This window comes from Oncorhynchus masou, chromosome 5 (assembly GCF_036934945.1).
Source record: "Oncorhynchus masou masou isolate Uvic2021 chromosome 5, UVic_Omas_1.1, whole genome shotgun sequence".
In the NCBI taxonomy this organism is placed as follows: domain Eukaryota; kingdom Metazoa; phylum Chordata; class Actinopteri; order Salmoniformes; family Salmonidae; genus Oncorhynchus; species Oncorhynchus masou.
Genome location: NC_088216.1, coordinates 90,973,730 through 91,117,908, shown reverse-complemented (window position 1 = coordinate 91,117,908; position 144,179 = coordinate 90,973,730). Strand labels below are relative to the sequence as shown.

The 144,179-nt window shown below is 44.9% G+C and overlaps 1 protein-coding gene across 2 annotated transcripts; it reads right to left on the bottom strand.

The window, feature by feature from the left end:
* Positions 1-65,112: 65,112 nt before the first annotated feature.
* Positions 65,113-101,487, bottom strand: LOC135540438 (extracellular matrix protein 2-like). Of its 2 annotated transcripts, none has more exons than XM_064967065.1 (11): positions 101,264-101,487; positions 89,018-89,424; positions 81,501-81,689; positions 79,557-80,267; positions 74,193-74,308; positions 70,205-70,340; positions 69,820-69,977; positions 68,116-68,255; positions 67,752-67,864; positions 67,442-67,655; positions 65,113-65,885 (listed from the first exon to the last, which is right to left on the bottom strand). In XM_064967065.1, exons 2-11 carry the CDS (start codon positions 89,268-89,270, stop codon positions 65,717-65,719), a joined length of 2,199 nt encoding a protein of 732 aa, XP_064823137.1. In that variant the 5' UTR covers positions 89,271-89,424; positions 101,264-101,487; the 3' UTR covers positions 65,113-65,716. The 2 variants fall into 2 exon arrangements, with proteins under 2 accessions (XP_064823137.1, XP_064823138.1); XM_064967066.1 differs by lacking the exon at positions 101,264-101,487 and adding an exon at positions 100,098-100,354.
* Between the last annotated feature and the right edge of the window lie 42,692 nt (positions 101,488-144,179).

The following is a 144,179-nucleotide window of genomic DNA, read 5'->3' as shown; positions in this document are numbered from 1 at the left end:
TTGGCCGAGATGCGGATACCCCCAGCTGCATAGGCTCAGCATCCGAGCCGGCGGAGGAGGGTGGCAGTGATGCGGCAGGTGGCAGTGATGTGGAGAGGGGAGCAACGGAGAACGCGAGCTCCTTTCCACGAGCTCGGCGACGAAGATCAAACCGTCGCTCTATGCGAATAGCGAGGGCTATTAAGGAGTCCAGACTGGAAGGAACCTCCCGGGAGAGGATCTCATCCTTAACCTCGACGAGGAGACCCTCCAGAAAACGAGCGAGCAAAGCCGGCTCGTTCCAGTCACTAGAGGCAGCGAGAGTGCGAAACTCAATAGAATAATCCGTTATGGATCGATTCCCCTGACATAGGGAAGACAGGGCCCTGGAAGCCTCCTCCCCAAAAACAGAACGGTCAAAAACCCGTATCATCTCCTCCTTAAAGTCCTGAAACTGGTTAATACACTCAGCCCTCGCCTCCCAGATTGCCGTGCCCCACTCACGCGCCCGTCCGGTAAGGAGAGAAATGACGTAGGCGATGCGGGCTGCGCTCCTGGAGTAAGTGTTGGGCTGGAGAGAGAACACCACATCACACTGAGTGAGGAATGAGCGGCACTCAGTGGGCTCCCCAGAGTAACAGGGCGGGTTGTTGATCCTGGGCTCCGGAGACTCGGAAACCCTGGAAGTGGGCGGTGGATCGAGGTGGAGTTGGTGAACCTGTCTTGTGAGGTCGGAGACTTGGACGGCCAGGGTCTCAACGGTATGTCGAGCAGCAGACAATTCCTCCTCGTGTCTGCCTAGCATCGCTCCCTGGATCTCGACGGCGGAGTGAAAAGGGTCCGGAGCCGCTGGGTCCATTCTGGGTCTGATTCTTCTGTTATGTACTTGAGTGAAGACCCAAAAGCGGTTTTAACAGAAAACAGAGTTCTTTAATGAAAAACAGGAATGGCATAAATCCTCTTCCAACGTTGACAATGGAACAAAAAGAACGTAGTATAGTGCAGGATGCACCTGCCAGGCAGACTCCGACAGGATAGGACAAGGTGGAAGCAAACGAGACGACAGCTTGCTTCTGGCATCAAAAACACAAACAAGAATCAGACACTGAAAGTAGCAGGAACAGAGAGAGAAATAGAGACCTAATCAGAGGGGGAAGAGAGAACAGGTGTGAAAGAGTGAATGAGCTAGTTAGGGGAGATGTAGAACAGCTGAAGAATGAGAGACAGAGAAGGTAACCTAAAAAGACCAGCAGAGAGAGACAGAGTGAAGAGAAAGGACAGGAACAGACATAACAAGACATGACAGATGGCACCGGGGTTAACACCCCTACTCTCACAATAAGTGCCATTGGATCTTAAGTTTTCACAGAGAGTCAGGACACCTGTTTAATATCCCATCCGAAGACAGGACTTCACACAGGGCAATGTCCCCAATCACTACTGCCGGCCCCGGCCTGCTAACTGCTAGCTGACCTGCCGGGTCTGTAACTGCCAGCCCATGCTAACTGCTTGCTTGCTAGCCCGGCCTGCTAACTGCTAGCTTGCCCCAGTCTACTAGATGCTAGCTTGTTTAGCCCTGGCCTACTAACTGTTAGCTTGTTAGCCTGCTAACTGTCTGAATCGCCGTGTCCCCAGCCAGCCCAAAAACTCACTGGATCCATATGTTGACTTGGCTACGCATGCCTCTCTCTAATATCAATATGCCTCGTCCATTACTGTTCTGGTTAGTGATTACTGTCTTATTTCACTGTAGAGCCTCTAGCCCTGCTCAATATGCCTTAACCAACCATGTTGTTCCACCTCCTACATATACGATGACATCACCTGGTTTAAACATCTCTAGAAACTACATCTCTCTCTTCATTATTCAATGCCTAGGTTTACCTCCAATGTACTCACATCCTACCTTAACTTTGTCTGTACACTATGCCTTGAATCTATGCTATCGTGCCCAGAAACCTGCTCCTTTTACTCTCTGTTCTGAACGTGCTAGACGGCCAGTTCGTATTGTCTTTAGCCGCACCCTTATCCTACTTCTCCTCTGTTCCTCTGGTGATGTGGAGGTTAATCCAGGTCCTACAGTGCCAAGCTCCACTCCCATTCCCCAGGTGCTCTCATTTGTTGACTTCTGTAAACGTAAAAGCCTTGGTTTCATGCATGTTAACATTAGAAGCCTACTCCCTAAGTTTGTTTTACTCACTGCTTTAACACACTCTGCCAACCCAGATGTATTAGCCGTGTCTGAATCCTGGCTTAGGAAAACCACCAAAAACCCTGAAATCTCCATCGCTAACTATAACGTTTTCCGCCAAGATAGAACTGCCAAAGGGGGCGGTGTTGCAATCTACTGCAAATATAGTAATACAGAACTCTGCAGGCTATCTAAGTCTGTACCCAAACAATTTGAGCTTCTACTTCTAAAAATTCACCTTTCCAGAAACAAGTCTCTCACGGTTGCCGCTTGCTGTAGACCTCCCTCTGCCCCCAGCTGTGCCCTCGATACCATATGTGAACTGATTGCCCCCCATTTATCTTCTGAGCTCATGCTACTAGGTGACCTAAACTGGGACATGCTCAACACCCCGGCCATCCTACAAAAAAGAATCACAACATTCTTATTGGCAGACTCGACAGCCTTGGTTTCTCAAATGATTGCCTCGCCTGGTTTACCAACTACTTCTCTGATAGAGTTCAGTGTGTCAAATCGGAGGGCCTGTTGCCCGGACCTCTGACAGTCTCTATGGGTGTGCCACAGGGTTCAATTCTCGGGCCGACTCTCTTTTCTGTATACATCAATGATGTTGTTCTTGCTGCTGGTGATTCTCTGATCCACCTCTACGCAGACACCACCATTATGTATACTTCTGGCCCCTCCTTGCACACTGTGTTAACTAACCTCCAGACGAGCTTCAATGCCATACAACACTCCTTCCTTGGCCTCCAACTGCTCTTAAATGCAAGTCAAACTAAATGCATGCTATTCAATCGAACACTACCCGCACCTGCTTGCCCGTCCAGCATCACTACTCTGGACGGCTCTGACTTAGAATAGGTTGACAATTACAAATACCTGTGTGTCTGGTTAGATTGTAAACTCTCCTTCCAGACTCACATTAAGCATCTCCACTCCAAAATTAAATCTAGAAGCGGCTTCCTATACCGCAACAAAGCATTCATCACTCATGCTGCCAAACATACCCTCGTAAAACTGACCATCCTACCGATCCTCGACTTCGGTGATCATCTATAAAATAGCCTAACACTCTACTCAACAAACTGGATGCAGTCTATCACAGTGCCATCCGTTTTGTCACCAAAGCCCCATACACTAGCGACCATTGCGACCTGTACGCTCTCGTTGGTTGGGCCCTCGCTTCATACTCGTTGCCAAACCCAGTGGCTGCAGGTTATCTACAAGTCTCTGCTAGGTAAAGCCCCACCTTATCTCAGCTCACTGGTCACCATAGCAGCACCCACTCGTAGCACATGCTCCAGCAGGTATATCTCACTGGTCACCCTCAAAGCCAATTCCTCCTTTGGTCGTCTTTCCTTCCAGTTCTCTGCTGCCCATGACTGGAATGAATTGCAAAAATCTCTGAAGCTGGAGGCTCACATCTCCCTAACTAGCTTGAAGCACCAGCTGTCAGAGCAGCTTACAGATCACTGCACCTGTACATAGCCCATCTGTCAACAGCCAATCTATCTACCTACCTCATCCCCATACTGGTATTTATTTATTTATTTTGCTCCTTTGCACCCCAGTATCTCTACCTGCACATTCATCTTCTACCGATCTACCATACCATTGTTTAATTGCTACAGTGCCTTGCGAAAGTATTAGGCCCCCTTGAACTTTGTGACCTTTTGCCACATTTCAGGCTTCAAACATAAAGATATAACAGACAGCCGCTTTATCACAGTGCAGGTGCATTTATACGGAGAATTGATTACACACAGGTGGATTGTATTTATCATCATTAGTCATTTAGGTCAACATTGGATCATTCAGAGATCCTCACTGAACTTCTGGAGAGAGTTTGCTGCACTGAAAGTAAAGGGGCTGAATAATTTTGCACGCCCAATTTTTTTCAGTTTTTGATTTGTTAAAAAAGTTTGAAATATCCAATAAATGTCGTTCCACTTCATGATTGTGTCCCACTTGTTGTTGATTCTTCACAAAAAAATACAGTTTTATATCTTTATGTTTGAAGCCTGAAATGTGGAAAAAGGTCACAAAGTTCAAGGGGGCCGAATACTTTCGCAAGGCACTGTATATTGTAATTACTTCACCACCATGGCCTATTTATTTCCTTAACTTACCTCATTTGCACTCACTGTTTATAGACTTTTTGTTTTCTTTTGTTCTACTGTATTATTGACTGTATGTTTTGTTTATTCTATGTGTAACTCTGTGTTGTTGTATGTGTCGAATTGCTATGCTTTATCTTGGCCAGGTCACAGTTGCAAATGAGAACTTGTTCTCAACTAGCCGAACTGGTTAAATAAAGGTGAAATAAAAAATAAACACAAAAACTGCCCTGGGGCATTGGGATTTTATTTTTTGACCAGAGGAAAGCCCTCCAACACCACTTCCAACACCACTTCCAGGAGCATCTGGTCTCCCATCCAGGGTTTGTAGGGTGCTATGCCGCTGGCTCATAACTGAGCGCGAAACATTGCTGTAGTGCTGCTCTTATTGAAGACCCCCCCCCTAACTACATACTCTATCTGAAAAGGGGAAAGGGGGGGGGCAGCCTTTATTTCTGCTCTCAGCTGTAAGGGCATTTAATCAATTCATGACAAATTGCAAATTTGCACATCTAAATGTGGCAAATTTCAGAGCTAACCAACATTAGGCTGGGTATCAGTCAAGACCTGATGAGAAGTCTGATGATATTTCCCCTAGCCGACCACACAAAGGCACTACAGTTGTGTTTTCCCTGGTTGACACAGCTCAGGAAAGTGATATCACAACTTAAGCCTTCTACCTGCCTTCTCCATCCTATCCTCACCACCTTCTTCAAAACAGTTTTTAATTGCATATCTGAAGAAGTGAAGCTATTTTTAATCACTCCCTGTTCACAGGCACTTTCCTCACTGCACTAAAAACTGATGAAACACCTTCTGAAGGAAAGTAATCTAGATTCTTCAGCTTTTTAGCAATTTTGGGTCATTCTCCAACCTTCCATTCTTAAACAAAAATTCTGCCAACTGTTATTATAATTGTTATTCCAATCTGGTTTTTCCGACACAGCACAGCGACAGTCTTAGTTAAAGTGGTGAAGCATCTAATGGCCAACACAGATGCCAAACATCTCTCTCTCCTTGTACTCTTAGGTTTAAGTGCTGCATTCAACACTGTTGACCGTGATGTCCTTCTGGACAGACCGGAGAGGTGGGTTGGCTTCTCTGGTCCAGTTCTAAATTGGTTTAGGACCTATTTAATCGGTCAAGAGTTTTTTTGTCAACATTGGAGAACACAACTCAGAGAAAATACTCATCACATGTGGCGTTCCACAAGGTTTGATTTTGGGTCTGGTACTGTTCCGTTTATACAGTGACTTCAGAAATTATTCAGACCCCTTGACTTTTTCCACATTGTTACGTTACAGCCTTATTCTAAAATGGAGTAAAAATAAATCAATGTCAGCAATCTACACACAATACCCAAATAATGACAAAGCAAAATGTTTTTTTTATACATTTATGAAAATGAAAAAAACACAAAATGTATTTACATAAGTATTCAGACCCTTTTTTATGAGTCTCGAAATTGAGCTCTGGTGCATCCTGTTTCCTTTGATCACCCTTGAGATGTTTCTATAACTTGATTGGAGTCCACCTGTGGTAAATTCAATTGATTAGACATGATTTGGAAAGGCACACACCTGTCTATATAAGGTCCCACAGTTGACAGTGCATGTCAGAGCAAAAACCAAGCCATGAGATCGAAGGAATTGTCCATAGAGTTCAGAGACAGAATTGTGTTGAGGAACAGATCTGAGGAAGGGTACCAAAACATTTCTGCAGCATTGAAGGTCCCCAAGAACACAGTGGCTTCCATCATTCTGAAACGGAAGAAGTTTTGAACCACCAAGACTCTTCCTTTAGCTGGCCGCCCGGCCAAACTGAACAGTTGAGGGAGAAGGGCCTTGGTCAGGGAGGTGACCAAAAACCCAATGGTCACTCTGACAGAGCTCTAGAGTTATTCTGTGGATATGGGGGAACCTTCCAGAAGGACAACCATCTCTGCAGCACTCCACCACCAATCAGGCCTTTATGGTAGAGTGGCCAGACAGAGGTCACTCCTCAGTAAAAAGCACATGACAGCCCGCTTGGACTTTGCCAAAAGGCACCGAAAGGACAGATCATAAGAAACAAGATTCTCTGGTCAGATGAAACCACGATTTAACTCTTTGGCCCAAATGCCAAGTATCACATCTGGAGGAAACCTGGCACCAGGAGACTAGTCAGGATCGAGGGAAAGATTAACTTAGAAAAGTACAAGGAGATCTTTGATGAAAAACTGCTCCAGCGTGCCCAAGACCTCAGACTGGGGGCGAAGGTTCACCAGACAGCGAACCTAAACACACAGCCAAGACAATGCAGGAGTTGCTTAGGGACAAGTCTCTGAATGTCCTTGAGTGGTCCAGCCAGAGCCCAGACTTGAACCTGATTGAACATCTCTGGAGAAACCTGAAAATAGCTGTGGAGCAACACTCCCCAACCTGACAGAGCTTGAGAGGATCTGCAGAGAAGAATGGGAGAAACTCCCCAAATACAGGTGTGCCAAGCTTGTAGCGTCAAACCCAAGAAGACTCGAAGCTGTAATTGGTTAAATCACATTATCTGGTGTAACAATCTACAGCAAAGAGACCTGGTGATCAGCAGAAAATGGGAGAGGTGGTCATGATGAAACTGCCATTCCAAAGAAACATACAGTAAGTTCAAGAAATACTTGTAAAGCTGTGGGAGGAGTGTTCGCATGACCAAACTGCCATTCAGCTCCTCATGAGGCATCAGCTTGAAATTCAGCATAACGTCTAATCCCTCAAGAGGGATAGAGATCACGAGATACAGTTCTGCTGCAATGACACACGTAGGCAAATTAATTATATTTCTCTCCATATAGAATCGTATCCAGGAAGAAGCCCAGGCACCACACGATATAGTCTATAATACATTTTTTTATTATTATACCCTATTGTAGAGTTTGAACAACAGTTTAACCATGCCAGCATAACATCAACATTAGGGTAGACTAGTTCAGATCAAATCACATTTTTGGTTCATATACACATTTTTAGCCGATGTTATTGCAGGTGTAGCGAAATGCTTGAACATGCGTACATGTGTATAGGCACATAGATGTACTTTACAGGCCTCTCTCATCTTTTTAAGTGGGCGAACTTGCACAATTGGTAGCTGACTAAATACTTTTTGCCCCACTGTAGATGTACCTAGGTACAGTAAGTTGGCAGACAATATTTAGCTACAGCATGCTTAGGCAAATATTTTAAGTAAAACCAGATTTAGAGATTTTAAACAAATTGTTATATTGTTGTTTCCCCTCACTGTTTGCTGGTAAATTTAGCTAGCTAGCTTGCTGGATATGCAACAATTGTTATTTACATCTGTTTCGAATCCTATCTTGTGTCATGCATATTATTTTGTGAGATTAAAATGCATCCACGGTCATAATCATAACCAATGTCAACCCTACAAAGCTAGCCAGTAAACTTATTTACAGTGGCTTATGTTACATAGCTAGCCAGTAAAATTATGTACAGTTGCTAACGTTACACATTTGCAAACAAGTTACAAATGTGAGTTGTGGTGCATAACAAGTTAGCAGGTGCCAGGCTAACTAGCTAGCCAACTTCATTCATGTGTTAATGTTTGCTGGTAAACCTAGCATTAGGTGGCTGGTTGTAGCTTGCTGTTTAGTAGCCATATCTACGACTAAAAAGAGAAGAGGTTTTACAATCAAGATACAAAAGTTCTGATTATACAACATATTCTATTTTTAGTCATAGATATGGCTACTAGTAGTTGTTTAGCTAGCTACCTACCCAGCTAGCTGCATAGTTAGCAAAGAGAAAATTATTGATTATCCCCCACTAACACAGTAGTATGTTAGCCACCAATACGCAATATGTTTTCAGTAGATAAACTTAAGTCGCCCTCTTGGTGCTCACATCGGCTGTACTGGGGCTTACAATTGGCTCATTCATCCCCTTCCTCTCCCTTGTAACTATTCCCCAGGTCGCTGCTGTAAATGAGAACGTGTTCTCAGTCAACTTACACGGTAAAATAACAAATAAAGAAATAATGTTAGCTAAATCCAAGTCTTTGTTTCAAATCCTCTTTGTTATATTCAGGTTTAATGTCACGATGTAGCTAATAGATGCTCATCAAATTCATGTTGATGAGAGGAATCACTTGAAGCCATTGCATCTGATCAGTGCTTTCAGTTTTGCCAAAAGGTTTGTTGTTTGTGTCCTCCACCTTCATCCTCTTAAGGATTAGCCACTTATTTTTCAATTTTCTCCTAAAATGACACACCCAAATCTAACTGACTGTAGCTCAGGACCTGAAAAGCAAGGATATGCATATTATTGGTGCCATTTGAAAGGAAACACTTTGAAGTTTATGGAAATGTGAAAGGAATATAACACAATAGATCTGGTAAAAGATAATACGAAGAATAAAATCCTCTTTGAAATGCAAGAGAAAGGCCATAATGTATTATTCCAACCCAGGTGCAATTTTTGGCCACTAGATGGCATCAGTGAATGTGAAAAGTTTTAGACTGATCCAATGAACCATTGCATTTCTGTTCAAAATTTTGTATCAAGTCTGCCCAAATGTGCTTATTTGTTTATTAATAACTTTTCATGTTCAAAATGTTGCACTCTCCTCAAAGAATAGCATGGTAGTCTTTCACTGTAATAGCTACTGTAAATTGGACAGTGCAGTTAGATGAACAAGAATTTAATCTTTCAGCCAATATCAGATATGTCTATGTCCTGGGAAATGTTCTTGTTACTTACAACCTCATGCTAATCGCATTAGCCTACGTTAGCTCAACCGTCCCGTAGAAGGGACACCAATCCCGAAGGAGAACATTAAAAAAAGTTTGTTTTAGATATACTTAATCAATATACTTTATAAAAAGTAAATGTAGTTACTAAAATATACTTAAGTATCAAAAGTAAAAGTATGAATAATTAAAAATTCCTTATATTAAGTAAACCAGATGGCACAATTTTCTTGTTTTTTATTTATTTACGGATAGCCAGGGTCACTCTCCATCAATCAGACATAATTTAAACACAAAACATGTGTATTTAGTGAGTCCGCCAGATCAGTGGCAGTAGGGATGACCAGGGATGTTCTCTTGATAGGTGTGCGAATTGGACCATTTTCTGTCCTGCTCTGCTCTGTCGTGTTCTGTCCAGCATTCAAAATGTAACGAGAACTTTTGGGTGTCAGGGAAAATGTATTGAGTAAAAAGTACATCATTTTCTTTAGGAATGTTGTGAAGTAAAAGTAAAAATTGTAAATACAGATACCCCAAGTAGTACGTTAAGTAAAAATACTTTAAGTACTTTACACCACTGAGCACCTTAGCACAGCCACAACTCCTCTTTCTCTCCATCCTCACATCACTCTTTCTTTCATCTCTCTTTCCCCCTCATGGGAGAGAGGGGGGAAAGAGATGTGAGGAGAGAAGGGGAAAGAGATGTGAGGAGAGGGGGAAATGGATGTGAGGAGAGGGGGAAAGAGGGATGTGAGGAGAGAGAGGGAAAGAGAGATGTGAGGAGAGAGAAGGGGGATGTGAGGAGAGAGAGGGAAAGAGGGATGTGATGAGATAGAGGGAAAGAGAGATGTAAGGAGATAGGGAAAGAGGGATGTGAGGAGAGAGAGGGAAAGAGAGATTTGAGGAGAGAGGGAATGAGAGATGTAAGGAGAGAGGGAAAGAAAGATGTAAGGAGAGAGGGGAAAGAGATGTGAGGAGAGAGGGAAAGAAAGATGTGAGGAGAGAGAGAGGGAAAGAGATGTGAGGAGAGAAGGGGAAAGAGAGATGTGAGGAGAGAGAGAGGGAAAGAGGGATGTGAGGAGAGAGAGGGAAAGAGGGATGTGAGGAGAGAGGGAAAGAGAGATGTGAGGAGAGAGATGTGAGGAGAGAGAGGAAAAGAGATGTGAGGAGAGGGGGAAAGAGAGATGTGAGGAGTGAGGGAAAGAGAGATGTAACAAGAGAGGGAAAGAGAGATGTAAGGAGAGAGGGAAAGAGAGATGTAAGGAGAGAGGGAAAGAGAGATGTGAGGAGAGAGGGAAAGAGAGATGTGAGGAGAGAGAGGGAAAGAGAGATGTGAGGAGAGAGGGAAAGAGAGATGTGAGGAGAGAGGGAAAGAGAGATGTGAGGAGAGAGGGAAAGAGAGATGTGAGGAGAGAGAGGGAAAGAGAGATGTGAGGAGAGAGAGGGAAAGAGAGATGTGAGGAGAGAGAGGGAAAGAGAGATGTGAGGAGAGAGGGAAAGAGAGATGTGAGGAGAGAGAGAGGGAAAGAGATGTGAGGAGAGAGGGAAAGAGAGATGTGAGGAGAGAGAGAGGGAAAGAGATGTGAGGAGAGAGGGAAAGAGAGATGTGAGGAGAGAGAGGGAAAGAGAGATGTGAGGAGGAGAGGGAGAGAGGGAAGAGAGGGAAAGAGATGTGAGGGAGAGAGGGAAAGAGAGATGTGAGGAGAGAGGGAAAGAGAGATGTGAGAGAGAGGGAAAGAGAGATGTGAGGAGAGAGGGGAAAGAGAGGGAAAGAGAGATGTGAGGGAGAGGGGGAAAGGGGGAGAGATGTGAGTAGAGAGAGGGAAAGGGAGAGATGTGAGGAGAGAGGGAAAAGAGATGTGAGGAGAGAGAGGAGAAAGAGAGATGTGATGGAGGGAGAGAGGGAAAGAGAGATGTGAGGAGAGAGGGAAAGAGAGATGTGAGGAGAGAGAAGGAAAGGGGGATGTGAGGAGAGAGGGAAAGAGAGATGTGAGGAGAGAGGGAAAGAGAGATGTGAGGAGAGAGAAGGAAAGGGGGATGTGAGGAGAGAGGGAAAGAGAGATGTGAGGAGAGAGAAGGAAAGGGGGATGTGAGGAGAGAGGGAAAGAGAGATGTGAGGAGGCTGATGTATTGTTCCCACTCTCCAACTATGCAGCAACTTTGCCAGAAAGCTTCTCAAGTCAGTCTTCAGAGCTTGTTTCTCTGTGACAAACTGGCACGTCTCCCTGGTCTCTGGTGACCAGAATGTTCTACAGCTGTATTTCTCCTCCTAGTGTACATTTGGTCTATTACTCAAGACAAGTACTGGCACTTTTGACTGAGGAGGACTCTTTGTTCTTCCTGGATAGTTTTTGGCTGATCTGTAAAGTGGTTTTAAGTTAAGTCCGAGACAGTTTAATCCTGGTCTATACCAATAGATTACCCAGTGTTGTCAGTAGTCCGATGTTTTCACCAGATCAACAGGTCAATGTGTTGTTTGTTTACAGGAGAGGTTTGTGTGAGATTAAATCTAATGTTATTTGTCACATGCTTTGTAAACAACAGGTGGAGACTAACAGTGAAATGCTTAAACTAACAATTAAATATCTATTATTGTTATTTGCAGTCCATGTGGTTTAATTAGAGAGGGTTTGGAATTCCCGTAAAAACCAAACGACTCACTGTTGAGTAAAACTATTACTCTCTCTCCTTTCCCTGTCAGGTGTGTCATTCAGCTCACCTGAGCGACGGGCCCTGAGGGACGGGCCCTGAGCGACGCGCCCTGAGGGACACTTCATTGTTCTTCAAGTGTCCACAGTTGTGGCTGTGCTATCTGCAATCGATTACGTTTTAACGCACAGTACTGGATACTGGATGGATAAGTAGTAATTACATGCCAACATGGATTGTTCCAGCCAGCATTAGTCCACATAAAGTAGAGATGATCTGTTTGGGGACTGGAGTGCATTGTTCAGGCGAGACAAAGTACCACAGAAATCGGGGCAACATGACAAATTATTATTTTGTAGACACACACACACACACACGCAGGCACACACACACACACACACACATACACAAACACACACACACAGACACACACAGGCAGTGTGACAAGGTGAATGTAATCAGACTGGAAAACCAATTTAAAAGAGCAGTAATATAAATCAAAGGGGATTTCCTCCATCACAGAGCTCTCCTCTCATAGCCTGTGTCCCAAATGGCACCCTATTCCCTACCAAATGGCACCCTATTCCCTCCCAAATGGCACCCTATTCCCTACCAAATGGCACCCTATTCCCTACCAAATGGCACCCTATTCCCTACCAAATGGCACCCTATTCCCTACCAAATGGCACCCTATTCCCTACCAAATGGCACCCTATTCCCTACCAAATGGCACCCTATTCCCTACCAAATGGCACCCTATTCCCTACCAAATGGCACCCTATTCCCTACCAAATGGCACCTTAATCCATACCAAAAGTAGTGTACTGGTCAAAAATAGTGTCATTTTTGTATTGCCTGGCGACCCAAACTACTTGCTCCAGCCAAATACTGCTCTTCTCCGCAACGAGTCTGGATCTGAGTACCTCCCCTATGATTTCTACAATGGAAACACATTCTAGACCGTCTGATTGGTCCCAGAAACCGAGGTGTTGGTCCAGAACATAGGCAAAGAAAGTTTATTTTGGTTCATTGACACCATCTACAGGTGATATGAGACTACTACTGTCCTCTCCGTTTCCTACAGTATCTTCCTACTGAACCTATCATTCTGTAGTCAAAGACATTAAGTAATAGCAATACACAGGTTTCATTAGGAAAACAAAGTTTTCTTAAAGCTGGAAGCTGTACTGAAACTGCCATGTCTATTTACGATATTACAACACCGGAACTTCAAAACAAGAAGCTTTTTTTGCCCTTCCTGACACCGCAGCACATCACGCGCGATAGAACAGAGTATGTACTGCGATCACCACGACTCTGGAGGCTCCTCTTCTCCATTTCATTAACGAAACAAAACAATAATAAACGATCACCACAATGCTGGAGGCTCCTCTTCTCCATTTCATTAACGAAACAAAACAATAATAAACGATCACCACAATGCTGGAGGCTCATCTTCTCCATTTCATTAATGAAACAAAACAAAAATAAACGATCACCACAATGCTGGAGGCTCATCTATTCCATTTCATTAACGAAACAAAACAATAATAAACAATCACCACAATGCTGGAGGCTCATCTTCTCCATTTCATTAATGAAACAAAACAATAATAAGCGATCACCACAATGCTGGAGGCTCATCTTCTCCATTTCATTAACGAAACAAAACAATAATAAACGATCACCACAATGCTGGAGGCTCATCTTCTCCATTTCATTAACGAAACAAAACAATAATAAACGACCACCACAATGCTGGAGGCTCATCTTCTCCATTTCATTAACGAAACAAAACAATAATAAACGATCACCACAATGCTGGAGGCTCATCTTCTCCATTTCATTAATGAAACAAAACAATAATAAACGACCACCACAATGCTGGAGGCTCCTCTTCTCCATGTCATTAACGAAACAAAACAATAATAAACGATCACCACAATGCTGGAGGCTCATCTTCTCCATTTCATTAATGAAACAAAACAAAAATAAACGATCACCACAATGCTGGAGGCTCCTCTTCTCCATTTCATTAACGAAACAAAACAATAATAAACGATCACCACAATGCTGGAGGCTCATCTTCTCCATTTCATTAATGAAACAAAACAATAATAAACGATCACCACAATGCTGGAGGCTCCTCTTCTCCATTTTGTTAATGAAACAAAACAATAATAAACGATCACCACAATGCTGGAGGCTCCTCTTCTCCATTTTGTTAATGAAACAAAACAATAATAAACAATCACCACAATGCTGGAGGCTCATCTTCTCCATTTCATTAATGAAACAAAACAATAATAAACGATCACCACAATGCTGGAGGCTCATCTTCTCCATTTTGTTAACGAAACAAAACAATAATAAACGACCACCACAATGCTGGAGGCTCATCTTCTCCATTTTGTTAACGAAACAAAACAATAATAAACGATCACCACAATGCTGGAGGCTCATCTTCTCCATTTCATTAACAAAACAAAACAATAATAAACGATCACCACAATGCTGGAGGCTCATCTTCTCCATTTTGTTAACGAAACAAAACAATAATAAACGATCACCACAATGCTGGAGGCTCCTCTTCTCCATTTCATTAACGAAACAAAACAATAATAAACGATCACCACAATGCTGGAGGCTCATCTTCTCCATTTCATTAACGAAACAAAACAATAATAAACGATCACCACAATGCTGGAGGCTCCTCTTCTCCATTTCATTAACGAAACAAAACAATAATAAACGATCACCACAATGCTGGAGGCTCCTCTTCTCCATTTCGTTAACGAAACAAAACAATAATAAACGATCACCACAATGCTGGAGGCTCATCTCCTCAGTTTCATCAACGAAACAGAAACTAACTCTCTGGGGGCAAACAGTACCGGTGTTTCCCCTTACTCAGATTTGAGCTTACAGGTGAAATAGGGCAAAGATGGTGTCGACAGAGATGTTCGCCTCGCTCGAGTCCTTAGGAAACTATTTTGTTTTTACAACCGGGAAGAACTATTGCATGTATTATATCTTACATTGTTACCCCAGGAAATCGTACATCTTATTATATACAGCTGGGAAGAACCATTGGAGGAAATGCGGAATACGACTTTCCCGAATGGATCCTCTGTTTGGACCACCACCCAGGACAATGGATCTAATACCAGAAGCCGACCCAAGACAATGGCGCCGCAGAAGGGGAGTGGCCTCCTGGTCAGGCTTCGTAGACGTGCACATCGCACACCGCTCCCGAGTACACTACTTGCCAATGTCCAGTCTCTTGACATCAAGGTAAACAAAATTCGAGCAAGGGTTGCCTTCCAGAGAGACATCAGAGATTGTAACATTTGTTGTTTCATGGAAACATATCTCTCTGGATATGTTGTCGGAATCGGCCACCGGGCTTCTCCATGCATCGTGCTGACAGACACCTGTCTGACAAGAGGAAGGGGCTTTATGGTCATAACAACATACAAGAACTCAAGTCCTTCTGCTCACCCGACCGAGAGTTCCTCAGAATCAAATGCCGGCCATATTACCTTCCAAGATAATTTTTGTCAGTTATCGTCACAGCGGTGTACATTCTATGTAAACTGGAAACCATATATGCTGACGCTGCATTTATTGTAGCTGGGGATTTTAACAAAGCAAATTTGAGCACAAGGCTCCTAAATTCTATCAGCACATTGATTACACTACGTGCAGGGGTAATACACTCGACCACTGCTACTCTTACCTCCGAGATGCATACAAAGCCCTCCTCTGCCCTCCGTTTGGCAAATCCGACCACGACGCCATCTTGCTCCTATCCTCTTATCAAACCGGATGTACCAGTGACTAGAACCAAACAATTCAACGCTGGTCTGACCAATCATAATCCAAACTTCAAGATTGTTTTATCACGCGGACTGGAATATGTTCTGTAATTTTAGGTACTTAGCACCACTAGTCTTATTTATCTAACAGATTTGTGGTGTTAAGAAATAAATATACAAGGGGACCAAACACTAAATGTTACAATAAAGGTAAAAACATACAAAAAGGTATTGAAGTAAAATCAGGGTCGACTCGTTGAGAAGAGATAGAAGAGTTGGTCTTTATAAAAAATAAATTGTTTGTGCTGAGGAAATGGTGCTGAGGACGTAGTTGTTACTGAAGTTCACCACCAGGAGGCGCTATAGGATGCTTGTGATAGTGATAGTCCAGTCCCTACCCCTTTAGATCTGACAGGATATAGGATAGATATCAGCAATATGGTCCAAGCTTCCCCTTGCCATCTGATAGGCTGGGGCCAGAAACTGTCTGCCATGTTGCTTCCCCCTATCCAGTCCTTAGAGATGGGCCACCAGGAAACAGACCACTCAACATCCCTGATGGTGGGACATACAATATGGTGCAACAATACTAGACATTGAAACAGATTGTCACTCAGTCTTTCGTCTAGCATCTCAGCTGTGATGAGACTAGGGAGGATATTGGACAGACGTGTGTGTGTGTGTGTGTGTGTGTGTGTGTGTGTGTGTGTGTGTGTGTGTGTGTGTGTGTGTGTGTGTGTGTGTGTGTGTGTGTGTGTGTGTGTGTGTGTGTGTGTGTGTGTGTGTGTGTGTGTGTGTGTGTGTGTGTGTGTTTACGTATATTTGTGTACTTGATCATGCATGTGGATGTTACCTCCTCTTGTTGTTACCCAGCACATATGGAATCATGTAAGTAACCAAAAAAGTATATTCGATTTTCCGGGACAAGTCTCTGAATGTCCTTGAGTGGCCCAGCCAGAGCCCGGACTTGAACCCAATCAAACATCTCTGGAGAGACCTGAAAATAGCTGTGCAGCGATGCTCCCCATCCAATCTGACAGAGCTTGAGAGGATCTGCAGAGAAGAATGGGAGAAACTCCCCAAATACAGGTGTGCCAAACTTGTAGCATCATACCCAAGAAGAATCACGGCTGTAATCACAGCCAAAGGTTATTCAACAAAGTACTGAGTAAAAGGTCTGAATACTTATGTAAATGTTTTCATAAATTCGCAAACATTTCTAGAAACCTGTTTTCACTTGGTCATTATTGTGTTTTAGATTAATGAGGGGGGAAAAAACGATTTAATCCATTTTAGAATAAGGCTGTAACCTAAAAGGCACTGCATATTGTGAATCACCCATAAGGCCGTATCGCCCAGCCCTAGAACCACACCATATACTGTAGTGTGTCACTTCCGAGAGACTCTTGCCTATCACTTTGGTCTCTGTCACTAGACCAGGAGTCACCAGTGATCACTGTGGACCAGAACAAGCAGTGTTTTGATCCCTTTGAAGGCCTCCTTCTGGAGCTTGGATCTTGTTGTCATGAATCGGCAGCTCCAGGACGTCCCGGGGCAGGTTGGCAGGTATCAGGGTCAGCCGGTTGTAGGACAGGCAACAGCAGCTCCAGGATGTCCCGAGGCAGATTGGCAGGTATCTGGGTCAGCTGGTTGTAGGACAGGCAACAGCAGCTCCAGGACGTCCCGGGGCAGGTTGGCAGGTATCTGGGTCAGCTGGTTGTAGGACAGGCAACAGCAGCTCCAGGACAGGTTGGCAGGTATCTGGGTCTGCTGGACAGACAACAGCAGCTCCAGGACAGGTTGGCAGGTATCTGGGTCAGCTGGACAGACAACAGCAGCTCCATTACATGTTGGCAGGTATCTGGGTCAGCTGGACAGGCAACAGCAGCTCCAGGACAGGTTGGCAGGTATCTGGGTCAGCCGGTTGTAGGACAGGCAACAGCAGCTCCAGGACGTCCCGGGGCAGGTTGGCAGGTATCTGGGTCAGCCGATTGTAGGACAGGCAACAGCAGCTCCAGGACGTCCCGGGGCAGGTTGGCAGGTATCTGGGTCAGCTGGTTGTAGGACAGGCAACAGCAGCTCCAGGACGTCCCAGGGCATGTTGGCAGGTATCTGGGTCAGCTGAATGTAGGACATGCAACAGCAGCTCCAGGACGGCCCTGGGCAGGTTGGCAGGTATCTGGGTCAGCTGATTGTAGGACAGGCAACAGCAGCTCCAGGACGTCCCGGGGTAGGTTGGCAGGTATCTGGGTCAGCTGGTTGTAGGACAGACAACAGCAGCTCCAGGACGTCCCAGGGCAGGTTGCTCAGTATCTGGGTCAGCTGGACAGGCAACAGCAGCTCCAGGACGTCCCAGGGCAGGTTGGCAGGTATCAGGGTCAGCTGGTTGTAGGACAGGCAACAGCAGCTCCAGGATGTCCCGGGGCAGGTTGGCAGGTATCTGGGTCAGCTGGTTGTAGGATAGGCAACAGCAGCTCCAGGACGTCCCGGGGCAGGTTGGCAGGTATCTGGGTCAGCTGGTTGTAGGACAGGCAACAGCAGATCCAGGACAGGTTAGCAGGTATCTGGGTCAGCTGGACAGACAACAGCAGCTCCAGGACAGGTTGGCAGGTATCTGGGTCAGCTGGACAGACAACAGCAGCTCCAGGACAGGTTGGCAGGTATCTGGGTCAGCTGGACAGACAACAGCAGCTCCAGGACAGGTTGGCAGGTATCTGGGTCAGCTGGACAGACAACAGCAGCTCCAGGACAGGTTGGCAGGTATCTGGGTCAGCTGGACAGACAACAGCAGCTCCAGGACAGGTTGGCAGGTATCTGGGTCAGCTGGACAGACAACAGCAGCTCCAGGACAGGTTGGCAGGTATCTGGGTCAGCTGGTTGTAGGACAGGCACCATCAGCTGCAGCCAATCCATGTAAAAGACGGCCTTGGGATGGATTTTAGAGATCTTGTTGCTCACCAGGAACATCATGGGAAACATGGGAAACATATTCAGCAACCCCTGGAGGACAACGGACTTTGTTTAGGAAAAAACTTTGGCGATGAGCTAAAAGGGGTCGTATTTATTTTCAAAGTTAGGGTGAAGCAACATCCAGAGTCATGGTTCTTTTTGTTAGGCAACAAGGTGGTCTGACCTACCTTTACAATTACAGTTTAATCATATAGCCTTCGACAGGGTGATTTACAGAGCCTGTATAGACCGATGGATCCACAGGTAAACGCTGGTTTTCATTCCGTCAAAAAGGAGACTTTCGATAAAGCACTACTTGGCTCAGGCATTCCTTCGTGTAGTTGACTGCAAGCTGTGACCACAAAGCACAATCAAAGGTCTCCATCTGATGAACAGATGTTAGTGGTTTTGTTTTCTCTGTTGTCCACACATCTCTCCCTCAGCTGTTATAGTGTTAGACTGGGTCATGTAGAACAGTGTCCATATCAGAACACAACCATGGAGGTTCTGATTCTGTCCTAATATGGACACCGTGTTTCATAGAGGCCTATGGGGGAAATGGGTGTCTGAAGGTGATTCGGACTCGGGTGAAAAAGTCTGCGTTTACACAGGCAGCCCAATTCTGATAATTTATTGGCAAAAGATCTGGGCCCCGTTCACCAAAATCCTTCTAACAATGACCTTTGCATTAAGATGCTTTTGGGAAAAACAAATTGGGCTGCCTGTGTAAACGCAGCCAAAGTCAGTCACTCTAGTCCAGGGCCGACCATACTGGGGCCTTCAGGGCAAACTGGGACGTGCGGGCCAAACTGGGGCCTTACTGCACCTATTCATTCAAAGGTTTTTCTTTATTTTTTTACTATTTTCTACATTGTAGAATAATAGTGAAGATGTCAAAACTATTAAATAACACATATGGAATCATGTAGTAACCAAAAAAGTGTTAAACAAATCAAAATATATTTTAGATTATTCAAAGTAGCCATCTTTGCCTTGATGACAGCTTTGCACACTCTTGGCATTCTCTCAACCGGCTTCATGAGGAATGCTTCCCAACAGTCTTGAAGGAGTTCCCACATATGCTGAGTACTTGTTGGCTGCTTTTCCTTCACATTCAATATTTTCTTTCCTTTGACTCTATGCTCCGCCCATGTCATTCGACTGTCAAAGCCCCCAGGAACCAAACCCCTCCCACCCTCTCCAGATTCCTTCCTTCCAACTTCCGGTATATTTCCTCCCCAACCTTCCTTTTAGAAAAAAACACAGTCTGTGTTTTCTCAACTGAAAACTTGAAGCCCCACCTGAGGGACTACTGCTCAACTTCACTGATTAAATCTTGAATTCTCCTGACTGTATGGGTAATATTTCTCCCTCTTCCACCGTGCCCTTGTCTTCCGCAAACAATGATCTCCCAATATCAGGTCTCACCTGGAGGAATACATTGCCAATCATAATGGACAATAAACAATAACAAATGCCACTTTCCTGGGGGATACCATTATCTACTTCATACCTTTCTCACGTAGAGCTCCCCCCCCTCACTTGTATTGATCGGCACAAAGAAAACCCTTTATCCAGTTAAAAACCCTTCCTCCAACTCTATTCACCTTGATGTCGGCCTTCCTTCCACAACATACCCTAGGCCTTCTCTACATAACAAACCGCAGCTACCATCACCTTATTTGCCTGTCCGCATGACTGTGTTAATTATCATAGGCTACCCATACTATTAAGGCAATCAGGTCAACATGGTACAGCTGTCAGATGACGTCATGAACAGGTTGACTAGACACCTTTCAAAACGTACAGTTCATGTAAATCCCCTAAACAACAATTATCAATCAATCAAATTCATTTATATAGCCCTTCTTACATCAGCTGATGTCTCAAAGTGCTGTACAGAAACCCAGCCTAAAACCCAAAACAGCAAGCAATGCAGATGTAGAAGCATGGTGGCTAGGAAAAACTCCCTAGAAAGGCTAAAACCTAGGAAGAAACCTAGAGAGGAACCAGGCTATGAGGGGTGGCCAGTCCTCTTCTGGCTGTGCCAGGTGGAGATTATAACAGAACATGGCCAAGATGTTCAAATGTTCATAAATGACCAGCATGGTCAAATACTAATAATCACAGTAGTTGTCGAGGGTGCAGCAAGTCAGCACCTCAGGTGCTGAACAGTTGAAACTGGAGCAGCAGCACGGCCAGGTGGACTGGGGACAGCAAGGAAAACAGTACAGTACAGCACACTACATTATAGTACAGTACACTACAGTACACTACATTATAGTACAGTACACTACAGTACACTACATTATAGTACAGTACACTACATTATAGTACAGTACACTACAGTACAGTACACTACACTACAGCACACTACAGTATAGTACACTACAGTATAGTAAACTATAGTACAGTATAGTACACTACAGTATACTACATTATAGTACAGTACACTACAGTATAGTAAACTATAGTACAGTATAGTACACTACAGTATAGTAAACTATAGTACAGTATAGTACACTACAGTACAGTATAGTACAGTATAGTACACTACATTGCACTACATGACAGTACAGTACACTTCAGTACACTACATGACATTACAGTACACTACATTATAGTACAGTACACTACAGTACAGTACACTACAGTACACTACATTATAGTACAGTACACTACAGTACAGTACACTACACTACAGCACACTACAGTATAGTACACTACAGTATAGTAAACTATAGTACAGTATAGTACACTACAGTACAGTATAGTATAGTACACTACAGTGCACTACATGACAGTACAGTACACTTCAGTACACTACATGACATTACAGTACACTATAGTATAGTACAGTACACTACAGTACACTACATTATAGTACAGTACACTGCATTATAGTACAGTACACAACAGTTTAGTACACTATAGTACTCTACATTATAGTACAGTAGACTACAGTATAGTAAATCAAATCAAATTGATTTAAATAGCCCTTCGTACATCAGCTGATATCTCAAAGTGCTGTACAGAAACCCAGCCTAAAACCCCAAACAGCAAGTAATGTAGGTGTAGAAGCACGGTGGCTAGGAAAAACTCCCTAGAAACAAGTCCTAATTAGGACATCAAATTCATCATATTAATATAATAAACATTTACATTTGGATATTGACATCCATGTATGATATGAATAAAAGACCATATTAAATTAAATTTATTATAGGTGCTATCACTTCTGTTTATGTTGATTGCATGGCGTTGAAACAATGATGTTGATCCAAACATATACCATTTTACTATACTATCATCGTTGAAATTAGGTCAAATAAATTGTGAAATATAACATCATTTCAACCATCCAATATACAATATATATGATGAAAAACAGACATTGGTTAAACAGTGAGAATATGCTAAAACGTCAACATCGTAAATATGATGACGTGGATCTGATGCTGCATGTTGAACGTATTTACAACACAACATTTTTTATTTTATTTCACCTTTATTTAACCAGGTATTTATATATATAACCCTTTATTTAACCAGGTATTTATATATATAACCCTTTATTTAACCAGGTATTTATATATATAACCCTTTATTTAACCAGGTATTTATATATATAACCCTAACCCTTTATTTAACCAGGTAGGCTAGTTGAGAATAAGTTCTCATTTACAACTGCGACCTGGCCAAGATAAAGCAAAGAAGTTTGACACAAACAATAACACAGAGTTACACATGGAGACATAAACAAACATACAATCAATAATACAGTAGAAAAATCTATATACAGAATATTAAAATGAGGTAATATTAAGGAGGTAAGGCAATAAATAGGCCATGGTGGGGTAGTAATTACAATATAGCAATTAAACACTGGAATGGTAGATGTGCAGGGGATGAATGTGCAGGTTGAGATACTTGGGTGCAAAGGAACAAGATAAATAAATAAATACAGTATGGGGATGAGGTAGATGGCCCATCTGTGTACAGGTGCAGTGATCTGTGAGCTGCTCTGACAGCTGGTGCTTAAAGCTAGTGAGGGAGGTAAGAATCTCCAGCTTCAGAGATTTTTGCAGTTCGTTCCAGTCATTGGCAGCAGAGAACTGGAAGGAAAGGCAGCCAAAGGAAGAATTGGCTTTGGGGGTGACCCGTGAGATATACCTGCTGGAGCGCGTGCTATGAGTGGGTGCTGCTATGGTGACCAGTGAGCTAAGATAATGCGGGGCTTTACCTAGCAGAGACTTGTAGATGACCTGGAGCCAGTGGGTTTGGCGACGAGTATGAAGCGAGGGCCAGCCAACGAGAGCATACAGGCCACAGTGGTGGGTAGTATATGGGGCTTTGGTGACAAAACGGATGGCACTGTGATAGACTGCATCCAATTTGTTGAGTGTTGGAGGCCATTTTGTAAATGACATCGCCGAAGTCGAGGATCGGTAGGATGGTCAGTTTTACGAGGGTATGTTAGGCAGCATGAGTGAAGGATGCTTTGTTGCGAAATAGGAAGCCGATTCTAGATTTAATTTTGGATTGGAGATATTTAATGTGAGTCTAGAAGGAGAGTTTACAGTCTAACCAGAAATTTAGGTATTTGTAGTTGTCCACATATTCTAAGTCAGAACCATCCCGAGTAGTGATGCTGGATGGGCGGGCAGGTGCAGGCAGCGATCGGTTGAAGAGCATGCATTTAGTTTGACTTGCATTTAAGAGCAGTTGGAGGCCAAGGAAGGAGTGTTGTATGGCATTGAAACTCGTTTGGAGGTTACATAGCACAGTGTCCAAGGAAGGGCCAGAAGTATACAGAATGGTGTCATTTGCGTAGAGGTGGATCAGAAAATCACCAGCAGCGAGAGCAACATCATTGATGTATACAGAAAAGAGAGTCGGCCTGAGAATTGAACCCTGTGGCACCCCCATAGAGACTGCCAGAGGTCCGGACAACAGGCCCTCCGATTTGACACACTGAACTCTATCAGAGAAGTAGTTGGTAAACCAGGCAAGGCAATCATTTGAGAAACCAAGGCTGTTGAGTCTGCCAATAAGAATGTTGTGATTGACAGAGTCGAAAGCCTTGGCCAGGTTGATGAATACGGCTGCACAGTAATGTCTCTTATCGATGGAGGTTATGATGTCGTTTAGAACCTTGAGCGTGGCTGTGGTGCATCCATGACCAGCTCTGAATCCAGATTGCATAGTGGAGAAGGTGAGATTCGAAATGGTCAGTAATGTCTTTGTTAACTTGGCTTTCAAAGACCTTAGAAAGGCAGGGTAGAATGGATATATGTCTGTAGCAGTTTGGGTCTAGAGTGTCACCCCCTTTGAAGAGGGGGATGACCGCGGCAGCCTTCCAATCTTTGTGAATCTCAGACGATACGAAAGAGAGGTTGAACAGGCTAGTAATAGGGGTTGCAACAATTTCAGCAGATAATTTTTGAAAGAGAGGGTCCAGATTGTCTAGCCCGGCTGAATTGTAGGGGTCCAGATTTTGCAGCTCTTTCAGAACATCAGCTGTCTGGATTTGGGTGAAGGAGAAATGGAGAAGGCTTGGGCGAGTTGCTGTGGGGAGCACAGGGCTGTTGACCGATATAGGGGTAGCCAGGTGGAAAGCATGGACAGCCGTAGAAAAATGCTCATTGAAATTCTCAAATGTTGTAGATTTATCGGTTGTGACTGTGTTTCCTAGCCTCAGTGCAGTGGACAGCTGTGAGGAGGTGCTGAGATGAGATTGTGTTACAGCAGCCATTGTAATACATCGTTTTGATAACTACATTGAAATAAGATTAATGTAGCAATTCTTCATTCTCTCTTCATTCAAAGACTCAATCATGTATTGTTGTCTCTACCTTCTTGCCCTTTGTGCTGTTGTCTGTACCATGTTTTGTGCTGCTACCATGTTGTCCTCCTGCCATGTTGTGTTGCTACCTTGTTGTTGTCATGTTGTGTTCCGACCATTCTGTGTTTTCATGTATTGCTGCCATGCTATGTTGTTGTCTTAGGTCTCTCTCTATGTAGTGTTGTTGTCTTAGGTCTCTCTTTATGTAGTGTTGTTGTCATAGGTCTCTCTTTATGCAGTGTTGTCATAGGTCTCTCTTTATGTAGTGTTGTTGTCATAGGTCTCTCTTTATGTAGTGTTGTTGTCATAGGTCTCTCTTTATGTAGTGTTGTTGTCATAGGTCTCTCTTTATGTAGTGTTGTCATAGGTCTCTCTTTATGCAGTGTTGTTGTCATAGGTCTCTATGTGGTGTTGTTGTCATAGGTCTCTCTTTATGTAGTGTTGTTGTCATAGGTCTCTCTTTATGTAGTGTTGCTGTCATAGGTCTCTATGTATGTTGTCATAGGTCTCTATGTAGTGTTGTTGTCATAGGTCTCTCTTTATGTAGTGTTGCTGTCTTAGGTCTCTATGTAGTGTTGTCATAGGTCTCTATGTAGTGTTGTTGTCATAGGTCTCACTTTATGTAGTGTTGTCATAAGTCTCTCTTTATGTGGTGTTGCCATCTTAGGTCTCTCTCTATGTAGTGTTGTCATAGGTCTCTATGTAGTGTTGTTGTCGTAGGTCTCTCGTTATGTAGTGTTGTCATAAGTCTCTCTTTATGTAGTGTTGTTGTCATAGGTCTCTCTCTATGTAGTGTTGTCATAGGTCTCTATGTAGTGTCGTTGTCGTAGGTCTTTCGTTATGTATTGTTGTCGTCGGTCTCTCTTTATGTAGTGTTGTCATAGGTCTCTCTTTATGTAGTGTTGTTGTCATAGGTCTCTCTTTATGTAGTGTTGTTGTCATAGGTCTCTCTTTATGTAGTGTTGTTGTCTATCTTGTCATGATGTGTGTTTGTCCTATATTTATTTTATTTATTTATTAACTTTTAATCCCAGCCCCCATCCCCACAGGGGGCCTTTTGTCTTTTGGTAGGCCGTCATTGTAAATAAAACCAACCTGTTAGTCAGGTTTAGTCATTGTATTTAAGTTGAAGTTTTACCCTAATTTCAACACTGATGACTTTTTGCAGATTCAACATCACAATTCTTTGACAAATTACGATGAAACCAGTTTGTGCACAGTGGGCAAGCTCTAGTCCAAACTGAAAGGAAACAGTGAAGGAATTTACAGTGTTGATCAAAGTAGGAGAGATATTCATGTTTCTTATGTAGAGTTCATAGTAGGAGAGATATTCATGTTTCTTATGTAGAGTTCATAGTAGGAGAGATGTTTATGTTTCTTATGTAGAGTTCATAGTAGGAGAGATGTTTATGTTTCTTATGTAGAGTTTGTTCATAGTAGGAGAGATATTCATGTTTCTTATGTAGAGTTCATAGTAGGAGAGATGTTTGTGTTTCTTATGTAGAGTTCATAGTAGGAGAGATATTCATGTTTCTTATGTAGAGTTCATAGTAGGAGACGTGTCAGTGTTTCTTACATAGAGCTTGTCTTTTGAAGTCGTCCTCCTTAATCTCAGTGAGGTCGTTGTTCTGGACGGTCAATCATTAATGTGTCGGTCGGGACGTTCTCAGGCACGGAGAGCAACCCTGTGGATACAAGATGTCAGTAAACACAGTTGAAATGTAAAATCCAATCTACCAGCTGTGTATCTCCATGTGGCAGTAAAGATTGAATCTGTGTTTACCACTAAAATCACAGAGAGGAATCATGTATAATAAGAAGTGAACAGACCCTTGCCTCCAGCTGAATCTCAAGCAGTAGTAGGTATTCAACATGTGACTCTGTCATACCAATAATTCACCATCCAGACTCATGTAGCTACTGTACTACATTGCCATCAAATGTACTATGATGTAGGATAATTGAACCAAATCAAATGTATTTATATAGCCCTTCTTACATCAGCTGATATCTCAAAGTGCTGTACAGAAACCCAGCCTAAAACCCCAAACAGCAAGCAATGCAGGTGTAGAAGCACAGTGGCTAGGAAAAACTCCCTAGAAAGGCCAAAACTTAGGAAGAAACCTAGAGAGGAACCAGGCTATGTGGGGTGGCCAGTCCACTTCTGGCTGTGCCGGGTGGAGATTATAACAGAACATGGCCAAGATGTCAGTAGCTGATGACAACCCGGTACACTACCCTGAACCTTAGTCACTGTCACTAGTCGACGACAACCGGTACACTACCCTGAACCTTAGTCACTGTCACTAGCTGACGACAACCGGTACACTACCCTGAACCTTAGAGACTGTCACTAGTCGACTACAACCGGTACACTACCCTGAACCTTAGTCACTGTTACTAGTCGACGACAACCGGTACACTACCCTGAACCTTAGTCACTGTCACTAGCTGACGACAACCCAGTACACTACCCTAAACCTTAGTCACTGTCACTAGTCGACGACAACCGGTACACTACCCTGAACCTTAGAGACTGTCACTAGCCGGCAACCACCTGGTACACTACCCTGAACCTGTTATGAACTTGAGTGAAGACCCAAAAGCGGTTTTAACAGAAAACAGAGTTCTTTAATGAAAATACAGGAATGGCATAAATCCTCTTCCAACGTTGTCAGCGGAACAAAAAGAACGTTAGTATAGTGCAGGATGCTCCTGCCAGGCAGACTCCGACAGGACAGGACAAGGTGGAAGCAAACGAGACGACAGCTTGCTTCTGGCATCAAAAAACACAAACAAGAATCAGACACTGAAAGTAGCAGGAACAGAGAGAGAAATAGAGACCTAATCAGAGGGGGAAGAGAGAACAGGTGTGAAAGAGTGAATGAGCTAGTTAGAGGAGATATAGAACAGCTGAAGAATGAGAGACAGAGAAGGTAACCTAAAAAGACCAGCAGAGAGAGAGAATGAAGAGAAAGGACAGGAACAGACATAACAAGACATGACAGTACCCCCCCCCCACTCACCGAGCGCCTCCTGGCGCACTCGAGGAGGAAACCTGGCGGCAACGGAGGAAATCATCGATCAGCGAACGGTCCAGCACGTCCCGAGAGGGAACCCAACTCCTCTCCTCAGGACCGTACCCCTCCCAATCCACTAGGTACTGATGACCACGGCCCCGAGGGCGCATGTCCAAAATCTTACGAACCCTGTAGATGGGTGCGCCCTCGACAAGGATGGGGGGGGAGGGACGAGCGGGGGCGCGAAAAACGGGCTTAACACAGGAGACATGGAAGACCGGGTGAACGCGACGAAGATAGCGCGGGAGAAGAAGTCGCACTGCGACAGGATTAATGACCTGGGAAATACGGAACGGACCAATGAACCGCGGGGCCAACTTGCGAGAAGCTGTCTTAAGGGGAAGGTTCTGAGTGGAGAGCCATACTCTCTGACCGCAACAATATCTAGGACTCTTGGTCCTACGCTTATTAGCGGCCCTCACAGTCTGCGCCCTATTACGGCAAAGTGCCGACCTGACCCCCTTCCAGGTGCGCTCGCAACGCTGGACAAAAGCCTGAGCGGAGGGGACGCAGGACTCGGCGAGCTGAGATGAGAACAGCGGAGGCTGGTACCCGAGGCTACACTGAAAAGGGGATAGACCGGTAGCAGACGAGGGAAGCGAGTTGTGGGCGTACTCTGCCCAGGGAGCTGTTCTGACCAAGACGCAGGGTTACGAAAAGAAAGACTGCGTAAAATGCGACCAACAGTCTGATTGGCCCGTTCGGCTTGACCGTTAGACTGGGGATGAAAGCCGGACGAGAGACTGACGGAAGCCCCAATCAAACGGCAAAACTCCCTCCAAAATTGAGACGTGAACTGCGGGCCTCTGTCGGAAACGACGTCAGACGGAAGGCCATGAATTCGGAAAACATTCTCGATAATGATCTGAGCCGTCTCCTTAGCAGAAGGGAGCTTATCGAGAGGAATGAAATGAGCCGCCTTAGAGAATCTATCGACAACCGTAAGAATAACTGTCTTCCCGCTGATGAAGGCAGTCCGGTGATAAAATCTAAAGCGATGTGAGACCACGGTCGAGAGGGAATGGGAAGCGGTCTGAGACGGCCGGCAGGAGGAGAGTTCCCAGATTTAGTCTGCGCGCAGACCGAACAAGCGGCGACAAATCGACGCGCGTCACGTTCCCGAGTGGGCCACCAGAAACGCTGGCGAATGGAAGCGAGCGTACCCCGAACGCCGGGGTGGCCGGCTAACTTGGCAGAGTGGGCCCACTGAAGAACGGCCGGACGAGTAGGAACGGAACGAACAGAAGGTTCCTAGGACAAGCTCGCGGCGACGGAGTGTGAGCGAGTGCTTGCTTTACCTGCCTCTCAATTCCCCAGACAGTCAACCCGACAACACGCCCCTCAGGGAGAATCCCATCGGGGTCGGTGGAGACCTCAGAAGAACTGAAGAGACGGGATAAAGCATCAGGTTTGGTGTTTTTTGAGCCCGGACGATAAGAAATAACAAACTCGAAACGAGCGAAAAACAGAGCCCAACGAGCCTGACGCGCATTAAGTCGTTTGGCTGAACGGATGTACTCAAGGTTCCTATGGTCAGTCCAAACGACAAAAGGAACGGTCGCCCCTCCAACCACTGTCGCCATTCGCCTAGGGCTAAGCGGATGGCGAGCAGTTCGCGATTACCAACATCATAGTTACGTTCTGACGGCGATAAGCGATGAGAGAAAAACGCGCAAGGATGGACCTTGCCGTCAGAGAGAGAGCGCTGAGAAAGAATGGCTCCCACGCCCACCTCTGACGCGTCAACCTCAACAACAAACTGTCTAGAGATGTCAGGTGTAACAAGAATAGGTGCGGATGTAAAACGATTCTTAAGAAGATCAAAAGCTCCCTGGGCGGAAACGGACCACTTAAAGCACGTCTTAACAGAAGTAAGGGCTGTGAGAGGAGCTGCCACCTGACCGAAATTACGGATGAAACGACGGTAGAAATTAGCGAAGCCCAGAAAGCGCTGCAGCTCGACGCGTGACTTAGGAACGGGCCAATCAATGACAGCCTGGACCTTAGCGGGATCCATCTTAATGCCCTCAGCGGAAATAACGGAACCGAGAAAAGGGACAGAGGCGGCATGAAAAGTGCACTTCTCAGCCTTCACATAAAGACAGTTCTCCAAAAGGCGCTGGAGGACGCGTCGCACGTGCTGAACATGAATCGAGAGAGACGGTGAAAAAATCAGGATATCGTCCATGTAAACGAAAACAAAAATGTTCAGCATGTCTCTCAGGACGTCGTTAACTAGTGCCTGAAAGACAGCTGGAGCGTTAACGAGGCCGAAAGGAAGAACCCGGTATTCAAAGTGCCCTAACGGAGTGTTAAACGCCGTCTTCCACTCGTCCCCCTCCCTGATGCGCACGAGATGGTAGGCGTTACGAAGGTCCAATTTGGTGAAAAACCTGGCTCCCTGCAGGATCTCGAAGGCTGAAGACATAAGAGGAAGCGGATAACGATTCTTAACTGTTATGTCATTCAGCCCTCGATAATCCACGCATGGGCGCAGGGACCCGTCCTTCTTCTGAACAAAAAAACCCCGCTCCGGCGGGGGGAGGAGGAGGAGACTATGGTACCGGCGTCGAGCGAAACCGACAAATAATCCTCGAGAGCCTTACGTTCGGGAGCCGACAGAGAGTATAATCTACCCGGGGGGGAGTAGTTCCCGGAAGGAGATCAATACTACAGTCATACGACCGGTGTGGAGGGAGAGAAGTGGCCTTGGAACGACTGAACACCGTGCGCAGATCGTGATACTCCTCCGGCACCCCTGTCAAATCGCCAGGCTCCTCCTGTGAAGAAGAGACAGAGGAAACAGGAGGGATAGCAGACATTAAACAGGTTACATGACAAGAAACATTCCAGGATAGGATAGTATTACTAGACCAATTAATAGAAGGGTTATGGCGCACTAGCCAGGGATGACCCAAAACAACAGGTGTAAAAGGTGAACGAAAAATTAAAAAAGAAATGGTTTCGCTATGATTACCAGAGACAGTGAGGGTTAAAGGCAGCGTCTCACGCTGAATCTTGGGGAGAGAACTACCATCTAAAGCGAACAAGGCCCTGGGCTCCCCTAACTGTCTGAGAGGAATGTCATGTTCCCGAGCCCAGGTCTCGTCCATAAAACAGCCCTCCGCCCCAGAGTCTATCAAGGCACTGCAGGAAGCAGATGAACCGGGCCAGCGGAGATGGACCGGAAAGGTAGTGCGTGATCCAGAAGGAGAGGCCTGAGTAGTTGCGCTCACCAGTAGCCCTCCTCTTACTGATGAGCTCTGGCTTTTACTGGACATGAGGTGACAAAATGACCAGCGGAGCCGCAGTAGAGACAGAGGCGATTGGTGATTCTCCGTTCCCTCTCCTTGGCCGAGATGCGAATACCCCCAGCTGCATAGGCTCAGCATCCGAGCCGGCGGAGGAGGGTGGCAGTGATGCGGCAGGTGGCAGTGATGTGGAGAAGGGAGCAACGGAGAACGTGAGCTCCTTTCCACGAGCTCGGCGACGAAGATCAAACCGTCGCTCTATGCGAATAGCGAGAGCTATTAAGGAGTCCAGACTGGAAGGAACCTCCCGGGAGAGGATCTCATCCTTAACCTCGACGTGGAGACCCTCCAGAAAACGAGCGAGCAAAGCCGGCTCGTTCCAGTCACTAGAGGCAGCGAGAGTGCGAAACTCAATAGAATAATCCGTTATGGATCTATTCCCCTGACATAGGGAAGACAGGGCCCTGGAAGCCTCCTCGCCAAAAACAGAACGGTCAAAAACCCGTATCATCTCCTCCTTAAAGTCCTGATACTGGTTAATACACTCAGCCCTCGCCTCCCAGACTGCCGTGCCCCACTCACGCGCCCGTCCGGTAAGGAGAGAAATGACGTAGGCGATGAGGGCTGCGCTCCTGGAGTAAGTGTTGGGCTGGAGAGAGAACACCACATCACACTGAGTGAGGAATGAGCGGCACTCAGTGGGCTCCCCAGAGTAACACGGCGGGTTGTTGATCCTGGGCTCCGGAGACTCGGAAACCCTGGAAGTGGGCGGTGGATCGAGGTGGAGTTGGTGAACCTGTCTTGTGAGGTCGGAGACTTGGACGGCCAGGGTCTCAACGGCATGTTGAGCAGCAGACAATTCCTCCTCGTGTCTGCCTAGCATCGCTCCCTGGATCTTGACGGCGGAGTGAAAAGGGTCCGGAGCCGCTGGGTCCATTCTTGGTCTGATTCTTCTGTTATGAACTTGAGTGAAGACCCAAAAGCGGTTTTAACAGAAAACAGAGTTCTTTAATGAAAATACAGGAATGGCATAAATCCTCTTCCAACGTTGTCAGCGGAACAAAAAGAACGTTAGTATAGTGCAGGATGCTCCTGCCAGGCAGACTCCGACAGGACAGGACAAGGTGGAAGCAAACGAGACGACAGCTTGCTTCTGGCATCAAAAAACACAAACAAGAATCAGACACTGAAAGTAGCAGGAACAGAGAGAGAAATAGAGACCTAATCAGAGGGGGAAGAGAGAACAGGTGTGAAAGAGTGAATGAGCTAGTTAGAGGAGATATAGAACAGCTGAAGAATGAGAGACAGAGAAGGTAACCTAAAAAGACCAGCAGAGAGAGAGAATGAAGAGAAAGGACAGGAACAGACATAACAAGACATGACAGAACCTTAGTCACTGTCACTAGTCGACGACAACCGGTACACTACCCTGAACCTTAGTCACTGTCACTAGTCGACGACAACCGGTACACTAAACTGAACCTTAGTCACTGTCACTAGCTGACGACAACCCAGTACACTACCCTAAACCTTAGTCACTGTCACTAGTCGACGACAACCGCTACACTACCCTGAACCTTAGTCACTGTCACTAGCTGACGACAACCCGGTACACTACCCTGAACCTTAGAGACTGTCACTAGTCGACGACAACCGGTACACTACCCTGAACCTTAGTCACTGTCACTAGCTGACGACAACCGGTACACTACCCTGAACCTTAGAGACTGTCACTAGTCGACTACAACCGGTACACTACCCTGAACCTTAGTCACTGTTACTAGCCGACGACAACCGGTACACTACCCTGAACCTTAGAGACTGTCACTAGCCGGCAACCACCTGGTACACTACCCTGAACCTTAGTCACTGTCACTAGCTGACGACAACCGGTACACTACCCTGAACCTTAGTCACTGTCACTAGTCGACTACAACCGGTACACTACCCTGAACCTTAGTCACTGTCACTAGTCGACTACAACCGGTACACTACCCTGAACCTTAGTCACTGTCACTAGTCGACGACAACCGGTACACTACCCTGAACCTTAGTCACTGTCACTAGCCGGCAACCACCTGGTACACTACCCTGAACCTTAGTCACTGTCACTAGTCGACGACAACCGGTACTCTACCCTGAACCTTAGAGACTGTCACTAGCCGGCAACCACCTGGTACACTACCCTGAACCTTAGAACCTGTTACTAGCCGGCAACCACCTGGAACACTACCCTGAACCTTAGTCACTGTTACTAGCCGGCTACCACCCTGTACTCTACCCTGAACCTTAGTCACTGTTACTAGCTGACGACAACCCGGTACACTACCCTGAACCTTAGTCACTGTCACTAGTCGACGACAACCGGTACACTACCCTGAACCTTAGTCACTGTCACTAGTCGACGACAACCGGTACACTACCCTGAACCTTAGTCACTGTCACTAGTCGACGACAACCGGTACACTACCCTGAACCTTAGTCACTGTCACTAGCTGACGACAACCGGTACACTACCCTGAACCTTAGAGACTGTCACTAGTCGACTACAACCGGTACACTACCCTGAACCTTAGTCACTGTCACTAGTCGACTACAACCGGTACACTACCCTGAACCTTAGTCACTGTCACTAGTCGACGACAACCGGTACACTACCCTGAACCTTAGTCACTGTCACTAGCCGGCAACCACCTGGTACACTACCCTGAACCTTAGTCACTGTCACTAGTCGACGACAACCGGTACTCTACCCTGAACCTTAGAGACTGTCACTAGCCGGCAACCACCTGGTACACTACCCTGAACCTTAGTCACTGTCACTAGTCGACTACAGCCGGTACACTACCCTGAACCTTAGAACCTGTTACTAGCCGGCAACCACCTGGAACACTACCCTGAACCTTAGTCACTGTTACTAGCCGGCTACCACCCTGTACTCTACCCTGAACCTTAGTCACTGTTACTAACCATTTCTAACCGGTACCTCCTGTATATAGTCTCATTACTAACCGGTACCCCCTATACATAGTCCCATTACTAACCTGTACCCCCTGTATATAGTACCATTACTAACCGGTACCCCCTGTATATAGTCCTATTACTAACCGGTACCCCCTGTATATAGTCCCATTACTAACCGGTACCCCCTGTATATAGTCTCATTACTAACCGGTACCCCCTATACATAGTCCCATTACTAACCTGTACCCCCTGTATATAGTCCCATTACTAACGAGTACCCCCTGTATAGAGCCTCCTTACTGTTATGTACTTTTCTTGTGTTACTTTTTGATTTATTTGATTTTTTACTTTTGTTTATTTAGTAAATATTTAATATAAAAACTTTATTTCTTGAACTGCATTGTTGGTTAAGGGCATGTCAGTAAGCCTTTCACAGTAAGGTCTACACCTGTTGAATTAAGCCTTTCACAGTAAGGTCTACACCTGTTGTATTAAGCCTTTCACAGTAAGGTCTACACCTGTTGAATTAAGCCTTTCACAGTAAGCTCTACACCTGTTGAATTAAGCCTTTCACAGTAAGGTCTACACCTGTTGAATTAAGCCTTTCACAGTAAGCTCTACACCTGTTGAATTAAGCCTTTCACAGTAAGGTCTACACCTGTTGTATTAAGCCTTTCACAGTAAGGTCTACACCTGTTGTATTAAGCCTTTCACAGTAAGGTCTACACCTGTTGTATTAAGCCTTTCACAGTAAGGTCTACACCTGTTGAATTAAGCCTTTCACAGTAAGGTCTACACCTGTTGTATTAAGCCTTTCACAGTAAGGTCTACACCTGTTGTATTAAGCCTTTCACAGTAAGGTTGTATTCCGCGGCACGTGACAAATACAATTTGGTTTGATTTCAAATCAAATCAAATCTAATTTTATTTGTCACATACACATGGCTAGCAGATGATAATGCGAGTGTAGCGAAACGCTTGTGCTTCTAGTTCCGACAATGCAGTAATAACCAACAAGTAATCTAACTAACAATTACAAAACTACTGTCTTATACACACAAGTGGAAGGGGATAAAGAATATGTACATAAAGATATATAAATGAGTGATGGTACAGAGCAGCATAGGCAAGATACAGTAAATGGTATCGAGTACAGTATATACATATGAGATGCGTATGTAAACAAAGTGGCATAGTTAAAGGGGCTAGTGATACATGTGTTACATAAAGATGCAGTAGATGATATAGAGTACAGTATATACGTATACATATGAGATAAATAATGTAGGGTATGTAAACATTATATTAGGTAGCATTGTTTAATGTGGCTAGTGATATATTTTACATAATTTCCCATCAATTCCCATTATTAAAGTGGCTGGAGTTGGGTCAGTGTGTAGGCAGCAGCCACTCAATGTTAGTGGTTGCTGTTTAACAGTCTGATGGCCTTGAGATAGAAGCTGTTTTTCAGTCTCTCGGTCCCAGCTTTGATGCACCTGTACTGACCTCGCCTTCTGGATGATAGCGGTGTGAACAGGCAGTGGCTCGGGTGGTTGTTGTCCTTGATGATCTTTATGGCCTTCCTGTAACATCGGGTGGTGTAGGTGTCCTGGAGGGCAGGTAGTTTGCCCTCGGTGATGCGTTGTGCAGACCTCACTACCCTCTGGAGAGCCTTACGGTTGTGGGCGGAGCAGTTGCCGTACCAGGCGGTGATACAGCCCAACAGGATGCTCTCGATTGTGCATCTGTAGAAGTTTGTGAGTGCTTTTGGTGACAAGCCGAATTTCTTCAGCCTCCTGAGGTTGAAGAGGCGCTGCTGCGCCTTATTCACGATGCTGTCTGTGTGGGTCGAGCAATTCAGTTTGTCTGTGATGTGTATGCCGAGGAACTTAAAACTGACTACCCTCTCCAATACTTTTCCATCGATGTGGATAGGGGGTGTTCCCTCTGCTGTTTCCTGAAGTCCACAATCATCTCCTTAGTTTTGTTGACGTTGAGTGTGAGGTTATTTTCCTGACACCACACTCCGAGGGCCCTCACCTCCTCCCTGTAGGCCGTCTCGTCGTTGTTGGTAATCAAGCCTACCACTGTTGTGTCGTCCGCAAACTTGATGATTGAGTTGGAGGCGTGCGTGGCCATGCAGTCGTGGGTGAACAGGGAGTACAGGAGAGGGCTCAGAACGCACCCTTGTGGGGCCCCAGTGTTGAGGATCAGCGGGGTGGAGATGTTGTTGCCTACCCTCACCACCTGGGGGCGGCCCGTCAGGAAGCCCAGTACCCAGTTGCACAGGGCGGGGTCGAGACCCAGGGTCTCGAGCTTGATGACGAGCTTAGAGGGTACTATGGTGTTAAATGCCGAGCTGTAGTCGATGAACAGCATTCTCACATAGGTATTCCTCTTGTCCAGATGGGTTAGGGCAGTGTGCAGTGTGGTTGAGATTGCATCGTCTGTGGACCTGTTTGGGCGGTAAGCAAATTGGAGTGGGTCTAGGGTGTGAGGTAGGGTGGAGGTGATATGGTCCTTGACTAGTCTCTCAGAGCACTTCATGATGACGGAAGTGAGTGCTACGGGGCGGTAGTCGTTTAGCTCAGTTACCTTAGCTTTCTTGGGAACAGGAACAATGGTGGCCCTCTTGAAGCATGTGGGAACAGCAGACTGAGATAGGGATTGATTGAATATGTCCGTAAACACACCAGCCAGCTGGTCTGCGCATGCTCTGAGGGCGCGGCTGGAGATGCCGTCTGGGCCTGCAGCCTTGCGAGGGTTAACACGTTTAAATGTTTTACTCACCTCGGCTGCAGTGAAGGAGAGTCCGCATGTTTTCGTTGCAGGCCGTGTCAGTGGCACTGTATTGTCCTCAAAGCGGGCAAAAAAGTTATTTAGTCTGCCTGGGAGCAAGACATCCTGGTCCGTGACTGGGCTGGTTTTCTTTTTGTGGTCCATGATTGACTGTAGACCCTGCCACATACCTCGTGTCTGAGCCGTTGAATTGAGATTCTACTTTGTCTCTATACTGACGTTTAGCTTGTTTGATTGCCTTGCGGAGGGAATATCTGCACTGTTTGTATTCGGTCATGTTTCCAGTCACCTTGCCCTGATTAAAAGCAGTGGTTCGCGCTTTCAGTTTCACGTGAATGCTGCCATCAATCCACGGTTTCTGGTTTGGGAATCAGCGTATTCGTCAATGTTGTTGTCTGACGCAATACAAAACATATCCCAGTCCACGTGATGGAAGCAGTCTTGGAGTGTGGAATCAGCTTGGTCGGACCAGCGTTGGACAGACCTCAGCGTGGGAGCATCTTGTTTTAGTTTCTGTCTGTAGGCAAGGATCAACAAAATGGAGTCGTGGTCAGCTTTTTCGAAAGGAGGGCGGGGCAGGGCCTTATTTGCGCCGCGGAAGTTAGAATAACAATGATCCAAGGTTTTGCCAGCCCTGGTTGCGCAATCGATATGCTGATACAATTTAGGGAGTCTTGTTTTCAGATTAACCTTGTTAAAATCCCCAGCTACAATGAATGCAGCCTCAGGATGTATGGATTCCAGTTTCCAAAGAGTTAAATAAAGTTTGTTCAGAGCCATCGATATGTCTGCTTGGGGGGGAATATATACGGCTGTGATTATAATCGAAGAGAATTCCCTTGGTAGATAATGCGGTCGACATTTGATTGTGAGGAATTCTAAATCAGGTGAACAGAAGGATTTGAGTTCCTGTATGTTTCTGTGAACACACCACATCTCGTTAGCCATAAGGCATACGCCCCCACCCCTCTTCTTACCAGAAAGGTGTTTGTTTCTGTCGGCGCGATGCGTGGAGAAACCCGTTGGCTGCACCGCTTCGGATAGCGTCTCTCCAGTGAGCCATGTTTCCGTGAAGCACAGAACGTTACAGTTTCTGATGTCCCTCTGGAATGCTACCCTTGCTCGGATTTCATCAACCTTGTTGTCAAGAGACTGGACATTGGCAAGAAGAATACTAGGGAGTGGTGCACGATGTGCCCGTCTCCGGAGTCTGACCAGAAGACCGCCTCGTTTCCCTCTTTTACGGAGTCGTTTTTTTTTGGGTCGCCGGCTGGGATCCATTCCGTTGTCCTGGGTGAAAGACAGAACACAGGATCCGCTTCGCGAAAGTCATATTCTTGGTCGTACTGATGGTGAGTTGACGCTGCTCTTATATTCAGTAGTTCTTCTCGACTGTATGTAATGAAACCTAAGATGACCTGGGGTACTAATGTAAGAAATAACACGTAAAAAAAAAAAAAAAACAGAGTTTCCTAGGAACGCGAAGCGAGGCGGCCATCTCTGTCGGCGCCGGAAGTAGCCTTTGATTTGAGTTCCATTTATGATCCTCTCAAACTGTGATCTAAACTGATGCCCGCTCATGACTTAGGGAAATGAAAGCATTCTTCCTTCAGATTGGTGTTATTCAGATTGGTGTTATAGATTATGTGTTATTTATTGAACCGCTTTAGTTTTCAGGCGACTTTAAAATGACATTATTTTTAAGGATCTTTTAAGTGGTGAACCTTTTTCTTTTAATAATCAGATTTTTTTGGTTGTACCTGAGCACCCACCATTTCTTTCATAATTACTTTGAGCAACATTACATTTTAAGAAAAGGGCTTTATATGGTGCGTTGCTTTTTATTTATTTATTTTTATTCTCCTCCGAAGAATAATTAGATGTGGAAAATGTTTATTCTTTTTTTGGATTTTACATCTGACCGTTGAATACGGTTGAATAACCCCGACCTGAGGGTTCCACTGAGGATTGTGGGAGTGTGAGAAGAGAATAAAACAACTGATGCCTTTATGTTCATTATCTTTTCTGTGTGTGTTCAAAACTAGCTATGTAGCATTTCTCAGACTTGCCAACAGGGAGAAAAGGAGCAGAACTGTGGTTGGGTTGTGTGTGATCATGGTCAGGAATTGCTCCATTCTGCAACCCAATGCTGTTTCTACCCACAAATACTTGACGGTGGTGGGTCATTGGAAAATATTTAACATCACAGACAAATGCTATAAAATCTACAAAATCTTTTTAGAATCATATAAAGTACTTTTCAATACCAAAGACTATTTGGTAACAAGTTAAGTGGATTAAAAACATATTATTGTATTTTGTGCAAGCATACATTTGATATTGATCTTGATTTCTATAGTTTCCCTTTTGTGCTTGGCAAAGTTGAACCCCCCAGAGGCATGTTTAAATTGCAACCTGGACTCAGGGGTAGACGTAACATAGTGCATGTAAATCTGGGACACTCCAATTGCTATGATATGTTACGTTTCGTATGGTATGTATTAATTTGTGGATGTCCATCATCCATTTTGTATGATATGTTACGAATTCCAATTTGTTATGACTAACGTTAGCTAGGTGGCTAATGCTAAGGTTAGTTAGGTGGCTAATGCTAACGTTAACTAGGTGGCTAACATTAGCTAGGCTAGAGGGTAGGGTTAGGGTTAAGGTTAAGGTTAAGGTTAGGAGTTACACTACCAGTCAAAAGTATTAGAACACCTACTTTATCTTTATCTTTACTATTTTCTACATTGTATAATTATATTGAAGATGTCAAAACTATGAAACAACACATATGGAATCATGTAGTAACCAAAAAAGTGTTAGACAAATCAAAATATATTTTATATTTGAGATTCTTCGAATAGCCACTCTTTGCCTAGATGACAGCTTTGCACTCTGTTGGAATTCTCTCAAAAAACTTCACCTGGAATGCTTTTCTGACAGTCTTGAAGGAGGTCCCACATATGCTGGGGACTTGTTGGCTGCTTTTAATTCACTCTGCGGTCCAACTTATCCCAAACCATCTCAATTTGTTTGAGGTCGGGGGATTGTGGAGCCCAGGTCATCTGATGCAGCACTCCATCACTCTCCTTCTTTGTCAAATAGCCCTTACACAGCCTGGAGGTGTGTTGGGTCATTGTCCTGTTGAAAAACAAATGATAGTCCCCCTAAGCCCAAACCAGATGGGATGGCGTATCGCTGCAGAATGCTGTGGTAGCCATGCTGGTTAAGTGTGCCTTGAATTCTAAATAAATCACAGACAGTGTCACCAGCAAAGCGTCCCCACACCATAACACCACCTCCTCCATGCTTCACAGTGGGAAATACACATGCGGAGATCATCCGTTCACCCACACCGTGTCTAACAAAGACACAGTGGTTGGAACCAGAGATCTCCAATTGGGACTCCAAGCCAAAGGACAAATTTACACCGGTCTAATGTCCATTGCTTGTGTTCCCTGTCCAAACAAGTCTCTACTTATTATTGATATCCTTTAGTAGTGGTTTCTTTGCAACAATTTGACCATGAAGGCCTGATTCACACAGTCTCCTCTGAACAGTTGATGTATTCCGTATTCCGTATTTTCCACATATTAAAGTAATGATGTACAGTCATTTTTCTTTGCTTATTTTAGCTGTTCTTGCCCTGTTATGGTCTGAGCCCAATTTGGTAAAAGACCATCTTCTGTGTACCAGCCCTACAATTGAAATGCTTTCCAGGTGACTACAATGTGAAGCTGGTTGACAGAATGCCAAGAGTGTGCAAAGCTGTCATTAAGGCAAAGCGTGGCTATTTGAAGAATTTCTTTAACACTTTTTTGGTTACACAATGATTCCATATGGGTTACTTCATAGTTTGATGTCTTCACTATTATTCTACAATGTAGAAAAGAGTAAAAATATAGAAAAACCCTTGAATGAGTAGGTGTTCTAAAACGTTTGATCAGTAGGTTAAAGGGTTAAGGTTAGGGTTAGGGGAATTGTATTCTTATTTTTTTTATTTAAACTTTATTTAACTAGGCAAGTCTGTTAAGAACAATCCCAACTTAAGGGATTTCTTAATTTTTGCAAAATAAATAACCCCAAAAAATGCTAGCAACACAACATAACAACATGGTAGCAGCACAAAACATGGTACAACAATTATTGGGCACAGACAATGAACTGCAACGCCTTAATATCTTTGCATGTTGAGTTTAAATTTTTGTTCAGTAAATACAGTACACACACACACACACATATATATATATATAGAACATTTGTGCAGGATCAGGTTCAGGAGTCAGGGTGTGCAGGTTCAGGAGTCAGGGTGTGCAGGTTCAGGAGTCAGGGTGTGCAGGTTCAGGAGTCAGGGTGTGCAGGTTCAGGAGTCAGGGTGTGCAGGTTCAGGAGTCAGGGTGTGCAGGTTCAGGAGTCAGGGTGTGCAGGTTCAGGAGTCAGGGTGTGCAGGTTCAGGAGTCAGGGTGTGCAGGAGCTGGAGTCAGGGTGTGCAGGTTCAGGAGTCAGGGTGTGCAGGTTCAGGAGTCAGGGTGTGCAGGAGCTGGAGTCAGGGTGTGCAGGAGCTGGAGCTGGAGTCAGGAGCTGAATAAAGACCTCTCACACATCACAGAGAGAAACACTAACTCTCTGAATGGACCTCTGTTGCAGTTGCTGAATAAAGACCTCTCACACACTCTTATACGCACACTCACGCTCTCATGCACACATTGTTAACCGCTGCTGATTATGTGGTTCTCATCAGTACTCGATCCGGGGCCAAAATGGTGACTTTATATGGAACCAACCTACTTACCAGTAGGTCCCAGTCCCCTGCTCCCCAACCCTCCTTTCCTATAAATATCATAGGTGGCCCGCTTCTGTTAAATATTATACATTCATTTGAATTCTGCTGAATGGGGATCAAGAAGACTGGTGGGGGTTGTTGCATAATAAAAGAAAACGTTTTTTTTCTCAATGGAGATGAAGCTGAGGATGGAGATGGATGGGGGGGGTCTATCCCCTCTCTCATCGTCACTCAATGCCTAGGTTTACCTCCACTGTACTCAAACCCTACCATACCCTTGTCTGCACATTATGCTCTGAATCTATTCTACTACGCCCAGAAATCTGTTCCTTTTATTCTCTGTTCCCAATGCACTAGACGACCAGTTATTATAGCCTTTAGCCATACCCTCATCCTACTCCTCCTCTGTTCCTCTGGTGATGTAGAGGTTAACCCAGGCCCTGTGTGTCCCCAGGCATTCTCATTTGTTGACTTCTGTAACCATAAAAGCCTTGGGTTCATGCGTGTTAACATCAGAAGCCTCCTCCCTAAGTTTGTTTTATTCACTGCTTTAGCACACTCCGCCAACCCTGATGTCCTAGCAGTGTCTGAGTACTGGCTTAGGAAGGCCATCAAAAAATCTGAAATTTCCATCCCCAATTACAACATTTTCCATCAAGATAGAACTGCTTAAGGGGGCGAAGTTGCAATCCAATGTAGTGATAGCCTGCAGAACTCTGTCATGCTATCCAGGTCTATGCCCAAACAGTTCAAGCTTCTACTTTTTTTTAAATCCATCTCTCCAGACATAAGTCCCTCACTGCTGCCGCTTGTTATAGACCCCCATCAGCTCCCAGCCCTGGACACCATATCTGAATTGATTGCCCCCCCCATCTATCATCTGAGTTCGTTCTGTTAGCTGACCTTATCGATTAGGAAAGTTGTTTGAAATGTTTGGAACAAGTTTACAGGTAACTCATGAGATATTTTGTAGTCATGTTGCGCGAGTTGGAACCGGTGTTTTTCTGGATCAAACGCGCCAAATAAATGGACATTTTGGAGATATAACAACAGAATGAATCGAACAAAAGTGATGTTTATGGGACATATTGGAGTGCCAACAAAAGAAGATCTTCAAAGGTAATGCATGAATTATATCTTTATTTCTGAGCTTGTGTCGCGCCTGGCGGGTTGAAATATGAATGACATGTGTTTGTTTGGTGGGGTGCTGTCCTCAGATAATCGCATGGTTTTCTTTCGCCGTAAAGACTTTTTGAAATCTGACACCGTGGCTGGATTAAAAACAAGTGTAGCTTTAATTTGGTGAATTGCATTTGTGATTTCATGAAAGTTTAATATTTATAGTAATTTAATTTGACGCTCTGGCGCTCTGCCATTTCACCGGATGTTGTCGAGGGGTTCAGCTAGCGAAACGTCTAGCCATAGCAGGTTTAACAACCCGGCCGTCCTACTTTCTAAACTAGATGCACTCAATCTCACACAAGTTATCAAGGAATCTACCAGGTACAGCCCCAAATCTGTAAACATGGGCACCCTCATAGATATCATCCTGAACAACTCTTCCTCTAAATACACCTCTGCTGCTTTCAACAAGGATCTCAGCAATCACTGCGTCCTTTATGGGTCTGCGGTCAAATGACCTCCACTCATCACTGTCAAACGCTCCCTAAAATACTTCTGTGAGCAGGCATTTCTAATCAACCTGGCCCAGGTATCCTGGAAGGATGCTGACCTCATCCCGTCAGTAGAGGATGCCTGATTGTTCTTTAAAAGTGCTTTCCTCACCATCTTAAATAAGCATGCCCCTTTCAAAAAATGTAGAACTAAGAACAGATTTAGCCCTTGGTTCACTCCAGACTTGACTGCCCTTGACCAGCACAAAAACATCCTGTGGCATACCAGCATCGCATAGTCCCAGCGATATGCAACTTTTCAGGGAAGTCAGGAAGTCAGAAACCAATATACACAGTCAGTTCGGAAAGCAAAGGAAGATTTTTCAAACAGAAATTTGCTTCCTGTGTCACTAATTCCAAAACGTTTTGGGACACTAAAGTCCATGGAGAAGAAGAGCATCTCCTCCCAGCTGCCCACTGCACTGAAGCTAGGAAACACCTTCACCGCCGATAATCCACAAAAATTGAGAATTTCAATAAGCATTTCTCTACGGCTGGCCATGCTTTCCACCTGGCTACCCCAACCCCGGTCATCAGCTCTGCACCCCCCATAGTAACTTGCCCAAACCTCCCCAAGTCCTTCACCCAAATCCAGATTGCTGATGTTCTGAAAGAGCTGCAAAATCTGGACCCCTACAAATCAGCTAGGCTAGACAATCTGGACCCTCTCTTTCTAAGATTATCCTCCGAAACCCCTATTACTAGTCTGTTCAAACTCTCTTTCATATCGTCTGAGATTCCCAAAGATTAGAAAGCTGCCGTGGTCATCCCCCTCTTCAAAGGGGGAGACACTCTAGACCCAAACTGCTACAGACCTATATCTATCCGACCCTGCCTATTTAAGGTCTTTGAAAGCAAAGTTAAACAGGTCACCGACCAATTCGAATCCCACCGTACCTCCTCCGCTATGCAATCTGGTTTGGGTGGACCTCAGCCACACTCAAGGTCCTAAATGATATCATAACCGCCATCGATAAGAGACAATACTGTGCAGCTGTATTTATCGACCTGGCCAAGCTTTCGACTCTGTCAATCACCACATTCTTATTGACAGACTCAACAGCCTTGGTTTCTCTAATGATTGCCTCGCCTGGTTCACCAACTACTTCTCAGACAGAGTTCATTATGTCAAATCGGAGGGCCTGTTGTCCGGACCTCTGTCAGTCTATGGGGGTGCCACATGGTTCAATTCTCGGGCCGACTCTTTTCTGATCGGTTGAAGAGCATGCATTTAGTTTTACTTGCATTTAAGTGCAGTTGGAGGCCATGGAAGGAGTGTTGTAGGGCATTGAAGCTCATCTGGAAGTTAGTTAACAGTGTCCAAAAAAGGGCCAGAAGTATACAGAATGGTGTCGTCTGCGTTGCCCGTACTTCTACTCAACAATTTGGATGCAGTCTATCACAGTGCCATCCGCTTTGTCACCAAAGCCCCATATACTACCCACCGCTGTGACCTGTATGCTCTCGTTGGCTTGCCCTCGCTTCATATTCGTCGCCAATCCCGCTGGCTCCAGGTCATCTAGAAGTCTTTGCTAGGTAAAGCCCCACCTTATCGCAGTTCACTGGTCAACATAGCAGCACCCACCTGTAGTACGCACTCCAGCAGGTATATTTCACTGGTCACCCCCAAAGCCAATTCCTCCTTTGGCCGCCTTTCCTTCCACTTCTCTGCTGGCAATGACGGGAACTAATTGCAAAAATCACTGGAGACTCATATCTCCCTCTCTAACTTTAAGCACCAGCTGTCAGAGCAGCTCACAGATCACTGCACCTGAACATAGCCCATCTGTAAACAGCCCATCCAATCCACCTCATCCCCACACTGCTATTTACTTATTTTGCTCCTTGGCACCCCAGTATCTCTACTTGCACACTCATCTTCTGCACATCTATCACTCCAGTGTTTAATTGCTAAATTGTAATTATTTCGCCACCATGGCCTATTTATTGCCTTACCTCCCTTATCTTACCTCATTTGCACACACAGTATATAGACTTTTCTATTGTGTTATTGACTGTATGTTTGTTTATTCCATGTGTAACGCTGTTGTTTTTGTTGTACTGCTTTGCTTAACGCTGTAGGTTAACTACAGTCAGATACTCCACTATGACCTGCTGTCTCCTTACATTAGATAATAATGACGAGTAGGTTAACTACAGTCAGATACTCCACTATGACCTGCTGTCTCCTTACATTAGAGAATAAATAATGACCAGTAAGTTAACTACAGTCAGATACTCCACTATGACCTGCTGTCTCCTTACATTAGATAATAAATAATGACCAGTAGGTTAACTACAGTCAGATACTCCACTATGACCTGCTGTCTCCTTACATTAGATAATAAATAATGACCAGTAGGTTAACTACAGTCAGATACTCCACTATGACCTGCTGTCTCCTTACATTAGATAATAAATAATGACCAGTGGGTTAACTACAGTCAGATACTCCACTATGACCTGCTGTCTCCTTACTCCCTTTATTAGAGAATAAATAATGACCAGTAGGTTAACTACAGTCAGATACTCCACTATGACCTGCTGTCTCCTTACATTAGAGAATAAATAATGACCAGTAGGTTAACTACAGTCAGTTACTCCACTATGACCTGCTGTCTCCTTACATTAGATAATAATGACCAGTAGGTTAACTACAGTCAGATACTCCACTATGACCTGCTGTCTCCTTACATTAGATAATAAATAATGACCAGTAGGTTAACTACAGTCAGATACTCCACTATGACCTGCTGTCTCCTTACATTAGAGAATAAATAATGACCAGTAGGTTAACTACAGTCAGATACTCCACTATGACCTGCTGTCTCCTTACATTAGATAATAAATAATGACCAGTAGGTTAACTACAGTCAGCTACTCCACTATGACCTGCTGTCTCCTTACATTAGATAATAAATAATGACCAGTAGGTTAACTACAGTCAGATACTCCACTATGACCTGCTGTCTCTCCCTTTATTAGAGAATAAATAATGACCAGTAGGTTAACTACAGTCAGTTACTCCACTATGACCTGCTGTCTCCTTACATTAGAGAATAATGACCAGTAGGTTAACTACAGTCAGATACTCCACTATGACCTGCTGTCTCCTTACTCCCTTTATTAGAGAATAAATAATGACCAGTAGGTTAACTACAGTCAGATAATCCACTATGACCTGCTGTCTCTCCCTTTATTAGAGAATAAATAATGACCAGTAGGTTAACTACAGTCAGTTACTCCACTATGACCTGCTGTCTCCTTACATTAGAGAATAAATAATGACCAGTAGGTTAACTACAGTCAGATACTCCACTATGACCTGCTGTCTCCTTACTCCCTTTATTAGAGAATAAATAATGACCAGTAGGTTAACTACAGTCAGATACTCCACTATGACCTGCTGTCTCCTTACATTAGATAATAAATAATGACCAGTAGGTTAACTACAGTCAGATACTCCACTATGACCTGCTGTCTCCTTACATTAGATAATAAATAATGACCAGTGGGTTAACTACAGTCAGATACTCCACTATGACCTGCTGTCTCCTTACATTAGATAATAAATAATGACCAGTAGGTTAACTACAGTCAGATACTCCACTATGACCTGCTGTCTCCTTACATTAGATAATAAATAATGACCAGTGGGTTAACTACAGTCAGATAATCCACTATGACCTGCTGTCTCCTTACTCCCTTTATTAGAGAATAAATAATGACCAGTAGGTTAACTACAGTCAGATACTCCACTATGACCTGATGTCTCCTTACTCCCTTTATTAGAGAATAAATAATGACCAGTAAGTTAACTACAGTCAGATACTCCACTATGACCTGCTGTCTCCTTACTCCCTTTATTAGAGAATAAATAATGACCAGTAGGTTAACTACAGTCAGATACTCCACTATGACCTGCTGTCTCCTTACTCCCTTTATTAGAGAATAAATAATGACCAGTAGGTTAACTACAGTCAGATACTCCACTATGACCTGCTGTCTCCTTACTCCCTTTATTAGAGAATAAATAATGACCAGTAGGTTAACTACAGTTAGATACTCCACTATGACCTGCTGTCTCTCCCTTTATTAGAGAATAAATAATGACCAGTAGGTTAACTACAGTCAGATACTCCACTATGACCTGCTGTCTCCTTACTCCCTTTATTAGAGAATACATAATGACCAGTAGGTTAACTACAGTCAGATACTCCACTATGACCTGCTGTCTCCTTACATTAGATAATAAATAATGACCAGTAGGTTAACTACAGTCAGATACTCCACTATGACCTGCTGTCTCCTTACATTAGATAATAAATAATGAACAGTGGGTTAACTACAGTCAGATACTCCACTATGACCTGCTGTCTCCTTACATTAGAGAATAAATAATGACCTGCTGTCTCCTTACATTAGTGGGTTAACTACAGTCAGATACTCCACTATGACCTGCTGTCTCCTTACATTAGATAATAAATAATGAACAGTGGGTTAACTACAGTCAGATACTCCACTATGACCTGCTGTCTCCTTACATTAGAGAATAAATAATGACCAGTGGGTTAACTACAGTCAGATACTCCACTATGACCTGCTGTCTCCTTACATTAGAGAATAAATAATGACCAGTGGGTTAACTACAGTCAGATACTCCACTATGACCTGCTGTCTCCTTACTCCCTTTATTAGAGAATAAATAATGACCAGAAGGTTAACTACAGTCAGATACTCCACTATGACCTGCTGTCTCCTTACTCCCTTTATTATAGAATACATAATGACCAGTAGGTTAACTACAGTCAGATACTCCACTATGACCTGCTGTCTCCTTACATTAGATAATAAATAATGACCAGTAGGTTAACTACAGTCAGATACTCCACTATGACCTGCTGTCTCCTTACATTAGATAATAAATAATGACCAGTGGGTTAACTACAGTCAGATACTCCACTATGACCTGCTGTCTCCTTACATTAGATAATAAATAATGACCAGTGGGTTAACTACAGTCAGATACTCCACTATGACCTGCTGTCTCCTTACTCCCTTTATTAGAGAATAAATAATGACCAGTAGGTTAACTACAGTCAGATACTCCACTATGACCTGCTGTCTCCTTACTCCCTTTATTAGAGAATAAATAATGACCAGTAGGTTAACTACAGTCAGATACTCCACTATGACCTGCTGTCTCCTTACTCCCTTTATTAGAGAATAAATAATGACCAGTAAGTTAACTACAGTCAGATACTCCACTATGACCTGCTGTCTCCTTACTCCCTTTATTAGAGAATAAATAATGACCAGTAGGTTAACTACAGTCAGATACTCCACTATGACCTGCTGTCTCCTTACTCCCTTTATTAGAGAATAAATAATGACCAGTAGGTTAACTACAGTCAGATACTCCACTATGACCTGCTGTCTCCTTACTCCCTTTATTAGAGAATAAATAATGACCAGTAGGTTAACTACAGTCAGATACTCCACTATGACCTGCTGTCTCCTTACTCCCTTTATTAGAGAATAAATAATGACCAGTAGGTTAACTACAGTCAGATACTCCACTATGACCTGCTGTCTCCTTACTCCCTTTATTAGAGAATAAATAATGACCAGTAGGTTAACTACAGTCAGATACTCCACTATGACCTGATGTCTCCTTACATTAGATAATAAATAATGACCAGTGGGTTAACTACAGTCAGATACTCCACTATGACCTGCTGTCTCCTTACTCCCTTTATTAGAGAATAAATAATGACCAGTAGGTTAACTACAGTCAGATACTCCACTATGACCTGCTGTCTCCTTACTCCCTTTATTAGAGAATAAATAATGACCAGTAGGTTAACTACAGTCAGATACTCCACTATGACCTGCTGTCTCCTTACTCCCTTTATTAGAGAATAAATAATGACCAGTAAGTTAACTACAGTCAGATACTCCACTATGACCTGCTGTCTCCTTACTCCCTTTATTAGAGAATAAATAATGACCAGTAGGTTAACTACAGTCAGATACTCCACTATGACCTGCTGTCTCCTTACTCCCTTTATTAGAGAATAAATAATGACCAGTAAGTTAACTACAGTCAGATACTCCACTATGACCTGCTGTCTCCTTACTCCCTTTATTAGAGAATATATAATGACCAGTAAGTTAACTACAGTCAGTTACTCCACTTTGACCTGCTGTCTCCCTACTCCCTAAATTAGAGAAGAAACAATGAGTCATTGTTATTTTGGCAGGGGATGTAGCAAGTCAGCAGAGAATGTAACATAGTGATAGCGTGATCCAAGAACACATTTTAAGCAGTAGGCAGTATGTAGTTATGGAATACATGTGAAAAGATACTATGATGTTACATGACTAGATAACATGTGTCTGAATGGAGGTCCTAAAAAAGGTCCTAAAAAAAACATCTTCACAAGATAGGGGAATGCCAATGGTGGAGGTGTTGCCTTTTATGCTCAGAGTCATTTTCCTGTAAAGCTACGAGAGGACCTCATGTTAAATGGCTGTTGAAGTAATAAAGCTACAGGTTCACCTGCCTCACCTAAAGCCCAGCATTCACTTACCTTTGATGATCTTCATCAGAATGCACTCCCAGGAATCGCTGTTCCACAATAAATGCTTGTTTTGTTCGATAATGTCCGTCATTTATGTCCATTTATGTCCAATAGCTTCTTTTGTTAAGGCGTTTGGTAAACAAACCCAAATCGAGTTCAGGTCCAGTCGGACGAAAAGTTCAAAAAGTTATATTACATGTCGAAGAAACTTGTCAAACTAAGTATAGAATCAATCTTTAGGATATTTTTATCCTAATTTTTTTTCAATAATGTTCCAACCGGAGAATTCTATTGTCTGTAGAAAAGCAATGGAACAAGAGATACCTCTCGTGTGAAAGCGCGTGACTGAGAATGAGGCTGCAGGCAGACCCCTTAGTCAAACAGCTCTCATCCGACCCCCCTTCACAGTAGAAGCCTGAAACAACGTTCTAAAGACGGTTGACATCTAGTGGAAGCCTTAGGAAGTGCAAAATAATCCATATCCCACTGTGTATTCGATAGGGACTGAGTTCAAAAACTACAAACCTCAGATTTCTCACTTCCTGTTTGGATTGGCAGGTTTTTGCCTGCCATATGAGTTCCGTTATAGTCACAGACATCATTCAAACAGTTTTAGAAACTTTAGAATGTTTTCTATCCAATAATAATAATATGCATATATTAGCATCTGGGACAGAGTAGGAGGCAGTTCACTCTGGGCACGCTATTCATCCAAATGTGAAAATGCTGCCCCCTATCCCAAATAATTAATGTGTCTCTAAAATGGCCCCATAACTAAGCTAGTTAATGATTCTCTCAAATGGCCCATAGCTAAGTTAGTTAATGATTCTCTAAAATGGCCCCATAGCTCAGTTAGTTAATGATTCTCTAAAATGGCCCCATAGCTAAGCTAGTTAATGTGTCTATAAAATGGCCCCATAGCTAAGCTAGTTAAAGATTCTCTAAAATGGCCCCATAGCTAAGCTAGTTAATGATTCTCTCAAATGGCCCATAGCTAAGTTAGTTAATGATTCTCTAAAATGGCCCCATAGCTCAGTTAGTTCATGATTCTCTAAAATGGCCCCATAGCTCAGATAGTTAATGATACTCTAAAATGTCCCCATAGCTCAGTTAGTTAATGATTCTCTAAAATGGCCCCATTGCTAAGTTAGTTAATGATACTCTAAAATGGCCCCATAGCTAAGTTAGTTAATGATACTCTAAAATGGCCCCATAGCTAAGCTAGTTAATGTGTCTATAAAATGGCCCCATAGCTCAGTTAGTTAATGATACTCTAAAATGGCCCCATAGCTCAGTTAGTTAATGATACTCTAAAATGGCCCCATAGCTCAGTTAGTTAATGATACTCTAAAATGGCCCCATAGCTCAGTTAGTTAATGATACTCTAAAATGGCCCCATAGCTAAGCTAGTTAATGTGTCTATAAAATGGCCCCATAGCTCAGTTAGTTAATGATTCTCAAAAATGGCCACATAGTTAAGCTAGTTAATGATTCTCTAAAATGGCCCCATAGCTAAGCTAGTTCATGATTCTCTAAAATGGCCCCATAGCTCAGTTAGTTAATGATTCTCTAAAATGGCCCATAGCTCAGTTAATGCATCTCTTATTTACACTCTTTAGCAGCAGCTGGGATTGCATTCTCACTTCCCAGTTTCACTTTGAGTTCTGTTTTAGGAATGAGTCATAGCCAAATAACCATTGAATTATGTTGGAATTGCCAGGAATCTCCCTACTCATACTCAACCAAAGCACCGAATAGGTCTAAGTGCATGCTTCCTTCAGTGCTTAAAATGTTTGTGGCATCTGATATTTGCTTGCCACAGCACAAACTGCAGTCTGAAGGGTGAAACCCAGAGGGCTAACTAGGTTAGGGTTTGGTTGAAACACCCAGCTATAATGGACAGGGGTTTTTATTCATGTTTCAGTGCATCATCTCTCTCATATTGAGTTGGTTTGTAATATTTTCCTACAGAAGATCAGTCTGTAGACTGAGATCTTGCTCTAACAATAATTTTCATTTGATTTCTCTGCATTGTTCAGATTCATTAGACTTTAGGGCCATCATTGTAAAACCAATTTGTTCTGAACTGACCTGCATGAATAAATAAAGGTTAAATAAAAATAGAATCAAAATATCCATATTCACAACACAACCAGATGATTCGGTATCAAGCATAGAGCCTCTCACATTCTGCATGCTTAAATATTGAAAGGATTCAAATCTTTCAAGAATCAATACTACCATATTTACTATATTGAAACATGAATAAAGAGTCCTCTCCATTCTCTTTTATGACCGTGATGTCAATTAGTTATGTCTGTGCTCATGTGATCTATAGATAGTCAACCTTTTCAAATGAGTTCCATTCAGCATAAACAGGATATACCCTTGTTATGTCCAATTAGCTTAGCACAAGACACAGACAGTTTAGAGTCATTTCCATGGACACCAATAAACTGTGTATGTCTTCCAGACATGGGATCAAATACTACTTGAAATAGTTTCAAATACAATAGCTGTGCTTGGTTGAGCTTGCCTGGCTTAATGAAACCAATAAAATAGTCCCAAAACTGTAAACCCAGCCCATGTGGCACCCCAGGCAGGATGAAGCAAACACTCAAACTACTTGAAAGATTTCAAATAGTATTTGAACCCAGGTATGATGTTCTCATTGAAATTAGGGGAAAATATGACTCGGCAGCTTACGGTAAAGTGAATTTTCATACCTACTTACTGCATCATCAGAACAGAAGTCATGTGACAGGAAGAGACATGCTCAGTGATTCATGGCTGATTGCTGGTCACTTTATACAATGGCACTTTAATAATGTTTACATATCTTACATTACTCATATCACATGTACACTACCGTTCAAAAGTTTGGGGTCACTTAGAAATGTCCTTGATTTTTAAAGAAAAGCTAATTTTTGGTCCATTAAAATAACATCAAATTGATCAGAAATACAGTGTAGGCATCATTAATGTTGTAGATGACTATTGTAGCAGGAAACGGCAGATTTTTTAATGGAACATCTACATAGGCGTACAGAGACCCATCATCAGCAACCATCACACCTATGTTCCAATGGCACGTTGTGTTAACTAATTCAAGTTTATCATTTTAAAAAGGCTAATTGATCATTAGAAAACCCTTTTGCTATTATGTTAGAACATCTGAAAACTGTTGTTCTGGTTAAAGTAGCCATAAAACCAGCCTTCTTTAGATGAGTTGAGTATCTGGAGCATCGGCATTTGTGGGTTTGATTACAGGCTCAAAATGGCCAAAAACAAAGATCTTTCTTCTGAAACTAGTCAGTCTATTCTTGTTCTGAGAAAGGAAGGCTATTCCATGCGAGAAATTGCCAACCAGAATAGAAAGAGGAGTAGGAGGCCCCGGTGCACAACTGAGCAAGAGGACAAGTACATTATAGTGTCTAGTTTGGGAAACAGACGCCTCACAAGACCTCAACTGGCAGCTTCCTTAAACAGTACCCACAAAACACCAGTCTCAACATCAACAGTAAAGAGGTGACTCCTGGATGCTGGCCTTCTAGGCAGAGTTCCTCTGTCCAGTCTCAGCGTTAACAGTAGAGAGGTGACTCCAGGATGCTGGTCTTCTAGGCAGAGTTCCTCTGTCCAGTCTCAGCGTTAACAGTAAAGAGGTGACTCCTGGATGCTGGCCTTCTAGGCAGAGTTCCTCTGTCCAGTCTCAGCGTTAACAGTAAAGAGGTGACTCCTGGATGCTGGCCTTCTAGGCAGAGTTCCTCTGTCCAGTCTCAACGTCAACAGTGAAGAGGTGACTCCTGGATGCTGGCCTTCTAGGCAGAGTTCCTCTGTCCAGTCTCAACATCAACAGTGAAGAGGTGACTCCGGGATGCTGGCCTTCTAGGCAGAGTTCCTCTGTCCAGTCTCAACGTCAACAGTGAAGAGGTGACTCCTGGATGCTGGCCTTCTAGGCAGAGTTCCTCTGTCCAGTCTCAACATCAACAGTGAAGAGGTGACTCCGGGATGCTGGCCTTCTAGGCAGAGTTCCTCTGTCCAGTCTCAACGTCAACAGTGAAGAGGTGACTCCTGGATGCTGGCCTTCTAGGCAGAGTTCCTCTGTCCAGTCTCAACATCAACAGTGAAGAGGTGACTCCGGGATGCTGGCCTTCTAGGCAGAGTTCCTCTGTCCAGTCTCAGCGTTAACAGTAGAGAGGTGACTCCTGGATGCTGGCCTTCTAGGCAGAGTTCCTCTGTCCAGTCTCAGCGTTAACAGTAGAGAGGTGACTCCAGGATGCTGGCCTTCTAGGCAGAGTTCCTCTGTCCAGTCTCAGCGTTAACAGTAAAGAGGTGACTCCAGGATGCTGGTCTTCTAGGCATTGTTCTTTATTTTGTCAAAATAGGCATTTCGGTGTCAAGTGTGTTATTTCATAGTTTTGATGTCTTCACTATTATTCTACAATGTAGAAAATAGTAAAAATAAAGAAAATCCCTGGAATGGGTAGGTGTGTCCAAACTTTTGACTGGTACTGTATACAGTGCCTTTCGAAAGTATTCGGCCCCCTTGAACTTTGCGACCTTTTGCCACATTTCAGGCTTCAAACATAAAAATATAAAACTGTATTTTTTTGTGAAGAATCAACAACAGGTGGGACACAATCATGAAGTGGAACGACATTTATTGGATATTTCAAACTTTTTTAACAAATCAAAAACTGAAAAATTGGGCGTGCATAAATAAGGGCCGAATACAACCGAATACCTTGAAACAAATACAACAGGTGTAGACCTTACCTTGAAATTGTTACTGACAAGCCCTTATTAACCAACAATGCAGTTCAAGATGATTTAAGAAAATATTTACCAATTAAACTAATGTAAAAAATTATAAAAACACAAAATAACAATAACGAGGCTATATACAGGGGGTACCGGTACCGAGTAAATGTGTGGGAGTACAGGTTCGTCGAGTAGGTGGGGGTAAAATGACTATGCACAGGTAATACACAGCGAGTAGCAGCAGTGTAAAAACAAATAGAGGGGTGTCAACGTAAACAGTGCAGGTGGCTATTTGATTAGCTATTCAGCAATCTTATGGCTTGGGGGTAGAAGCTGTTACGGAGCCTTTTGGTCCTAGACTTGGCGCTCCGGTACCACACCGTGCGGTAGCAGAGAGAACAGTCCATGACTTAATGGACTAGAGTCTTTGACAATTATTGGGGCCTTCCTCTGACACCGTCTAGTACATCGGTCATGGATGTCAGGAAGCTTGGCCCCAGTGATCCTCTGACACCGCCTAGAAAAGACGCCCAACTAGGCCACTATTAACATTGACGGGGCTGACGACAACACCTTTCCCCCTCAGGAGACTGAAAAGATTTGGCATGGGTCCCCAGATCCTCAAACGGTTCTACAGCTGCACCATCGAGAGCATCCTGACCGGTTGCATCACCGCCTGGTATGGAAACTGCTCGGCATCTGACCGTAAGGCGTTACAGACGGTAGTGTGAAAGGCCCAACACGTCACTGGAGCCAAGCTTCCTGCCATCCAGGAACTATATAATAGGCGGTGTCAGAGGAAGGCCCCTTAAATTGTCAGAGACTCCATTCAACCATAAACTGTTTTCTCTGCTACCGCACAGAGCACCAAGTCTAGGACAAAAGGCTCCTAGACAGCTTCTATCCCCAAGCCATAAGACTGCTGAACAATTAATCAAATGGCCACCGGACTATTTATATTGACCCCTCCTCCCTTTTGTACACTGCTGCTACTCACTGTTTATAATCTGTGTATAGTCACTTCATCCCCACCTCCATGTACAAATTACCTCTAACATGTACCCCCGCACACTGACTGGGTACCGGTGCCCCCAGTATATAGCCTCCACACTGACTGGGTACCAGTGCCCCCAGTATATAGCCTCCACATTGACTCTGTACCGGTACCCCCTGTATATAGCCTCCACACTGACTCTGTACCGGTACCCCCTGTATATAGCCTCCACACTGACTCTGTACCGGTACCCCCTGTATATAGCCTCCACACTGACTCTGTACCGGTACCCCCTGTATATAGCCTCCACATTGACTCTGTACCGTAACACCCTGTATATAGCCTCCACATTGACTCTGTACCGGTACCCCCTGTATATAGCCTCCACATTGACTCTGTACTGGTACCCCCTGTATATAGCCTCCACATTGACTCTGTACCGTAACACCCTGTATATAGCCTCCACATTGACTCTGTACTGGTACCCCCTGTATATAGCCTCCACACTGACTCTGTACCGGTACCCCCTGTATATAGCCTCCACACTGACTCTGTACCGGTACCCCCTGTATATAGCCTCCACACTGACTCTGTACCGGTACCCCCTGTATATAGTCTCCACATTGACTCTGTACCGGTACCCCCTGTATATAGCCTCCACACTGACTCTGTACCGGTACCCCCTGTATATAGCCTCCACACTGACTCTGTACCGGTACCCCCTGTATATAGTCTCCACATTGACTCTGTACCGGTACCCCCTGTATATAGCCTCCACACTGACTCTGTACTGGTACCCCCTGTATATAGCCTCCACACTGACTCTGTACCGGTACCCCCTGTATATAGCCTCCACACTGACTCTGTACCGGTACCCCCTGTATAGAGCCTCGTTATTGTTATTTTATTGTTACTTTTTATTATTTTTTACTTTAGTCTATTTGCTAAATATTTTCTTAATTCTTTCTTGAACTCCACTGTTGGTTAAGGGCTGGTCAGTCCGCATTTCACAGTGAGGTCTACACTGTTGGTTAAGGGCTGGTCAGTCAGCATTTCACAGTGAGGTCTACACTGTTGGTTAAGGGCTGGTCAGTCAGCATTTCACAGTGAGGTCTACACTGTTGGTTAAGGGCTGGTCAGTCAGCATTTCACAGTGAGGTCTACACCTGTTGGTTAAGGGCTGGTCAGTCAGCATTTCACAGTGAGGTCTACACTGTTGTTAAGGGCTGGTCAGTCAGCATTTCACAGTGAGGTCTACACCTGTTGGTTAAGGGCTGGTCAGTCAGCATTTCACAGTGAGGTTGTCAGGACCCGGTTTCGAACCTGGGTCTCCGGAGTGAGAAACAGTCACTTAACCAACTGAGCCACGAATAGACAGCAGAACCCAGAAGATGAGGCAGACACAGCAGTACTTAAGACGGTGTATTTAATAAAGAAAAAAATCCTAAAATGCAAAAAATGGCAAATCCAAAAGGTGGTAGGAAAAACACAAAAAGACCTCAAAAGAAACTCACCATAAAATAAACAAAAAACAGAATACCACAAGAACTTCACCCGGAATCGACAAGAGCACACAGAACACTAGGGCAGGGTGCTAACATACAAACACAGAGCACAGAACTGAGGGAAACAAAGGGTTTAAATACAATCAGGGGAAACGAGACACAGGTGCAAATAATAATGGGAATCAAGGGAAAAACATAGGGACAAAAAGCACAATGGGGACATCTACTGACCAAAACCCGGAACCACCCTGGCCAAATCCTGACAGAATCCCCCCCCTAGGAACGGCTCCTGACGTTCCTACCAGCTCTCTCAGGGTGGAGGACCCTGAACTGACGAATGAGGTCAGGGTCCAGGATGTCTTTGGCAGGAACCCAGGAGCGCTCCTCAGGACCGTAGCCTTCCCAGTCCACCAGATACTGCCAGGACCGCTGCACCCGGCGGGAATCCAGTATCCGGTGGACGGTATAAGCCGGCTGGCCTCCAATGACACGAGGCGGAGGGGGAGGTCTGTCTGCCGGGACAAGGGGAGAAAAAACAACAGGTTTTAACAATGACACATGAAATGTGGGATTAATCTTAAGGGATCTGGGTAAGTGTAGGCGATAAGAAACTGGGTTAACTCTCCTGGCAACCTTGAAGGGACCGATGTATTTTTGGGACAGCTTGCGAGACTCCACCCGTAGAGGTAAGTCTCTTGTGGAAAGCCAGACTCTCAGGGTAGGCCCGGGACGGCGACGTCTGTTGGCTTGTTGTTGATACCTCTGTGAGGAACGCATCAGATTAAGACGGGTCTTCCTCCACATAAGCCGACAGCGTCTGACGAACCTCAAGGCTGAAGGCACTCTGACTTCTGCCTCCTGGTCCGGGAACAATGGAGGAGCATAGCCAAACTGACACTCGTGCGGGGACATACCAGTGGAGGAGGAGCGCAAGGTGTTGTGCGCGTATTCGGCCCAAACAATAAAGGATGACCATGTGGACGGGTTGTCACGAGTCATACATCGGAGGGTGGTTTCCAGCTCTTGATTCATCCTCTCTGTTTGGCCGTTGGACTCCGGATGGTACCCTGAAGATAGACTGGCAGAAGCCCCCATGAGTTGGCAGAAGGCCTTCCAAAACCTTGAGGCGAACTGGGGACCTCTGTCAGAAACCACATCTTGAGGAATGCCGAAGACTCGGAACACATGATTAATTACCAACTCAGCCGTTTCCTTGGCAGAAGGTAACTTAGTCAGAGGGACGAACCTGGCCGCCTTTGAAAACCTGTCGATTATGACTAGGATAGTAGTATTGCCATGGGATGGAGGAAGTCCAGTAATAAAGTCCAATGAGATATGGGACCAGGGTCTGTGGGGAACAGGTAAAGGGTGAAGGAGTCCTTGAGGGCGGAGGTGAGAAGATTTGCCCTGGCAGCACACGGGGCAGGCATTGACGAAAGTGGCAACGTCTTCTCTTATGGTAGGCCACCAGAACTTACGCTGGATGAACTCCAAGGTGCGACCTACGCCCGGATGACAGGTGAGGCGAGAGGAGTGCCCCCACAGAAGGACCTGAGTCCTCACTGCCTTGGGGACAAACAACCGATTGGCAGGGCCTCCTTTAGGGTCCGGTTCGCTAGCTTGAGCACGTCTCACGGTATCCTCAACTTGCCACGAGATCGGAGCCACAATCTTAGCAGCAGGAAGGACAGGCATGTCCGTGTCATCTCGAATGGCAGGAGCGTAGACTCGGGACAGGGCATCCGGTTTGAGATTCTTCGACCCGGGCCGATAGGTGAGGATAAACTGGAATCGATTGAAGAAAAGAGACCATCTAGCTTGTCTAGAGTTCAATCGCTTCGCCTGCTGGATATACTCCAGATTTTTGTGGTCCGTAAGCACTTGAAACGGGTGAGAAGCCCCCTCGAGCCAGTGTCTCCATTCCTTCAATGCCATCTTAACCGCTAGGAGTTCACGATCCCCCACATCGTAGTTCCTCTCAGTCGGGGTAAGCCGGTGTGAGAAGAAAGCGCACGGATGAAGCTTCTTGTCTTCACCCCTCTGAGACAGGACAGCTCCAACACCAACCTCTGATGCGTCTACCTCCACCACAAATGGTTCATCCGTAGTCGGTAGTATCAGGATGGGAGCAGAGAGGACGCGCTGCTTGAGTCCTTGGAAGGCCGTCTCAGCTTCTCTTCCCCACAAAAACCTTGCATTGCCACCTTTGGTTAAAGCTGAGAGAGGAGCTGCCACCAAACTGAAGTTCTTGATGAACTTGCGGTAAAAGTTTGTGAAGCCCAGGAAACGCTGAACATCCTTAACGGATTTGGGGGTGGGCCAATCCGCTACCGCCCCTACCTTCCTAGGGTCCATTTGGACTCGACCGGGTTCCACTACAAATCCCAGGAATTGTACTCGGGATGAATGGAATTCACATTTTTCCGGCTTAACGTACAGATGGCTGTCCAGGAGGCGTTTGAGTACTTGTCTGACATGCTTAGTGTGTTCTTGAAGGGAGCTCGAAAAGATGAGGATGTCATCCAAGTAAACGAACACAAATATGTTAAGCATATCCCTAAGCACATCGTTTATGAGCGCTTGGAACACCGCTGGGGCGTTGGTCAGGCCGAAGGGCATCACCAAGTATTCATAGTGACCAGTAGGCGTGTTGAAAGCGGTCTTCCACTCGTCACCAGGTCTGATCCGCACAAGATGGTATGCGTTCCGCAGGTCAAGCTTAGTGAAAACAACTGCTTCCTGGAGCAGCTCGAAGGCTGTGGCCATAAGGGGTAGCGGGTAACGGTTACGGACGGTTATGTCATTGAGTCCCCGGTAGTCGATGCAAGGACGTAATCCACCATCTTTCTTGGCCACAAAGAAAAACCCTGCTCCCGCCGGGGAGGTTGATGGACGCATGAGGCCTGCTTCCAGAGAGTCCTTGATGTAGGTATCCATAGCAGCTCGTTCGGGTGGAGATAGGGAAAAGATCCGACCCCTGGGGGGCAAGTGCCCGGAAACAGGTCGATGGGGCAATCGTAAGATCTATGGGGTGGTAGCATGGTGGCCCTCTGTTTGCTAAACACCAGTTTGAGGTCATGGTAACACTCGGGAACTCGGGTCAGGTCGATGGATTCTAAAGACTCGGGAGTAGAACTCGGGGAATTCTGGAAAATACAAGTAGCTTGGCACGTAGGACCCCACTGCTTGATAGTGCCCACAGACCAGTCGATGTGAGGGTTATGGCTGTGAAGCCAGGGGTATCCAAGGACGAGAGGGAACTCGGAACAGGAGATCAAATGAAAGTTCATCAATTCCTGGTGTTGTGAAACTGAAAGTCTCAAGGAGGTACTGACATGAGTGACAAGTCCAGATCCCAAAGGGCTTCCATCCAATGTAGTAACCCTCATGGGGTCACTTAGAGGTTCAGAGGGAACGCCATTCTCCTTCGCCCAGACACCATCCATGAAGTTACCTGCGGCTCCAGAGTCTACCAAGGCTTGAAGGTGAAGCTTGTGGTTGTCCCAGGAGAGGGTGACTGGAATGAGCAGACGGGAGTTGGACGGATGGGAGGAGGTTATGTTTCCCGTTACAGTTCCCCCGGTCTGTACGGGACAGAGCGTTTCCCTGGAGCCCGGGACACGTGGAACGGAAATGGCCCGGTTTGCCGCAATATAGACAGCGTCGCTCCCTCATCCGGCGGTCTCTCTCAGCCTGGGAGATGCGTCCAATCTGCATGGGTTCCGGTGGAGCCAGCGATGATAAAGGTGGGGACTCGGAGCTGGGACTGATAGGGGCTAGAGGTCTACGGTTGAGTTCTCTCTCTCTCAGACGCTGGTCAATGCGTGAGGCCAACTTGATCAGGGACTCGAGATTGTCCGGTGGTTCCCGAGTGGCCAGTTCATCTTGGATAGTGTCGGAAAGGCCTTTCAGAAAGCACACCGTGAGCGCCTCGTTGTTCCAGCCACTCGCTGCTGCCACCGTGCGGAACTGGATGGCATAGTCCGTCACGCTGCGCCAACCTTGATGGAGAGTCAGGAGCTGTTTGGCTGAGTCAGAACCACTGCTTGGGCCTTGAAACACTCGTTTGAATTCCTCAGCAAAGGCAGAGTAGCTGGCACAGCAGGAACTATGGGCATCCCACACGGCAGTAGCCCAGGCCAGGGCTTTTTCCGACAGCAGGGTGATGATATATGCGATCTTAGACCGGTCGGTGGGAAACGACGAGGGTTGCAGCTCAAAGGAGAGAGAACATTGAGTGAGAAAGCCTTTACAAGCACTTGGATCACCTGAGAACCGTTGGGGAGGTGGAGGACGAGGTTCAGCCAGGGGGTTAACTGCCATGGGTACGTGAACCTGAGGTACTGGGACGGAAACTGTTGCCGGGGTAAGTCGATCAGATATTTTCTTAATGGAAGTCAGCATCTCCGACAGAAGATGAGAATGTCTAGCCATTAAGGCCTCTTGCTGAACCAGGGCGGCTTCGTGGCGTTGGACAGTCTCCTGGTGGTGGGACAGCGTGGCAAAAAGGTCCTGGGAACTGGCTGCCTCTGGGTTCATTTTTGGCTCTGTGTTTCTGTCAGGACCCGGTTTCGAACCTGGGTCTCCGGAGTGAGAAACAGTCACTTAACCAACTGAGCCACGAATAGACAGCAGAACCCAGAAGATGAGGCAGACACAGCAGTACTTAAGACGGTGTATTTAATAAAGAAAAAATCCTAAAATGCAAAAAATGGCAAATCCAAAAGGTGGTAGGAAAAACACAAAAAGACCTCAAAAGAAACTCACCAAAAAATAAACAAAAACAAAAAACAGAATACCACAAGAACTTCACCCGGAATCGACAAGAGCACACAGAACACTAGGGCAGGGTGCTAACATACAAACACAGAGCACAGAACTGAGGGAAACAAAGGGTTTAAATACAATCAGGGGAAACGAGACACAGGTGCAAATAATAATGGGAATCAAGGGAAAAACATAGGGACAAAAAGCACAATGGGGACATCTACTGACCAAAACCCGGAACCACCCTGGCCAAATCCTGACAGAGGTCTACACTGTTGGTTAAGGGCTGGTCAGTCAGCATTTCACTGTGAGGTCTACACTGTTGGTTAAGGGCTGGTCAGTCAGCATTTCACAGTGAGGTCTACACTGTTGGTTAAGGGCTGGTCATTCAGCATTTCACAGTGATGTCTACACTGTTGGTTAAGGGCTGGTCAGTCAGCATTTCACAGTGAGGTCTACACTGTTGGTTAAGGGCTGGTCAGTCAGCATTTCACAGTGAGGTCTACACTGTTGGTTAAGGGCTGGTCAGTCAGCATTTCACTGTGAGGTCTACACTGTTGGTTAAGGGCTGATCATTCAGCATTTCACTGTGAGGTCTACACTGTTGGTTAAGGGCTGGTCATTCAGCATTTCACAGTGATGTCTACACTGTTGGTTAAGGGCTGGTCAGTCAGCATTTCACAGTGAGGTCTACACTGTTGGTTAAGGGCTGGTCAGTCAGCATTTCACTGTGAGGTCTACACCTGTTGGTTAAGGGCTGGTCAGTCAGCATTTCACTGTGAGGTCTACACTGTTGGTTAAGGGCTGGTCAGTCAGCATTTCACAGTGAGGTCTACACTTTTTGTATTCGACGCATGTGACTAATAAAGTTTTGATCTCTGTTACGTCCTTATTGTAACCCTCCGTCACCAGCAATTCATTTAACCCTATCCCCTATGGGCCTGGTCTAAAGTAGTGCACCCTATCCCCTATGGGCCCTGGTCTAAAGTAGTGCACACAAACCCCTATGGGCCTTTTCTAAAGTAGTGCATCCTATCCCCTATGGGCCTGGTCTAAAGAAGTGCACCCTATCCCCTATGGGCCTGGTCTAAAGTAGTGCACCCTATCCCCTATGGGCCTGGTCTAAAGTAGTGCACCCTATCCCCTATGGGCCCTGGTCTAAAGTAGTGCACCCTATCCCCTATGGGCCTGGTCTAAAGTAGTGCACCCTATCCCCTATGGGCCTGGTCTAAAGTAGTGCACCCTATCCCCTATGGGCCTGGTCTAAAGTAGTGCACCCTATCCCCTATGGGCCCTGGTCTAAAGTAGTGCACCCTATCCCCTATGGGCCTGGTCTAAAGTAGTGCACCCTATCCCCTATGGGCCTGGTCTAAAGTAGTGCACCCTATCCCCTATGGGCCCTGGTCTAAAGTAGTGCACACTATCCCCTATGGGCCCTGCTCTAAAGTAGTGCACCCTATCCCCTATGGGTCCTGGTCTAAAGTAGTGCACCCTATCCCCTATGGGTCCTGGTCTAAAGTAGTGCACCCTATCCCCTATGGGTCCTGGTCTAAAGTAGTGCACCCTATCCCCTATGGGCCTGGTCTAAAGTAGTGCACCCTATCCCCTATTGGCCCTGGTCTAAAGTAGTGCACCCTATCCCCTATGGGCCTGGTCTAAAGTAGTGCACCCTATCCCCTATGGGCCCTGGTCTAAAGTAGTGCACCCTATCTCCTATGGGCCTGGTCTAAAGTAGTGCACCCTATCCCCTATGGGCACTGGTCTAAAGTAGTGCACCCTATCTCCTATGGGGCCTGGTCTAAAGTAGTGCACCCTATCCCCTATGGGCCTGGTCTAAAGTAGTGCACCCTATCCCCTATGGGCCCTGGTCTAAAGTAGTGCACCCTATCCCCTATGGGTCCTGGTCTAAAGTAGTGCACCCTATCCCCTATGGGCCCTGGTCTAAAGTAGTGCACCCTATCCCCTATGGGCCCTGCTCTAAAGTAGTGCACCCTATCCCCTATGGGTCCTGGTCTAAAGTAGTGCACCCTATCCCCTATGGGTCCTGGTCTAAAGTAGTGCACCCTATCCCCTATGGGTCCTGGTCTAAAGTAGTGCACCCTATCCCCTATGGGCCTGGTCTAAAGTAGTGCACCCTATCCCCTATTGGCCCTGGTCTAAAGTAGTGCACCCTATCCCCTATGGGCCTGGTCTAAAGTAGTGCACCCTATCCCCTATGGGCCCTGGTCTAAAGTAGTGCACCCTATCTCCTATGGGGCCTGGTCTAAAGTAGTGCACCCTATCCCCTATGGGCACTGGTCTAAAGTAGTGCACCCTATCTCCTATGGGGCCTGGTCTAAAGTAGTGCACCCTATCCCCTATGGGCCTGGTCTAAAGTAGTGCACCCTATCCCCTATGGGCCCTGGTCTAAAGTAGTGCACCCTATCCCCTATGGGCCCTGGTCTAAAGTAGTGCACCCTATCTCCTATGGGGCCTGGTCTAAAGTAGTGCACCCTATCCCCTATGGGCCCTGGTCTAAAGTAGTGCACCCTATCCCCTATGGGCCCTGGTCTAAAGTAGTGCACCCTATCCCCTATGGGCCCTGGTCTAAAGTAGTGCACCCTATCCCCTATGGGCCCTGGTCTAAAGTAGTGCACCCTATCCCCTATGGGCCCTGGTCTAAAGTAGTGCACCCTATCCCCTATGGGCCCTGGTCTAAAGTAGTGCAACCTATCCCCTATGGGCCCTGGTCTAAAGTAGTGCACCCTATCCCCTATGGGCCCTGGTCTAAAGTAGTGCACTGTATAGGGTATAGTGTGCCATTTCAAAAGCAGCCCAGTGTCACGAATACCACTGAAGTTGGCTCCCCTTCCTGTTCGGGTGGCGCTCGGCGGTCGTCGTCGCAGGTCTACTAGCTGCCACCGATCCCCTTTTCCTTTTAGTTTGTTTCTGTCTGATTGTTTTCACCTGTTCCTTGTTGGGGTTTTGGGATGGGTGTTATTTAAGTTTGTTTCTGTCTCATTGTTTTCACCTGTTCCTTGTTGGGGTTTTGGGATGGGTGTTATTTAAGTTTGTTTCTGTCTCATTGTTTTCACCTGTTCCTTGTTGGGGTTTTGGGATGGGTGTTATTTAAGTTTGTTTCTGTCTGATTGTTTTCACCTGTTCCTTGTTGGGGTTTTGGGATGGGTGTTATTTAAGTTTGTTTCTGTCTGATTGTTTTCACCTGTTCCTTGTTGGGGTTTTGGGATGGGTGTTATTTAAGTTTGTTTCTGTCTGATTGTTTTCACCTGTTCCTTGTTGGGGTTTTGGGATGGGTGTTATTTAAGTTTGTTCTGCCCGCTGGTGTTTGTGCTTGTTGATTGTTACGTTTGGTGATGTATCGTGTTTGTTTTGGGGTTTTCGTTGTCCAGTGTTTGTAACAAGGTTTTGGGTTTGTTTATCACCAGTGTTTTAGGACACTCACCCATGTTTGGACCTGTTATGTTTTGAAGGACATTAAAGCGTTTTTCCCATTCACGTTTGACTCCTCCGTCATCACTCACCCAACGTTACACCCAGATCCAGCCTCAGGGCTTTTGATTGACTTACGTTGTTCTACAATGGGTGTAACTCTTCAATCTTTAAATTAAAGGTTTCAGGAAAAAGCCCAAGAAGTTGAGCCTCAAATCGCCAAGACATTTTTCGTCCACGGTAAAAAACAACAACCAGTTTAATAAAGATGAATAAAAACACTGAGACATGGAAGGTACATACAGTGTGTTTACATTCTCATAGCAGAATGTTTCCCCTTTTTCTTTACAATACATTAACATGCGTAGCAGGTTGTGATATTGAGACACAGTCGGAGGCTGGTGATTTAGTGACATTTTCTTGATATACTGTAACAACCCGTACCTGACAGATTTCGGGACACGGCCAGTGACCGTTTCTTTGGTTTTGTCTTTTTACTAGAATAACAGACAGAATACGCAGGCTGACTTCCAGGCATTTCCTCTCCATCTGAGAGGATCATCGTAATTTATTCTTCCTTTGTGATTGGGCTGAACCAATATGGTAATTACGTGATCTTGCCTTCTGATTGGATGTGTGGAAATGTAGCCATATTGTTTACACCTTTCAGATCTACAGGAGTGCCTAAAGAGAAGGTGCTAAAGGGTATGTTTGTTATGTTATGTTGTTGTTAATGTTAGAAGCATGTGACTTCATCCACCGAGGTTTCAACACAGCTGGTGATTTAGTTACATTTTCCTGGACTTTTAGTCAAAAATAACAGCGTTAAAAAGACGCATGTTACTTGGTCCACTGAGGTTTCAAGACGATGCTGGAGTAGGAGCGGACGCAGGAGAAGGCGCAGGAAGAGATCTTCCTGGGGTCGATGTAGTTGTTCTCCAGACGCAGCGTCAATATGTTAGCGTCCTGGTCGTTCTCGGGGTCACAGAAAGCGTCCTCTGCAAACGTCCTGTAAGATGTTGAAAAGGTGAATTGATTGTACAGCATGAAGTGTTTACCTATACTCTGTAGATAGCCCTGTCACTCGGTTATTACAGCCCTGTCACTACCTATACTCTGTATTGGACGTGGAGAAGTCAATACTCTTGAATTGAAAAATCTTCTGTGTACTGTGAAGGCCAACTCAAATCATGTTCCTCTCCCAAAACTACAAACGGATCAGAAAGGTTTAGCACTGAAGGTTCAGATCTGCACATATGGTTCTGCCACTCAGTTATTATAGCCCTGCCACTAGGTTATTATAGCCCTGTCACTAGGTTATTATAGCCCTGTCACTAGGTTATTATAGCCCTGTCACTAGGTTATTATAGCCCTGTCACTAGGTTATTATAGCCCTGTCACTAGGTTATTATAGCCCTGTCACTAGGTTATTATAGCCCTGTCACTAGGTTATTATAGCCCTGTCACTCGGTTATTATAGCCCTGTCACTAGGTTATTATAGCCCTGTCACTAGGTTATTATAGCCCTGTCACTAGGTTATTATAGCCCTGTCACTAGGTTATTATAGCCCTGTCACTAGGTTATTATAGCCCTGTCACTAGGTTATTATAGCCCTGTCACTCGGTTATTATAGCCCTGTCACTCGGTTATTATAGCCCTGTCACTCGGTTATTACAGCCCTGTCACTCGGTTATTATAGCCCTGTCACTCGGTTATTATAGCCCTGTCACTAGGTTATTATAGCCCTGTCACTCGGTTATTATAGTCCTGTCACTCGGTTATTATAGCCCTGTCACTAGGTTATTACAGCCCTGTCACTAGGTTATTATAGCCCTGTCACTAGGTTATTATAGCCCTGTCACTAGGTTATTATAGCCCTGTCACTAGGTTATTATAGCCCTGTCACTAGGTTATTACAGCCCTGTCACTCGGTTATTATAGTCCTGTCACTCGGTTATTATAGCCCTGTCACTGGGTTATTACAGCCCTGTCACTCGGTTATTATAGCCCTGCCACTCGGTTATTACAGCCCTGTCACTTGGTTATTATAGCCAGGTCACTTGGTTATTATAGCCCTGTCACTAGGTTATTATAGTCCTGCCACTCGGTTATTATAGCCCTGTCACTAGGTTATTATAGCCCTGTCACTAGGTTATTATAGCCCTGTCACTAGGTTATTATAGCCCTGTCACTAGGTTATTATAGTCCTGCCACTCGGTTATTATAGCCCTGTCACTAGGTTATTATAGCCAGGTCACTCGGTTATTATAGTCCTGTCACTCGGTTATTATAGCCCTGTCACTAGGTTATTATAGTCCTGCCACTCGGTTATTATAGCCCTGCTACTCGGTTATTATAGCCCTGTCACTAGGTTATTATAGCCCTGTCACTAGGTTATTACAGCCCTGCTACTCAATGATCAATCACTTGAATATTGTTACTTCATCATCTTGGGATAAATTACTAATTGTTTTTTACTGCAGTCAGTGTAGCTATTGAAATAGCACATGGTGAAACGGTGATTTTATAAACATTTACGCCAATGTACAGTAACAATCCAATACCTAATGTTGTTGTTATTGAGGCGCAGGAAGTGCAGAGTGCTCATCTGGTTGATACCAGGGGGAACCGTTATGAGCTGGTTGTGGTCTAAACACAGCTCTGTCATGGAGGTATAGGTGCCCAAGAAGGACTGTGGCTCCACTCCCTCCCCATCCAGCTTGTTATGGGACAGGTACAGGTACTCTATGCCCGGCTCCATGTGGGCAAACACAAACCCTGTATTAAAACATACAACAAGATGAACATTTGTATTCCCAGAAGATAAGTACTTAAGAAGTATTCATTGAAACACTTGTCCTCGATGGTAAATACCTGGGATCCTCTCAATCTGGTTCCCTACCAAGACCAGGTGGACCAGAGCTCTGGGCAGGTAGGATGGGACCAGGTACAGACGGTTGTAGGACAGGTCAATGGACTCCAGGTTCCTGATGGATGGATGGGGTGTGTGTGTGTGTGTGTGTGTGTGTGTGTGTGTGTGTGTGTGTGTGTGTGTGTGTGTGTGTGTGTGTGTGTGTGTGTGTGTGTGTGTGTGTGTGTGTGTGTGTGTGTGTGTGTGTGGAGAGAGCGAGAGAGAGAAAGAGCCAACACATGAAAGAGAAAGGAAAGGAATGTTATTCCCTGTAAGATTTATTGATGAGAAAAAAGGAAGACTTGTGAGATCTTACTGTTTTCTTACTTGTGGTTGATCCATGCTAGAGGTGCAATCCTAGACTCCTCCAGTCTGTTGTGTCTCAGTGAGATCACGTTCAGGTTGGTGGTTTGGTTGAAGACAGAGTCAGATATCTCTTCTATCAGGTTGTTCTCAAGATAAACCTCCTGCAAAGAAACAGAATGATACAATGAAGAATGGAGATGCTCTGATGAGACCCTTTGTTTCTCTGGGAGAGATGCTCTGATGAGACCCTTTGTTTCTCTGGGAGAGATGCTCTGATGAGACCCTTCGTTTCTCTGGGAGAGATGCTCTGATGAGACCCTTTGTTTCTCTGGGAGAGATGCTCTGATGAGACCCTTCGTTTCTCTGGGAGAGATGCTCTGATGAGACCCTTCGTTTCCTCTGGGAGAGATGCTCTGATGAGACCCTTCGTTTCCACTGGGAGAGATGCTCTGATGAGACCCTTCGTTTCTCTGGGAGAGATGCTCTGATGAGACCCTTTGTTTCTCTGGGAGAGATGCTCTGATGAGACCCTTCGTTTCTCTGGGAGAGATGCTCTGATGAGACCCTTCGTTTCCTCTGGGAGAGATGCTCTGATGAGACCCTTCGTTTCCTCTGGGAGAGATGCTCTGATGAGACCCTTCGTTTCCACTGGGAGAGATGCTCTGATGAGACCCTTCGTTTCCACTGGGAGAGATGCTCTGATGAGACCCTTTGTTTCTCTGGGAGAGATGCTCTGATGAGACCCTTCGTTTCTCTGGGAGAGATGCTCTGATGAGACCCTTCGTTTCTCTGGGAGAGATGCTCTGATGAGACCCTTCGTTTCTCTGGGAGAGATGCTCTGATGAGACCCTTCGTTCCTCTCGTGTATACTCCACATACATAGCTGTTGTTATTGAACATGTTATACTGGGTGTTATTTGAAGCAGGCCTCCATGTCTGTGGTCAGCCTGACTGTTTGGGTTAGCCATCGTTGGTATGTTTGTTCAGATTGTTTCCCCACAGACAGACCTCAGTGGTAGTTTTAAGGAGAAAATGTCTGACAGAGCCACTCCTTCCTGGCCTGCATGGTGCCTTGCCTTTAATACCTCCAATTGTTTGGCCTGTTATGTTCAGAAATCCTCAGGCTCGAGCGGTCACGACATCGCAGACGAAAATTCCAAATAGTATCCATAAAGTGCCTAGAAAGATGTCAAATGTTTTTTATAATCAAACCTTGGGTTGTTTTTACAATATATAATCGATAATTTGTCAACCGGAATGTAGCTTCTTCCATAGGAGAGAGAGAGAAAATGGCTGCTGCGCATGAAAAACTCTGGGTTCTTTCTCACTCATTTTTCAAAATAAAAGCCTGAAACTATGTCTAAAGACTGCTCACACCTTGAAGCCATAGGAAAAAGGAATCTGGTTGATATCCCTTTGAATGGAGGCGAGGCATCCAATGGAACAGAGAGCTTTCAGGAAAAACAGCACTTCCTTGTTGGATTTTCCTCAGGTTTTCACCTGCAATATCAGTTCTGTTTTACTCACTGACAATATTTTAACAGTTTTGGAAACTTTAGAGTGTTTTCTATCCTCCATCTGACAATTATATGCATATTCTAGTTTCTGGGCCTGAGAAATAGGCAGTTTCAAATGGGTACTTTTTGTTTGCCAAATACATTGAGGAACTACAAAATGTACCTTAGATTTATCCAAGGTTTTTCTACAAAATGTATAAAAGCTCACCAGTAGAGATGGGGGCAAGCCCTGGGGGATGGTCCTGAAGTGGTTTCTGCCCAGACGGAGGTAGGAGAGCTGGGAGAGGGGTCTGAAAGCTAGAGGATCCACGTTGCCTTCACTCAGGAGATTCCCCTCCAACTCCAAGGTCAACAGGTCGCTCAGACCTTCGAGAAATTACACAGAAATTAAAATATTTTCCTATAAAAACGTCTACCTGAGTTTGTTTATAGTTTGAGACTCTTCCAATAACAATTATGTATGTTTCTGTTGTCGACGTATTTTAGATTGAAGCACTATATGGCCTGAAACACCCCCAAAAGAAGTTTGAAAAATAATTTGTATTTATATCCAGTAAGTAGCAGCAAGCAAATGAGTTATTTCTTTGTACTACCTTGGAAGCTGTTCTCTTCGATCCCTTTGAGGTGATTCTCGTTGATCTTCAGCTCCTGTAGTGTTGATGGGAAGTCTGGTAGGACCTTCTCTAGGAGGTTGTTGTCCAGGTAAAGACGGCTCAGGAACTTCAGGCCCTGAACAACAAACATTAACAAGGTCTGTGTGTCTGTGTGCACGCGAGCGCCGGGGTGTTGCGAAAGCTAGACAATCAATGTCAGTTGTTTCGTTGACATGTAATAGTAAATGGACAATAAAGTTAACCTCTATGCTAATGTGATTAGCATGAGGTTGTAAGTAACAAGAACATTTCCCAGGACATAGACATATCTGATATGGGAAGAAAGCTTAAATTATTGTTAATCGAACTGCACTATCCAATTTACAGTAGCTATTACAGTGAACGAATACCATGCTATCGTTTGAGGATAGGGCACAGTTATGAACTTGAAAAGTTACTAATAAACCAATTAGGCAGACTTGATACAACATGTTGAACAGAAATGTAATGGTTCATTGGATCAGTTGAAAACTTTGCACATACACTGCTACCTCTAGTGGCCAAGGACTAAATTGCAAAAGGGCTGGAATAATACATTACGGCCTTTCTCTTGCATTTCAAAGATGGTTCAGAAAAAATACAAAACACGGCATGGTTTTTTCATTGTATTATCTTGTACCAGATCTAATGTGTTATATTCTCCAACATTAATTTCACATTTCCGCAAACTTGAAAGTGTTTCCTTTCAAATGGTACCAAGAAAATGCATATCCTTGCTCCAGGTCCTGAGCTACAGGCAGTTAGATTTGGGTATGTCATTTTAGGTCCTGAGCTACAGGCAGTTAGATTTGGGTATGTCATTGTAGGTCGTGAGCTACAGGCAGTAAGATTTGGGTGTCATTTTAGGAGAAAATCGAAAAAAGGGGTCCGATCCTTTAATAAACATAGTATTGGCTAATAAAGTAGATCAATAAACATGTATCATTGACATGTAATAGTAATGGATAATAATCTGTTATTCTGTCATAGTGGAAACAGTTACTTAATACTTTGGGTGGGGGTGACCTGTAGTAGTGGGTGGGTGTGACCCGTAGCAGTGGGTGGGCGTGACCGTAGCAGTGGGTGGGGGTGACCTGTAGTAGTGGGTGGGTGTGACCCGTAGCAGTGGGTGGGCGTGACCGTAGCAGTGGGTGGGGGTGACCTGTAGTAGTGGGTGGGTGTGACCCGTAGTGGTGGGTGGGTGTGACCGTAGCGGTGGGTGGGCGTGACCCGTAGCGGTGGGTGGGCGTGACCCGTAGCGGTGGGTGGGCGTGACCCGTAGCGGTGGGTGGGCGTGACCCGTAGCGGTGGGTGGGCGTGACCCGTAGCGGTGTGTGGGCGCGACCCGTAACGGTGGGTGGGTGCGACCCGTAACGGTGGGTGGGTGCGACCCGTAACGGTGGGTGGGCGCGACCCGTAACGGTGGGTGGGCGCGACCCGTAGAGGTGGGTGGGCGTGACCCGTAACGGTGGGTGGGTGTGACCCGTAGCAGTGGGTGTGCTTGACCCGTAGCAGTGGGTGTGCTTGACCCGTAGCAGTGTGTGGGTGTGACCCGTAGCGGTGGGTGGGTGTGAACCGTAGCAGTGGGTGGGTGTGAACCGTAGCAGTGGGTGGGTGTGAACCGTAGCAGTGGGTGGGTGTGACCCGTAGCAGTGGGTGGGTGTGAACCGTAGCAGTGGGTGGGTGTGAACCGTAGCAGTGGGTGGGTGTGACCCGTAGCAGTGGGTGGGTGTGACCCGTAGCAGTGGGTGAGTGTGACCCGTAGCAGTGGGTGAGTGTGACCCGTAGCAGTGGGTGGGTGTGACCCGTAGCAGTGGGTGAGTGTGACCCGTAGCAGTGGGTGGGTGTGGTTTGGAAAGAAAACTGTCGATGTTGGCACTCCTGTCACGATAGGGAGTTTCTTGTTAACAAAATCAAACTATATTTTTGTTATAGAAACGTCCTGACTCTCTCTAGATTCTCACCTTAAGGGACCTTGGAAATAGAGAAGAAAAACATACTTAACAGCACTTGGAGTAAAACAGAGACAAAAACCTGGTTGGCTTCAACCAGGAGGCTGAAACTTCCAGCAAGATAATAACCCTAAGCAAACAGAATCCACAAGGAAATGTTTAGTTGACCACAAAATCAACAGTCTCTGGATTTGAATCACATTGACCTTCAGTCGTTGAAGAGTGCAGTTCATAAGAGCAGACAAAGGATATCAAGGATCTGTGAAGATTCTGTAGAGAGGAATGGTCTAAGATCTCTGTTTTCCAATCTCATAAAACATTTGAGAAAAAGGCTCAGTGTCGTGATCCTCTTAAGGGCAGTATAATGTAGAAAACAGGAGATCCAATCATTTTGACCCGTCTTTTAAAAATATAGATATTTTGTATTATTTTAACAAAATATTTCTCTGAGCATATTAGTATAAAATAATATAATCTTCCCCAAAAAAATGTTTAGCATACAAAACATGGTTAAAATGTTCCATCCTGAATTTAAAAGGGATTTGAGATGTTTGTCACAGGACTACACACAATGACAACCCATAATGTGAAAGCGGAGTGTTTTTTGAAATTGCACTAATTCATAAAAACTGAAAAGATAAAATGTCTTGGGTCAATAAGTATTCAACCCTTTTGTTATGGCAAACCTAAATAAGTTCAGGGGGAAAAAAGTATCTTAACAAGTCCCATAATCAGTTGAATAGACTCTGTGCAGTAATAGTGTTTGATATGGTTTTTTAAATGAATGACTACCTCATCTCTGTACCCAGACATACAATTATCTGTCAGGTCCCTCAGCCGAGCAGTGTATTTGAAACACAGATTCAACCACAAAGAACAGGGAGGTTTTCCAATGCCTCGCAAAGAAGAGCCCAGGTTGGTAGATGGGTAAAAATACAAAAAGCAGATATTGAATATCCATTTGAGCATGGTGAAGTTATTATCAACACACACAGTCACTAGATACAGGCGTCCTTCCTAACTCAGTTGCCAGAGAGGAAGGAAACTGCTCAGGGATTTCACCATGAGGCTAATGGTGACAAACAGTTAGTTCATGACTGTGATGGGAGACAACTGAAGATGGATCAACAACATTTTAGTTAATCCACAATACTAACCCAAATAACAGAGTGAAAAGATGGAAGCCTGTACAGAATAAAAATATTCCAAAACATGCATCCTGTTTGCAACGAGGCACTAATGTAATACTGCTAAAAAAATGGCAAAGCAATTCACTTTTTGTCCTGAACACAATATGTACATGTAGGGGGATAACAAACAAAGAGTAGCAGCGGTGTTTGCATGTCTGAGTCAATATGTGTGTGTGTGTGTGTGTGTGTGTGTGTGTGTGTGTGTGTGTGTGTGTGTGTGTGTGTGTGTGTGTGTGTGTGTGTGTGTGTGTGTGTTGGAGAGTCAGTGTAGAATGTAAGTGTGTGATTAGAGACCAGTGAGTGTACATTGAGTCTGTTCAAGAGAGTCAGTGCCAAACATATGAATAACTAGTAATAAACTAAGGGGTCAATGCAAATAGTCCAGGTAGCCATTTTGTTAGCCATTTAGTCTTATGGCTCGGCGACATAAGCTGTTCAGGAGCCTGTTGGTGTAAGATTTGATAAGCAAGTCTTGACACCAAGCAGAGAGAACAGTCTATGTCTTGGTTGGAGTCTTTAATTATTTTCCAGGCCTTCCTTTCACACAGCCTGATAAAAAGAGTTCCTGGATGGCAGGGAGCTCGGTTCCAGTGATGTACTGGGCTGTCCTCACCACCCTCTGTAGCACCATGCGATCCAGAGTGGTGCTATTAACATACCTAGCATTGATGCAGTGTAACTCTTACTTAGAAAGCGTGCGAGCTGATGCCAGAAGAGAAAGACTTGTATTATGAAGGTGAGATTCATACTTTCAAGGCGTGTGGAAATGCTTGTGAAGCACTCTTATTTTGAAGGAAAGACTCTTACTTTGAAGGTGTGTGGGGCGATTCCAGCAGTTGTCAGCTTATTCTTTCCCAGGTTGATGGACTCCAGGTTGGGGATGCCGTTGAACGCCCCCACTGGGATGGTTGTGATGGAGTTACCTGGTGGTTCAGCACAAACATTCATATGAAATCCCTTCACATTATTATCCTCAATGCTTAGATCGTCTAGATCAGGGTTGTCCAATCCTCTCCCTGGAGATCTACAGTCCTGTGGGTTTTCAGTCCAATCCCAATTTAACACTGATTATACTAATTAGCTGCTCAACAAGAGCAACTGCCCCTCAAAAAAACACAACTAAATCCTTTTGAAAATGGTCAGAAACATTTATTCTAGTGTCAAAATTGATTACAAAGTGAAAATAGGAGTCAGTCTGGTCTAAAACTGAGTTTGGATTCTCAGTGTGTTTCAATGAGTAAATGAAGGTTGGGTTTAGATTGCAATGACACTATATATACAAAAGTATGTGGACACGCCTCAAAATTAGTGGATTCAGCTATTTCAGCCACACCCGTTGAGCACACAGCTATGCAATCTCCATATGCAAGATGACGCCAACAGAGATGGTCGCCTCGCTTCGAGTCCTTAGGAAACTATGTATTTAGTTTTTAATGGATTATTTCTTACATTGTTACCCCAGAAAATCTTAGGTCTTATTACATAGGGAGGAACTATTGGATATTAGAGCAACGTCAACTTACCAACATTACGACCAGGAATACAAGTTTCCCGAATCAGAACCTCTGTTCAGACCACCACCCAGGACAATGGATCAGATCCCTGTAACCCAAAACAACAGAGCCGCAGAAGGGGCAGACAGAGCGGCCTCCTGGTCCGAGGACGTGCACATCTTCCACCGCTCCCGAATATACTACTCGCCAATGTCCAGCCTCTTGACATCAAGGTAGATGAAATTCGAGCAAGGGTTTCCTTCCAGACATCAGAGACTGTAACATGCTCTGTTTCATGGAAACATGTCTCGGTTCAGCCTCCATGCATCGTGCCGACAGAGATAAACACCTCTCTGGGAAGAGGAAGGGCAGGGGGGCTTCATGAATAAAGACTCATGGTTTAATCGTAACGTACAGGAACTCAAGTCCTTCTGGTCACCCAACCTAGAATTCCTTACAATCAAATGCCATTTTACCTACAAAGAGAATTCTTGTCAGTTATAATCACTGCTGTGTACATCTCCCTTCAAGCAGACACCAAGACGGCCCCAAGGAACTTCACTGGATTCTATGCAAACTGGAACATCCTGAGGCTGCATTTATTGTAGCTGGGGATTTTAACAAAGCAAATTTGAGAATAAGGCTACCTAAATTCTATCAGCACATTGATTACACTACGTGCGGGGGTAATACACTCGACCAGTGCTACTCCTACCTCCGCCATGCATACAAATCCATCCCCCACCCTCCCTTCGGCAAATCTGACCATGACGCCATCTTGCGCCTACTGTCCTATAGGCAGAAACTCAAACAGGATGTACCAGTGAGGAGAATCATTGAACGCTGGTCTGACCAATCGGATGCCACGCTTCAAGATTGTTTTGATCATGCGGACTGGAATATGTTCCCGGTCAGCTTCTGAGGACGACATTGATCTATACGCTGACTGAGTTTATAAACAGCATTAGAGATGTTTTACCCACTGTGACTTAAAACCTACCCTAACCAGAAACTGTGGATGGATGGTGTCATTCGCGCAAAACTGAAAGCACAAACCACAGCATTTAACCATGGCAAGAGGTCTGGGAATATGGCTGAATATAAACAGTAGTTATTCCCTCCGCAAGGCAATCAAACAGGCAAAACGTCCGTATAGAAACAAAGTGGAGTCAGCTCAGACATGAGACGTATGTGGCAGGGTCTCCAGGACCACAAAAAGAAAACCAGCCACGTCAGGGACACCGACGTCTTGCTTCCAGACAAACTAAACACCTTCTTTGCCCACTACGAGGATTTTACAGTGTCACTGTCGCGGCCCGTTAACAATGACCATGCCCACCCCTCTCCTTCTCCGTGGCCGACGTGAGTAAAACACTTAAACGTGTTAACCCTTGCAAGGCTGCCAGCCCAGACGGCATGCGCAGACCAGCTGCCTGATGTGTTTACGGACATATTCAGTCATTCTATATCCCAGTCTATTGCTTCAAGATGGCCATCATTGTTCTTGCACCCAAGAAGGTAAAGATAACTGAACTAAATGACTACCGCCCCATAGCACTCACTTCTGTCATCATGAAGTGCTTTGAGAGACTAGTCAAGGATCATATCACCTCCACCTTACCGCCACCTTACCTGCCACCCTAGACCCACTTCAGTTTGCATACCGCCCAAACAAGCCCACAGACGATGAATTTGCCATCACACTGCACACTGCTCTATCCCATCTGGACAAGAGGATTACCTATGTAAGAATGCTGTTCATTGACTACAGCTCAGCATTCAACACCATAGTACCCTCCAAGCTCATCATCAAGCTGGAGGCCCTGGGTCTTAACCCGGAGCTGTGCAATTGGGTCCTGGACTTTCTGACCCACCCCCCCTGTGGTGAAGGCAGGAAACACCATCTCCACTTTGCTGACACTCCAACACTGGGGCCCCACAAGGGTGCGTTCTGAGCCCTCTCCTGTACTCCTTGTTCACCCATGACTGCGTGGCCATGCATGCCTCCAACTCAATCATCAAGTTTGCAGATGACAACAGTAGTGGGCTTGATCACCAACAACAACGAGACGGCCTACAGGGAGGAGGTAAGGGCACTCGGAGTGTGCGGTCAGGAAAACAACCTCTCACTCAACGTCAACAAAACAAAGATGATCGTAGACTTCAGGAAACCGCAGAGGGCGAACCCCCGTATCCACATCGAAGGGACAGCAGTGGAGAAGATGGAAAGTTAAGTTCCTTAGAGTACATATCACAGACATACCGAAATGGTCCACCCACACAGACAGTGTGGTGAAGAATGCGTAACAGCGCCTCTTCAACCTCAGGAGGCTGAAGAAATGTGTCTTGTCACTCAAAACCCTGACAAACCTTTACAGAAGCACTGTATTAGCACTGTCGGGCTGTATTACAGCCTGGTATGGCAACTGCACTTCCGAGTTCCAAACTGCCTCTAAACAATGTCAGCACATGAATTGTTAGTCGGAAACATCATGAAATGGTTTTCTATGGCTGAGCAGCCACACGCAAGCCTAAGATCACCATATGCAATGCCAAGCGTCGGCTGGAGTGGTGGAAAGCTCGCCACCATTTGACTCTGGAGTGGAAACGCGTTCTCTAGAGTGATAATTCACGCTTCACCATCTGGCAGTCCGATGGACAAATCTGGGTTTGGCCAAAACAATGCTTTCTGCCCCAATGCAGGCAGACTAAAGTTTGGTGGAGGAGGAATAATGGTCTGGGGCTGTTTTTCATGGTTCGGGCTAGACCCCTTAGTTCCAGTGAAGGGAAATCTTAACGCTACAGCATACAACGACATTCTAGACAATTCTGTGTTTCCAACTTTGTGGCAACAGTTTGGGGAAGGCCCTTTCCTGTTTCAGCATGACAATGCCCCCGTGCACAAAGCGAGGTCCATATAGAAATGGTTTGTTACGATCAGTGTGGAAGAAATTAACTGGCCTGCACAGAGTCCTGATCTCGAACTCATCGAACACCTTCGGGATGAATTGGAACGCCGACTGCGAGCCAGGCCTAATCACTCAACATCAGTGCCCGACCTCACTAAGGCTCTTGTGGCTGAATGGAAGCAAGTCCCCTCAGCAATGTTCCTACATCTAGTGGAAAGCCTTCCCAGAAGAGTGGAGGCTGTAATAGCAGCAATGTTCCAACATCTAGTGGAAAGCCTTCCCAGAAGAGTGGAGGCTGTTATAGCAGCAATGTTCCAACATCTAGTGGAAAGCCTTCCCAGAAGAGTGGAGGCTGTTGTAGCAGCAATGTTCCAACATCTAGTGGAAAGCCTTCCCAGAAGAGTGGAGGCTGTTATAGCAGCAATGTTCCAACATCTAGTGGAAAGCCTTCCCAGAAGAGTGGAGGCTGTTATTGCAGCAATGTTCCTACATCTAGTGGAAAGCCTTCCCAGAAGAGTGGAGGCTGTTATAGCAGCAATGTTCCAACATCTAGTGGAAAGCCTTCCCAGAAGAGTGGAGGCTGTTATAGCAGCAATGTTCCAACATCTAGTGGAAAGCCTTCCCAGAAGAGTGGAGGCTGTTATAGCAGCAATGTTCCAACATCTAGTGGAAAGCCTTCCCAGAAGAGTGGAGGCTGTTATAGCAGTAATGTTCCAACATCTAGTGGAAAGCCTTCCCAGAAGAGTGGAGGCTGTTATAGCAGCAATGTTCCAACATCTAGTGGAAAGCCTTCCCAGAAGAGTGGAGGCTGTTATAGCAGCAATGTTCCAACATCTAGTGGAAAGCCTTCCCAGAAGAGTGGAGGCTGTTGTAGCAGCAATGTTCCAACATCTAGTGGAAAGCCTTCCCAGAAGAGTGGAGGCTGTTATAGCAGCAATGTTCCAACATCTAGTGGAAAGCCTTCCCAGAAGAGTGGAGGCTGTTATAGCAGCAAAGAGGGGACCAACTCCATATTAATGCCCATGACTTTTGTAATGAGATGTTCAACAAGGTGTCCACATACTTTTGGTCATGTAGTGTTTAGCAGAGGTCTTCTGTGTATAAAACGGAAGGGTATAAAACTAGCGACTTACAGGTTCATCCAACAACACACTGAGGTTCTACGAGTGGTCTGAGGCAGTAGGGAAATAACAAGCGACTTTCAAGTGCAAAATATTATATAAATATTATATAATATTTTGGGAAACCACTCAGTTTTAAAACTACAACATTTTCTCTCAGCCCCTCAGGTGAAATGTGTAGAGCTGCAGGAAGTTAACTGTTAAGGAAGTTAACTCCCCCCCCCTCCAAAAATGGGACCTTGCGAAACTACAGTATGCCGCTGCTTGTGTTTAGAATAACTGTTGTATTCCGCATTACAACGTGTCCTGCAAGTCAACACATGGTCCAAAGGCTAAACTCTCATAGCGTGCCTTTATTGTATAATTATGCAAATCTTCCATAACTGCAGCATGTAAAAATGTCTATCCTCAGGTTTATATTCTCTTAGTTTTTACACCTGTCCACTTTAGTCCCTGTGGCCATATTCGGTAAACAAACACACTACTCCCTTCTCAATAAAGGGATTGTTTCAGTTGTTGTGTTTAGAGTGGTTGTGAATGTAATTCCTATCTGGCTACAGAGACTAAATAGAAGTTGATGACCTGTAATCTCTGTATTGGTCTATGCCTGTAACAATGTTCAGGGAAGGGTAACATACACAGACTTACCCTCCAGACTTAGGGACTTGAGCTCAGGGATGTTGAGAGGAGGGAAGTTGGTCAGTTTAGCGTTCTCACACGTCACAGTGACATCAGAGATATCACAACCTAGCGGGAGGGTGATCCCAGGTCTATGTACCACCCCCTCTTTTTCATCCTCCTCTTCTCTGTCAGTGGGCTTGGCTAGGGGAGGAGGAAGGTGGTCCTCTTCGGTGGGCTCATCTGGAAACATTTGGAAAACATCCCCTCTCAGCAGCCACTCCATCTCCTCCTCTTCCTCCTCTTCTTCTTCTTCTTCCTCTTCCAGCTCTGCTAGTTCCCTCAGTTTCTCCTTTAGCTCCTCCTCATGTCTTCTCCTCTCCTCCTCCAGCTTCCTCTCCCGCTCCTTCATGGCCAACTCCTCCTTTAGTCTCCTTGCCTCTTCCTGCCTCCTCTCTTCCTTCTCCATTTGCAGCCTCTCCTCCTCCTGCCTCCTCTTCTCCTCCTGCCGCCGCCTCTTCTCCTCCTGCCGCCGCCGCTGTCTCTCCGCCTCCTCCTGTTTCTTCCTCCTTTTTTCCTTCTCGAGGAGGCGCTGCTCCTCCTCTCTATTCAGGAGCTCAATCTCGGCCTTGGTGCGGGTCACCACGGGGTCAAGGATTGGGTCAAGGTCAGGGGTCACAGAGTCAGGGTCGTTGGCTACCAGGGAATCACCAGAGAAGTCAAGGACATCACCACGGGAAGCTGGCCCAGCCAATCAGAACCACAGAGTGTTAGAGAGGAGGATGGAGAAGGGAGGGAGGGAGGGGAAAGAGGGAAGCAGAAATGGCCCAGTGAGAATTCATGTCTCCATCAATGATCATTTAAAAAGATATTAACTGCTATTTCAGATGAGTTCTTATGTATAAACTGAGCAGTTTCCAGACTGAGCAGTTTAATCTGGAAGCAGCAGTTGTGATGTGTGTAGCATGAATGTGTGTGTGTGTGTGTGTGTGTGTGTGTGTGTGTGTGTGTGTGTGTGTGTGTGTGTGTGTGTGTGTGTGTGTGTGTGTGTGTGTGTGTGTGTATAGCATGAGTGTGTGTGTGTGTGTTTGCATGAATGTGTGTGTGTGTGTTTGCATGAATGTGTGTGTGTGTGTTTGCATGAATGTGTGTGTGTGTGTGTGTGTGTGTGTGTGTGTGTGTGTGTGTGTGTGTGTGTGTTTGTGTGTGTGTGTGTGTGTGTGTGTTGTGTGTGTGTGTGTGTGTGTGTGTTTGTAGCATGTGTGTGTGTGTGTGTTTGTAGCATGAATGTGTGTGTGTGTAGCATGAATGTGTGTGTGTGTGTGTGTGTGTAGCATGAATGTGTGTGTGTGTGGCATGAATGTGTGTGTGTGTGGCATGAATGTGTGTGTGTGTGTGTAGCATGAATGTATATGTGTATCTGTCTATGCATGTGTACTAAGGTTCAGATGTCGAGTTCAAGCGTTCAGCAGTCTGATGGCTGCTGAAAACAGTCTGAATAATACTGTGAAAATTATGCTTTTAGTGTAAAAGCTGCCTGAAACTTCAGCCTGTTTTGGTGGGATGGAGTTTTGGACTACCTGGTTAAATCTCTAGGTGGTAAATTAGTTCATAAACAAATAAGGAAGAGAGTTCCAAACCTCTGCCAATAACAGCTAGTTTTGTAAATAAGCATTAGTTCCTAACTGACTTGACTAGTTAAAAAATATATATGTTTTCAGTCTTCACCACCCCCACTCAGAAAATCATAGCAACATTCTTGTTTGAGAAATTGTTCTTTGCGAAGAAGCAATTTTGATTTAGTTTTTACTTCGTTTTTTACTTTTTTAATTTAAAACAATCACAGTAAGGTACTGAATTGTTACCTAGAAATTATTGGATATGGAGATTTTAAAAAATAACTGTATTGGACCTTTAATCTAATTTAAGCTAGATAATGATACCCTTTAACACAACCACATCATGCAGACAAACCTGTGTCCATACAGACAGGACAGCACTCGCCAGAGGGGGTGTAGGGGAAGTGACATCGATGAGGAGGACATGTGACCTCGTCACACAGCACCTCCCCTCCGCTACACAGACAGGTAACACACGGCTTGGGGGACCAGACGGCCTGCTCAAACATGGTGATGCCCTGGTACACACACTGGCCCTTTTTACCTGCGGGAGAGATGGGGAAGGGCAGGTTTGTTAGGAGATGCTAGGTGACACATGGCTTGGGGGACCGGTGGCCTGATCAAACCATAGAAATGTATAGAGATCTCTACTTGGAAATAAAAAAAAAATTGCATGAACATTGCCATCAAAGATATTAATAACTAACCCAAGATAATTCATATGTGTCGTTTCCAATGGGAGCAAATGATAGAGGGCAAAACAATAAAGTCGGTTAAGGAATGCCTTCTCTGTGAGGTACGCGTGTGCAATAACTATAATATATATCCGATTTAGCAGACGCTTTTGTCCAAAGCGAAACAATCAATGGGTCGGTTAACGACGCTTGGCGTTGCAAAGCGCCATGCTCTACCTGAGCCACACAGAACTATAGTCGCTGTTGAACTCCTTGTAAACAATGCCATTTTTTAAAACTTTGTCAATTCTACAAAACTTTTGCACTTTGTGTGTCACAGATCTAGTTTTGGGAACAGAAAATGTGAAAAATTGTCAGAATGTGGCTCCATTGCTCCATTCTTCTGCTTCCTCTCCTCACCATATCTGTGTTGATTTATACATCCATTGAAACAGGTTCTGTCTGTGTTGCCATTGAGGGCCACCATTTTAAAGTAGTTAGCTGGGTGGGGATTCCAATTGGTTGGGAGGCGTCAGCCAATGATCAGAGCATTGTCTTCTGTAAGTAAGCATTTCATTGTAAGGTCTACTTAGTGGTCACAATAAATACATGACACAAGACCTGGTTCAATATGTCCTCAATGGAGCTGCCCATGATGTCAGCCACCGCGGACAGACGCCCACCCAGACCCTCCCCTATAGGTTCAGGTTTGCGGCCGGAGTCCGCACCTTTGGGGGCACTGTCACGTTCTGACCTTTATTCCTTTGTCTTGTCTTTATTTAGTTTGGTCAGGACGTGAGTTGGGTTGGGCAGTCGGTTAGTTTTTCTATATCTTCTTTTTCTGTGTTTGGCCTGATATAGTTCTCAATCAGAGGCAGCTGTCTATCGTTGTCCCTGATTGAGAACACCATTTAGGTAGCCTGTTTTCCTTTGTGTTTTGTGGGTGGTTATTTTCAGTCTTTGTGTGTCTGCACCAGATAGAACTGTTTCAGGTGGTCACTTTGTTGTTTTGTATTTTTGAAGTGTTCAGTTGTTTATTAAAAAGATGAACACTAACCACGCTGTGCTTCGGTTCTCTCCTTCTTCCACCCAAGACAGCCGTTCCAGAACCACCCACCAAGAAAGGACCAAGCAGTGTGGTAACAGGCAGATACGCAGAATACGGTGTTTACATGACTATTACGTAATCTGCCTGCTGCCATAATCAGTTTAAAATCGATGTATTACTGATCATGTAAATACACTCAGTGAAAGCACATTAAGTTGTATAAATACAAAATACCTGATATTATATTCCCATTTGAACTTTGTTGTGATTTTAAATGGTTGAAAGTGCAATGAGACCACATTTAGATTACAACTAAACTGACATTGTTTTTCCATTGGAATATGATGATGATGATGATGATGATGATGGTTCAAAGCAGTGAGAATTCAACAAACTTCGGGCTGACTTTTTGAATGGGTGAATAAAAGGTTGAAATCTCATTGATCAACCTCAAATCAACCCAAATGTCTACGTTGAAATGGCGTAGTGCGCCGAGTGAGTATTTTCCACGTAGATTCCACGTCACATACATTGACAAATTACGTTGAAAAATAAAGATTGAAATAGTTTGTGCCCAGTGTGAAGTAACGTTGGGAGAGAGAAGACTGTTGTTACCCATTCCAGTGTGAAGTAACGTTGGGAGAGAGAAGACTGTTGTTACCCATTCCAGTGTGAAGTAACGTTGGGAGAGAGAAGACTGTTGTTACCCATTCCAGTGTGAAGTAACGTTGGGAGAGAGAAGACTGTTGTTACCCATTCCATGGGATGAACGTTGGGAGAGAGAAGACTGTTGTTACCCATTCCAGTGTGAAGTAACGTTGGGAGAGAGAAGACTGTTGTTATCCATTCCAGTGTGAAGTAACGTTGGGAGAGAGAAGACTGTTGTTACCCATTCCATGGGATGAACGTTGGGAGAGAGAAGACTGTTGTTATCCATTCCAGTGAGAAGTAACGTTGGGAGAGAGAAGACTGTTGTTACCCATTCCAGTGTGAAGTAACGTTGGGAGAGAGAAGACTGTTGTTATCCATTCCATGGGATGAACGTTGGGAGAGAGAAGACTGTTGTTACACATTCCAGTGAGAAGTAACGTTGGGAGAGAGAAGACTGTTGTTACCCATTCCAGTGTGAAGTAACGTTGGGAGAGAGAAGACTGTTGTTATCCATTCCATGGGATGAACGTTGGGAGAGAGAAGACTGTTGTTACACATTCCAGTGAGAAGTAACGTTGGGAGAGAGAAGACTGTTGTTACCCATTCCAGTGAGAAGTAACGTTGGGAGAGAGAAGACTGTTGTTAACATTCCAGTGTGAAGTAGCGTTGGGGAGAGAAGACTGTTGTTACCCATTCCATGGGATGAACGTTGGGAGAGAGAATACTGTTGTTACCCATTCCAGTGTGAAGTAACGTTGGGAGAGAGAAGACTGTTGTTACCCATTCCAGTGTGAAGTAACGTTGGGAGAGAGAAGACTGTTGTTATCCATTCCATGGGATGAACGTTGGGAGAGAGAAGACTGTTGTTACCCATTCCAGTGAGAAGTAACGTTGGGAGAGAGAAGACTGTTGTTATCCAATCCAGTGTGAAGTAACGTTGGGAGAGAGAAGACTGTTGTTATCCATTCCAGTGTGAAGTAGCGTTGGGAGAGAGAAGACTGTTGTTACCCATTCCATGGGATGAACGTTGGGAGAGAAGACTGTTGTTAACATTCCATGGGATGAACGTTGGGAGAGAGAAGACTGTTGTTACCCATTCCAGTGTGAAGTAACGTTGGGAGAGAGAAGACTGTTGTTACCCATTCCAGTGAGGAGTAACGTTGGAGAGAGAAGACTGTTGTTACCCATTCCAGTGTGAAGTAACGTTGGGAGAGAGAAGACTGTTGTTACCCATTCCAGTGTGAAGTAACGTTGGGAGAGAGAAGACTGTTGTTATCCATTCCATGGGATGAACGTTGGGAGAGAGAAGACTGCTGTTACCCATTCCATGGGATGAACGTTGGGAGAGAGAAGACTGTTGTTATCCATTCCATGGGATGAACGTTGGGGAGAGAAGACTGTTGTTACCCATTCCAGTGTGAAGTAACGTTGGGAGAGAGAAGACTGTTGTTACCCATTCCAGTGTGAAGTAACGTTGGGGAGAGAAGACTGTTGTTATCCATTCCAGTGTGAAGTAGCGTTGGGAGAGAGAAGACTGTTGTTACCCATTCCATGGGATGAACGTTGGGGAGAGAAGACTGTTGATATCCATTCCATGGGATGAACGTTGGGAGAGAAGACTGTTGTTACCCATTCCAGTGAGAAGTAACGTTGGGAGAGAGAAGACTGTTGTTACCCATTCCATGGGATGAACGTTGGGAGAGAGAAGACTGTTGTTACCCATTCCAGTGTGAAGTAACGTTGGGAGAGAAGACTGTTGTTACCCATTCCAGTGGGAAGTAACGTTGGAGAGAGAAGACTGTTGTTATCCATTCCAGTGAGAAGTAACGTTGGAGAGAGAAGACTGTTGTTATCCATTCCAGTGGAAGTAGCGTTGGGAGAAGACTGTTGTTACCCATTCCATGGGATGAACGTTGGGAGAGAGAAGACTGTTGTTACCCATTCCATGGGATGAACGTTGGGAGAGAGAAGACTGTTGTTATCCATTCCAGTGTGAAGTAGCGTTGGGAGAGAGAAGACTGTTGTTACCCATTCCATGGGATGAACGTTGGGAGAGAAGACTGTTGTTACCCATTCCATGGGATGAACGTTGGGAGAGAGAAGACTGTTGTTACCCATTCCAGTGTGAAGTAACGTTGGGAGAGAGAAGACTGTTGTTACCCATTCCAGTGAGAAGTAACGTTGGAGAGAGAAGACTGTTGTTACCCATTCCAGTGTGAAGTAACGTTGGGAGAGAGAAGACTGTTGTTACCCATTCCAGTGTGAAGTAACGTTGGGAGAGAGAAGACTGTTGTTATCCATTCCATGGGATGAACGTTGGGGAGAGAAGACTGTTGTTACCCATTCCATGGGATGAACGTGCAGTTCTTTACTTCCAGATCCTCTGAACGTGTTAATGGCTTGGCATAATACTGCAGCCAAGTCCCACACCTCCGTCAACCTGTCGGTGCCCTTCACACCTCCGTCAACCTGTCGGTGCCCTTCACACCTCCGTCAACCTGTCGGTGCCCTTCACATCTCCGTCAACCTGTCGGTGCCCTTCACACCTCCGTCAACCTGTCGGTGCCCTTCACACCTCCGTCAACCTGTCGGTGCCCTTCACACCTCCGTCAACCTGTCGGTGCCCTTCACACCTCCGTCAACCTGTCGGTGCCCTTAACACCTCCGTCAACCTGTCGGTGCCCTTCACACGTCCGTCAACCTGTCGGTGCCCTTCACACCTCCGTCAACCTGTCGCTGCCCTTCACACCTCGGTCAACCTGTCGGTGCCCTTCACACCTCCGTCAACCTGTCGGTGCCCTTCACACCTCCGTCAACCTGTCGGTGCCCTTCACACCTCCGTCAACCTGTCGGTGCCCTTCACACCTCCGTCAACCTGTCGGTGCCCTTCACACCTCCGTCAACCTGTCGGTGCCCTTCACACCTCCGTCAACCTGTCGGTGCCCTTCACACCTCCGTCAACCTGTCGGTGCCCTTCACACCTCCGTCAACCTGTCGGTGCCCTTCACACCTCCGTCAACCTGTCGGTGCCCTTCACACCTCCGTCAACCTGTCGGTGCCCTTCACACCTCCGTCAACCTGTCGGTGCCCTTCACACCTCCGTCAACCTGTCGGTGCCCTTCACACCTCCATTAACCTGTAGGTGCCCTTCACACCTCCATTAACCTGTCGGTGCCCTTCACACCTCCATTAACCTGTCGGTGCCCTTCACACCTCCATCAACCTGTCGGTGCCCTTCACACCTCCATCAACCTGTCGGTGCCCTTCACACCTCCATCAACCTGTCGGTGCCCTTCACACCTCCATCAACCTGTCGGTGCCCTTAACACCTCCGTCAACCTGTCGGTGCCCTTCACACCTCCGTCAACCTGTCGGTGCCCTTCACACCTCCGTCAACCTGTCGGTGCCTTAACACCTCCGTCAACCTGTCGGTGCCCTTAACACCTCCATCAACCTGTCGGTGCCCTTCACACCTCCGTCAACCTGTCGGTGCCCTTCACACCTCCGTCAACCTGTCGGTGCCCTTCACACCTCCGTCAACCTGTCGCTGCCCTTCACACCTCCGTCAACCTGTCGGTGCCCTTCACACCTCCGTCAACCTGTCGGTGCCTTGACAACTCCGTCAACCTGTCGGTGCCCTTCACACCTCCATCAACCTGTCGGTGCCCTTCACACCTCCATCAACCTGTCGGTGCCCTTCACACCTCCGTCAACCTGTCGGTGCCCTTCACACCTCCGTCAACCTGTCGGTGCCCTTCACAATGAGTTACAAGGAGTTGGTATGATAGCACAGGCAGACTGTTAGATTCATTCATGCAGCACCGTGTAAACCACTGACGGAGGTCTACTAGTGTTAAATACAAGATCATGCTTTCAGTACATTACCTACTAGTCTAATACAGGACACTGGTCCCTGTTGAAATAATACGCTGCCTTTTTCAGTTCTACAACTGTACTAACACATCAAACATAATCAAACTGGTTAAATATTTGATTGTGTAGGAAATAAAAGGACTGTGAGTATAAATCTTTGTGCGTAATATCAACAACCATCTAGTACGAGAGAGAGAGAAAATCAGGGAGAGAACAACCATCTAGTACGAGAGAGAGAAAATCTGGGAGAGAACAACCAATACAGGAGAGAGAACAACCATCTAGTACGAGAGAGAGAGAGAAACCATCTAGTACTGGAGAGAGAGAGAACCACCATCTAGTACGAGAGAGAGAGAGAGAGAACCACCATCTAGTACGAGAGAGAGAGAGAACCACCATCTAGTACGAGAGAGAACCACCATCTAGTACGAGAGAGAGAGAACCACCATCTAGTACGAGAGAGAGAACCACCATCTAGTACGAGAGAGAACCACCATCTAGTACGAGAGAGAGAACCACCATCTAGTACGAGAGAGAGAACCACCATCTAGTACGAGAGAGAGAGAACCACCATCTAGTACGAGAGAGAGAGAGAACCACCATCTAGTACGAGAGAGAGAACAACCATCTAGTACGAGAGAGAGAGAACCACCATCTAGTACGAGAGAGAGAGAACCACCATCTAGTACGAGAGAGAACCACCATCTAGTACGAGGAGAGAGAGAAAATCAGGGAGAGAACAACCATCTAGTACGAGAGAGAGAAAATCAGGAGAGAACAACCATCTAGTACGAGTAGAGAGAAAATCAGGGAGAGAACAACCATCTAGTACGAGAGAGAGAAAATTAGGGAGAGGCGAGAGAGAGAAAATCAGGGAGAGAACAACCATCTATACGAGAGAGAGAAAATCTGGGGAGAGACCATCTAGTACGAGAGAGAGAAAATCAGGGAGAGAGGCAGATGGAAGGAAAATAGAGCGATTGGAGAATTAAAGAGGGGGAGAGAGGGCCAGAGGGATGAGAGAGAAAGGGCCAGAGGGAGAGAGAGAGAAAGGGCCAGAGGGGAGAGAGAGAGAGGGCCAGATGGGGAGAGAGAGGGCCAGATGGAGAGAGAGAGAGGGCCAGAGGGGAGAGAGAGAGGGCCAGAGGGAGAGAGAGAGAGGGCCAGAGGGAGAGAAAGGGCCAGAGAGAGAGAGAGAGAGGGCCAGAGGGAGAGAGAGAGAGGGCCAGAGGGAGAGAGAGAAAATCAGGGAGAGAGGCAGATGGAAGGCAAATAGAGCGATTGAGAGAATTAAAGAGGGGAAGAGGGCCAGAGAGAGAGAGAGAGAGAGGGCCAGAGGGAGAGAGAGAGAGGGCCAGAGGGAGAGAGAGAGGGCCAGAGGGGAGAGAGAGAGAGAGAGAGGGAGAGAGAGAGAGGGCCAGAGGGAGAGAGGAGAGGGCCAGAGGGGAGAGAGAGAGGGCCAGAGGGAGAGAGGGCCAGAATTAAAGGGGGAAGAGAGGGCCAGGGAGAGAGAGAGACAGAATTAAAGGGGGAAGAGAGGGCCAGAGGGAGAGAGAGAGACAGAATTAAAGGGGGAAGAGAGGGCCAGGGAGAGGAAGACAAAGATAGATGTGGTGGTGAACCAACCCGGGATGACATTGTAGTTAGTCTGTCTCTCGTCAACACTCTTGTATGACTCAATGAAAATAGATGCTCCATCGTCTCCTCCGGCATTGGCTGGAAGGCTTCCCAGCCTCGTCAGACCCAGAGGGTTTGAGATCGCTGGTTGTCCCTGTTCCCCCTGGCTCTCCCCTGCCCAGGCCCTCCTGCCTTCCTCCTCTTCCCCCATTCTAGCTCTCCTCGCTGGGGCTGGTTGAACTCCGGGCCCCCTGGTTCCCATGGCCCTCTCCTCCTCCTCCTCCCTGGCCAGCCAGCACTCTCTGGTCCTGGGCCCCAGCTTCAGCTCCAGACACCTCCAAATACAGGTAGACCAGGAGCAATAGAGAGAAGAGAACCCAGCGCTCCATAGAGTCTCAGGAGAAAGTCAGGCTAGTCTGTAGAGTAGAGAGAGAGAGAGAGTATTACTTTATTAAGCCCAACTTGGGAAATTGTTTTATCCCAGCATGCATTGCCAATGAATTACAATGACAAGACATGATTTTAAAAAATTAAATAAAACATCTTATGAAGACACAAAGGCACCATAGTATCCCTAAAGAATAGACTGATTCCAGTGTTGTTTTCAACTCTGGGGAAAACAGGTAACAACATCTTCCAATAGGAAGACCTCATAAACCAGTTCATCAATTACAGCTTCATGGCTGTGGGTAACACATCGGATCGAGGGGTTTAGATGCCGGCAAAGCCCTTGATATAGAGAGCTGTGGGAGACTGCGTAACAAATGGCACCCTATTCTCCCCATAGGGCTCTGGTCAAAAGTAGTGCACGACATAGGGAATAATTTTCCATTTTTCCAAATTGTGCAGTTTCCACATGCTATACCCGCCATAATAACAAGCGTCTGGTCTCTAGTCCCAGTCAGACAGACAGTATCACATACAGCATCACTACTCTGGACGGCTCTGACCTAGAATACGTGGACAACTACAAATACCTGGGTGTCTGGTTAGACTATAAACTCTCCTTCCAGACCCATATCAAATATTTCCAATCCAAAGTTAAATCTAGAATCGGCTTCCTATTTCGCAACAAAGCATCCTTCACTCATGCTGCCAAACATACCCTCGTAAAACGGACTATCCATCCGATCCTCGACTTCGGCGATGTCATTTACAAAAAGTCTCCAGATTTATCTTGGCCAGGTCGCAGTTGTAAATGAAAACTTGTTCTGAACTGGCCTACTCAACAAACTGGATACAGTCTGTCACAGTGCCATCTGTTTCATCACCAGAGCCCCATATACTACCCACCACTGTGACCTGCATGCTCTCATGGGCTGGCCTCGCTTCATATTCATTGCCAAATCCACTGGCTCCAGGTTATCTATAAGTCTTTACTTGGTAAAGCCCTGCCTTGGCTCACTGGTCACCATAGCAGCACCCACCCGTAGCACACGCTGCATCAGGTTTATTTCACTGGTCACCATAACAACACCCACCCGTAGCACGCGCTCCATCAGGTATGTCTTACTGGTCACCATAGAAACACCCACCCGTAGCACACGCTGCATCAGGTATATCTTACTGGTCACCATAGCAGCACCCACCCGTAGCACACGCTGCATCAGGTTTATTTCACTGGTCACCATAACAACACCCACCCGTAGCACGCGCTCCATCAGGTATGTCTTACTGGTCACCATAGAAACACCCACCGTAGCACGCACTCCATCAGGTATATCTTACTGGTCACCATAGCAACACCCACCCGCAGCACGCGCTCCATCAGGTATATCTTACTGGTCACCATAGCAACACCCACCCGTAGCACGCGCTCCATCAGGTATATCTTACTGGTCACCATATATGGCAGCGCTCCATCAGGTATATCTTACTGGTCACCATAGCAACACCCACCCACTACGCACTCCATCAGGTATATCTTACTGGTCACCATAGCAACACCCACCCGTATTCTACGCACTCCATCAGGTATATCTTACTGGTCACCATAGCAACACCCACCCGTAGCACGCGCTCCATCAGGTATATCTTACTGGTCACCATAGCAACACCCACCGTATGCACGTGCTCTATCAGGTATATCTTACTGGTCACCATAGCAACACCCACCCGTAGCACGCTGCATCAGGTTTATTTCACCGGTCACCATGGTACACTCCATCAGGTATATCTTACTGGTCACCATAGCAACACCCACCCGTATACGCACTCCATCAGGTATATCTTACTGGTCACCATAGCAACACCCACCCGTAGCAGGCTGCATCAGGTTTATTTCACTTCACGCGCTCCATCAGGTATATCTTACTGGTCACCATAGCAACACCCACCCGTAGCACGCACTCCATCAGGTATATCTTACTGGTCACCATAGCAACACCCACCCGTAGCACGCGCTCCATCAGCTATATTTCACTGGTCACCATAGCAACACCCACCCATAGCATGCGCTCCATCAGGTATATCTTACTGGTCACCATAGCAACACCCACCGTAGCACGCGCTCCATCAGGTATATCTTACTGGTCACCATAGCAACACCCACCCGTAGCACGCGCTCCATCAGGTATATCTTACTGGTCACCATAGCAACACCCACCCGTAGCACGCGCTCCATCAGGTATATCTTACTGGTCACCATAGCAACACCCACCCGTAGCACGCACTCATCAGGTATATCTTACTGGTCACCATAGCAACACCCACCGTAGCACGCGCTCCATCAGGTATATCTTACTGGTCACCATAGCAACACCCACCCGTAGCACGCGCTCCATCAGGTATATCTTACTGGTCACCATAGCAACACCCATAGCACACGCTCCATCAGGTATATCTTACTGGTCACCATAGCAACACCCACCCGTAGCACGCGCTCCATCAGGTATATCTTATTGGTCACCATAGCAACACCCACCCGATAGAACGCGCTCCATCAGGTATATCTTACTGGTCACCATAGCAGCACCCACCCATAGCACGCACTCCATCAGGTATATCTTACTGGTCACCATAGCAGCACCCACCCATAGCACACGCTGCATCAGCTATATTTCACTGGTCATCCCCAAAGCCAACACCTCTTTGGCCGCCTTTCCTTCCAGTTCTCTGCTATTAATGACTGGAACAAATTGCAAAAATCACTGAAGGTGGTTTCTTATATCTCCTTCACTAACTTTAAGCATCAGCTGTCAGAGCAGCTTACCGATCACTGTACCTGTACATAGCCCATCTGTAAATAACCCACCCAACTACCTCATCCCCATATTGTTGTTTTATGCTCCTTTGCACCCCAGGATCTCTACTTGCACATTCATCTTCTGCACATCTATCACTCCTGTGTTTAATTGCTAAATTGTAATTACTTTGCCACTACGGCCTATTTATAACCTTACCTTCCTAATCTTACCTCATTTGTACACACTGTGTATAATATTTATATTATGTTATTGACTGTATGTTTGTTTTACTCCATGTGTAACTCTGTGTTGTTGTTTGTGTCACACTGCGTTGCTCCATCTTGGCCAGGTCGCAGTTGTAAATGAGAACTTGTTCTCAACTGGCCGACTTGGTTAAATAAAGGTGAAATAAAATCAATAAAAATGAGGGAATGCACGACGTATGTTTGTTGTTGTTGAATGCTGAAACCTGAACTAAAGACCTGAAGACCTGACTGAAGGTTTAAAAGCTGACCGTGTTTTCCTATACTTTAATATTATTTTGAATCCTGCAGCTCTGTTGGGCTAAATTGCTGTGAGCGCTGCTATGTGTCCCGGGATCTGGCCAGATTCCGAATAGGGGGAGAGGCGTGAAAGCCCAGCTAGCCTCGCTGACTCGGCGGTCTCAAATGGAGGTCGCTACTGAACGTTTCCAGCACTGCAGGAGCTGTGTTTACTTTGCTTTGTTCCGGGACGATGTGGACCGCGCTGACTTTCAATGTAGCAACTACTTGCTTGCAGAGGACTATGTGAGCAAAGTGGCTAATCTTAGTAGCAATCCTACACAAGCTACTGGGGAACCCACGCCCACATACTTGTTATTTTACCCCAGTAGCTGGACGGCGCTCTGGTCTGGTGGAAGTTTTGCTGCAGTGTCGGCTCTCCGCAGCCGACTGGCCGGTGCCCAACAGGGTTCCTTCCCCAAAGGAGCCTCTCCCTTGCCTGGAGAACGGAGCTGTTCTCGACCCAACCAGCCATGGAGGTACGTCACTTGCCGTGGAAGTTGAAGAACGCGTCCTCTGGCAACGGGGGTCTCCATGGAGATGTTGAGCCCGGATCTGACACAGACCAGAAACAGCTTTGCTGCCCTGGATCCAGAAATTCCCGCGCCTTCTTCCTTGGGTGCTTCCCGTTCAAGATTGGATCCGGAGGTACCTGCGTCTTCATCCTCGGTTGTGTCTCCCTCTCCGGTGGCTTCTACCTCGGGTTCAGATCCTCGGAGCTCCCACCCTCACCAGACCGTGACGCTGCCTGAGAGACCGGCCCATTCAACATCACCAGCTGTCATTCGGCAGCTCTATGGTGAAAAACATCTCGGTTCCCAGCTTCTCAGGAGCACAAGGAACTCACAAGGCTGATTCTGACTGTTCTCCCACAGGTGCCGGGAGCTGACACTGTCCATGTGGGGTCAAACGACATCAGGAGCTCGGAACATTTGAAAATGGATTTTAAAAGAACTCATTTTAGCATTAAAAGACTCCAAAAAATGGCCAATCAGGTCCAGTACCTTCGTTGGGCCGCAGATGTGAAAGATTCAGCAAATGGCTGGCGTTACACATCTGGCTAAAACACTACTGTAGCTCGGCTGGAGTCAATATTCTAGATAACTTTGAGACCTTCTGGAAAGAGAAGATACTCCACAGGAATGACAGAGTCCATCCAAATAATCTTGGCTCCTGGATATTTCAAGGCTGTGTCGAAATAATGACTGTTTGATGATCCAAGACCAGGTCACAATGAGTTGTCATAATGCTGCATCAAATGTACACGATCTAAGGGGTATTGGCAGACACAATGTAAATAATTTGTGTGCTCCTAAATATACCTCTGTTTATCCTACAGCTATTGTAAGCAGTAATCATGAGCCTATGAACCAGAGTTACACTGTTAGCACTGAGGCGGTGTGCAATAGTAGGAAGACCACTTTGTGCAGCTCACCCTGCACTATCAGATCCAATGCAAATAACATGAGTAAGTCTACCTCTGATAAGCTTCCCAGTAAAACATTAAAAACAATCAAGCAACCCAGAAAAGTGCTAAAAATAACCCATATTAACATATGTAGCCTAAGAAACAAGGTCCATGAAGTCAATAACTTGCTTGTAACAGATGATATTCATATTCTGACTATCTCTGGAACTCACTTAGATAACACGTTTGATGATACAGTGGTAGCAATACAAGGTTATAACATCTACCGAAAAGACAGAACTGCCAGGGGAGGTGTTGCTGTTTATATTCAGAACCACATTCCTGTAAAGATTAGAGACTATCTCATGTTAAATACTGTTGAAGTAATATGGCTACAGGTTCATCTGTCTCACCTAAGGCCCATTCTGGTGGTAAGCTGCTATAGACCACCAAGTGCTAACAGCCAGTATCTGGATAACGTGTGAAATGCTTGATAATATATGTGATATCAACAGAGCAGTATATTTTCTGGGTGATTTAAATATTGACTGGCTTTCATCAAGCTGGCCAATCAGGAAAAAGCTTCAAACTGTAGCCCGTGCCTGCAACCTGCTTCAGGTTGTCAGTCAACCTACCAGGATAGTTACATAATGATTTAATTCCTCTACTGTTTGTATGTGATCATGTATTGATCACATCTTTGTGATCAGACCAATTATGCTACCCTCTGCCTATTGGCTACTTAGCTTCAAGCCTGTCTCAAAATACAACACTGCCCCTTTAAGACAAAACAAGCTTTTTACCTCACTTGCTTTCTTCTTCTTACAAGAGCATGTTCTGTGTTGATCTATGATCACATGATCTGTAACTGGGCTAATAACTCACTAGTGTTGTGTTCTTGTAGGAAGCAATCACTCCCCTACTGCTGACTACTAATGATCTATAACTGGGCTAATAACTCACTAGTGTTGTGTTCTTGTAGGAAGCAATCACTCCCCTACTGCTGACTACTAATGATCTATAACTGGGCTAATAACTCACTAGTGTTGTGTTCTTGTAGGAAGCAATCACTGCTCTACTGCTGACTACTAATGATCTATAACTGGGCTAATAACTCACTAACTAGCAAAGGATATGAACAACATGTGCATACATTGCTAGATGTAGCTCTTGTTTTGATCTCAAAACATGCTTATCTACTCACGACCACTCATGCTGTAAACACAGTCCAGTGCATCTACTCACGACCACTCATGCTGTAAACACAGTCCAGTGCATCCACTCATGACCACTCATGCTGTAAACACAGTCCAGTGCATCTACTCACAACCACTCATGCTGTAAACACAGTCCAGTGCATCTACTCACGACCACTCATGCTGTAAACACAGTCCAGTGCATCTACTCACGACCACTCATGCTGGAAACACAGTCCAGTGCATCTACTCACGACCACTCATGCTGTAAACACAGTCCAGTTCATCTACTCACGACCACTCATGCTGTAAACACAGTCCAGTGCATCTACTCACGACCACTCATGCTGTAAACACAGTCCAGTGCATCTACTCACGACCACTCATGCTGTAAACACAGTCCAGTGCATCTACTCACGACCACTCATGCTGGAAACACAGTCCAGTGCATCTACTCACGACCACTCATGCTGTAAACACAGTCCAGTTCATCTACTCACGACCACTCATGCTGTAAACACAGTCCAGTGCATCTACTCACGACCACTCATGCTGTAAACACAGTCCAGTGCATCTACTCACGACCACTCATGCTGTAAACACAGTCCAGTTCATCTACTCACGACCACTCATGCTGTAAACACAGTCCAGTGCATCTACTCACGACCACTCATGCTGTAAACACAGTCCAGTGCATCCACTCATGACCACTCATGCTGTAAACACAGTCCAGTGCATCTACTCACAACCACTCATGCTGTAAACACAGTCCAGTGCATCTACTCACGACCACTCATGCTGTAAACACAGTCCAGTGCATCTACTCACGACCACTCATGCTGTAAACACAGTCCAGTGCATCTACTCACGACCACTCATGCTGTAAACACAGTCCAGTTCATCTACTCACGACCACTCATGCTGTAAACACAGTCCAGTGCATCTACTCACGACCACTCATGCTGTAAACACAGTCCAGTGCATCTACTCACGACCACTCATGCTGTAAACACAGTCCAGTGCATCTACTCACGACCACTCATGCTGTAAACACAGTCCAGTGCATCTACTCACGACCACTCATGCTGTAAACACAGTCCAGTTCATCTACTCACGACCACTCATGCTGTAAACACAGTCCAGTGCATCTACTCACGACCACTCATGCTGTAAACACAGTCCAGTGCATCTACTCACGACCACTCATGCTGTAAACACAGTCCAGTTCATCTACTCACGACCACTCATGCTGTAAACACAGTCCAGTGCATCTACTCACGACCACTCATGCTGTAAACACAATCTAGTTCATCTACTCACGACCACTCATGCTGTAAACACAGTCCATTTCATCTACTGACCACTCATGCTGTAAACACAGTCCAGTGCATCTACTCACGACCAATCATGCTGTAAACACAGTCCAGTGCATCTACTCACGACCACTCATGCTGTAAACACAGTCCAGTTCATCTACTCACGACCACTCATGCTGTAAACACAGTCCAGTTCATCTACTCACGACCACTCATGCTGTAAACACAGTCCAGTTCATCTAATCACGACCACTCATGCTGGAAACACAGTCCAGTGCATCTACTCACGACCACTCATGCTGTAAACACAGTCCAGTTCATCTACTCACAACCACTCATGCTGTAAACACAGTCTAGTTCAAAGTAAATGGCACATGCGTAGCAATGGCCTATTTGCATATAGGTCTACTGCAGCTCTTGTTGTAGCACTGAGTAGAAATGAGAAGAATGCACATTTTATGGCTTATGAAAGTGTTGAATACAAAGCTTTGACAGTGTTGAGTAAGAACTTAAACATGCAATCAGTCATAAAAACAGCTATAAAAACTAGTCATGGTTTTAAACATTCTGAAATCTCACAGTATCATCTTGCTGGAGTTTTCCTTAATGACTGCTAAAATACAGCAGATGGCTCATCTGAGCCATTCGATTGGCCAGCGGTAGGGCTATAGCGCACCTAGACAACAGCTGTTAATACAGGATCTACATCCATCCTGTCACCTCGACAACAGCTGTTAATACAGGATCTACATCCATCCTGTCACCTCGACAACAGCTGCTAATACAGATCTACATCCATCCTGTCACCTAGACAACAGCTGTTAATACAGGATCTACATCCATCCTGTCACCTCGACAACAGCTGCTAATACAGGATCTACATCCATCCTGTCACCTAGACAACAGCTGTTAATACAGGATCTACATCCATCCTGTCACCTCGACAAAAGCTGTTAGTTAATACAGGATCTACATCCATCCTGTCACCTAGACAACAGCTGTTAGTACAGATCTACATCCATCCTGTCACCTAGACAACAGCTGTTAGTTAATACAGGATCTACATCCATCCTGTCACATAGACAACAGCTGTTAATACAGGATCTACATCCATCCTGTCACCTCGACAACAGCTGCTAATACAGGATCTACATCCATCCTGTCACCTCGACAACAGCTGCTAATACAGGATCTACATCCATCCTGTCACCTAGACAACAGCTGTTAATACAGATCTACATCCATCCTGTCACCTAGACAACAGCTGTTAATACAGGATATACATCCATCCTGTCACCTCGACAACAGCTGCTAATACAGGATCTACATCCATCCTGTCACCTAGACAACAGCTGTTAATACAGGATCTACATCCATCCTGTCACCTCGACAACAGCTGCTAATACAGGATCTACATCCATCCTGTCACCTAGACAACAGCTGTTAATACAGGATCTACATCCATCCTGTCACCTCGACAACAGCTGTTAGTTAATACAGGATCTACATCCATCCTGTCACCTAGACAACAGCTGTTAGTACAGATCTACATCCATCCTGTCACCTAGACAACAGCTGTTAGTTAATACAGGATCTACATCCATCCTGTCACATAGACAACAGCTGTTAATACAGGATCTACATCCATCTTGTCACCAAGACAACAGCTGTTAGTTAATACAGGATCTACATCCATCCTGTCACCTCGACAACAGCTGTTAATACAGATCTACATCCATCCTGTCACCTCGACAACAGCTGTTAATACAGATCTACATCCATCCTGTCACCTAGACAACAGCTGTTAGTTAATACAGGATCTACATCCATCCTGTCACATAGACAACAGCTGTTAATACAGGATCTACATCCATCTTGTCACCAAGACAACAGCTGTTAGTTAATACAGGATCTACATCCATCCTGTCACCTCGACAACAGCTGTTAATACAGATCTACATCCATCCTGTCACCTAGACAACAGCTGTTAATACAGATCTACATCCATTCTGTCACATAGACAACAGCTGTTAATACAGGATCTACATCCATCCTGTCACCAAGACAACAGCTGTTAGTTAATACAGGATCTACATCCATCCTGTCACCAAGACAACAGCTGTTAGTTAATACAGGATCTACATCCATCCTGTCACATAGACAACAGCTGTTAATACAGGATCTACATCCATCCTGTCACATAGACAACAGCTGTTAATACAGGATCTGCATCCATCCTGTCACCTAGACAACAGCTGTTAATACAGGATCTACATCCATCCTGTCACCTAGACAACAGCTGTTAATACAGATCTACATCCATCCTGTCACCTAGACAACAGCTGTTAATACAGGATCTGCATCCATCCTGTCACCAAGACAACAGCTGTTAATACAGTATCTACATCCATCCTGTCACCTAGACAACAGCTGTTAATACAGGATCTACATCCATCCTGTCACCTCGACAACAGCTGTTAATACAGGATCTACATCCATCCTGTCACCTAGACAACAGCTGTTAATACAGGATCTACATCCATCCTGTCACCTAGACAACAGCTGTTAATACAGGATCTACATCCATCCTGTCACCTAGACAACAGCTGTTAATACAGGATCTACATCCATCCTGTCACCTAGACAACAGCTGTTAATACAGGATCTACATCCATCCTGTCACCTAGAAAACAGCTGTTAGTTAATACAGGATCTACATCCATCCTGTCACCTAGACAACAGCTGTTAATACAGGATCTACATCCATCCTGTCACCTAGAAAACAGCTGTTAATACAGGATCTACATCCATCCTGTCACCTAGACAACAGCTGTTAATACAGATCTACATCCATCCTGTCACCTAGACAACAGCTGTTAGTTAATACAGGATCTACATCCATCCTGTCACATAGACAACAGCTGTTAATACAGGATCTACATCCATCTTGTCACCAAGACAACAGCTGTTAGTTAATACAGGATCTACATCCATCCTGTCACATAGACAACAGCTGTTAGTTAATACAGATCTGCATCCATCCTGTCACCTAGACAACAGCTGTTAATACAGATCTACATCCATTTTGTCACCTAGACAACAGCTGTTAATACAGATCTACATCCATCCTGTCACCTAGACAACAGCTGTTAGTTAATACAGGATCTACATCCATCCTGTCACCTAGACAACAGCTGTTAATACAGGATCTACATCCATTTTGTCACCTAGACAACAGCTGTTAGTTAATACAGATCTACATACATCCTGTCACCTAGACAACAGCTGTTAGTTAATACAGGATCTACATCCATCCTGTCACCTAGACAACAGCTGTTAATACAGATCTACATCCATCCTGTCACCTAGACAACAGTTGTTAGTTAATACAGGATCTACATCCATCCTGTATCTGAAAACAACTTCTAGAGAAAACAAAGACCTGTATTCCTTGAACAAGCAGAATGGTTTCAGCTGTACTTGTTTGATTTCGTCAGCTCCTGCCTCAATGAAGCAGTGGTCTCCAGACTCTGCCAAAAAGCAGTGTTGAGCTTTAGCGCTGGTGCAGAGGAGAATCAGTCCTGTTGAGGAATGGGTTTAATTTACTCCAAACTAGTTTATATTGTAAACAGATCCTGGGATATCTCAACTGTTTCCTCAACCTTCCCAGGAGACCATCCTTCAACAGAATGCCAGTACTGTTAACTCAGTGTTTAGCCATAAATAGTCACTGGAATTGAAGCATTAAAACCCCTTCTTTGTCCAAAATGCCACCATATTCCCTATATAGTGTACTACTTTTGAAGGGAATAAAGTGCCCTTTGGGACACAAACCCTCCCTCCATCCACAAGAGAGGAGGGGAAAGAGAGGGAAACATTGTGATTAACGTGACCCTCTGGATGACTAGGCTCACATGGAGAAAGGAACTCTATACAAACAGGGGAGGGAGGGAGGGAGGGAGGGAGGGAGGGAGGGAGGGAGGGAGGGAGGGAGGGAGGGAGGGAGGGAGGGAGGGGGAGGGAGGGAGGGAGGGAGGGAGGGAGGGAGGGAGGGAGGGAGGGAGGGAGGGAGGGGGAGGGAGGGAGGGAGGGATACAGAGCTGACTGAAATAACAACTAACATAGAGGAGAGGATGAGACACTGAATGAGGCCATATTTAGACTGTAATAATGAAACCCACGATTGTTCCATATGCAAACCGTCTTTTTCAAGGCTGTAACAACTATTTTAACTTAAACATTTATAAGTAAATCAGTTTTTTTTAAGTCTTACGAAATAGTTGGATATGATGTAATGCGGACAGGATTTGTTGACAACATCAGAAGGAAAAAGACTTGAAGTTCTTGGATTAACCAGCAAGAAACAGGAAAGAAACAGGAAGTGACTTTTAAAAGCTGTTTAACTAACATTGCAGTAAACTAAAAGTTGATGCTCATCGCTTACATGAAAACAGAATCCATGCTCCAGACAGGACAAGGATCAATACAAGCCTCACAATGCAGAACACACCCCTAACTGCAGCCTTATCAACACTCCAACACAGTAAACTTAATGACCAGCGACGGCCAGAAAGCTAAATAAAAGTGAGACAACCCAGTATACTTTACCAGAGGTTCGCAGGCAGGCTGTCTGTACGGTGCAAGGCCAAGTAATTTCTTCCCTCTCCCAAGACAGATGTAGGACGGTGTGCTCTACTCTGCCAGGCAGATACAAGTTTTAAAACAGACGGAGAGACAGAGAGTGAGAGGAGCCTGCTCTGCTACGCTCCGCTCATAGAAGTCTGGGGACGCCAAGGCTAGCCTAGCCGCAGTCAGAGTCTGGAAGCTACACACAGGGAGAGGTTAGCCTAGCCGCAGTCAGAGTCTGAAAGATACACACAGGGAGAGGCTAGCCTAGCCTCAGTCAGAGTCTGAAACTACACACAGGGAGAGGCTAGCCTAGCCGCAGTCAGAGTCTGAAACTACACACAGGGAGAGGCTAGCCTAGCCGCAGTCAGAGTCTGGAAGATACACACAGGGAGAGGCTAGCCTAGCCGCAGTCAGAGTCTGGAAGATACACACAGGGAGAGGCTAGCCTAGCCGCAGTCAGAGTCTGGAAGCTACACACAGGGAGAGGCTAGTCTAGCCGCAGTCAGAGTCTGGAAGATACACACAGGGAGAGGCTAGCCTAGCCGCAGTCAGAGTCTGGAATACACAGAGGGAGAGGCTAGCCTAGCCGCAGTCAGAGTCTGGAAGATACACACAGGGAGAGGCTAGCCTAGCCGCAGTCAGAGTCTGGAAGATACACACAGGGAGAGGCTAGCCTAGCAGTCAGAGTCTGGAAATACACACAGGGAGAGGCTAGCCTAGCCGCAGTCAGAGTCTGGAAGATACACACAGGGAGAGGCTAGCCTAGCCGCAGTCAGAGTCTGGAAGATACACACAGGGAGAGGCTAGCCTAGCCGCAGTCAGAGTCTGAAACTACACACAGGGAGAGGCTAGCCTAGCCGCAGTCAGAGTCTGAAACTACACACAGGGAGAGGCTAGCCTAGCCGCAGTCAGAGTCTGGAAGATACACACAGGGAGAGGCTAGCCTAGCCGCAGTCAGAGTCTGGAAGATACACACAGGGAGAGGCTAGCCTAGCCGCAGTCAGAGTCTGGAAGATACACACAGGGAGAGGCTAGCCTAGCCGCAGTCAGAGTCTGGAAGATACACACAGGGAGAGGCTAGCCTAGCCGCAGTCAGTCTGGAAGATACACACAGGGAGAGGCTAGCCTAGCCGCAGTCAGAGTCTGGAAGATACACACAGGGAGAGGCTAGCCTAGCCGCAGTCAGAGTCTGGAAGATACACACAGGGAGAGGCTAGCCTAGCCGCAGTCAGAGTCTGGAAGATACACACAGGGAGAGGCTAGCCTAGCCGCAGTCAGAGTCTGGAACTACACACAGGGAGAGGTTAGCCTAGCCGCAGTCAGAGTCTGGAAGATACACACAGGGAGAGGCTAGCCTAGCCGCAGTCAGAGTCTGAAACTACACACAGGGAGAGGCTAGCCTAGCCGCAGTCAGAGTCTGGAAGATACACACAGGGAGAGGCTAGCCTAGCCGCAGTCAGAGTCTGGAACTACACACAGGGAGAGGCTAGCCTAGCCGCAGTCAGAGTCTGAAACTACACACAGGGAGAGGCTAGCCTAGCCGCAGTCAGAGTCTGAAACTACACACAGGGAGAGGCTAGCCTAGCCGCAGTCAGAGTCTGGAAGATACACACAGGGAGAGGCTAGCCTAGCCGCAGTCAGAGTCTGGTAGATACACACAGGGAGAGGTTAGCCTAGCCGCAGTCAGAGTCTGAAAGATACACACAGGGAGAGGCTAGCCTAGCCGCAGTCAGAGTCTGAAAGATACACACAGGGAGAGGCTAGCCTAGCCGCAGTCAGAGTCTGGAAGATACACACAGGGAGAGGTTAGCCTAGCCGCAGTCAGAGTCTGGAAGATACACACAGGGAGAGGCTAGCCTAGCCGCAGTCAGAGTCTGGAAGATACACACAGGGAGAGGCTAGCCTAGCCGCAGTCAGAGTCTGGAAGATACACACAGGGAGAGGCTAGCCTAGCCGCAGTCAGAGTCAGAAAGATACACACAGGGAGAGGCTAGCCTAGCCGCAGTCAGAGTCTGGAAGATACACACAGGGAGAGGCTAGCCTAGCCGCAGTCAGAGTCTGAAACTACACACAGGGAGAGGCTAGCCTAGCCGCAGTCAGAGTCTGGAAATACACACAGGGAGAGGCTAGCCTAGCCGCAGTCAGAGTCTGGAAGATACACACAGGGAGAGGCTAGCCTAGCCACAGTCAGAGTCTGGAAGATACACACAGGGAGAGGCTAGCCTAGCCGCAGTCAGAGTCTGGAACTACACACAGGGGAGAGGCTAGCCTAGCCGCAGTCAGAGTCTGGAAGATACACACAGGGAGAGGCTAGCCTAGCCACAGTCAGAGTCTGGAAGATACACACAGGGAGAGGCTAGCCTAGCCACAGTCAGAGTCTGAAACTACACACAGGGAGAGGCTAGCCTAGCCGCAGTCAGAGTCTGGAAGATACACACAGGGAGAGGCTAGCCTAGCCGCAGTCAGAGTCTGGAACTACACACAGGGAGAGGCTAGCCTAGCCGCAGTCAGAGTCTGGATACACACAGGGAGAGGCTAGCCTAGCCGCAGTCAGAGTCTGAAACTACACACAGGGAGAGGCTAGCCTAGCCGCAGTCAGAGTCTGAAACTACACACAGGGAGAGGCTAGCCTAGCCGCAGTCAGAGTCTGAAAGATACACACAGGGAGAGGCTAGCCTAGCCGCAGTCAGAGTCTGAAACTACACACAGGGAGAGGCTAGCCTAGCCGCAGTCAGAGTCTGGTAGATACACACAGGGAGAGGCTAGCCTAGCCACAGTCAGAGTCTGGAACTACACACAGGGAGAGGCTAGCCTAGCCACAGTCAGAGTCTGAAACTACACACAGGGAGAGGCTAGCCTAGCCGCAGTCAGAGTCTGAAAGATACACACAGGGAGTGGCTAGCCTAGCCACAGTCAGAGTCTGGAGATACACACAGGGAGTGGCTAGCCTAGCCGCAGTCAGAGTCTGGAAGATACACACAGGGAGAGGCTAGCCTAGCCACAGTCAGAGTCTGAAACTACACACAGGGAGAGGCTAGCCTAGCCGCAGTCAGAGTCTGAAACTACACACAGGGAGAGGCTAGCCTAGCCGCAGTCAGAGTCTGAAACTACACACAGGGAGAGGCTAGCCTAGCCGCAGTCAGAGTCTGAAACTACACACAGGGAGAGGCTAGCCTAGCCGCAGTCAGAGTCTGGAAGATACACACAGGGAGAGGCTAGCCTAGCCGCAGTCAGAGTCTGAAACTACACACAGGGAGAGGCTAGCCTAGCAACAGTCAGAGTCTGAAAGATACACACAGGGAGAGGCTAGCCTAGCCGCAGTCAGAGTCTGAAAGATACACACAGGGAGAGGCTAGCCTAGCCGCAGTCAGAGTCTGAAACTACACACAGGGAGAGGCTAGCCTAGCCGCAGTCAGAGTCTGAAAGATACACACAGGGAGAGGCTAGCCTAGCCGCAGTCAGAGTCTGAAACTACACACAGGGAGAGGCTAGCCTAGCCGCAGTCAGAGTCTGAAACTACACACAGGGAGAGGATAGCCTAGCCACAGTCAGAGTCTGAAACTACACACAGGGAGAGGCTAGCCTAGCTGCAGTCAGAGTCTGAAACTACACACAGGGAGAGGCTAGCCTAGCCGCAGTCAGAGTCTGGTAGATACACACAGGGAGAGGCTAGCCTAGCCACAGTCAGAGTCTGGAACTACACACAGGGAGAGGCTAGCCTAGCCGCAGTCAGAGTCTGAAACTACACACAGGGAGAGGCTAGCCTAGCCGCAGTCAGAGTCTGAAACTACACACAGGGAGAGGCTAGCCTAGCCGCAGTCAGAGTCTGAAACTACACACAGGGAGAGGCTAGCCTAGCCACAGTCAGAGTCTGAAACTACACACAGGGAGAGGCTAGCCTAGCCGCAGTCAGAGTCTGGTAGATACACACAGGGAGAGGCTAGCCTAGCCACAGTCAGAGTCTGGAACTACACACAGGGAGAGGCTAGCCTAGCCGCAGTCAGAGTCTGGAACTACACACAGGGAGAGGCTAGCCTAGCCACAGTCAGAGTCTGAAACTACACACAGGGAGAGGCTAGCCTAGCCACAGTCAGAGTCTGGAACTACACACAGGGAGAGGCTAGCCTAGCCACAGTCAGAGTCTGGAACTACACACAGGGAGAGGCTAGCCTAGCCGCAGTCAGAGTCTGAAACTACACACAGGGAGAGGCTAGCCTAGCCGCAGTCAGAGTCTGGAAGATACACACAGGGAGAGGCTAGCCTAGCCGCAGTCAGAGTCTGGAAGATACACACAGGGAGAGGCTAGCCTAGCCGCAGTCAGAGTCTGGAAGATACACACAGGGAGAGGATAGCCTAGCCACAGTCAGAGTCTGAAACTACACACAGGGAGAGGCTAGCCTAGCCGCAGTCAGAGTCTGAAAGATACACACAGGGAGAGGCTAGCCTAGCCGCAGTCAGAGTCTGAAACTACACACAGGGAGAGGCTAGCCTAGCCGCAGTCAGAGTCTGAAACTACACACAGGGAGAGGCTAGCCTAGCTGCAGTCAGAGTCTGAAACTACACACAGGGAGAGGCTAGCCTAGCCGCAGTCAGAGTCTGTAGATACACACAGGGAGAGGCTAGCATAGCCACAGTCAGAGTCTGGAAGATACACACAGGGAGAGGCTAGCCTAGCCGCAGTCAGAGTCTGGAAGATACACACAGGGAGAGGCTAGCCTAGCCACAGTCAGAGTCTGGAAGATACACACAGGGAGAGGCTAGCCTAGCCGCAGTCAGAGTCTGAAACTACACACAGGGAGAGGCTAGCCTAGCCGCAGTCAGAGTCTGAAACTACACACAGGGAGAGGCTAGCCTAGCCGCAGTCAGAGTCTGGAAGATACACACAGGGAGAGGCTAGCCTAGCCGCAGTCAGAGTCTGGAAGATACACACAGGGAGAGGCTAGCCTAGCCGCAGTCAGAGTCTGGAAGATACACACAGGGAGAGGCTAGCCTCGCCGCAGTCAGAGTCTGGAAACTACACACAGGGAGAGGTTAGCCTAGCCGCAGTCAGAGTCTGAAACTACACACAGGGAGAGGCTAGCCTAGCCGCAGTCAGAGTCTGGAAGCTACACACAGGGAGAGGCTAGCCTAGCCGCAGTCAGAGTCTGGAACTACACACAGGGAGAGGTTACAAGACAGTGTAATGGGTTTAGAGAGAGAGAGGTTACATACTAGACTAGACAGTGTAATGGGTTAGAGAGAGAGGTTACTAGACAGTGTAATGGGAGAGGAGGTAGCTTACTAGACAGCGTAATGTGTTAGAGTCTGGTTACTTACTAGACTAGACAGTGTAATGGGTTAGAGAGAGAGGTTACTTACTAGACTAGACAGTGTAATGGGTTAGAGAGAGAGGTTACTTACTAGACTAGACAGTGTAACAGGAGAGGTTAAATACTAGACTAGACAGTGTAATGGGTTAGAGAGAGAGAGGTTACTTACTAGACAGCATAATGGGTTAGAGAGGCTAGGTTACTTACTAGATAGTGTAATGGGTTAGAGAGAGTGGTTACTTACTAGACTAGACAGTGTAATGGGTTTAGAGAGAGAGAGGTTACTTACTAGACAGCGTAATGGGTTAGAGAGAGAGGTTACTTACTAGAGTCTGAATAGACAGTGTAATGGGTTTAGAGAGAGAGGGGTTACTTACTAGACAGCGTAATGGGTTAGGAGAGAGCGGTTACTTACTAGACTAGACAGTGTAATGGGTTAGAGAAGAGGTTTCTTACTAGACTAGACAGTGTAATGGGTTAGAGAGAGAGAGGTTTCTTACTAGACTAGACAGTGTAATGGGTTAGAGAGAGGTTACATACTAGACTAGACCGTGTAATGGGTTAGAGAGAGAGGTTTCTTACTAGACTAGACAGTGTAATGGGTTAGAGAGAGAGGTTACATACTAGACTAGACAGTGTAATGGGTTAGAGAGAGAGGTTACATACTAGACTAGACAGTGTAATGGGTTAGAGAGAGAGGTTACTTACTAGACTAGACAGTGTAATGGGTTAGAGAGAGGATACTTACTAGACAGTGTAATGGGTTAGAGAGAGGATACTTACTAGACAGTGTAATGGGTTAGAGAGAGTCAGGTTACTTACTAGACAGTGTAATGGGTTAGAGAGAGGTTACTTACTAGACAGTGTAATGGGTTAGAGAGAGAGGATACTTACTAGACAGTGTAATGGGTTAGAGAGAGTGGTTACTTACTAGACAGTGTAATGGGTTAGAGAGAGAGGATACTTACTAGACAGTGTAATGGGTTAGAGAGAGAGGTTACTTACTAGACAGTGTAATGGGTTAGAGAGAGAGGTTACTTACTAGACAGTGTAATGGGTTAGAAAGAGGATACTTACTAGACAGTGTAATGGGTTAGCGAGAGAGAGAGGTTACTTACTAGACTAGACAGTGTAATGGGTTAGAGAGAGGTTACTTACTAGACAGTGTAATGGGTTAGAGAGAGAGAGGTTACTTACTAGACTAGACAGTGTAATGGGTTAGAGAGGTTACTTACTAGACAGTGTAATGGGTTAGAGAGAGGATACTAACTAGACAGTGTAATGGGTTAGAGAGAGAGGTTACTTACTAGACAGGGTAATGGGTTAGAGAGCGAGAGGTTACTTACTAGACAGTGTAATGGGTTAGAGAGAGAGGATACTTACTAGACAGTGTAATGGGTTAGAGAGGATACTTACTAGACAGTGTAATGGGTTAGAGAGAGAGGTTACATACTAGACAGTGTAATGGGATAGAGAGAGAGGCTACTTACTAGACAGTGTAATGGGTTAGAGAGAGGATACATACTAGACAGTGTAATGGGTTAGAGAGAGGATACTTACTAGACAGTGTAATGGGTTAGAGAGAGAGAGGTTACTTACTAGACAGTGTAATGGGTTAGAGAGAGAGGTTACTTACTAGACAGTGTAATGGGTTAGAGAGGTTACTTACTAGACAGTGTAATGGGTTAGAGAGAGGATATTTACTAGACAGTGTAATGGGTTAGAGAGAGGATACTTACTAGACAGTGTAATGGGTTAGAGAGAGGTTACTTACTAGACAGTGTAATGGGTTAGAGAGAGGTTACTTACTAGACAGTGTAATGGGTTGAGAGAGGTTACTAGACTAGCCAGTGTAATGGGTTAGAGAGAGAGGTGAATAGACTAGCCAGTGTAATGGGTTAGGGAGAGAGGTTACTTACTAGACAGTGTAATGGGTTAGAGAGAGGTTACTTACTAGACTAGACAGTGTAATGGGTTAGAGAGAGGTTACTAGACTAGCCAGTGTAATGGGTTAGAGAGAGAGGTTACTTACTAGACAGTGTAATGGGTTAGAGAGAGAGGTTACTTACTAGACAGTGTAATGGGTTAGAGAGAGTGGTTACTTACTAGACTAGACAGTGTAGTGGGTTTAGAGAGAGAGGTTACTTACTAGACAGCGTAATGGGTTAGAGAGAGAGGTTACTTACTAGAATAGACAGTGTAATGGGTTTAGAGAGAGGGTTACTTACTAGACAGTGTAATGGGTTTAGAGAGAGAGAGGTTACATACTAGACTAGACAGTGTAATGGGTTAGAGAGAGAGGTTACTAGACAGTGTAATGGGTTTAGAGAGAGAGAGGTTACTTACTAGACAGCGTAATGTGTTAGAGAGAGGTTACTTACTAGACTAGACAGTGTAATGGGTTAGAGAGAGAGAGGTTACTTACTAGACTAGACAGTGTAATGGGTTAGAGAGAGAGAGGTTACTTACTAGACTAGACCGTGTAATGGGTTAGAGAGAGAGGTTAAATACTAGACTAGACAGTGTAATGGGTTAGAGAGAGAGAGAGGTTACTTACTAGACAGCATAATGGGTTAGAGAGAGAGAGGGGTTACTTACTAGATAGTGTAATGGGTTAGAGAGAGAGTGGTTACTTACTAGACTAGACAGTGTAATGGGTTTAGAGAGAGAGAGGTTACTTACTAGACAGCGTAATGGGTTAGAGAGAGAGGTTACTTACTAGAATAGACAGTGTAATGGGTTTAGAGAGAGGGGTTACTTACTAGACAGCGTAATGGGTTAGAGAGAGAGCGGTTACTTACTAGACTAGACAGTGTAATGGGTTAGAGAGAGTTTCTTACTAGACTAGACAGTGTAATGGGTTAGAGAGAGAGGTTTCTTACTAGACTAGACAGTGTAATGGGTTAGAGAGAGAGGTTACATACTAGACTAGACAGTGTAATGGGTTAGAGAGAGAGGTTTCTTACTAGACTAGACAGTGTAATGGGTTAGAGAGAGGTTACATACTAGACTAGACAGTGTAATGGGTTAGAGAGAGGTTACATACTAGACTAGACAGTGTAATGGGTTAGAGAGAGAGGTTACTTACTAGACTAGACAGTGTAATGGGTTAGAGAGAGGATACTTACTAGACAGTGTAATGGGTTAGAGAGAGAGGATACTTACTAGACAGTGTAATGGGTTAGAGAGAGGTTACTTACTAGACAGTGTAATGGGTTAGAGAGAGAGGTTACTTACTAGACAGTGTAATGGGTTAGAGAGAGAGGATACTTACTAGACAGTGTAATGGGTTAGAGAGAGTGGTTACTTACTAGACAGTGTAATGGGTTAGAGAGAGGATACTTACTAGACAGTGTAATGGGTTAGAGAGAGGTTACTTACTAGACAGTGTAATGGGTTAGAGAGAGGTTACTTACTAGACAGTGTAATGGGTTAGAAAGAGGATACTTACTAGACAGTGTAATGGGTTAGCGAGAGAGAGGTTACTTACTAGACTAGACAGTGTAATGGGTTAGAGAGAGGTTACTTACTAGACAGTGTAATGGGTTAGAGAGAGGTTACTTACTAGACTAGACAGTGTAATGGGTTAGAGAGAGGTTACTTACTAGACAGTGTAATGGGTTAGAGAGAGGATACTAACTAGACAGTGTAATGGGTTAGAGAGAGAGGTTACTTACTAGACAGTGTAATGGGTTAGAGAGCGAGAGGTTACTTACTAGACAGTGTAATGGGTTAGAGAGAGGATACTTACTAGACAGTGTAATGGGTTAGAGAGAGGATACTTACTAGACAGTGTAATGGGTTAGAGAGAGGATACTTACTAGACAGTGTAATGGGTTAGAGAGAGGTTACTTACTAGACAGTGTAATGGGTTAGAGAGAGGTTACTTACTAGACAGTGTAATGGGTTAGAGAGAGGTTACTAGACTAGCCAGTGTAATGGGTTAGAGAGAGGTGAATAGACTAGCCAGTGTAATGGGTTAGGGAGAGAGAGGTTACTTACTAGACAGTGTAATGGGTTAGAGAGAGAGGTTACTTACTAGACTAGACAGTGTAATGGGTTAGAGAGAGGTTACTAGACTAGCCAGTGTAATGGGTTAGAGAGAGAGGTTACTTACTAGACAGTGTAATGGGTTAGAGAGAGGTTACTTACTAGACAGTGTAATGGGTTAGAGAGAGAGGTTACATACTAGACTAGACAGTGTAATGGGTTAGAGAGAGAGGTTACTTACTAGACAGTGTAATGGGTTAGAGAGGTTACTAGACAGCGTAATGGGTTAGAGAGAGTTTACTAGACAGTGTCATGGGTTAGAGAGAGATGTTACTAGACAGTGTAATGGGTTAGAGAGAGAGGTTACATACTAGACAGTGTAATGGGTTAGAGAGAGAGGTTACTTACTAGACAGTGTAATGGGTTAGAGAGAGAGAGGTTACTAGACAGCGTAATGGGTTAGAGAGAGTTTACTAGACAGTGTCATGGGTTAGAGAGATGTTACTAGACAGTGTAATGGGTTAGAGAGAGGTTACTTAATAGACAGTGTAATGGGTTAGAGAGAGGTTACTTACTTGACAGTGTAATGGGTTAGAGAGAGAGGTTACTTACTAGACTAGACAGTGTAATGGGTTAGAGAGAGGTTACTTACTAGACAGTGTAATGGGTTAGAGAGAGGATACTAACTAGACAGTGTAATGGGTTAGAGAGAGAGGTTACTTACTAGACAGTGTAATGGGTTAGAGAGCGAGAGGTTACTTACTAGACAGTGTAATGGGTTAGAGAGAGGATACTTACTAGACAGTGTAATGGGTTAGAGAGAGAGGATACTTACTAGACAGTGTAATGGGTTAGAGAGAGGTTACATACTAGACAGTGTAATGGGATAGAGAGAGGCTACTTACTAGACAGTGTAATGGGTTAGAGAGGATACATACTAGACAGTGTAATGGGTTAGAGAGAGGATACTTACTAGACAGTGTAATGGATTAGAGAGAGAGAGGTTACTTACTAGACAGTGTAATGGGTTAGAGAGAGAGGTTACTTACTAGACAGTGTAATGGGTTAGAGAGAGGTTACTTACTAGACAGTGTAATGGGTTAGAGAGGATATTTACTAGACAGTGTAATGGGTTAGAGAGAGGATACTTACTAGACAGTGTAATGGGTTAGAGAGAGGTTACTTACTAGACAGTGTAATGGGTTAGAGAGAGGTTACTTACTAGACAGTGTAATGGGTTAGAGAGAGAGGTTACTAGACTAGCCAGTGTAATGGGTTAGAGAGAGGTGAATAGACTAGCCAGTGTAATGGGTTAGGGAGAGAGATGACTATACAGTGTAATGGGTTAGAGAGAGAGGTTACTTACTAGACAGTGTAATGGGTTAGAGAGAGGTTACTTACTAGACTAGACAGTGTAATGGGTTAGAGAGAGAGGTTACTAGACTAGCCAGTGTAATGGGTTAGAGAGAGGTTACTTACTAGACAGTGTAATGGGTTAGAGAGAGAGGTTACTTACTAGACAGTGTAATGGGTTAGAGAGGTTACATACTAGACTAGACAGTGTAATGGGTTAGAGAGAGGTTACTTACTAGACAGTGTAATGGGTTAGAGAGAGAGAGGTTACTAGACAGCGTAATGGGTTAGAGAGAGAGTTTACTAGACAGTGTCATGGGTTAATGTTACTAGACAGTGTAATGGGTTAGAGAGAGGTTACATACTAGACAGTGTAATGGGTTAGAGAGAGGTTACTTACTAGACAGTGTAATGGGTTAGAGAGAGAGGTTACTAGACAGCGTAATGGGTTAGAGAGAGTTTACTAGACAGTGTCATGGGTTAGAGAGAGGTTACTTACTAGACAGTGTAATGGGTTAGAGAGAGGTTACTTACTTGACAGTGTAACGGGTTAGAGAGAGAGGTTACATACTAGACAGTGTAATGGGTTAGAGAGAGGTTACTTACTAGAGAGTGTAATCGGTTAGAGAGAGAGAGAGGTTACTTACTAGACTAGACAGTGTAATGGGTTAGAGAGAGGTTACTTACTAGACTAGACAGTGTAATGGGTAAGAGAGAGGTTACTTACTAGACAGTGTAATGGGTTAGAGAGAGAGGTTACTTACTAGACAGTGTAATGGGTTAGAGAGAGAGAGGTTACTTACTAGACAGTGTAATGGGTTAGAGAGAGAGGTTACTTACTAGACAGTGTAATGGGTTAGAGAGAGAGGGATTACTTACTAGACAGTGTAATGGTTTAGAGAGAGAGAGGTTACTTACTAGACAGTGTAATGGTTTAGAGAGAGAGAGTTTACTTACTAGACAGTGTAATGGGTTACAGAGAGAGGTTACTTACTAGACAGTGTAATGGGTTAGAGAGAGGTTACTTACTAGACAGTGTAATGGGTTAGAGGTTACTTACTAGACAGTGTAATGGGTTAGAGAGAGGTTAATTACTAGACAGTGTAATGGGTTAGAGAGAGAGAGGTTACTTACTAGACAGTGTAATTTGTTAGAGAGAGAGAGAGGTTACTTACTAGACAGTGTAATGGGTTAGAGAGAGAGGTTACTTACTAGACAGTGTAATGGGTTACAGAGAGAGAGGTTACTTACTAGACAGTGTAATGGGTTAGAGAGAGAGAGAGGTTACTTACTAGACAGTAATTGGTTAGAGAGAGAGAGGTTACTTACTAGACAGTAATGGGTTAGAGAGAGAGATAGGTTACTTACTAGACAGTGTAATGGGTTAGAGAGAGGTTACTTACTAGACAGTGTAATGGGTTAGAGAGAGAGGAGGTTACTAGACAGCGTAATGGGTTAGAGAGAGAGTTTACTAGACAGTGTCATGGGTTAGAGAGAGATGTTACTAGACAGTGTAATGGGTTAGAGAGAGAGGTTACTTACTAGACAGTGTAATGGGTTAGAGAGGTTACTTACTTGACAGTGTAACGGGTTAGAGAGAGGTTACATACTAGACAGTGTAATGGGTTAGAGAGAAGTTACTTACTAGAGAGTGTAATCGGTTAGAGAGAGGTTACATACAAGACTAGACAGTGTAATGGGTTAGAGAGAGGTTACTTACTAGACAGTGTAATGGGTAAGAGAGGTTACTTACTAGACAGTGTAATGGGTTAGAGAGAGGTTACTTACTAGACAGTGTAATGGGTTAGAGAGAGAGGTTAATTACTAGACAGTGTAATGGGTTAGAGAGAGAGGTTACTTACTAGACAGTGTAATGGGTTAGAGAGAGAGGTTACTTACTAGACTAGACAGTGTAATGGGTTAGAGAGAGAGGTTACTAGACTAGCCAGTGTAATGGGTTAGAGAGAGAGGTTACTTACTAGACGGTGTAATGGGTTAGAGAGAGAGAGGTTACTAGACAGCGTAATGGGTTAGAGAGAAAGTTTACTAGACAGTGTCATGGGTTAGAGAGAGATGTTACTAGACAGTGTAATGGGTTAGAGAGAGGTTACTTACTAGACAGTGTAATGGGTTAGAGAGTGGTTACTTTCTTGACAGTGTAACGGGTTAGAGAGAGAGGTTACATACTAGACAGTGTAATGGGTTAGAGAGAGGTTACTTACTAGAGAGTGTAATGGGTTAGAGAGAGAGAGGTTACATACAAGACTAGACAGTGTAATGGGTTAGAGAGAGGTTACTTACTAGACTAGACAGTGTAATGGGTAAGAGAGAGGTTACTTACTAGACAGTGTAATGGGTTAGAGAGCGAGAGGTTACTTACTAGACAGTGTAATGGGTTAGAGAGAGAGGATACTTACTAGACAGTGTAATGGGTTAGAGAGGATACTTACTAGACAGTGTAATGGGTTAGAGAGAGAGGTTACATACTAGACAGTGTAATGGGATAGAGAGAGAGGCTACTTACTAGACAGTGTAATGGGTTAGAGAGAGGATACATACTAGACAGTGTAATGGGTTAGAGAGAGGATACTTACTAGACAGTGTAATGGGTTAGAGAGAGAGAGGTTACTTACTAGACAGTGTAATGGGTTAGAGAGAGAGAGGTTACTTACTAGACAGTGTAATGGGTTAGAGAGAGAGGTTACTTACTAGACAGTGTAATGGGTTAGAGAGAGGATATTTACTAGACAGTGTAATGGGTTAGAGAGTTACTTACTAGACAGTGTAATGGGTTAGAGAGAGAGGTTACTTACTAGACAGTGTAATGGGTTAGAGAGAGGTTACTTACTAGACAGTGTAATGGGTTAGAGAGAGAGGTTACTAGACTAGCCAGTGTAATGGGTTAGAGAGAGAGGTTTAGACTAGCCAGTGTAATGGGTTAGGGAGAGAGAGGTTACTTACTAGACAGTGTAATGGGTTAGAGAGAGAGGTTACTTACTAGACTAGACAGTGTAATGGGTTAGAGAGAGGTTACTAGACTAGCCAGTGTAATGGGTTAGAGAGAGGTTACTTACTAGACAGTGTAATGGGTTAGAGAGAGGTTACTTACTAGACAGTGTAATGGGTTAGAGAGAGAGGTTACATACTAGACTAGACAGTGTAATGGGTTAGAGAGAGGTTACTTACTAGACAGTGTAATGGGTTAGAGAGAGAGGTGACTAGACAGCGTAATGGGTTAGTTTACTAGACAGTGTCATGGGTTAGAGAGAGATGTTACTAGACAGTGTAATGGGTTAGAGAGAGAGGTTACATACTAGACAGTGTAATGGGTTAGAGAGGTTACTTACTAGACAGTGTAATGGGTTAGAGAGAGAGGTTACTAGACAGCGTAATGGGTTAGAGAGAGTTTACTAGACAGTGTCATGGGTTAGAGAGAGATGTTACTAGACAGTGTAATGGGTTAGAGAGAGGTTACTTAATAGACAGTGTAATGGGTTAGAGAGAGGTTACTTACTTGACAGTGTAATGGGTTAGAGAGAGAGGTTACTTACTAGACTAGACAGTGTAATGGGTTAGAGAGAGGTTACTTACTAGACAGTGTAATGGGTTAGAGAGAGGATACTAACTAGACAGTGTAATGGGTTAGAGAGAGAGGTTACTTACTAGACAGTGTAATGGGTTAGAGAGCGAGAGGTTACTTACTAGACAGTGTAATGGGTTAGAGAGAGAGGATACTTACTAGACAGTGTAATGGGTTAGAGAGAGGATACTTACTAGACAGTGTAATGGGTTAGAGAGAGGTTACATACTAGACAGTGTAATGGGATAGAGAGAGAGGCTACTTACTAGACAGTGTAATGGGTTAGAGAGAGGATACATACTAGACAGTGTAATGGGTTAGAGAGAGGATACTTACTAGACAGTGTAATGGATTAGAGAGAGGTTACTTACTAGACAGTGTAATGGGTTAGAGAGAGAGGTTACTTACTAGACAGTGTAATGGGTTAGAGAGAGGTTACTTACTAGACAGTGTAATGGGTTAGAGAGAGGATATTTACCAGACAGTGTAATGGGTTAGAGAGAGGATACTTACTAGACAGTGTAATGGGTTAGAGAGAGAGGTTACTTACTAGACAGTGTAATGGGTTAGAGAGAGGTTACTTACTAGACAGTGTAATGGGTTAGAGAGAGAGGTTACTAGACTAGCCAGTGTAATGGGTTAGAGAGAGAGGTGAATAGACTAGCCAGTGTAATGGGTTAGAGAGAGAGGTTACTTACTAGACAGTGTAATGGGTTAGAGAGAGAGGTTACTTACTAGACAGTGTAATGGGTTAGAGAGAGAGGTTACATACTAGACTAGACAGTGTAATGGGTTAGAGAGGTTACTTACTAGACAGTGTAATGGGTTAGAGAGAGAGAGAGGTTACTAGACAGCGTAATGGGTTAGAGAGAGTTTACTAGACAGTGTCATGGGTTAGAGAGATGTTACTAGACAGTGTAATGGGTTAGAGAGAGGTTACATACTAGACAGTGTAATGGGTTAGAGAGAGGTTACTTACTAGACAGTGTAATGGGTTAGAGAGAGAGGTTACTAGACAGCGTAATGGGTTAGAGAGAGTTTACTAGACAGTGTCATGGGTTAGAGAGAGGTTACTTACTAGACAGTGTAATGGGTTAGAGAGAGGTTACTTACTTGACAGTGTAATGGGTTAGAGAGAGAGGTTACATACTAGACAGTGTAATGGGTTAGAGAGAGGTTACTTACTAGAGAGTGTAATCGGTTAGAGAGAGAGAGGTTACATACAAGACTAGACAGTGTAATGGGTTAGAGAGAGGTTACTTACTAGACTAGACAGTGTAATGGGTAAGAGAGAGGTTACTTACTAGACAGTGTAATGGGTTAGAGAGAGAGGTTACTTACTAGACAGTGTAATGGGTTAGAGAGAGAGGTTACTTACTAGACAGTGTAATGGGTTAGAGAGAGGTTACTTACTAGACAGTGTAATGGGTTAGAGAGAGAGGATTACTTACTAGACAGTGTAATGGTTTAGAGAGAGGTTACTTACTAGACAGTGTAATGGTTTAGAGAGAGAGAGTTTACTTACTAGACAGTGTAATGGGTTAGAGAGAGAGGTTACTTACTAGACAGTGTAATGGGTTAGAGAGAGAGAGGTTACTTACTAGACAGTGTAATGGGTTAGAGAGAGAGGTTACTTACTAGACAGTGTAATGGGTTAGAGAGAGAGGTTAATTACTAGACAGTGTAATGGGTTAGAGAGAGAGAGGTTACTTACTAGACAGTGTAATTTGTTAGAGAGAGAGAGGTTACTTACTAGACAGTGTAATGGGTTAGAGAGAGAGGTTACTTACTAGACAGTGTAATGGGTTACAGAGAGAGAGGTTACTTACTAGACAGTGTAATGGGTTAGAGAGAGAGAGAGAGAGAGAGGTTACTTACTAGACAGTAATTGGTTAGAGAGAGAGAGAGGTTACTTACTAGACAGTAATGGGTTAGAGAGAGATAGGTTACTTACTAGACAGTGTAATGGGTTAGAGAGAGAGGTTACTTACTAGACAGTGTAATGGGTTAGAGAGAGAGAGGTTACTAGACAGCGTAATGGGTTAGAGAGAGAGTTTACTAGACAGTGTCATGGGTTAGAGAGAGAGGTTACTAGACAGTGTAATGGGTTAGAGAGAGGGTACTTACTAGACAGTGTAATGGGTTAGAGAGAGGTTACTTACTTGACAGTGTAATGGGTTAGAGAGAGAGGTTACATACTAGACAGTGTAATGGGTTAGAGAGAAGTTACTTACTAGAGAGTGTAATCGGTTAGAGAGAGAGAGGTTACATACAAGACTAGACAGTGTAATGGGTTAGAGAGGTTACTTACTAGACAGTGTAATGGGTAAGAGAGAGGTTACTTACTAGACAGTGTAATGGGTTAGAGAGAGAGGTTACTTACTAGACAGTGTAATGGGTTAGAGAGAGGTTAATAACTAGACAGTGTAATGGGTTAGAGAGAGGTTACTTACTAGACAGTGTAATGGGTTAGAGAGAGAGGTTACTTACTAGACTAGACAGTGTAATGGGTTAGAGAGAGGTTACTAGACTAGCCAGTGTAATGGGTTAGAGAGAGAGGTTACTTACTAGACGGTGTAATGGGTTAGAGAGAGGTTACTAGACAGCGTAATGGGTTAGAGAAAGTTTACTAGACAGTGTCATGGGTTAGAGAGAGATGTTACTAGACAGTGTAATGGGTTAGAGAGAGGTTACTTACTAGACAGTGTAATGGGTTAGAGAGTGGTTACTTACTTGACAGTGTAATGGGTTAGAGAGAGAGGTTACATACTAGACAGTGTAATGGGTTAGAGAGGTTACTTACTAGAGAGTGTAATCGGTTAGAGAGAGGTTACATACAAGACTAGACAGTGTAATGGGTTAGAGAGAGGTTACTTACTAGACAGTGTAATGGGTTAGAGAGAGAGGTTACTTACTAGACAGTGTAATGGGTTAGAGAGAGAGAGGTTACTTACTAGACAGTGTAATGGGTTAGAGAGAGGTTACTTACTAGACTAGGAAGTGTAATGGGTTAGAGAGAGAGAGGTTACTTACTAGACAGTGTAATGGGTTAGAGAGAGAGAGGTTACTTACTAGACAGTGTAATGGGTTAGAGAGAGAGGTTACTTACTAGACAGTGTAATGGGTTAGAGAGAGAGGGATTACTTACTAGACAGTGTAATGGTTTAGAGAGAGAGGTTACTTACTAGACAGTGTAATGGTTTAGAGAGAGAGAGAGGTTACTTACTAGACAGTGTAATGGGTTAGAGAGAGGTTACTTACTAGACAGTGTAATGGGTTAGAGAGAGGTTACATACTAGACAGTGTAATGGGTTAGAGAGAGGTTACTTACTAGAGAGTGTAATCGGTTAGAGAGAGAGGTTACATACAAGACTAGACAGTGTAATGGGTTAGAGAGAGGTTACTTACTAGACTAGACAGTGTAATGGGTAGAGAGAGGTTACTTACTAGACAGTGTAATGGGTTAGAGAGAGAGGTTACTTACTAGACAGTGTAATGGGTTAGAGAGAGAGGTTACTTACTAGACAGTGTAATGGGTTAGAGAGGATATTTACTAGACAGTGTAATGGGTTAGAGAGAGGATACTTACTAGACAGTGTAATGGGTTAGAGAGAGAGGTTACTTACTAGACAGTGTAATGGGTTAGAGAGAGGTTACTTACTAGACAGTGTAATGGGTTAGAGAGAGAGGTTACTAGACTAGCCAGTGTAATGGGTTAGAGAGAGAGGTGAATAGACTAGCCAGTGTAATGGGTTAGGGAGAGAGAGGTTACTTACTAGACAGTGTAATGGGTTAGAGAGAGGTTACTTACTAGACTAGACAGTGTAATGGGTTAGAGAGAGGTTACTAGACTAGCCAGTGTAATGGGTTAGAGAGAGGTTACTTACTAGACAGTGTAATGGGTTAGAGAGAGGTTACTTACTAGACAGTGTAATGGGTTAGAGAGGTTACATACTAGACTAGACAGTGTAATGGGTTAGAGAGAGAGGTTACTTACTAGACAGTGTAATGGGTTAGAGAGAGGTGACTAGACAGCGTAATGGGTTAGAGAGAGAGTTTACTAGACAGTGTCATGGGTTAGAGAGAGATGTTACTAGACAGTGTAATGGGTTAGAGAGAGGTTACATACTAGACAGTGTAATGGGTTAGAGAGAGGTTACTTACTAGACAGTGTAATGGGTTAGAGAGAGAGAGGTTACTAGACAGCGTAATGGGTTAGAGAGAGTTTACTAGACAGTGTCATGGGTTAGAGAGAGATGTTACTAGACAGTGTAATGGGTTAGAGAGAGAGGTTACTTAATAGACAGTGTAATGGGTTAGAGAGAGGTTACTTACTTGACAGTGTAATGGGTTAGAGAGAGAGAGAGGTTACTTACTAGACTAGACAGTGTAATGGGTTAGAGAGGTTACTTACTAGACAGTGTAATGGGTTAGAGAGAGGATACTAACTAGACAGTGTAATGGGTTAGAGAGAGGTTACTTACTAGACAGTGTAATGGGTTAGAGAGCGAGAGGTTACTTACTAGACAGTGTAATGGGTTAGAGAGAGGATACTTACTAGACAGTGTAATGGGTTAGAGAGAGAGGATACTTACTAGACAGTGTAATGGGTTAGAGAGAGAGGTTACATACTAGACAGTGTAATGGGATAGAGAGAGGCTACTTACTAGACAGTGTAATGGGTTAGAGGATACATACTAGACAGTGTAATGGGTTAGAGGATACTTACTAGACAGTGTAATGGATTAGAGAGAGGTTACTTACTAGACAGTGTAATGGGTTAGAGAGAGAGGTTACTTACTAGACAGTGTAATGGGTTAGAGAGAGGTTACTTACTAGACAGTGTAATGGGTTAGAGAGAGGATATTTACTAGACAGTGTAATGGGTTAGAGAGGATACTTACTAGACAGTGTAATGGGTTAGAGAGAGAGGTTACTTACTAGACAGTGTAATGGGTTAGAGAGAGGTTACTTACTAGACAGTGTAATGGGTTAGAGAGAGGTTACTAGACTAGCCAGTGTAATGGGTTAGAGAGAGAGGTGAATAGACTAGCCAGTGTAATGGGTTAGAGAGAGGTTACTTACTAGACAGTGTAATGGGTTAGAGAGAGGTTACTTACTAGACAGTGTAATGGGTTAGAGAGAGGTTACATACTAGACTAGACAGTGTAATGGGTTAGAGAGGTTACTTACTAGACAGTGTAATGGGTTAGAGAGAGAGGTTACTAGACAGCGTAATGGGTTAGAGAGTTTACTAGACAGTGTCATGGGTTAGAGAGAGATGTTACTAGACAGTGTAATGGGTTAGAGAGAGAGGTTACATACTAGACAGTGTAATGGGTTAGAGAGGTTACTTACTAGACAGTGTAATGGGTTAGAGAGAGAGAGAGGTTACTAGACAGCGTAATGGGTTAGAGAGAGTTTACTAGACAGTGTCATGGGTTAGAGAGAGGTTACTTACTAGACAGTGTAATGGGTTAGAGAGAGGTTACTTACTTGACAGTGTAACGGGTTAGAGAGAGGTTACATACTAGACAGTGTAATGGGTTAGAGAGAGGTTACTTACTAGAGAGTGTAATCGGTTAGAGAGAGAGAGAGGTTACATACAAGACTAGACAGTGTAATGGGTTAGAGAGAGGTTACTTACTAGACTAGACAGTGTAATGGGTAAGAGAGGTTACTTACTAGACAGTGTAATGGGTTAGAGAGAGGTTACTTACTAGACAGTGTAATGGGTTAGAGAGAGAGGTTACTTACTAGACAGTGTAATGGGTTAGAGAGAGAGAGGTTACTTACTAGACAGTGTAATGGGTTAGAGAGAGAGGGATTACTTACTAGACAGTGTAATGGTTTAGAGAGAGAGAGGTTACTTACTAGACAGTGTAATGGTTTAGAGAGAGAGAGAGTTTACTTACTAGACAGTGTAATGGGTTACAGAGAGAGAGGTTACTTACTAGACAGTGTAATGGGTTAGAGAGAGAGAGGTTACTTACTAGACAGTGTAATGGGTTAGAGAGAGAGGTTACTTACTAGACAGTGTAATGGGTTAGAGAGAGGTTAATTACTAGACAGTGTAATGGGTTAGAGAGAGAGAGGTTACTTACTAGACAGTGTAATTTGTTAGAGAGAGAGAGAGGTTACTTACTAGACAGTGTAATGGGTTAGAGAGAGAGGTTACTTACTAGACAGTGTAATGGGTTACAGAGAGAGGTTAATTACTAGACAGTGTAATGGGTTAGAGAGAGAGAGAGAGAGAGGTTACTTACTAGACAGTAATTGGTTAGAGAGAGAGGTTACTTACTAGACAGTAATGGGTTAGAGAGAGATAGGTTACTTACTAGACAGTGTAATGGGTTAGAGAGAGGTTACTTACTAGACAGTGTAATGGGTTAGAGAGAGGTTACTAGACAGCGTAATGGGTTAGAGAGAGAGTTTACTAGACAGTGTCATGGGTTAGAGAGAGATGTTACTAGACAGTGTAATGGGTTAGAGAGGGTACTTACTAGACAGTGTAATGGGTTAGAGAGGTTACTTACTTGACAGTGTAACGGGTTAGAGAGAGGTTACATACTAGACAGTGTAATGGGTTAGAGAGAAGTTACTTACTAGAGAGTGTAATCGGTTAGAGAGAGAGGTTACATACAAGACTAGACAGTGTAATGGGTTAGAGAGGTTACTTACTAGACAGTGTAATGGGTAAGAGAGGTTACTTACTAGACAGTGTAATGGGTTAGAGAGAGGTTACTTACTAGACAGTGTAATGGGTTAGAGAGAGGTTAATAACTAGACAGTGTAATGGGTTAGAGAGAGGTTACTTACTAGACAGTGTAATGGGTTAGAGAGAGAGGTTACTTACTAGACTAGACAGTGTAATGGGTTAGAGAGAGGTTACTAGACTAGCCAGTGTAATGGGTTAGAGAGAGAGGTTACTTACTAGACGGTGTAATGGGTTAGAGAGAGGTTACTAGACAGCGTAATGGGTTAGAGAGAAAGTTTACTAGACAGTGTCATGGGTTAGAGAGAGATGTTACTAGACAGTGTAATGGGTTAGAGAGAGAGGTTACTTACTAGACAGTGTAATGGGTTAGAGAGTGGTTACTTACTTGACAGTGTAACGGGTTAGAGAGAGGTTACATACTAGACAGTGTAATGGGTTAGAGAGAGGTTACTTACTAGAGAGTGTAATCGGTTAGAGAGAGAGAGGTTACATACAAGACTAGACAGTGTAATGGGTTAGAGAGAGGTTACTTACTAGACAGTGTAATGGGTTAGAGAGAGGTTACTTACTAGACAGTGTAATGGGTTAGAGAGGTTACTTACTAGACAGTGTAATGGGTTAGAGAGAGAGGTTACTTACTAGACTAGGAAGTGTAATGGGTTAGAGAGAGAGGTTACTTACTAGACAGTGTAATGGGTTAGAGAGGTTACTTACTAGACAGTGTAATGGGTTAGAGAGAGAGAGGTTACTTACTAGACAGTGTAATGGGTTAGAGAGAGGGATTACTTACTAGACAGTGTAATGGTTTAGAGAGAGAGAGGTTACTTACTAGACAGTGTAATGGTTTAGAGAGAGAGAGGTTACTTACTAGACAGTGTAATGGGTTAGAGAGAGAGGTTACTTACTAGACAGTGTAATGGGTTAGAGAGAGGTTACATACTAGACAGTGTAATGGGTTAGAGAGAGGTTACTTACTAGAGTGTAATCGGTTAGAGAGAGAGGTTACATACAAGACTAGACAGTGTAATGGGTTAGAGAGAGGTTACTTACTAGACTAGACAGTGTAATGGGTAGAGAGAGGTTACTTACTAGACAGTGTAATGGGTTAGAGAGAGGTTACTTACTAGACAGTGTAATGGGTTACAGAGAGAGAGAGAGGTTACTTACTAGACAGTGTAATGGGTTAGAGAGAGAGGTTACTTACTAGACAGTGTAATGGGTTAGAGAGAGAGGTTAATTACTAGACAGTGTAATGGGTTAGAGAGAGAGAGGTTACTTACTAGACAGTGTAATTTGTTAGAGAGAGAGAGGTTACTTACTAGACAGTGTAATGGGTTAGAGAGAGAGGTTACTTACTAGACAGTGTAATGGGTTACAGAGAGAGAGGTTAATTACTAGACAGTGTAATGGGTTAGAGAGAGAGAGAGAGAGGTTACTTACTAGACAGTAATTGGTTAGAGAGAGAGAGGTTACTTACTAGACAGTAATGGGTTAGAGAGAGATAGGTTACTTACTAGACAGTGTAATGGGTTAGAGAGAGAGAGGTTACTTACTAGACAGTGTAATGGGTTAGAGAGAGAGGTTACTAGACAGCGTAATGGGTTAGAGAGAGAGTTTACTAGACAGTGTCATGGGTTAGAGAGAGAGATGTTACTAGACAGTGTAATGGGTTAGAGAGAGAGGGTACTTACTAGACAGTGTAATGGGTTAGAGAGAGGTTACTTACTTGACAGTGTAACGGGTTAGAGAGAGGTTACATACTAGACAGTGTAATGGGTTAGAGAGAAGTTACTTACTAGAGAGTGTAATCGGTTAGAGAGAGAGAGAGGTTACATACAAGACTAGACAGTGTAATGGGTTAGAGAGAGGTTACTTACTAGACAGTGTAATGGGTAGAGAGAGGTTACTTACTAGACAGTGTAATGGGTTAGAGAGAGGTTACTTACTAGACAGTGTAATGGGTTAGAGAGAGAGGTTAATAACTAGACAGTGTAATGGGTTAGAGAGAGGTTACTTACTAGACAGTGTAATGGGTTAGAGAGAGAGGTTACTTACTAGACTAGACAGTGTAATGGGTTAGAGAGAGAGGTTACTAGACTAGCCAGTGTAATGGGTTAGAGAGAGGTTACTTACTAGACGGTGTAATGGGTTAGAGAGAGAGAGGTTACTAGACAGCGTAATGGGTTAGAGAGAAAGTTTACTAGACAGTGTCATGGGTTAGAGAGAGATGTTACTAGACAGTGTAATGGGTTAGAGAGAGGTTACTTACTAGACAGTGTAATGGGTTAGAGAGTGGTTACTTACTTGACAGTGTAACGGGTTAGAGAGAGGTTACATACTAGACAGTGTAATGGGTTAGAGAGAGGTTACTTACTAGAGAGTGTAATCGGTTAGAGAGAGAGAGGTTACATACAAGACTAGACAGTGTAATGGGTTAGAGAGAGGTTACTTACTAGACTAGACAGTGTAATGGGTAAGAGAGAGGTTACTTACTAGACAGTGTAATGGGTTAGAGAGAGAGGTTACTTACTAGACAGTGTAATGGGTTAGAGAGAGGTTACTTACTAGACAGTGTAATGGGTTAGAGAGAGAGGTTACTTACTAGACAGTGTAATGGGTTAGAGAGAGGGATTACTTACTAGACAGTGTAATGGTTTAGAGAGAGAGAGGTTACTTACTAGACAGTGTAATGGTTTAGAGAGAGAGAGGTTACTTACTAGACAGTGTAATGGGTTAGAGAGAGAGAGGTTACTTACTAGACAGTGTAATGGGTTAGAGAGAGAGGTTACATACTAGACAGTGTAATGGGTTAGAGAGAGAGGTTACTTACTAGACAGTGTAATCGGTTAGAGAGAGAGGTTACATACAAGACTAGACAGTGTAATGGGTTAGAGAGAGGTTACTTACTAGACTAGACAGTGTAATGGGTAGAGAGAGGTTACTTACTAGACAGTGTAATGGGTTAGAGAGAGGTTACTTACTAGACAGTGTAATGGGTTACAGAGAGAGAGAGAGGTTACTTACTAGACAGTGTAATGGGTTAGAGAGAGAGAGGTTACTTACTAGACAGTGTAATGGGTTAGAGAGAGGTTAATTACTAGACAGTGTAATGGGTTAGAGAGAGAGGTTACTTACTAGACAGTGTAATTTGTTAGAGAGAGAGAGGTTACTTACTAGACAGTGTAATGGGTTAGAGAGAGAGGTTACTTACTAGACAGTGTAATGGGTTACAGAGAGAGGTTACTTACTAGACAGTGTAATGGGTTAGAGAGAGAGAGAGAGAGGTTACTTACTAGACAGTAATTGGTTAGAGAGAGAGGTTACTTACTAGACAGTGTAATGGGTTAGAGAGAGAGGTTACTTACTAGACAGTGTAATGGGTTAGAGAGAGAGAGGTTACTTACTAGACAGTGTAATGGGTTAGAGAGAGATGTTACTTATTAGACAGTGTAATGGGTTAGAGAGAGAGGTTACTTACTAGACAGTGTAATGGGTTACAGAGAGAGAGGTTACTCACTAGACAGTGTAATGGGTTAGAGAGAGAGAGGGGTTACTTACTAGACAGTAATTGGTTAGAGAGAGAGAGGTTACTTACTAGACAGTAATGGGTTAGAGAGAGAGAAAGGTTACTTACTAGACAGTGTAATGGGTTAGAGAGAGAGGTTACTTACTAGACAGTGTAATGGGTTAGAGAGAGGTTACTTATTAGACAGTGTAATGGGTTAGAGATAGAGGTTACTTACTAGACAGTGTAATGGGTTAGAGAGAGAGGGTTACTTACTAGACAGTGTGATGGGTTAGAGAGAGAGGTTACTTACTAGACAGTGTAATGGGTTAGAGAGAGAGGTTACTTACTAGACATTGTAATGGGTTAGAGAGAGAGAGGTTACTTACTAGACAGTGTAATGGGTTAGAGAGAGAGGTTTCTTACTAGACTAGACAGTGTAATGGGTTAGAGAGAGGTTTCTTACTAGACAGTGTTATGGGTTAGAGAGAGAGGTTACTTACTAGACTAGACAGTGTAATGGGTTAGAGAGAGAGAGGTTACTTACTAGACAGTGTAATGGGTTAAAGAGAGAGGTTACTTACTAGACAGTGTAATGGGTTTAGAGAGAGGTTACTTACTAGACAGTGTAATGGGTTAGAGAGAGAGGTTTCTTACTAGACAAGACAGTGTAATGGGTTAGAGAGAGGTTTCTTACTAGACTAGACAGTGTAATGGGTTAGAGAGAGAGGTTACTTACTAGACAGTGTAATGGGTTAGAGAGAGAGGTTACTTACTAGACAGTGTAATGGGTTAGAGAGAGAGGTTACTTACTAGACAGTAATTGGTTAGAGAGAGAGAGAGGTTACTTACTAGACAGTAATGGGTTAGAGAGAGATAGGTTACTTACTAGACAGTGTAATGGGTTAGAGAGAGGTTACTTACTAGACAGTGTAATGGGTTAGAGAGAGATGTTACTTATTAGACAGTGTAATGGGTTAGAGAGAGAGGTTACTTACTAGACAGTGTAATGGGTTACAGAGAGAGGTTACTCACTAGACAGTGTAATGGGTTAGAGAGAGAGAGAGAGAGAGGTTACTTACTAGACAGTAATTGGTTAGAGAGAGAGGTTACTTACTAGACAGTAATGGGTTAGAGAGGGGTTACTTACTAGACAGTGTAATGGGTTAGAGAGAGGTTAATTACTAGACAGTGTAATGGGTTAGAGAGAGAGGTTACTTATTAGACAGTGTAATGGGTTAGAGAGATAGAGGTTACTTACTAGACAGTGTAATGGGTTAGAGAGAGAGGGGTTACTTACTGGACAGTGTGATGGGTTAGAGAGAGAGAGGTTACTTACTAGACAGTGTAATGGGTTAGAGAGAGAGAGAGGTTACTTACTAGACAGTAATTGGTTAGAGAGAGAGAGAGGTTACTTACTAGACAGTAATGGGTTAGAGAGAGATAGGTTACTTACTAGACAGTGTAATGGGTTAGAGAGAGAGGTTAGGTTACTAGACAGCGTAATGGGTTAGAGAGAGAGTTTACTAGACAGTGTCATGGGTTAGAGAGAGATGTTACTAGACAGTGTAATGGGTTAGAGAGAGAGGGTACTTACTAGACAGTGTAATGGGTTAGAGAGAGGTTACTTACTTGACAGTGTAACGGGTTAGAGAGAGAGGTTACATACTAGACAGTGTAATGGGTTAGAGAGAGGTTACTTACTAGAGAGTGTAATCGGTTAGAGAGAGGTTACATACAAGACTAGACAGTGTAATGGGTTAGAGAGAGGTTACTTACTAGACAGTGTAATGGGTAAGAGAGGGGTTACTTACTAGACAGTGTAATGGGTTAGAGAGAGAGGTTACTTACTAGACAGTGTAATGGGTTAGAGAGAGAGAGGTTACTTACTAGACAGTGTAATGGGTTAGAGAGAGAGGTTACTTACTAGACAGTGTAATGGGTTAGAGAGAGAGGTTACTTACTAGACTAGACAGTGTAATGGGTTAGAGAGAGAGGTTACTAGACTAGCCAGTGTAATGGGTTAGAGAGAGAGGTTACTTACTAGACAGTGTAATGGGTTAGAGAGAGAGGTTACTAGACAGCGTAATGGGTTAGAGAGAGAGTTTACTAGACAGTGTCATGGGTTAGAGAGAGATGTTACTAGACAGTGTAATGGGTTAGAGAGAGAGGTTACTTACTAGACAGTGTAATGGGTTAGAGAGAGGTTACTTACTTGACAGTGTAATGGGTTAGAGAGAGGTTACATACTAGACAGTGTAATGGGTTAGAGAGGTTACTTACTAGAGAGTGTAATCGGTTAGAGAGAGAGAGAGGTTACATACAAGACTAGACAGTGTAATGGGTTAGAGAGAGGTTACTTACTAGACTAGACAGTGTAATGGGTAAGAGAGAGGTTACTTACTAGACAGTGTAATGGGTTAGAGAGAGAGGTTACTTACTAGACAGTGTAATGGGTTAGAGAGAGGTTACTTACTAGACAGTGTAATGGGTTAGAGAGAGGTTACTTACTAGACAGTGTAATGGGTTAGAGAGAGAGGGATTACTTACTAGACAGTGTAATGGTTTAGAGAGAGAGGTTACTTACTAGACAGTGTAATGGGTTACAGAGAGAGAGGTTACTTACTAGACAGTGTAATGGGTTAGAGAGAGAGAGGTTACTTACTAGACAGTGTAATGGGTTAGAGAGAGAGGTTAATTACTAGACAGTGTAATGGGTTAGAGAGAGAGAGGTTACTTACTAGACAGTGTAATTTGTTAGAGAGAGAGGTTACTTACTAGACAGTGTAATGGGTTACAGAGAGAGGTTACTTACTAGACAGTGTAATGGGTTAGAGAGAGAGAGAGGTTACTTACTAGACAGTAATTGGTTAGAGAGAGAGAGGTTACTTACTAGACAGTAATGGGTTAGAGAGAGATAGGTTACTTACTAGACAGTGTAATGGGTTAGAGAGAGAGAGGTTACTTACTAGACAGTGTAATGGGTTAGAGAGAGATGTTACTTATTAGACAGTGTAATGGGTTAGAGAGAGAGAGGTTACTTACTAGATAGTGTAATGGGTTACAGAGAGAGAGGTTACTCACTAGACAGTGTAATGGGTTAGAGAGAGAGGTTACTTACTAGACAGTAATTGGTTAGAGAGAGAGAGGTTACTTACTAGACAGTAATGGGTTAGAGAGAGGTTACTTACTAGACAGTGTAATGGGTTAGAGAGAGGTTACTTACTAGACAGTGTAATGGGTTAGAGAGAGAGGTTACTTATTAGACAGTGTAATGGGTTAGAGAGATAGAGGTTACTTACTAGACTAGACAGTGTAATGGGTTAGAGAGAGAGAGGTTACTTACTAGACAGTGTAATGGGTTAGAGAGAGAGGGGTTACTTACTAGACAGTGTGATGGGTTAGAGAGAGAGAGGTTACTTACTAGACAGTGTAATGGGTTAGAGAGAGAGGTTACTTACTAGACAGTGTAATGGGTTAGAGAGAGAGAGGTTACTTACTAGACAGTGTAATGTGTTAGAGAGAGAGAGGTTTCTTACTAGACTAGACAGTGTAATGGGTTAGAGAGAGAGAGGTTACTTACTAGACAGTGTAATGGGTTAGAGAGAGAGAGGTTACTTACTAGACTAGACAGTGTAATGGGTTAGAGAGAGAGAGGTTACTTACTAGACAGTGTAATGGGTTAGAGAGAGAGGTTTCTTACTAGACAGTGTAATGGGTTAGAGAGAGAGAGGTTACTTACTAGACAGTGTAATGGGTTAGAGAGAGAGAGGTTTCTTACTAGACAAGACAGTGTAATGGGTTAGAGAGAGAGGTTTCTTACTAGACTAGACAGTGTAACGGGTTAGTTAGAGAGAGGTTATTAGTCAGTGTAATGGGTTAGAGAGAGAGGTTACAAGACAGTGTAATGGGTTAGAGAGAGGTTACAAGACAGTGTAATGGGTGAGAGAGAGCGGTTTCTTACTAGACAGTGTAATGGGTTAGAGAGAGGTTACTAGACAGTGTAATGGGTTAGAGAGAGGATACTAACTAGACAGTGTAATGGGTTAGAGAGAGAGAGAGGTTACTTACTAGACAGTGTAATGGGTTAGAGAGAGAGAGGTTACTTACTAGACAGTGTAATGGGTTAGAGAGAGAGAGGTTACTTACTAGACAGTGTAATGGGTTAGAGAGAGAGAGAGAGGTTACTTACTAGACAGTGTAATGGGTTAGAGAGAGAGAGAGAGAGGTTACTTACTAGACAGTAATGGGTTAGAGAGAGAGAGGTAACTTACTAGACAGTAATGGGTTAGAGAGAGAGAGAGAGATAACTTACTAAACAGTGTAATGGGTTAGAGAGAGAGGTTACTTACTAGACAGTGTAATGGGATAGAGAGAGGTTACTTACTAGACAGTGTAATGGGTTAGAGAGATAGAGGTTACTTACTAGACAGTGTGATGGGTTAGAGAGAGAGAGAGGTTACTTACTAGACAGTGTAATGGGTTAGAGAGAGAGAGAGGTTACTTACTAGACAGTGTAATGGGTTAGAGAGAGAGAGGTTACTTACTTGACAGTGTAATGGGTTACAGAGAGAGAGGTTACTTACTAGACAGTGTAATGGGTTAGAGAGAGAGGTTACTTACTAGACAGTAATTGGTTAGAGAGAGAGAGAGGTTACTTACTAGACAGTAATGGGTTAGAGAGAGATAGGTTACTTACTAGACAGTGTAATGGGTTAGAGAGAGAGGTTACTTACTAGACAGTGTAATGGGTTAGAGAGAGAGGTTACTTATTAGACAGTGTAATGGGTACAGAGAGAGAGAGAGAGAGAGAGGTTACTTACTAGACAGTAATTGGTTAGAGAGAGAGAGAGGTTACTTACTAGACAGTAATGGGTTAGAGAGAGAGGGGTTACTTACTAGACAGTGTAATGGGTTAGAGAGAGAGAGGTTAATTACTAGACAGTGTAATGGGTTAGAGAGAGAGGTTACTTATTAGACAGTGTAATGGGTTAGAGAGATAGAGGTTACTTACTAGACAGTGTAATGGGTTAGAGAGAGAGGGGTTACTTACTAGACAGTGTGATGGGTTAGAGAGAGAGAGGTTACTTACTAGACAGTGTAATGGGTTAGAGAGAGGTTACTTACTAGACAGTGTAATGGGTTAGAGAGAGAGAGGTTACTTACTAGACAGTGTAATGGGTTAGAGAGAGAGAGGTTTCTTACTAGACTAGACAGTGTAATGGGTTAGAGAGAGAGAGGTTTCTTACTAGACAGTGTAATGGGTTAGAGAGAGAGAGGTTACTTACTAGACTAGACAGTGTAATGGGTTAGAGAGAGAGAGGTTACTTACTAGACAGTGTAATGGGCTAGAGAGAGAGAGGTTACTTACTAGACAGTGTAATGGGTTAGAGAGAGGTTACTTACTAGACAGTGTAATGGGTTAGAGAGAGAGAGGTTTCTTACTAGACAAGACAGTGTAATGGGTTAGAGAGAGAGGTTTCTTACTAGACTAGACAGTGTAACGGGTTAGAGAGAGAGAGGTTATTAGTCAGTGTAATGGGTTAGAGAGAGAGAGGTTACAAGACAGTGTAATGGGTGAGAGAGAGCGGTTTCTTACTAGACAGTGTAATGGGTTAGAGAGAGGTTACTAGACAGTGTAATGGGTTAGAGAGAGGGTACTAACTAGACAGTGTAATGGGTTGGGAGGTTACTTTAGACAGTGTAATTTGTTAGAGAGAGAGGTTACTTACTAGACAGTGTAATGGGTTAGAGAGAGAGAGGTTACTTACTAGACAGTGTAATGGGTTAGAGAGAGAGGTTACTTACTAGACAGTGTAATGGGTTAGAGAGAGAGGTTACTTACTAGACAGTGTAATGGGTTAGAGAGAGAGAGGTTACTTACTAGACAGTGTAATGGGTTAGAGAGAGAGAGAGAGGTTACTTACTAGACAGTGTAATGGGGGTTAGAGAGAGAGAGGTAACTTACTAGACAGTAGTTACTTACTAGACAGTGTAATGGGTTAGAGAGAGAGGTTACTTACTAGACAGTGTAATGGGTTAGAGAGATAGAGGTTACTTACTAGACAGTGTGATGGGTTAGAGAGAGAGAGGTTACTTACTAGACAGTGTAATGGGTTAGAGAGAGAGAGAGGTTACTTACTAGACAGTGTAATGGGTTAGAGAGAGAGGTTTCTTACTAGACAGTGTAATGGGTTAGAGAGAGAGAGGTTACTTACTAGACTAGACAGAGTAATGGGTTAGAGAGAGAGAGGTTACTTACTAGACAGTGTAATGGGTTAGAGAGAGATGTTACTTACTAGACAGTGTAATGGGTTAGAGAGAGAGGTTACTTACTAGACAGTGTAATGGGTTAGAGAGAGAGAGGTTACTTACTAGACAGTGTAATGGGTTAGAGAGAGAGAGGTTACTTACTAGACAGTGTAATGGGTTAGAGAGAGAGAGGTTTCTTACTAGACAAGACAGTGTAATGGGTTAGAGAGAGAGAGATTTCTTACTAGACTAGACAGTGTAACGGGTTAGAGAGAGAGAGGTTATTAGTCACTGTAATGGGTTAGAGAGAGAGGTTACAAGACAGTGTAATGGGTTAGAGAGAGGTTACAAGACAGTGCAATGGGTTAGAGAGAGGTTACAAGACAGTGTAATGGGTGAGAGAGAGCGGTTTCTTACTAGACAGTGTAATGGGTTAGAGAGAGGTTACTAGACAGTGTAATGGGTTAGAGAGAGGATACTAACTAGACAGTGTAATGGGTTAGAGAGAGGTTACTTACTAGACAGTGTAATGGGTTAGAGAGAGGGTTACTTACTAGACAGTGTAATGGGTTAGAGAGGTTACTTACTAGACAGTGTAATGGGTTAGGTTACTTACTAGACAGTGTAATGGGTTAGAGAGAGAGAGAGGTTACTTACTAGACAGTAATGGGTTACTTACTAGACAGGCAGTAATGGGTTAGAGAGAGAGAGTTACTTACTAGACAGTGTAATGGGTTAATGGGTTAGACAGTGTAATGGGTTAGAGAGAGAGGTTACTTACTAGACAGTGTAATGGGTTAGAGAGAGAGGTTACTTACTAGACAGTGTAATGGGTTAGAGAGAGGTTACTTACTAGACAGTGTAATGGGTTAGAGAGAGTTACTTACTAGACAGTGTAATGGGTTAGAGAGGTTACTTACTAGACAGTGTAATGGGTTAGAGGTTACTAGAGATGGGTTAGAGAGAGAGAGGTTTCTTACTAGACAAGACAGTGTAATGGGTTAGAGAGAGAGAGGTTTCTTACTGGACAGTGTAATGGGTTAGAGAGAGGTTACTAGTCAGTGTAATGGGTTAGAGAGAGATTACTTACTAGACTAGACAGTGTAATGGGTTAGAGAGAGAGAGGTTAAATACTAGACTAGACAGTGTAATGGGTTAGAGAGAGAGAGGTTACTTACTAGACAGTGTAATGGGTTAGAGAGAGAGAGGTTACTTACTAGACAGTGTAATGGGTTAGAGAGAGAGAGGTTTCTTACTAGACAAGACAGTGTAATGGGTGAGAGAGAGAGGTTTCTTACTAGACAGTGTAATTGGTTAGAGAGAGGGTTACTTACTAGACAGTGTGATGGGTTAGAGAGAGAGAGAGGTTACTTACTAGACAGTGTAATGGGTTAGAGAGAGAGGTTTCTTACTAGACAGTGTAATGGGTTAGAGAGAGAGGTTACTTACTAGACTAGACAGTGTAATGGGTTAGAGAGAGAGAGGTTACTTACTAGACAGTGTAATGGGTTAGAGAGAGAGAGGTTACTTACTAGACAGTGTAATGGGTTAGAGAGAGAGGTTTCTTACTAGACAGTGTAATGGGTTAGAGAGAGAGGTTACTTACTAGACAGTGTAATGGGTTAGGGAGAGAGAGAGAGAGAGAGGTTACTTACTAGACAGTGTAATGGGTTAGAGAGAGAGAGGTTACTTACTAGACAGTGTAATGGGTTAGAGAGAGAGGTTACTTACTAGACAGTAATGGGTTAGAGAGAGAGAGAGAGGTTACTTACTAGACAGTAATGGGTTAGAGAGAGAGATTACTTACTAGACAGTGTAATGGGTTAGAGAGAGAGGTTACTTACTAGACAGTGTAATGGGTTAGAAAGAGAGGTTACTTACTAGACAGTGTAATGGGTAAGAGAGATAGAGGTTACTTACTAGACAGTGTAATGGGTTAGAGAGAGAGGTTACTTACTAGACAGTGTGATGGGTTAGAGAGAGAGAGAGGTTACTTACTAGACAGTGTAATGGGTTAGAGAGAGAGAGAGAGGTTACTTACTAGACAGTGTAATGGGTTAGAGAGAGAGAGGTTACTTACTAGACAGTAATGGGTTAGAGAGAGAGAGAGAGAGGTTACTTACTAGACAGTAATGGGTTAGAGAGAGAGAGATTACTTACTAGACAGTGTAATGGGTTAGAGAGAGAGGTTACTTACTAGACAGTGTAATGGGTTAGAAAGAGAGGTTACTTACTAGACAGTGTAATGGGTTAGAGAGATAGAGGTTACTTACTAGACAGTGTAATGGGTTAGAGAGAGAGGGGTTACTTACTAGACAGTGTGATGGGTTAGAGAGAGAGAGAGGTTACTTACTAGACAGTGTAATGGGTTAGAGAGAGAGGTTACTTACTAGACAGTGTAATGGGTTAGAGAGAGAGGTTACTTACTAGACAGTGTAATGGGTTAGAGAGAGAGAGGTTACTTACTAGGCAGTAATGGGTTAGAGAGAGAGAGATTACTTACTAGACAGTGTAATGGGTTAGAGAGAGAGAGGTTACTTACTAGACAGTGTAATGGGTTAGAGAGAGGTTACTTACTAGACAGTGTAATGGGTTAGAGAGAGAGAGGTTACTTACTAGACAGTGTAATGGGTTAGAGAGAGAGGGGTTACTTACTAGACAGTGTGATGGGTTAGAGAGAGAGGTTACTTACTAGACAGTGTAATGGGTTAGAGAGAGGTTACTAGTCAGTGTAATGGGTTAGAGAGAGAGGTTTCTTACTAGACAAGACAGTGTAATGGGTTAGAGAGAGAGGTTTCTTACTGGACAGTGTAATGGGTTAGAGAGAGGTTACTAGTCAGTGTAATGGGTTAGAGAGAGAGATTACTTACTAGACTAGACAGTGTAATGGGTTAGAGAGAGAGGTTAAATACTAGACTAGACAGTGTAATGGGTTAGAGAGAGAGAGGTTACTTACTAGACAGTGTAATGGGTTAGAGAGAGAGGTTACTTACTAGACAGTGTAATGGGTTAGAGAGAGAGGTTTCTTACTAGACAAGACAGTGTAATGGGTTAGAGAGAGAGAGTTTCTTACTAGACAGTGTAATTGGTTAGAGAGAGAGGGTTACTTACTAGACAGTGTGATGGGTTAGAGAGAGAGAGGTTACTTACTAGACAGTGTAATGGGTTAGAGAGAGAGGTTTCTTACTAGACAGTGTAATGGGTTAGAGAGAGAGAGGTTACTTACTAGACTAGACAGTGTAATGGGTTAGAGAGAGAGAGGTTACTTACTAGACAGTGTAATGGGTTAGAGAGAGAGGTTACTTACTAGACAGTGTAATGGGTTAGAGAGAGAGATGTTACTTACTAGACAGTGTAATGGGTTAGAGAGAGAGGTTACTTACTAGACAGTGTAATGGGTTAGAGAGAGAGAGAGAGAGGTTACTTACTAGACAGTGTAATGGGTTAGAGAGAGAGAGAGAGAGGTTACTTACTAGACAGTGTAATGGGTTAGAGAGAGAGGTTACTTACTAGACAGTAATGGGTTAGACAGGAGAGAGAGAGGTTACTTACTAGACAGTAATGGGTTAGAGAGAGAGATTACTTACTAGACAGTGTAATGGGTTAGAGAGAGAGAGGTTACTTACTAGACAGTGTAATGGGTTAGAAAGAGAGGTTACTTACTAGACAGTGTAATGGGTAAGAGAGATAGAGGTTACTTACTAGACAGTGTAATGGGTTAGAGAGAGGTTACTTACTAGACAGTGTGATGGGTTAGAGAGAGAGAGAGGTTACTTACTAGACAGTGTAATGGGTTAGAGAGAGAGAGGTTACTTACTAGACAGTGTAATGGGTTAGAGAGAGAGAGAGGTTACTTACTAGACAGTAATGGGTTAGAGAGAGAGAGAGAGAGTTACTTACTAGACAGTAATGGGTTAGAGAGAGAGAGAGATTACTTACTAGACAGTGTAATGGGTTAGAGAGAGAGAGGTTACTTACTAGACAGTGTAATGGGTTAGAGAGAGAGGTTACTTACTAGACAGTGTAATGGGTTAGAGATAGAGGTTACTTACTAGACAGTGTAATGGGTTAGAGAGAGAGGGTTACTTACTAGACAGTGTGATGGGTTAGAGAGAGAGAGGTTACTTACTAGACAGTGTAATGGGTTAGGAGAGAGAGAGAGGTTACTTACTAGACAGTGTAATGGGTTAGAGAGAGAGGTTACTTACTAGACAGTGTAATGGGTTAGAGAGAGAGAGGTTACTTACTAGACAGTGTAATGGGTTAGAGAGAGATGTTACTTACTAGACAGTGTAATGGGTTAGAGAGAGAGAGGTTACTTACTAGACAGTGTAATGGGTTAGAGAGAGAGGTTACTTACTAGACAGTGTAATGGGTTAGAGAGAGAGGTTTCTTACTAGACAAGACAGTGTAATGGGTTAGAGAGAGAGAGGTTTCTTACTAGACAGTGTAATTGGTTAGAGAGAGAGGGGTTACTTACTAGACAGTGTGATGGGTTAGAGAGAGAGAGGTTACTTACTAGACAGTGTAATGGGTTAGAGAGATGAGGTTTCTTACTAGACAGTGTAATGGGTTAGAGAGAGAGAGGTTAAATACTAGACTAGACAGTGTAATGGGTTAGAGAGAGAGAGAGGTTACTTACTAGACAGTGTAATGGGTTAGAGAGAGAGAGGTTACTTACTAGACAGTGTAATGGGTTAGAGAGAGAGGTTACTTACTAGACTAGACAGTGTAATGGGTTAGAGAGAGAGAGGTTTCTTACTAGACTAGACAGTGTAACGGGTTAGAGAGAGAGAGGTTATTAGTCAGTGTAATGGGTTAGAGAGAGAGGTTACAAGACAGTGTAATGGGTTAGAGAGAGGTTACAAGACAGTGTAATGGGTTATAGAGAGGTTACAAGACAGTGTAATGGGTGAGAGAGCGGTTTCTTACTAGACTAGACAGTGTCATGGGTTAGAGAGAGAGGTTTCTTACTAGACAGTGTAATGGGTTAGAGAGAGGTTACTAGTCAGTGTAATGGGTTAGAGAGAGATTACTTACTAGACTAGACAGTGTAATGGGTTAGAGAGAGAGAGGTTACTTACTAGACTAGACAGTGTAATGGGTTAGAGAGAGAGAGAGGTTACTTACTAGACTAGACAGTGTAATGGGTTAGAGAGATAGAGGTTACTTACGAGACTAGACAGACAGACTAGACAGTGTAATGGGTTAGATAAAGAGAGGTTACTTACTAGACAGTGTAATGGGTTAGAGAGAGATGTTTCTTACTAGAATAGGCAGTGTAATGGGTTAGAGAGAGGTTACTTACGAGACTAGACAGTGTAATGGGTTAGAGAGAGAGGTTACCTACTAGACGAGACAGTGTAATGGGTTAGAGAGAGAGGTTACTTACTAGACAGTGTAATGGGTTAGAGAGAGGTTACATACTAGACTAGACAGTGTAATGGGTTAAAGAGAGAGAGGTTACTTACTAGACAGTGTAATGGGTTAGAGAGAGAGGGGTTACTTACTAGACAGTGTAATGGGTTAGAGAGAGAGAGGTTACTTACTAGACAGTGTAATGGGTTAGAGAGAGAGGTTACTTACTAGACAGTGTAATGGGTTAGAGAGAGAGAGGTTACTTACTAGACAGTGTAGTGGGTTAGAGAGAGAGATGTTACTTACTAGACAGTGTAATGGGTTAGAGAGAGAGGTTACTTACTAGACAGTGTAATGGGTTAGAAAGAGAGAGGTTACTTAATAGACAGTGTAATGGGTTAGAGAGAGAGGTTTCTTACTAGACAAGACAGTGTAATGGGTTAGAGAGAGAGGTTTCTTACTAGACAGTGTAATTGGTTAGAGAGAGAGGGGTTACTTACTAGACAGTGTGATGGGTTAGAGAGAGAGAGAGGTTACTTACTAGACAGTGTAATGGGTTAGAGAGAGAGGTTTCTTACTAGACAGTGTAATGGGTTAGAGAGAGAGAGGTTAAATACTAGACTAGACAGTGTAATGGGTTAGAGAGAGAGAGAGGTTACTTACTAGACAGTGTAATGGGTTAGAGAGAGAGAGAGGTTACTTACTAGACAGTGTAATGGGTTAGAGAGAGAGATGTTACTTACTAGACAGTGTAATGGGTTAGAGAGAGAGGTTACTTACTAGACAGTGTAATGGGTTAGAGAGAGAGAGGTTACTTACTAGACAGTGTAATGGGTTAGAGAGAGAGGTTATTAGTCAGTGTAATGGGTTAGAGAGAGAGGTTACAAGACAGTGTAATGGGTTAGAGAGAGGTTACAAGACAGTGTAATGGGTTATAGAGAGGTTACAAGACAGTGTAATGGGTGAGAGAGAGCGGTTTCTTACTAGACTAGACAGTGTCATGGGTTAGAGAGAGGTTTCTTACTAGACAGTGTAATGGGTTAGAGAGAGGTTACTAGTCAGTGTAATGGGTTAGAGAGAGAGATTACTTACTAGACTAGACAGTGTAATGGGTTAGAGAGAGAGAGGTTACTTACTAGACTAGACAGTGTAATGGGTTAGAGAGAGAGAGAGGTTACTTACTAGACTAGACAGTGTAATGGGTTAGAGAGAGAGAGGTTACAAGACAGTGTAATGGGTTAGAGAGATAGAGGTTACTTACGAGACTAGACAGACAGACTAGACAGTGTAATGGGTTAGATAGAGAGAGGTTACTTACTAGACAGTGTAATGGGTTAGAGAGAGAGGTTTCTTACTAGAATAGGCAGTGTAATGGGTTAGAGAGAGAGGTTTCTTACTAGACTAGGCAGTGTAATGGGTTAGAGAGAGAGAGGTTACTTACGAGACTAGACAGTGTAATGGGTTAGAGAGAGAGAGGTTACTTACTAGACGAGACAGTGTAATGGGTTAGAGAGAGAGGTTACTTACTAGACAGTGTAATGGGTTAGAGAGAGGTTACATACTAGACTAGACAGTGTAATGGGTTAAAGAGAGAGGTTACCTACTCGACAGCTGTATCAGACAGGACTGAGAGCCCACTACAGCTGTATCAGACAGGACTGAGAGAGCCCACTACAGCTGTATCAGACAGGACTGAGAGAGCCCACTACAGCTGTATCAGACAGGACTGAGAGAGCCCACTACAGCTGTATCAGACAGGACTGAGAGCCCACTACAGCTGTATCAGACAGGACTGAGAGAGCCCACTACAGCTGTATCAGACAGGACTGAGAGCCCACTACAGCTGTATCAGACAGGACTGAAGCCACCAGAGTGTTACACTACTTCGGGTGAACAAGAGTCATCTGGCTTCTCATAGCGGAGAATGAAAAAGCATAAAACAGTCACTCCCTAAGGATTGGCTGTCTATTACGAGGGGATGCAAGCTTCAGTTCGTTATGAAATCATACATTTTCTACTGGGTTCTATTTTCAAATAGCCAACCGCAACAAAATAATTGCCACGATGCAGGCCCCATGGCAGCCCATTGGTTCAGCCTCACAGCTGGGAGGAGACAAGCTGGCCTTGGGGGACTGAGTTGATGCAGCAGGCCCCTGAATCAGGCCAAACCTGTAGGGAAGCAGTCATACGCGGCAGCAAGGACCAGCCAGAACCTACGGCTCCCTGTCCTACCCTCTCTCTTTGGGTGTAACTGCTGCTACTCCTTCCCCTCTGAGAGTTTCACAGCAGTGGGAAGGCTGGGCTGTGTTTAGACAAAACCAGCAGAGTGCCTCACTGCCGCTCCCCCCCTGGTGCGGCTACTCTATACAACAAGACAGGGGGAACCTAACCATTCAACCCCCCTGGTGCGGCTACTCTATACAACAAGACAGGGGGAACCCTAACCATTCAACCCCCCCCTGGTGCGGCTACTCTATACAACAAGACAGGGGGAACCCTAACCATTCAACCCCCCTGGTGCGGCTACTCTACAACAAGACAGGGGAACCCTAACCATTATACCCCCCTGGTGCGGCTACTCTATACAACAAGACAGGGGAACCCTAACCATTCAACCCCCCTGGTGCTGCTACTCTACAACAAGACAGGGGGAACCCTAACCATTATACCCCCTGGTGCGGCTACTCTATACAACAAGATAGGGGGAACCCTAACCATTCACCCCCCTGGTGCGGCTACTCTATACAACAAGACAGGGGAACCCTAACCATTCAACCCCCCTGGTGCGGCTACTCTATACAACAAGACAGGGGGAACCCTAACCATTCACCCCCCCTGGTGCGGCTACTCTATACAACAAGACAGGGGGAACCCTAACCATTCACCCCCCCCCTGGTGCGGATACTCTACAACAAGACCGGGGAACCCTAACCATTCAACCCCCCCCCTGGTGCGGCTACTCTATACAACAAGACAGGGGGAACCCTAACCATTCAACCCCCCCCTGGTGCGGCTACTCTACAACAAGACAGGGGGAACCCTAACCATTCAACCCCCCTGGTGCGGCTACTCTATACAACAAGGCAGGGGAACCCTAACCATTCACCCCCCTGGTGCGGCTACTCTATACAACAAGACAGGGGGAACCCTAACCATTCAACCCCCCTGGTGTGGCTACTCTATACAACAAGACAGGGGGAACCCTAACCATTCACCCCCTGGTGTGGCTACTCTATACAACAAGACAGGGGAACCCTAACCATTCAACCCCCCTGGTGCGGCTACTCTATACAACAAGACAGGGGGAACCCTAACCATTCACCCCCCTGGTGTGGCTACTCTATACAACAAGACAGGGGAACCCTAACCATTCAACCCCCCCTGGTGCTGCTACTCTATACAACAAGACAGGGGGAACCCTAACCATTCAACCCCCCTGGTGCGGCTACTCTATACAACAAGACAGGGGGAACCCTAACCATTCACCCCCTGGTGCGGCTACTCTATACAACAAGACAGGGGGAACCCTAACCATTCAACCCCCCCTGGTGCGGCTACTCTACAACAAGACAGGGGGAACCCTAACCATTCAACCCCCCCTGGTGCGGCTACTCTATACAACAAGACAGGGGGAACCCTAACCATTCAACCCCCCCCTGGTGCGGCTACTCTACAACAAGACAGGGGGAACCCTAACCATTCAACCCCCCCCTGGTGCGGCTACTCTACAACAAGACAGGGGGAACCCTAACCATTCAACCCCCCCTGGTGCGGCTACTCTATACAACAAGACAGGGGAACCCTAACCATTCAACCCCCCTGGTGCGGCTACTCTACAACAAGACAGGGGGAACCCTAACCATTCAACCCCCCCCTGGTGCGGCTACTCTACAACAAGACAGGGGGAACCCTAACCATTCAACCCCCCCCTGGTGCGGCTACTCTATACAACAAGACAGGGGGAACCCTAACCATTCAACCCCCCCCTGGTGCGGCTACTCTATACAACAAGACAGGGGGAACCCTAACCATTCAACCCCCCCCTGGTGCGGCTACTCTATACAACAAGACAGGGGAACCCTAACCATTCAACCCCCCTGGTGCGGCTACTCTATACAACAAGACAGGGGGAACCCTAACCATTCAACCCCCCCCCTGGTGCGGCTACTCTACAACAAGACAGGGGGAACCCTAACCATTCAACCCCCCTGGTGCTGCTACTCTATACAACAAGACAGGGGGAACCCTAACCATTCAACCCCCCCCTGGTGCGGCTACTCTATACAACAAGACAGGGGGAACCCTAACCATTCAACCCCCCTGGTGAGCTACTCTACAACAAGACAGGGGGAACCCTAACCATTCAACCCCCCCTGGTGCGGCTACTCAATACAACAAGACAGGGGGAACCCTAACCATCCAACCCCCCTGGTGCGGCTACTCTACAACAAGACAGGGGGAACCCTAACCATTCAACCCCCCCTGGTGCGGCTACTCTATACAACAAGACAGGGGGAACCCTAACCATTCAACCCCCCCTGGTGCGCTACTCTACAACAAGACAGGGGGAACCCTAACCATTCAACCCCCTGGTGCGGCTACTCTACAACAAGACAGGGGGAACCCTAACCATTCAACCCCCCCTGGTGCGGCTACTCTATACAACAAGACAGGGGGAACCCTAACCATTCAACCCCCCCCTGGTGCGGCTACTCTATACAACAAGACAGGGGGAACCCTAACCATTCAACCCCCCCCTGGTGCGGCTACTCTACAACAAGACAGGGGGAACCCTAACCATTCAACCCCCCCCTGGTGCGGCTACTCTACAACAAGACAGGGGGAACCCTAACCATTCAACCCCCCCCTGGTGCGGCTACTCTACAACAAGACAGGGGGAACCCTAACCATTCAACTGGTGCGCTACTCTACAACAAGACAGGGGGAACCCTAACCATTCAACCCCCCCCTGGTGCGGCTACTCTATACAACAAGACAGGGGGAACCCTAACCATTCAACCCCCCCCTGGTGCGGCTACTCTATACAACAAGACAGGGGGAACCCTAACCATTCAACCCCCCCTGGTGCGGCTACTCTACAACAAGACAGGGGAAACCTAACCATTCAACCCCCCTGTTGCGCTACTCTATACAACAAGACAGGGGGAACCCTAACCATTCAACCCCCCCCTGGTGCGGCTACTCTATACAACAAGACAGGGGGAACCCTAACCATTCAACCCCCCTGGTGTGGCTACTCTACAACAAGACAGGGGGAACCCTAACCATTCAACCCCCCTGGTGCGGCTACTCAATACAACAAGACAGGGGGAACCCTAACCATCCAACCCCCCTGGTGCGGCTACTCTACAACAAGGCAGGGGAACCCTAACCATTCAACCCCCCATTCTATGGGAGGACAGGTTCCCATGGCTCACTGGCAACCCCCCCCCCCTCTTCATGGAGAAGACAACTTGTCTATCCTATAAACACGTCCCGTTGAGCTAGAGACTTTCTGTATCTTAGGGGAGAGGCGGGCGCCCTCACCAGGTGTCAGAGCCCCAGGAGGCCATCTGGTACTCCCGGGTCCACAACGCGTTCGGATTTTCCTCGTCCTGTTTTTTTGCTGCGATTGTTTCATTTTACGGCAGCGAGGGCCTGGAGCAACTCGTTGCTCTTGACAACCCTCCATGGAGCAGGGCCAGGACGTACCAGTGTCTTAGCTGTCCTACTGCCGGGGTATATTGGGGATTGTAACGATTTACAAGCATTGGACCCAGTTCTAATGTTTAACCCTCTAGAGTCTAAGGGTTTTAAACTAACACATTGAATTGTTTTCAGATGGTCATACCGAGGATCATTTAACTATTTCATTTAGAATTTTAAGAGCCCTTAAGCAGTAAGCTATCAAAAAATAAATTGGGTAGAACATGTAATTTGGCATTACTGCCAATATAAATGAATAACAGATAGACCCCCCAAAAAAAATCTAAAGGAAGTTGGTTCTGAAATGTCTGTTCTATATCTGAGAGAAGAAGAAAGAACAGGAAACATGTGTTTTTAAATGTATTTTATTTAAACGCTCCATATATATATTTATATATACACTGCTCAAAAAAATCAAGGGAACACTTAAACAACACAATGTAACTCCAAGTCAATCACACTTCTGTGAAATCAAGCTGTCCACTTAGGAAGCAACACTGATTGACAATAAATTTCACATGCTGTTGTGCAAATGGAATAGACAAGAGGTGGTTATTATAGGCAATTAACAAGACACCCCCAATAAAGGAGTGGTTCTGCGGGTGGTGACCACAGACCACTTCTCAGTTCCTATGCTTCCTGGCTGATGTTTTGGTCACTTTTGAATGCTGGCGGTGCTTTCACTCTAGTGGTAGCATGAGACGGAGTCTACAACCCACACAAGTGGCTCAGGTAGTGCAGCTCATCCAGGATGTCACATCAATGCGAGCTGTGGCAAGAAGGTTTGCTGTGTCTGTCAGCGTAGTGTCCAGAACATGGAGGCGCTACCTGGAGACAGGCCAGTACATCAGGAGACGTGAAGGAGGCCATAGGAGGGCAACAACCCAGCAGCAGGACCGCTACCTCCGCATTTGTGCAAGGAGGAGCAGGAGGAGCACTGCCAGAGCCCTGCAAAATGACCTCCAGCAGGCCACAAATGTGCATGTGTCTGCTCAAACGGTCAGAAACAGACTCCATGAGGGTGGTATGAGGGCCCGACGTCCACAGGTGGGGGTTGTGCTTACAGTCTAACACCGTGCAGGACGTTTGGCATTTGCCAGAGAACACCAAGATTGGTAAATTTG

Bases quoted from the DNA above. Each gene is read 5' to 3' on its own strand.
- LOC135540438 (XM_064967065.1), bottom strand. From the start codon at position 89,270: ATGGGAACCAGGGGGCCCGGAGTTCAACCAGCCCCAGCGAGGAGAGCT. The intron at 81,690-89,017 runs GTTGGTTCACCA...TCTCTCCCGCAG, and splicing joins TAACTACAATGTCATCCCGG to GTAAAAAGGGCCAGTGTGTG. The intron at 70,341-74,192 runs GTAAGAGTCTTT...TTTGTTGTTCAG, and splicing joins TCGCCCCACACACCTTCAAA to GGCCTGAAGTTCCTGAGCCG.